Below are 144179 nucleotides of genomic sequence, written 5' to 3' on the forward strand. Positions count from 1 at the left end.
ATGCAAAGGGGTCACCGTGGTGGTAGCAATTCTCTAGCACTGCTTGCAGATTTATCAGCACTGTTCCCCTGTTATGGTCCACCCCCTTCGATGTAACTTCCTGTTTTCACTTGGGTGGACCACAGCAAGAGAACCCTGCAGAGGAATCCATGAGTAGCATTATAGAGTCGCTGCTGTGCCAGCGACCCCATTTCATTTAAAAAGGTGGGGAAAAGGAAAGGACATCCTAGCCCACAGGGGCCCCCTGGAGCTGTGGCGTTTAATAATAATAAATAATAATAATAATTTATTGTTTATATACCGCCAAAGCCAAGGTAGTTCGAGGCGGTTTACAATAAAGAAGAGCTGGACATACAGCGAAAAAAACAATGAAGTCTTTGAGTACAATACAATACAATGTAAAATAGAAGAGCTGGACATACAGTGAGGAAAAAACAAGAGACACAAAGTCTTTGAGAACATGACTGTTTGTACATAGTACGGTAACATTGTAGGGACGGGTTTACAATAAGAGTAAGTCAAAAGGAAGAGAAGGTAATACAGTGTGGAGTAAGCAGTGTAGGCTTTGGGAATTCTTGTTCAATAAGAAGTAGATCGAGGCGATTTGCAAAGAACGGAATGTCATACAGTGTGGGATAAGCAGTGAAGACTTTAGGTATTCTTGGTCACAAATCGGTTGAACAGTTTGGTTTTGATTAGTTTTATGAAGTTGAGGTAGGATGAGGAGTACATGATGGTGCTGCTTAGCCAGTCGTTCTGTAGACTTGCTTGGAAGGCAGGCGTTCTGTCAAGGAATCTTTTGTATCGGCAGGTTTTTATTGTAGGGTGGCTGAACCTGCGTATTTTGCGTGTAGGCCTGGTGGAGCAGTCTAGTTTGAAATGGGAGACCAGGTACAGAGGGGCCAGACCGAGAGTGGATTTGAAACAGAGGCATGCAAATTTGAACAATACTCTTGCCTCCAGGGGCAACCAGTGGAGTTTTTGGTAGTAGGGGGTTATGTGGTCCCATTTCTTTAGGCTGAAAATCAGTCGCACAGCTGAGTTTTGTATGATTCGGAGTTTTTGAATGGTTTTCTTGAGCGACCCCAGATAAATAATATTGCAATAGTCAAGTAGGTTTAGGATGAAGGATTGCACCAGTAGGCGGAATGATGTTGAGTCAAAGTATTTTCTGATGGTTCTAAGTTTCCATAGTGTCGAGAAGCCTTTTCTGATTAGAAGCTCTGAATGCGAATCTAGGTTGAGGTAGCGGTCCAGTGTCACTCCTAGGATTTTTATGGTATCGACAATAGGGAAGATCTGACCATTCAGGGTTATTGTAGTATCTTTGATTTTGTCATTTGGGCTTGCCAGGAAGAATTTGGTTTTTTCAGGGTTGAGTTTCAGTTTGAACTCTGTCATCCATGTTTTGATTTGTTTTAGAGTTAGTGCTAGATGGATCTTCGTCTCAGGGGTCAGGCTTGTTAAGGGCAGGATTAAGATGATATCGTCAGCGTAGATGTGGAATTTGCTTTTTGCAGTAGATTTGCCAAGGGGGCTAGGTAAATGTTGAACAGAGTGGGGGATAGGGGGGAACCCTGTGGGACACAGCATGGGTTGACCCAGCTGGAGGATTGAATATTGTCGATAAAGACTTGGTACGTTCGTTTAGTCAAGAAGAAGTTTAGGGCAATTGCCTTGTTTGCCCTTTCCCCCTAACTCCAGCCCTGCATGGCACTTACATCTTCTGAAAACTGGTATAAATGCAGTTGCAAAACCAATGGCAGTTGGGTGCATAAATAATAATAATAATAATAATAACTTTATTCTTATATACCGCCAATAATCTTGCGACTTCTAGTCGGTTTACAATAGAGAGAAACTGTAAGTAAATGCAATAAAGAGAAGATGTAAATACAACGAATTAAAGAGTCTAGTAGTATACATCTGAAAATACCAACATTAATGATGATAACAATAGTTTGTGTGCTGCAGGACCAAGAAGTGCCGTGCTGCTTACAAAGAATTGGAAATAGTTCATGGATTGAGTGGAGTGGTTCATAGTTAGTGATTGGGGGTTAGGGCTAATAGTTTACAAGTTCAGGTATGTGATGGTGTTACAAGGGGGGGTTGATGTCCTGGTTCGTTGCCTAGGTATTTCAAGAACAGGTAAGTTTTTAGGTGTTTCCTAAATTCTCCATAATTGTTTGTGTGTGCGATTAGTTTTTCTAAGTCTTTACCCCATATGGCTGCTTGATACGATAGTAGTTGTTGATGGTATCTCTTATATTTGCACCCTTTAGCCGGTGGGGAGACAAATTTCAGGTGAGTTTTTCTTTCGTGTCTGTTGGTTGGGAATGAGAAGAGGTCTGTAATGTATTTAGGGGCTAAGCCATTTAGTACTTTGAAGCAGAGACATCCTAGTTTGAACTTCGTGCGTGCTCCCATTGGCAGCCAGTGTAGGAGTCGGTAGGAGGGGGTTATGTGGTCGGACTTCTTCAGCCCGAAAATCATCCTGACTGCTGCATTTTGTATCAGTTGGAGTCTTTGCATTTGCTTCTGGGGGATTGTCAGATGAGTGATGTTGCAATAGTCCAGGTGGCTTAGTATTAGGGATTGAACTAGAATTCTAAAAGCTGAGGTGTGGAAGTAAGCCTTAATGGACTTAAGTTTCCAAAGAGTGAAAAACCCTCTTTTGGTTAGGGAGTCTATATGGTCTTTCATGACCTATTCTATAACATAATGCCTATTTTCTGGGAATACTCCTGACCCGCCCATGTCCCTTCCATGACAATGCCCCCTTTTGAGTTGTGTGCTCTAAAATGAAGGTGTTCATGTTATAGAAAAGGGCACAGGGCAAATCTATTTGTAAACCCAAATGTATTCCAATTAACACCAGTTATTGATTGTTAACTGATCATCAACTAATTACTTTACAAAGGGGTCTTGGCTTTGCTCCCAAATTTGCACCCAACTTTGAGCCACCAATACTGAATCCAGGTAGAAAAGTATAATTTTATAAGCTATTATTGTGCTAAAGTAGGCATTTAAAAATGGCTTGATATATGCACATTTAAATGTATATGGTGAGGCAATTTTGGAAATCACATCTTCAAAGAGATTAAAAAAGAATGGAGTAGGTCAGCTATAAAATTGTTTAGTGTTATCTGTCAAAGCATATGGAGACACTGCAACCTGCTTCGCACTTCCGCTAAACCATCTTTTTCCCCTTCAATCTGTTCAGAACTCTGCTGCACGCCTCATACTCTGCCAATGTCACTGTACCCACACTACCCCTCTCCTCAAGTCACTTCATTGACTCCCTATCCATTTCTGCATACAGTTGAAACTCCTCTTAATGACCCACAAGTGTATTTATTCCACTGCTCCTCAGTGTTTCTCCTCTCTCCCCACATTCCCCTCCGGGCACTCCACTCATTGGGTAAGTCTCTCTTATCTGTGCCCTTCTCCTCTATGGCCAACTCCAGACTCCTTCCCTTCTACTTTTCCGCACCGTATGCCATTTCCGCACCGTATGCCGTATGTCAAGCTCCATCTCTGGCAGTATTTAAATCTGGATTCAAAGCCCACTTCTTTGAAGCTGCTTTCAGTTCCAAACTCCAACCCACCTGCTAAGCACTAATATCTGTCTTATCATCCCCTCTGTAATTCCCCTACCCGAGCACTGTGTATTGAAACACCTACTTGTTCAGTTTGTCTGGCTTGACTAGATTGTAAGCTCTTTTGGAGAGTATGAGATACAGGGTATGAGATTCAGTGAACAAGGAAGAATAGAGATTGCAAATCTCGAAGGTGCTGGTCACCAATGTTTTATTGTCTGGTGTTTTGTCTGTTTTGTATTTTTAGATGTAATTTTGTATTTTTGTATGTAGTTTGTAACCCACCCTGGATAAGGACGGGGTATAAATAAAAATACCAAACCAGGGACTGTTTCTTCTATGTTTTGATGTACAGCGTATATCCAGTAGTACTATAGAAATAAGTAGTAGTAGTAGTAGTAGTGTATGGGGACTGTGAACAGACTGAACAGCCATCTCCCATACATGACCAGCACCTAAAGTGCTCCTTTCTAGGTTATCCAATAACCCCTGTGTACTCATACATAAAAACACCAACACAAGCACTGGAAAAGGTGCAACAGAACTTTTCTTCTTTCACATAACATGAGCTTGTTCAGGGAAACCAAAACTCTATGAGGTACATAATCGAAACAAAAATACATCTAAAAACCTGCCTAAATCGACACTTGGACGATCAACAAGACAGGTTGTCCAAGTGCCGATAATCATAACGGGTTTTAGATGTATCTAAAAACAGCTTAGGCCTTTTCAGTGCTGCTGTATGCCCAGAGTGAAAAGGGACATTTTTGAAGGAGTGGTTAGGGTGGGAGGAAGGCGGGATGTGGGCCAACCTAGACTTAGTTGTCCTGCAGTGATAATCGAAAGTTCAACGAGACTTCCTAGATGAAACTTATACGTTGTCACACAGGCGATCTAGAAACAGGTATAAGTGCCCAGAAGATATCAAAAGTGACCAGATAACTACTGTAAACACAAAGTACAGACCCACACACATTCCCCCAGTGATAATCACCCCTCCCCCCACCACCACCGCTATAAAAATACCTGCCTCCAGCACATGGCATAGGAAAGCCTAATAGAGCAGTACAGAGGTGGCTAATGTAGTCTAGTGGGTGGGCTAGTGAACAATAGAGAGGAGGACCCAGGCCCATATGCCACTCTAACCACACATTCATGGTGAAACATGTGCACCCACCAAAACCCTACTGTACTGCCATATAGGTGCTTTTGACCTTGTTGATCATGACATTTTGCTTAGATGCCATGATTCCATTGGCATTTACGGACAGGTACTAAATTGGTTTACGGGTTTCTTAAAAATCTGTATCTACCAGGTTTACAGCGAAGGAATTTTCGCTCAGGCTTGGTGTAATCCCTGTGGAGTTCCAAAGGCCTCCCCACTCTCCCCTTCACTTTTCAATGTCTACATGGTCATCATTGGGAAATACATTCAATGTCTACAATGTCATCATTGGGAAATACATTATCCAATTTAAAATTGAAATCATATATATATATATATTGTGACCGGGCCGGTTCCTAGGTTGGTGGAAAGCCAGGCCCGGGCCACAGGTAGATTCATGTAGCACCTTTTGTATGGCTGGCAGAAAGGAAAACCAGGAAAAGGGATTTCTCAAAAGAAAAACAGCTTCACTTTATTTGTAATTCCATGAGCATGATAATCCAATAATATGTTCATCAAGGCAATGTCCTATAAGTCCTTTGGAGCAATCCCTCTTGCTCCAGTGTGGGCCACTTGCCCTGTACTGGTCAGCAAAAGCAAAAAAAAAAACACAAAAAACACGTTTTTCCCAAAACCACCATTCAGGAGTGTGCTTTAATTTTCTGGAGCCCACATCTTCCTGAGCAGGCTGGCAACTTCCAGCCAATGTTCATGGGCTCACCCAGCCAGTACACCCTGCTGTTGGGCTACTTGCTGTCCCACCCCAAGGGTCTCCCTCCCCGAGGCAATTACAAGCTCCTAACCTTGCCTCTGGAGTCCTTTGGGCTTATTGGAAAGCCTGGAAACAGACTTCCCCCAATTTGCCTTTAATTAGGCAGAGCTGCTTCTGCCTTTCTTACAGCCTGCTTTAGCTAAGGGGTTTTAGAACCACCCTTCACACTTCATTCCCCCCTATCTCCATGTCCTCCTCCCATTCATTGTCCTCATGAATACTGGGCATTTCTTCTTCGTTGGACAGGGAGTCTAGGTAGTATTGGCAAGTTCCCCTCTTAGTGGGGGTGGGGGGTTCACTTGGGCAGGAGGGCTTGGGCTCCCTCCTTCCTGATAATGATGGGGAGTGTGGGTGCTGCCGGGGCAAGAGGGCTTGGGCTCCCTCTTGCCCGATCATGATGGGGGGTTGCAGTGCAGCCTGGGCAGGAGGACTTGGGCTCTCTCCTGCCCTATCGTGATGGGGGGGTGGGTGCCGCCGAGGCAAGAGGGTTTGGGCTCCCTCCTGCCCGATCGTTGTAGGGGGGGAGGGCTGATCGCTGCAGGAGAGATGGCTCATCTCTCCTGCCCTGATGGTGATAGCCCACCCCCCTCCGAACCGCAGCACTACAGGTTGAGGATCTCCGGCAGAGGAGATGCCCTGCCATGATGCTCACCCTGAAGTGCTGCAGTTCAGAGAGGGGTGGGCGATCACCATTGCGGCAGGAGAGATGAGCCATCTCTCCTGCAGTGATAGGCAAGTTGCTGGGGCCGCTGAGCTGCAGCGATCAGCTCAGCGGCCCCTTTTTCCGCACTTATACCTGTTATGACTTGGTCTATGTCAAAACGTATAAGTACCGACTAGGCAACTTGCCTAAAGTTTTGGTTATACCTGCTGTACACCTAGGTCTAGATCGGCCTACCTCCCGCCCACCACCCGCCCTTTCCCCTCCTCTAAAAGCACCTCTTTTGGCTCTATGCATTTAGAGGCAGGGGAAAGGCCTAAGCTGGTTTTAGATACGTCTACAACCAGCTTTGATTATGGGTACTTGGACGATCAGACTTTTTGATCGTCCAAGTACCCATTTAGGCCACTTTTTTAGATTTTTAAAATTATTATTATGAGCCCCACAGCGTCTATTTTTTTTTTTAAGGCCGCCTAAATATTTAGAGGCGCCTTGTTACAGAATCACTCTTTCTTGATAGGTGCCTAAGTTTCAATTAGTGCTGATTAAAAAGCTTAATTGGGTTTGTTATTCAATTTAGATAGGCCCTTATTTAGTTTGGCGTTCCAAAATAGGTGCCTAACATGAGGCGCCGGTTACAGAATTTGGGCCTGAATGTTTGCTTTGGTCTTTTTTGCTTTTAGAGAATTCTCAAAATTCATATGCTTCTTTTCAAATAGGTAATCTGACTGAGTACAGAATTAAAACCACATCCTTTCTTAACAAAAGGGCAATTATTATGCAGCTGAATGAAATTGAATGAAAATGAAACTTGAGCAGAAACTAAACGAGAAAATGTTAGAGTCCTTAAAAGAATAATCAAGTGATAAAGATGTTTTTGTTCTGTTTCTCTTTTTTGTTTTCATCCCTACATTCATCTTCAAAAACATTAGAAGGAGAAGCTGGATAATATCTTTAATAAAAAGCACAGCTATAATGGATAATGAAATATTCAGCTTCTACTATATGTTCAAACAGCCATTAAGAAACTGATTTTTTTTAAGGAGTTTTGAAAACAAGTGGTTCAACAGTTCACATTTACTCTCAGAATACTGGCTATTATTTATATAGCAAAATAGTAAATGACGGCAGATAAAGACCTGAACGATACCTCCAGTTTGCCCATAAGTTAAGAACATAAGAACATAAGAAGTTGCCTCCGCTGAGGCAGACCAGAGGTCCATCTTGCCCAGCAGTCCGCTTCCGCGGCGGCCCATCAGGCATAATTGCCTGAACAGTGTCCCTGTCTAATTTTGTAACTGCCTCTAAACCTCTAAACCTATCCCTATAACCTACCTCTACTCCTATCTGTACCCCTCAATCCCTTTGTCCTCCAGGTACCCGTCCAAACCTTCTTTGAAGCCTTGTAGCGTGCTCCTGCTTATCACATCCTCCGGTAGCGCGTTCCATGTATCCACCACACTCATTAAAAAATACATTATTAGATTAACTTGCCTCTTCTTTGATATTACTGGGCCATAGACTGTAAAGTCTGGTATTGTCCAAGGTTCCAAATGCTGAAGTTGCTGTCCAAGCCCATTCCAGCCTATCCAACTATCCCGTTGTTTGCAGGACATCTACTGTAAAGTCTAGCCAGTAACATCCTCCTGTTCCATGTTAGTGGAGTTCCCATCGATGCCCACCCCAGCCCATCCTACACTGAATCACCATATATGGGACACAAACTGTGCAGATTCGCTATTTTTATCCCATGCTTTTTTGAATTCCATCACCGTTTTCCTCTCCACCACTTCCCTCGGGAGGGCATTTCACGTATTTATCACCCTCTCAGTGAATAAGAATTTCCTAACATTGTTCCTAAGTCTTCCTCCCTCTAACCTCAAATTATGCTCTCTAGTTCTACTATTTTTTCTTCTCTGGAAAAGATTTGGTTCTATATTAATGCCTTTCAAGTATTTAAATGCCTGTATCATATGTTAGAAGGTTTACATATGTGATAATGCCAGGAACGCATGCAAGTTACATATGTAAAATCATTATACACTTACAACTAGTAATACAGTAAGAACATAAAAACATAAGAGATGCCATACTGGAACAAACCAAAGGTCCATCAAGCCTGGCATCCTGTTTTTAACAGTGGCCAAACCAGGTCACAAGTACCTGGCAAGATACCAAAGATTAAAACAGTTTTCATGCTGCTTATCCTAGGAATAAGCAGTAGATTTTACAAAGTCTGTCTTAATAATGGTCTGACCCAGTAAAGCTATTCTTATGTTCTTAGAAGCTCTGGAATGTGTTGCCAGAAGATGTGGTAAGAGTGGTTAATGTAGGTGGTTTAAAAAAAAGATTTGGACACGTTCCTGGAGGAAAAGCTCATAGTCTGCTGTTGAGACAGACATGGGGGAAGCCACTGCTTGCCCTGGATCGTTTGCATAGTGTGCTGCTACTATTTGGTTTTTTGCCAGGTACTTGTGACTTGGATTGGCCTCCATGAATACAGGACACTATGCTAGATGGACCATTGGTCTGACCCAGTAAGGCTATTATTATGTTAATGGCTTAAGGATTTTCTTTTAGGAAGTTATCCAAACTTTTTTTTAACCCTGCTAAGCTAACTGCTTTCACCATATTCTCTTGCAATGAATTCCAGAGTTTAATTACACATTGAGTGAAGAAATATTTTCTTCAGTTTGTTTTAAATCTATTACTTAGCAGGTTCATTGCATGTTCCCCAGCCCTAGTATTTTTGGAAAGAGTGAACAAGTGATTCTTATATACCTGTTCCACTCCACTCAGTATTTTATAGACCTCTATCATGTCTCCCTTGAATAATCTCTTCTCCAGTCTGAAGATCCCTAGCCACTTTAGCCTTTCTTCATAGGTATGTCATCCAATCCCTTTTTTCACTATATTATAATCTCAATACAACCGTACAGTATATGCATCTAGTGGCGTAGTAAGGGTGAGCCATGCCTGGAGCAGTGGCGTCCCTCTCCCTCCTGCCACGCACGCACCCCCTTCCCTTTCTCCATACCTTTTTAACTTCTCCAGCATGGACAGCATGGATAGTGTCCACTTGCCCTTTGGCATCACTTCCTAGATGCGGGTCTTAGAAGTGATGTCAGAGAAAGTGACAATGCTGACGCAGGCAGCAACCTCACGCCAGGGAAGTAAAAAAGATACGGGGAAAGCAAGGGGTGCACATGCATTGCAAGGAGAGGAGCGGGGGGGGGGGCAGAGAGGAGGAGGAGTGCCATGCCCTTAGGAAGACCATGCCCGGGGCAGGTCACCCCCACCCCCTATTACTAAGCCACCATATGCATCTGAAACGCATAGATTTGAAGAGGGTTTGCTCTGAGAGAGGTTTAGGTGAATCTTAAAATTAAATGTGAAATGGAATTACACACGCACACAATCATGTTTGCTTTTTATAGCTTCTTCAAGGCACAAATAACTATCAACTAACAACTCATCTGGACCTGTGGTTTGGAGAAATAATTGAAGTGTGTGTGTGTGGGTGGGTGGGTATGGGGGAGGCGAATATGCATGCTTCTGTGTTCTAAAATGTCTTAATCTCAAAAAAATAGCAGTTTTGGAGCTTGAATCCCTAATTAGCTCACCCTGTGAAATCCAATACTTACACACGGTGATGCTGCCATTAATATGAGTCGGTAGCAAATGGTGCCACTTACAGTATTTGAACAAAACACACATAATGTTGCTCTTTATCTGAATCTGTTTTCTTGTTTGTAAAATTGCTGTTTCCATTGAAAATGCCATTTTAGCATAGCTTTTTCCTTCAATGGCAGCATTGTTTGCTTGTTGCAAAAGCCATTCTTAAATACCTCTCATGTGCTTATTTTATCATTTTTACAAGCTTCCCTTGTTAGACACTAATGTCCAAATGCCTGGTATAAATTTGCACTGCATCCTCTATAATAATCCTCTAAGTATGCATGCACACTTAGGAGGCTGTGCTACCTGATTTGTGCTGTGTCCCTCCGTGGCCGTATTCTGCAGCTTGATGAGGTGCGCGGGGTGGCTTGCAATGGCTGGTGGCGCGCGGCGGCTTGAGATGTGTGCGCTGGCTTGGACGGCTGGCGACGCGTGGAGGAACTTCAGTGGCAGTTTAGGAACAGCTGGAGGGTATCGTGCTGGTACTGCAGGTGAAAGAGGGCTGCTTTAGGTGGAGGGGTGTGCTGGGGGGCAAAGAGCTTTGCTCTGGGGGAGAAGACAGAAGGGGGCCACAGAGAGACAGTCAGGGAGAGGGAAAGGGGGCTGCTTTGGGGGGAGGGATGTGTTGGAGGGCAGACAGCTTTGCTCTGGGGAGAAGACAGAAGGAGGCCACAGAGAAACAGTCAGGGAGAGGGAAAGGGGGCTGCTTTAGGGGGAAGGATGTGCTGGGGGCAGACAGCTTTGCTCTGGTGGGGGGAAGACTGAAGGGGCCACGGAGAGACATTCAAGGAGAGGGAAAGGGGGTGGCTTTGGGGGGAGGGGTGTTCTGGGGGCAGACAGCTTTGCTCAGGGGGGAAAGATAGAAGGGGGCCACAGAGAGACAGTCAGGGAGAGGGAAAGGGCGCTGCTTTGGGGGGAGGAGTGTGTTGGGGCAGACAGCTTTGCTCTGAGGGGGGGAAAGGCAGAAGGGGGGCCACGGAGAGACAGGCACAACAGAAAAATATAGGCAGGCAGGGGGCCAGAGAGAGAGACAGAAAGAAAGACAGGGGGCCAGGGAGCGAGACTCATAGAAAGACAGCATCCAAGGAGAGAGAGAAAAAAAAAACCCCATACAGCGGCCAAGGAGAGAGAGAGAAAGAAAGAATGACAGACAGACAGGGGTCCAGAGAGAAAGACAGACAGATAGACAGCCAGCCTACAAGGAGACAGAGAGAGAAAGAAAACAAAAACAGATGAACAGCGGCCAAGGAGAGAGAGAGAACGAAAGAATGACAGACAGAAAGAAAGACAGACAGGGGCCAGGGAGAGACACAGACAGAAAGAATGACAGGCAGACAGCGTCCAAGGAGAGAGAGACAAAGAAAAAAAAGACAGAGAGACATCTACTCTAGTACCCGTTAATGTAACAGGCTTAAACATTAGTTCCTAAATATTTGTTTGGTTTATACCTAAATATATCATTTCTGTCTACATCCATTCATTCATTTCAGTCACCATATAATAATCATAAGAACATAAGAATAGCCTTACTGGGTCAGACCAATGGTCCATCAAGCCCAGTAACCTGTTCCCACGGTGGCCAATCCAGGTCGCCAGTACCTAGCTAAAACCCAAGGTGTAGCAATATTCCATGCTACCGATACAGGGCAAGCAGTGGCTTCCCCCATGTCTTTCTAAATAACAGACTATGGACTTTTCCTTCAGGAACTTGTTCAAACCTTTCTTAAAACCAGCTATGCTTTCCGATCTTACCACAACCTCTGGCAATACGTTTCAGATTGAAAAAAAAATTTCCTCCTATTGGTTTTAAAATTATTTCCCTGTAACTTCATCGAGTGTCCCCTAGTCTTTGTAATTTTTGACGGAGTGAAAAATCGATCCACTTGTACCCCATTCTACTCAACTCAGGATCTTGTAGACTTCACTCATATTTCCCCTCAGCCATCTCTTTTCCAAGCTGAAGAGCCTTAATCATTTTAGTCTTTCCTCAAATGAGAGGAGTTCCATCCCTTTTACCATCTTGGTTGCTCTTCTTTGAACCTTTTCTAATGCCACTATATCTTTCTTGAGATTGAATATAATATTTGAATGTAATAATTGAATGTAATATTCCAAATGAGGTTGCACCATGGAGCAATACAGGGGCATTATGACATTCTTAATTTTGATAACCATCCCTTATTAGCAACTTATGCCCTTATAGTTATAAAGGATCTTCAGATAGCTGCTAGTGAAAATGGGCCTGATTCTGTATAGGATGCCCAGTCTTAGCAATCATCTAAGCTGCTTTTGGGAATCGCACATGGGCGTCCTATACAGAATCACATTTGTCCTAATGGTCAGACATCTAACCCCACCTAATCACCCTGATTCTCTAACCGGTATCCATGTCTTAGACGAAGTTTAGAGAATCGTATTGTCACTGAGCTGATCACAGGAAAGGAATCTCCTGCAATCAGCTGAGTGACCATGGCCACAGCAGGGAATCCCCAAACCCCACTACAAGCCGGCCAGCAGGAGGGATAATAATAATAACAGTTTATATACCGCAGGACCGTGAAGTTCTATGTGGTTTACAATGATTAAAAATGAAACTATAATCTCTTAACTTCATCCTATGCTCTCTCACACCGGAGTTTTCCTTCACTTGAAAAAGGATCACCTCCTATACATAAATGTAATGGAGATATTTAAAAGTCTCAGTCATATCCCCTCGTTCCCACTTTTCTTCCAGTGTCTATTTATTGAGACTGCTAAGTCTGTTTCCATACACTTTATGACAGAGACCACCAACCAATTTTGTAGCAGCCCTTTGGACTAACTCTATCCTATAATATTAATGCTTCAAAAGAATACTGATGTATTATGCCTACTCCCTTCTGCCACACCTCCAAACCTCCCCACACTGTCCGCAGCAGGAGGGATGCCCACTCCCTCCTGCTGGCACTCCCGAACACATGACCACCCACCCCCTGAAACCCTAACCCCCCATTCCCAAAGCCCAACCGGAACTCCCCCAGACCTTTATAAGCAAGGCCAGCTGAAAGGATGCCTACTCCCTCTGGCTGTCAGACCTGCCTCTTCAGAATACCATGTTGGTGATTTCCATTATAAACACTAATAAAAACAAAACATAATACCAAAAGAGTGAGTGAAAGGCTATACTTTTTCAAAATCCTGATATTCATTCAAGTTCATATTAGACAACATTATCATTCAAAATGACCATGGCATTCCAAGCTGCGATATGATTGAAACTGTTAATTGCTATCAATTTTCTTTAAAGGGCTCACACCAACATCCAGTCTAAATCTTCATTCAAGCCAGCAGGGGCTACAGTGTTTAATTTAAAAATCCATCAATGTTCTTTCAGGTTCAGCAATCTTGCAATCTGAAGGTATTCATTTTTGTATACAACACAAACAAATGTTCACATTTAGGGCCCCTTTTACCAAAGCCATGGTAGAGATTCCCCTACGGCAAATCTATTCAATTTCTATGGGCTTCGGTACATTTGTTGTGGGACAATTGTTACCACAGCTTTGTCAAAGGCACCCCTATATACAAGCTAGTACCATTTAATGTACTGACCACAGAATTACACTTTTCAGCTAATTAGCCAAGTTATTGTGCAACTAGCAGTCAGCCAAAAAATCTGATTAATACAGAATATAGCAATTTGTCTGATTTTTAAACTAAAAAAAAAAAAAATGGAACCACATAACACCTTATTAGAGGGGGCTATATTGGCTCCTTATGGAAGCTAGATTGCAGTTTAAGTTTGGTTGCCTGTGTTACAAAGTAATATCTGGTATGGCTCCAGCCTATTTAGTTGATCAATTTAGTTTTTCCCATCATAGACGTTCTACTCAGATAGCTTCCCTTTTTGATTTATCCATAGTCCAAAGGTTGCCACTATAAAAGATATAATCAACTACTGTCATTTCATGCAGCTACTTTGGATACTGATTTTTGTAAATTATTCTTTACATCTACATCATATCAAAATTGTAGGAAACTATTAAAGACCTGAAGGGGCATAATAAAAAAAAAGTCTAAGTCCCTTTTTGGCCTAAGGCTTTAAGCATCCAAAGTAGGAAGCAGGGAAATGTCCATTCTCAAAAAAAACATCCAATATGTGTTTTTTGGTTTTTTTTAGATTAGCCTATCTGTACTTTCAGGCATTGAATCATCCAGATCATTACTACGTCTACCTTTAAGCCCTATTGTTGAAAGAAAAAATTGTCCAAGTCCCAATTGCCCAAAACGAGACCTTTTAGGCATGGGAGGGACCAGTCCTTCACCTAAAAGCACAATTCTCTAACCGGCGTCTGTCATAAGCGCCGGTTAGAGAATTGTGGAACCTTCACACACACCCACACCCCTCTCTGCAACAATCGCATCAGGAGAGATGCCCAATTGTCAGAACATGCTGCAAATTATTGCAGCAGGAGGGATTACCAATCTCTCCTGCCGACAACTACCGCGACCCCCCCTAAATAATTGTGGCAAGAAAGATGCCCAATTCCTCCTGCCTGGCATCCCTGAAACCCCTCCCCCTACGAATGATCGCAGCCCACTCTATCCTGACAATACCCGCCGTGACACCCCCTCCCGAATGATCATGACAGGAGGGATGCCCATTCCCTGCTGCCCAGCACCCCCCCCAAAGGTAGCCCACCTGGACCCTTCAAGACCACCCTCACCATCTTGGGATGCACCAGGAAGGGTCCTAAGGCCATGATTGGCCCAGGCGCTTAAGGCCCCTCCTGTGGAAGGCCTTAAGCGCCTTAAACTGGAGTCTTAGGCCCGTCTCCCAGTGCATTGTGGAAAGTGCTTGAAGTGGCCTAAGATTCTGATTGGCCAGATCCCCTAGACCTGTCCCCATAGGAGGGGCATAGAGGATCTGGCTAATCAGAATCTTTTTTTGGGGGGGGTCATGGCGGGCATCGGCAGAAGAGATTGGGCATCTCTCCTACCGGCAAAGGTTGCAGGGTTTTTTTAGTGATTTAGATAGGAGGGATTAGGCATCCTTCCTGACAGTGATGCTTGGGGGGGTCATGGTAAGTTTGGGCAGGAGGGATTGGGCATCCCTCCTGCCGCTATCATTCGGGGTGAGGGGGGCAATGGGTTGCCTGGGCTGCTGAACTGATCACGGCAGCCGTGATCAGCTCAGCTGCCCGATCCAGAACTTATACCTGTTTTGACTTGTGAGCATGGGAATTCTGCGCACTCATGAAGCAGCTCAAGGTGTGAGAAATAATAAAAAACATGCTAAATGACGCTAAATGCAAAGTTTTTGTTACCAAAATATAATTATTCTTTTTATTATTTCAATCATGACACCAAAAGAATAAAGCATAATTGCGTTTGCTGTTGCATTAGCGGGAGTCATTATAGTTGCCAAAATGCTGGCCTTCTGATAACGAGCTCAGTTCAATATCTCAAGACACTCTATTATATACTTTTGGCTCAGTATGACATCATCAGTTTGACAGCCAATAAAAATCAACAAAGGAGGTGTTTAAAAGTTAGACAAAGAAAAAAGTTTCAGAAATCACATTTGTTTGTTTACATTCATTTCTGAATATACATTAACATTTTCACAACATTTCCAATATTCTTTTTGTCCTTTCCAAAAAAGTATATTAAGAGAAATCTGCAAAAGTGCTGAAATGTTCTCAGCTTGCCTGTCAGCTAAGTTTCATGTTACCTATAGTGCTGAAAAGTTGTCAGCCTTAGAGAAAAGGAGGGCTCTCCCTAAGCTGACAGTTTCAAATTTCATGGATATGCACACAGAAGCCTTAGCCTGGAGGAGAAGGAGGGGCTGGTTTTTCCCCCTGTCTATGCTAGAGACTGTTAATTATTTCCAGATATGGTGCTCTTTGAATTTCTTTAGGTTGCAAATTTATATAATATGTTTTTTTCAAAACCCATTGTTTTGTTCAATACAGTCACACAATCATATAATCACACACTTTCGGGGCCCCTTCATTCATAACTTTATTCATAACTCGTATTTCATTCATATTTAAAGCAAGTTATATCTCAGTTTGTGATATTTCTTCCTAGCCGGCCTAAGGCACATCTGGTATCAATTAACACCACGATGCTGAGAAGCCTAAACAAAGACTTTGAAAAAACTGACCACAAAATGGATTCCAAAGACACAAGAACCCAAAATGGAGTCCATGTGATTTCCTTCATGATCTAGCCCAATAGCAAAGTACATAAAAAGAATATTATTATACTTTCCCTTATATTAATCTGTAGTGTGTTTTTCTGGCCTTGGCCACATTTATATTCAGATTTTTATTCACCTGTTTTTCGTACGCTTCTATTGGGCTTGGCCTTAACTTATGCATATGCTTGTATCTAACTAGAGTTACCCAGAATCATACGAAAAACAGGCACTTAATACTGCACTATCATATTCTGATGTCCATTCCATTACCGTCCCATAAACATCATCCCCTACTGGCCACGAGCCACTACTGCTCACTTGGTCTAAGTCAAAATGTATAAGTTCCATCCAGGTAACCTGTTAAACTTTTTGATTATGGCTGCCGGACGACTAGGTCTAAGTCGGCTCATATCCCGCCCACCTCCCACCCTACCCACTCTTCTAAAAAACACCCCTTTTCACTCTGGGTGCACAGAGGCAGTGAAAAGGCCTAAGCTGGTTTTAGATACATCTAAAACCCTTTTCGATTATCAGTACTTGGATGACCTGTCTTTTTGATCGCCCAAGTGCTAATTTAGATGGTTTTTTTAGACATATTTTCTTTTTGATTATGTACCTCTTACTTATTTAGGAAATTTTTGAAAGGTTGAAATGTATTTCATTTGTGTTGTAACAGTATTTTACTTTTGTTAAACTGCATAGATCTAAAGGGTAATGCAGTATACAAATGTTATGTTTTTAAAGTATAAAATATTTCTATTTCTATCATTTGGCAGATATTACAACCACATAAGTTTGCATCCGTTTGTGCTTCCGAGGTTGCATGCTCTTCCCTAATATCTAGATGATTGTACATTTACCATAAGGTCAGAAATTTTTCCTTTTTTAATTAGTTTTGTAAAGTTTGCCAAATGTACATTAAGGGCTCCTTTTATAAAACTGCAGTAGTGATTCTCCTACGCCAAATGCACCAAAGCCCATAGGATTAGCAGAGGCTTTGGTGCATTTGCTGCAGGAGAATCACTACTGCGGCTTTGTAAAAAGGGCTCTAATTTCATTTTGAGTGCTTTTGTAACCATCATGCTCTGTGTTTTATTCATGTTTACATGTAAATGGTGCATTTTATTTTTCACTTAACATAATTTTATAAATAGATGTATGTATATGCATTAGCTTTTACCCATAGCGACTTTAGGGAGTCCTGCCAGCTCAGCTGAAACCATACTATACAATAGCATACTATATTGTTTCTTATACTGTATCCCACAAATGTCAACTGGGAACCATTGTTGCTTACATAAGATTAATAAGGTTAGCAACATAGACATTATGAATCATAGCAAGACTATAATGAAAACAGATACATTTTTAGCGCCTTCCTAAATTGAAGATAGGAGGAGGTCTTATGTAAGCAGGTCAGGAGGCTGTTCCAAATTTTGGGGCCTTGAAACTCGAAGGTGGATTCGAAGAGTGATTCCCTCCGAACTTGATGTGGAGAAGGAAGAGGTCATTTATAGTGCTGAGTCATTCTTGAGTTATAGTAGGAGTGTGAAACTTGGATGGCTGAAGTTAGCCCAGTCAAGCTTTCTCCATATATATACTTGACTGGCAGCCAGTGTAGTTCTATCAACAGCTGACTGGCCCTCTCAAATTGGGCCCTGTGTTCTGGAGTAGCTGTAACCTCTGAACTCCTTTCTTTGTGTTGTTGCAATATAAAGAGTTGCAATAATCTAGATATGGAAGTAGAACTGCTTGAGTCACTGTCTAAAAACTAGTCAATCTGAAGAAAAAATTAATTTGAACAGTGAGGCAATCTGTTTACCCATGGTGAGATTAGAATATATAATTACTCCTAATACTTTTGACATTTATTAGAGCACAGCAATGACCTTACTGGGTCAGTCCAATGGTCCATCAAGCCCAGTAGCTTGTCCTCACAGTGACCAATCAAGGTCACTAGTACCTGGCAAAAACTTGGCTTCTGAGGATAGGGTTAACTGAAGATAGGGTTAACTCTCAGTGAGGTATTGAGTTGTGATCACCAAACCATAGCACCTTCATCTTCTGCTTGTTTAATTTAAGGAATTTCTGCTTTGACAATGTACTTAGATCCTCAGTCAAAATAGATATGTGTTGCAATGTATCCAGCCGACTGCTGCAGGGGACCCCCTGACAAGTACCCCCAAAGTAGTCTGGCAGGAGGGATGCCTACTCCCTCATGCTGCCACCCCCTAGACCTGCAACAAATGCCAATAGTGTAGGTGTCCTGCCTCTTTTTTTTTTTTTAACATGCAACCCAGTTGACTGTCAGATGGTGGTAGGATGCCTACTGCTGCCTACAATTGGGTTACCTATTTATAGAATCAGTCCCTTATTGCTGCATATCACCATTAATTTATTGTTTAAATTTTTTCATTTATTTTAATTCAATTTATATAGGCTCTCTTTTACTTAGCTGCAGTAGAGGTTTCTACCACAGCCCGGAGCATTTAGCACTCCGGGCTGTGGTAGAAACCTCTACTAAGGCTTAATAAAGGGGAGGGGGGGTTAGTTCATTATTTGTTTATTAATATATTCATTTACATTTATATATGCATATGCATATGCATATTTAGCATTTGATATACATGTCTCTTCATTTTTATTATTTATTTTGTATATTTTTGCAATTTGGCATTCTTTTGTATTGTTTTGAACATTCCTTATATGTTATTTTTATCTTGTTTTGTATGTATAAATGACTATTCCTGATGCAGGCTTTTAAGTGCCAAAACATAGGGCTCCTTTTATCAAGCCGCGCTAGCGGGATTAACGCGCGTGACGTTTCATCACGCGCTAACCCCCGCGCTGGCCTTAAAACTACCGCCTGCTCAAGAGGAAGCGGTAGCGGCTAGCACGGCCGGTGGTTTAACGCATTCTATTATGCGCGTTAAACCGCTAGCGCGGCTTGATAAAAGGAGCCCAAAGCCTTGTGTTGGCTCAGCTTTGTGGTAGACATTGAAAGCTCTTCTATACAGTTACTTAATAATATTACTGTTTGGACCTCTCCAGGCCTCTTCCCCCTTTTTTGGAAGACCGTTCTTCTGGCCCTATTCTCCTTGACTGGTTTACCTCTTTGGGGTCTATGGTTTTCAGTTTTGGTTTTTGGTATGCTATCAATATACACATTTTCCTGCAGCCATATGCATATTTTACAAAAGGCTCCATGTTCAGTGAGCCTATTGTAAAATATGCTGCAAATTGTGAACATCCTTACTTGTACAACCCTTGAATACTAAAGAAAAATTGTGTATCTTTCTAACTTGATCAATGTGATTCTTGTATACCATGTACCTTGTAGTGATATACTACTTTAATTAGAATCTTACCATTCTGCCTTCTCCAGACCTCTTTTTATTACCATTTCAGGAAAATGCTAAAAACACTTCTCTTCTCCTTGTAACCCTCAAGAACAGATTTCTTCTACTCTTTCATATACTTTTATAATTTAAGAAACTTACTGTAATTGCTCAGAAAGAGCTAGGAATCTTGTTATAAGCTGCAATGAATACATACCAAAGTTTTGTGGGGTATAAGGTATTGAATGGTATGGTATAAAATAAGAAATTGTATGGTATCTTGGGTCCAACACAGAAAATTGTACCAAGGATGATCATTTTATTGATAAACAAGTTATATGGAGTTGGCTTTATGCTCTTAGCACATGCGCTAGTAATTTACATCAATGGGTAATAAGGGACCCTTTTAATAAACTGCCTTAAGTTTTGGGCTAGAGCACTATAATGCAAGACTTTAACACAGAATATGGTGGGGTCGATGTATTTACGTGAGTTGTATGTTATTTTTTGGGTAGTTGGTGTGTTTTTGTTGTTGGTCCAGTTGATTTTGAAGGAGTAAGTGACCAGAGGGAACAGTACCAGTTTCCATTTGATGTTTGGATTTCTGGTTGTGTGGGTTTTTGGGACATGACCAGAGGGAACAGTACCAGTTTCCATTTGATGTTTGGATTTCTGGTTGTGTGGGTTTTGGGGACATGAATGCTGCAATGTCGAATTAGTATCATTTTTCATGTGTGGCTTGAGGGTCTAATATTTTGTATGTTAAGGCCTCGAGGTATAATAGTAAGTTTTCTACTTGTTTGCAGGATTGATTTTTGAGGTGGCGGTTGAGGTCTCCCAGGATTAAGTTGTAGGTTGTCCTTAGTGAGTTTCGGTATATAAAGTCTTCGAATTCTGGTTTTGCTGTGTTCCGTTTCCTGGGGTTATGTAGCAGAGCATGAATGTTAGTGTACCTTTGAGTGATGAGCTTGAAAGTTGACAGGCTAGTAGGTCCATGTATGAGGTGGTTGTTTTGTCTTTTTTTCTTTTTTTTTAATTTCTTTATTGATATTTTGAACTTGACAATGTATACATTTGAAAAATCGAAAAAAAAACAACAACTATATGAAAATACACTATTAACATCAGAAATATTACAATAAAAATTTTAAATCCCTTCTTAACCTATAACAGTAATGATATTATATTAAACTCATCAATATTATAGAATATTATGAAATTTATACCTCTAAATAAATAATACACCCCCCCCCACCCTGGATGTGCAAAGGAATCTAACATAAAGAAAAAGGAATCACTTTAATTATAATGTGACAAAATTAGTTAATGGACCCCAAATCCCCTTAAAGGATTTAACAAACCCTAAACGCTCTGCCATAATCTTTTCATATTTATATGTTGCACATACAGTTGCTCACCAAAAACTAAAATTAATCCTATCATGATTTTTCCAATTTCCTTATATTTTTAGGTTTATGGTGTTTCTGGCTATGATGACCATTCCTCTTCATCTTTTATTTTCTCTGCAGATCATTTTTATCTTGTGACTCTTTGGGCAGACTTCTGTTATTCTGGGGCCTGAGACAGAAGTAAGCCAGGTCTCTGTGGGAAAAAGGCAGTCTAGGTTTTCTTCTTCTATCCAGTTTTTTATGTGTTCTGTCTTGGGGCCTATGGCTGTGATGTTTACATATGCACATGTGAGAGTGGTAATCTGTTAGTGTACTGTGAGTTGTTTTCAGGTAGATGAGTGATCTTTGATTGGGTTGTGTTTTGGCCTTGTATGCCTTCCAATTGGTTAGGAGCAGGGTAATCAGAAGGATAGCGTGTGGGTATTTTCGTAGTGTAGACATCATCATGGTGCTATGTGTGGCGTATATTGTAGTTGTGGGGAGTTGTGGGGAAGATCTTTCCTTCTTGGTGATGTGTTGTCTTTTCAGGGTCTGATGAGGGAGTGGGTGTTCTGTGTTGTTGTATCTGGGTAGCTCTCCCACTCCCAGGTCCCACAGCTCCCGGTCCGTGGAGGGGAAGGTGAGGGTTGTAGAACAAAGTAAAATTTAAAACTTGAGTTGCTGAGCCTTCCAACTGGCTCAGCGATTGGCAGCGGTGGGGAGGGGTGGAGTGCTCTGACATAGCAGCAATTAATAAATTAATAGCAAACTATGGACCTCTTCTAAACTGCGCTAGCGGTTTTAGTGCCGGGAGCTCCGCTGAATGACCCACGCTACTCCCGACACTCATAAGAACTCTATGAGCGTCGGAAGCTGCACGGGTCATTCAGTGTAGCTTCCCATGCTAAAACCGCTAGCGCGGTTTAGTAGAAGAGGGAGGTATATGTTTGATTTAAGCAGTGGCGTACCAAGGGGGGGCGTGGGGGGCGGTACGCCCCGGTTTCCAAGCCCTGAAGGGGTGCTCCTGGTCCGGTTCCCCCCCCGCGCCGGGTGTCGCGTCTGGAAACAGCCTGCAGCAAGATCGCGATGCCAGCGTTCTTTGCCTGCTTCAGCTGTTTCCTCCGCCGTGGTCCTGCCCCTCTTCTGACATCAGAGGAGGGGCGGGACCGCGGCGGAGGAAACAGCCGAAGCAAGCAAAGATCGCTGGCATCGCGAGATCTTGCTGCAGGCTGTTTCCCCAGGGAAATGAAGCAGGGAGGCCGGGGGAATGAGCATTTCTTCGTGGTGGTGGTGGTGGTGGGGCCGAGCGGTCCTTCAAGGTAGTGGGGGGGAGCAGCAGGCCTTCAGGTTGGGGCGGGCAGGCAGACCTTGTGGAGGGTGGGGAGACAGGCCTTCAGGGGGACAGGCCTTCTAGGAGAACAGGAAAGCAAGCCTTCAAAGGGGGGACAAGCCTTCGGGGGGACAGGCAGGCCTTAGGGGGGGTGCAGGCTTTCAAGGTGGGGCAGGCCTTCAAGGGGAGCAGGCAGGCAGGCTTTCAAGGGGGGGACAGGCCTTCAGGGGTGGGATGCAGACCTTTAAGGGGAGGACAGGCCTTCAGGGGAGGGGGGCCCTGGTGTAGAAGTATACGGAGGGAAGGTGGAGGGGTTCAAAGAGACGTGCATATTTCGGACTTTGGGTGGGAAGAAATAATGGGTCTGAAAATAGAGGAGAGAGAGAGAGATGATGGACATGGGTTTTAGGGAGGGAAGGAACAGAAAGGGAGAGAAGTTGGACACAAGGGATGGTGTGTGTGGGGGGGATAGAGATACTGGTTAGGAGGGTAGTTGGGAAAAGAAAGGGAGAGATGGTGGTGGGGAAGGAGGGAGAGCTGCTGGATGAAAGGGTAGTTAAGAAAAGGTGGATCTGTGGAGGGAGACAAAAAAAGGAAAGATGCCAGACATCCGGGGGAGGGAAGGGAAACGGAAGGGAAGGAAAGAGATGGCAGATGGATGGTTAGCACAGAGAAAGAAGAAAGAAGGAGACCCTGGCAAGCAAGTTATCAGAAGACAACCAGAGCCTTGGACCAACGAGATTTGAAAAATAACAGACAACAAAAAAGTAGAAAAACTAATTTTATTTTCTGTTTTGTGATTACAATATGTCAGATTTGAAATGTGTATCTTGCCAGAGCTGGTGTTAGACCGCAAACGTGAGCTAGGATTTAACAGAGAGAGGAAAAGTCCTTTTTGTTTCTTTATTTTATTTACACCACAGCACCAGTGTGGTTAGGAGAAGCCAAAGGGAGGTGAAAAAGCTATGTTTGAAAAAAACACCCAATTGGGCAGGAAAATCGAATCGATAAACCAATTCAATAGGCTGAATTGAATCGAAATTTTTTTTCCTGACTCTGGCAGCATTAGTTTGCGCTACTGTCTTAGACTTTAGGACCTGGGATTGGGGAGAGATGGCATCCTCAGTACTTTATAATGCAAGTGAAACGAGGATTTGGTCAGACTTTTGAAGGGTCTGCAGAAAAAAAAATATTGTATAGGCCGGGGACATGAGACAGCAGGAAATGGGAACTTTTCTTCCTTCTATTTTTGTGAATGGAAAGGCTGAGGATGTCAGAGAGGTCAGTTAAAATATGTGCTTTATAAGAAAATATAATAATGTGTTTTATAAAGTTTATAGCATAGCTGGCCTACCCAGTGAGGTGTTCCTAGTGGTGATGGTGGCAGCGTGTCAATGTGTTGAGAGGAAGAGGTGGTCTGGGAAATTCTGCTGAGCAAACTCCGGGCCCATTTCCACCCCCCAGTTAGTCCACTCCACTCAACTGATTCACACACTGAGTGGGTCTTTGGGTGTTGTTTTGGGATCTCTTCCAGTGGTTTATCTCCTTCTGGTCCAAGGAAGGAAACTTTGTTATCCTTAGCATTGACCTACAGAATATGTTTGTAACAGCGCTGCTTGTGTGGCATTAGGCTATGTAGTGATCGAAAGAAAAAAACAGTCCTTTGCACATTTTTGCACTATATGGTGGGTGTATGAGGAGATTCACATTTCCTGCACAACTAAGTCCATGTGAAGTTACCTTGTGCTGTATTTGACATCTAGCAAGGTCTCTGTTTGAAAGGAAAGATCTAAACTTAAAAATGAAGTGGCCAGAAGTTATGGTAAAAGCAGATAGTGTAGCTGGTTTTAAGAAAGATTTGGACAAATTCCTGGAGGAAAAGTCCATAATCTGTTATTAAGACATGGGGGAAGTGTCTGCTTGCCCTGGATCGGTAGCATGGAATGTTGCTACTCTTTGGGTTTTGACCAGGTACTAGTGACCTGGATTGGCTTCCATGAGAATGGGTTACTGGGCATGATGGACCATTGGTCTGACTCAGTTAGGCTATTCTTATGTTATGTTCTCATCTGTAGGGGCCTTTGTTTTTACTTCTTATTTTAATGTATTTTTTTTCTGAGAACTTATCAGTGTTTTTTATAATGGGAACAAAAATGGAAGAAAATTAATGTGTGTGGAATGGGGGGTAACTAATTTCTTCAGCTAAATAATTCAATCCACCTCAACCAGACATAGGAGAACTCACGCACCATTCACACACCCTCCAACCAAAAACGTCAAAAGAAAAAACAGTTTGACAACCTCCTAACACTCGACCCCCCAACTCTACAACCTATTGACCTCGACCACAAACTACAAAACCTTCAAAAAAGAAATAAAAACCCTTCTATTCAAAAAACACATAAAACCAAACTAACACAATCAGAACTATCCCAACCATCACCTGCAACTACTCCATATGTACTTCTGATGTCATGACAATTCAGACATAATTTATGTTATGTTATGGTACGTTTGGAATAATGATTACATATATGAGGTTACATATATGAGGTTCAATAAAAGAAAATTTTCACTGCCTGTTTCTATTATGACCATTTATTCAGTTTCATGGTTATTACAAAAAATATTTTTTACATGGGGGGGTGTCAAAAAATTATGGGCCCCGGGTGCCACATACCCTAGGTACGCCACTGGATTTAAGTCTAAAATTAACATGTTCCCAGTCTTTTTTTTTATTGCAGATCATACATTAACATTCAGATTGACACACGGTATCTGCTTTTGTTTAAAATGAGAATAGTTCAATAAATGGTGCTCAAAATTTCATGCCTCAAAAAATGAGTGCTTGAAACACAATTTTAATAAAGCGTACATGCACTTTATCAAAACATACTTGTGCACAGCTCACCTAATTGTTGGGCTTATGTTTGCTAAAAGTCTGTGTAAATGCTGGAGTCTAACTTAAAGACAGATCAACCTAATTCTGTAATTCCATGTGCAACTTTTGGGTATACCTCCGAATGCAGCCTGCTATCCACCCCCTCCCCCCCCCCTTTTTCAGAAACATATTATAACAGTTACATGCAGATCTTTATAAAATGTTGCACAGCAAGATGAATGCATAAATGCCAATCAAAGCCAATTAACTGCAATAATTGGTTGTTAGTGCCTAATTATGGCTAGTTAAAGGTTATCCATTGGTCTTGTTAATCAGTTTTTAGTTAGTAGTTTTTGTCTATCTTCTGCCCTCTGAGTTTACCATTCTGATCTCCTGTTTGAATTTTTCTCAGATTTTTGAACTTTTTATTCAATTTCCACTATTTGTTTAAATAAAGGCTCTGATATTTAAAGGAGTTTAACCAGGTTTCTGCCTGGTTAAACTCTGCTGAATTAACCAGGTGGTGCTGCTGAATATCTCTGCTAAACACCCATTCCCTAACCAGCTAGTTTAGGGGCAGTCTGGAAGTAGCGTTTATGTGGCTATCATATAAAAAAGTAAGATAAATAAACTATATTGCAGAATTGACCTCAGACTTCAACCACAGTTTACCTATCTTAAGAACAATTTGGGATCCCTGCTACCCATATTCTTTGCTGCTAGCTGTCTCACTGAAAACTGGCCACCTACATCCATTACACCCCATATCTTTAACATGTTATAAAAATTTACAACCATAAAAATCAATTCAAATATTCACCTTTATTTTTTAAAGGCTGCACTGTAGTTCTGCATATGACAGCCCGCATCCTTTAACCACAGAGGTCTTACACAATTTGCTTTTCTGTGGATTGCTACCACTTACATGGCATTTTCATGAACAATCAGAATCATTTTGGCTAATTACCCATATTCTTCTCAAAGGGCCCACAGAGATTCATTGGTGGGCTCTTTGTCATTTGGAAAACAGAAACATATAAAGTTGCCAGAGGGCATGCCATGCTGACATACTGTTGCTGTAGAAGCCAGTAATGGAGGAAGAGGGTTACCACAGCAACAGTAGATATTATGATATAGTACCCAATCCTTGCAAATACATGAGAGAATTTAAGCATCATGTGGAGCTTTTATTAGAATTACAACACCTTTCAAATAGGTTTGCCAACTGGCTCTATTTTATTTTTTTGGGGGAGGATGGGGGGTGGGGGGTAAGTGATATCCAGTCCTGGTTTAACCCTGTCGCTTGCACCTACTGTATTAGTCTTATGTTTCTATGAAAAAAAAAAAAAAAAATCAATGGAAGTACCGAAACTGCAAGACCATAGAAGAGGAGTTAAAACTAGGACTGGATCTATCTCACCTAAATATCCGGAACTAATTGGAAACCTTATTTCAAAAATATATCTCTAGCTGCACTGGGGAGATTGTATTTATCACACTCAAATGTGGGCAATGGAAAATTAAAAGTCAATACTAAGGGCTCCATTTACAAAGGTGGGCTAGCAATTTTAGCACACGCACTACCCGAAAAACTACCGGCTGCTCAGGAGGAGGCGGTAGCAGCTAGCGCGCATGGCATTATAGCGCACGCTAAGCGCACGCTAAAACCGCTAGCGGTACCTTTGTAAAAGGAGCCCTAAGTGCTGTTTTGTAAAAGGCACACACTTTTTATAGAATAAAACTTAGTGCCATTTCCCATGCCCAACTCAGGGTTGCCAGACATATGTCCGCTGAAATCCTAGCACCAAATATTGGTGTAGAAATTGAATTTTATATCACTGCATGTAAGAATGCCCAAGTGCTGCACATGCCCTTCCCATGGCCTTGCTCCCCTTAAGGTTACATGTTATGGGATTTAGGTGCCAGCATTGTAGAAGAGTATGCAGCCAGATTCACAGATAAATTTTAACTGGTGATATAATTAATGTCAATAATTGTTTCATAGCAACCAGTTATTGGTGGCTCATTAGCCAATTAAGTTGTGCATTTGAAGGTGGTCTGAAAAGTCTGGTAAAAAAGCAAGTTAAACAACATGGAGGGGCATAATTAAAAAAAAAAATCTAAGTTCCCTTTTGGCCTAAGTCCTTAAACGTTCAAAGCAGAAGCAGGGAAAGTGTCCATAACCAAAACGTCCTTGTTTTGATTATGGCCTGCCTCTACTAAACGCCCAGATCACCACTACGTCTACAAGTACACCCCCACGACGTCTACACTTCTTGGCCATAATGAACCAAAAAAACGCCTAAGCCCCAAACATCCAACAGAAGGGCTTTAAGGCGAAGGAGGAGCCAGTCCTTCGCCTAAAAGCTGGATTCTGTAACCGGTGTCTGTCAAAAACAACACCGGTTACAGAATCCACCCCAACCCCCCCCCCCCCCCCCCCGACAACATCGGGGCAAGAGGAAGCACAAGCCCTCCTGCCCCGCGATCGCTAATCCCCCCGATTATGGTCGGGCAGGAGGGACCCCAATCCCTCCTGCCCCGGGCACCCCCGACAACATGAACATAATAGAAAACAACATGAACATAATAGAAAACACTTTAAATAAGGACAAGATAAAGAAAGCACTTTAAATAAAGATTATTGAATTTAAGATAATGGAACCTAATAGGATGAATTTAAAATAATGGAACCTGCGCGGAAGTGAGCCGATGTGAGTTATGCTACCACATGGCACTGTAAACTCAGGTTCGAAGAGTTCATTAGTATTATATTCTACAGACTCTACCATTGACAAAAATTGAAACATCGTAACTTGTTGTGAGGTATGTTGTATAATGTTGACACAGTGATATAGTGTTGCATCTTTATTAATAGTAGCCAAATTCCAAGATTAAAATTGGCTGATTTAAGGTCATCTGAAAATATTGGATGATAGGAGGCATACGCACTTTAGATGATGTTATTTCTGATGGTAAGATGCTTGATTTTTCACAATTGCAACACAAATTTGGTCTCAATAAATCACAAAATTATAGATGGTTACAGTTGAAGCAGTCGTCATCAAAAACAGTGGTTAACTTATCCACTATTTTGTCTTACAACCTTTTAAGATGAAGCACGCCATTCAGGAAGGGTTCCCTGAATGGAAAAATTTGGAGGTTCAAAATAGCTTGCTTATCTTATGTTTTCAGGTGGACTTCCTGGGTCACCAGGCCGCTCAGTGGTATAAATTAATATCTGGATTTTTTAATAAGAAACCAAAAAATGGTCTGCGTGACATTTGGAGAATTGAGATAAAGCATCAAATTACTGTATCTCAATGGCCACGAATTTGGTCTTAGAGGATGAGATGTACAATGTCTGCATCTATGAGATAAACATGGTTTTTCTTATTACATAGAGTATTTTGGACTCCAGTTCGTTTGCATAGAGTAGATAGTTCAAAATCTAATAGATGCTGGCATTGTCATCTGGAAGTTGGGACGTTAGATCATTTACTATATTATTGTCCTTTGATACTAAAATTCTGGAGATCGATTTGGGATTAGGTTAATAATTTATTAGAAAATCCAGTGGCATTATCATATGATACCATTTTATTTGGAACATCTATGAGGACAAAAAGTCAAATTTCGGCAAAAAATAATAAACTTTTGTTTATAATGACAGGAGTTGCCATGCAGCTTATCTTAAAGAATTGGAAAAATTGGGACAGATTAAATTATTCATTCTGGTGGGAATCCCTATGTTATATCTTTAAAATGGAAAAGTTTATGGCCATTCAGAAGGGATATTATAAAAAATTTATGGAAGTTTGGGAACCATTAACTAAATATTGTAAAGATTGATTTCTTTGTATAACTGAGAAAAACATGCACATCCATGGAGGGGGAGGGGGGTTTATTTAGCATTTGTTGAGAAGTATAGAAGGGTTGATTACAAATATTTTTATGAGATGTTGGTTAATGAAAAGTGGGTGGGAGAAAATAAGTCTTGTTTTTATTCTATTAAGTATATTGTGCTGTAATGATAATATTTTATGTAAATGCATCATCTTTTGTGCACAATTGAAGTTTTAAAAATGAATAAAGAATCTTAACACAAACAGTAGCCAAATTTGTATGGGCCTACATTTAAGGCATCTGTCAGGAAAACTAGCAGCAATTCTGTAATGGATGCTGATGTGTGATTGATACATGATCGGTGGCCACTTCATAGGTGGCTGCCAAGATCAGCGGCCCTTATAGCATCAGGCCTTATGTATACAGCCTTTGATAGAGACTATGGGGGTCCTTTTATCAAGCTGTGATAGGGGTTCAACACGTGTAATACCGCATGTTAAACTGCCTGCCGTGCTAGCCGCTAACGCCTGCATTGAGCAAGCATTAGATTTTTAGCCTGCCACGGGGGTTAGCGTGCGATGAACGCATCCAACGCACTAACCCCGCTAGCATGGCTTGATAAAAGGACCCCTATGTTGTTTAGCTTGCTTTTTTTAAATCAAACTTTTCAAACTACCCTTGTATCTCAGAAGGGCGCTCATATCTGGGTGCCCAAATCTGCTATTTATAGAATCTGGGGATTATTTAATTTTCTTGGAAGGACGATTTGAAATGTTTGCATAATCCCTTTGTGTGTACTGCAAACAATGGGTATTTTCTTATATACCATGTTCACAGAATTTATTTTGAAAAAAAGTAAAGGGGTTTGAGAACCTTGAGATCAGATTGATCAGCGTAATCCTAAAATGAATGATGTTTTGTTTCACTTGAATCAAGTCCACAAAGAAAATGATATATGATATTCAAATAAAAAGTTTGCACTCTGGCAATATTTGAAACTCTAGTCATGGTACATAGAAACATGATGGCAGATAAAGGCCAAATGGCCCATCCAATCTGCCCATCTGCAGTAACCATTATTTATTCCTCTTTCTGAAAGATCCCACATGCCTATCCCACGCTTTCCTGAATTCAGACACACTCTGTCTCCACCACTACTTCTTTGAAACTGTTCCATGCATGTACCACCCTTTCTGTAAAAAAGTACAATATTTCCGTAGATTACTCCTGAGTCTATCACCTCTTAACTTGATTCTATGTTCTCTCATTCCAGAGTTTCCTTTCAAATGACAGAGATTCGACTCATGAGCACTTACATCATGTAGGTATTTAAACATCTCTGTCATATCTCCCCTCTCCTGCCTTTCTTCCAAAGTATATGTATTGAAATCTTTAAGTCTGTCTCCATACTCCTTAAGATAAAGACCATGCACCATTTTAGTAGCCTTCCTTTTTATATCTTTTTGAAGGTGTGGCCTCCAGAATTGTACACAATATTTTAAATGAGGTCTCAGCAGAGTCTTACGCAGGTGCATCAATAAATCCTTTTTCCCACTGGCCAAACCTCTCCCTATGCAACCTAGCATCCTTCTAGCTTTTGCCGTCACCTTTTCAACCTGTTTGGCCACCTTAAAATCTTTACTCTTCTGTTGTGCACATAAGGTCTTCACCCCCAAAACTGTACCGGCCCTCAAGTTTTGGCAGCCCAAATGTATGACCTTGCATTTCTTAGCATTAAATTTTAGCTGCCAAATTTCAGACCATTCTTCAAGCTTCACCATGTCTTTCTTCATGTTATTCACCATCCGGCATCTCTACTCTATTACAGATTGTGGTATCATCCGCAAAGAGGCAAATCTTACCCAACTACCCTTCAGCAATATCGTTTATAAAAATGTTAAAAAGAACAGGCCCAAGAACAGAACCTTGAGTCACACCACTGGTAACATCCATTTCCACCTTCCACTCAACCAATTCTTGACTCAGCCGGTCACTTTGGGACCCATCTAGTGCACCTCCTCTATCCAATTCTCTGGTCACCTAGTCAAAGAAATTGATCAGATTTGTCTGACAAGACCTACCTCTAGTGAATCTATGTTGTTTCTGGTCCAGTAATCCACAGGATTCCAGAAACTTCACCATTCTCTGTTTTAATAGTGTTTCCATTAATTTGCTTACCACAGAAGTCAGACTTAACAGCCTGTAATTCCCTACTTCTTGCTTACTTCCACTTTTGTGGAGAGGGAACACATCCTCCATTATCCAGTCCTCCGGTACCACTCCTGACTAGAGATTCATTGAAAAGGTCAGTCATTGGAGCTACCAGAACTTTCTAAATCCCTTCAGCACCCTAGGATGTACACCATCCGGCCCCATCACTTTATTTACCATTATTTTAGCTAGCTCCTCATGAACACAACCCCCTGAAAATTGATCAGGGTCTATTACTCCTCCATCCCTATTCACATCTGTCTTCTGCAGTCCCGCTCCCAATCTTCTGTGGTCTTGCTCCCGCTGCGGTCTTCTGTGGTCCCACTCCCAGTCTTCTGCTGTCCCGCTTCAGCTGTGAACACAGAACAGAAATATTTGTTAAGCAATTTGGCCTTTTCTTTATCAGCTTCTACATATTCCTCCCCTTCACCTTTGTGTCTCACAATTCCACTTTTGCACTTCTTCCTATCACTAATATATCTTAAAAAGTCTCCTTTCCCTGTTTTCCCATGTCAGCTATTTTTTCTTCTATTTGCATCTTTGCTTTCCTGTCTACATAACCATCCTCTCTTAACTTTTCCAGATATTTTTGCCTGTCTTCCTCCTTCTGCAATTTTTTGTAGTTTATGAAAGCTAACCACTTATTCCTTACCTTCCCAGCTACTACTTTTGAGAACCATAGCAGCCTTCTTTTCCTCTTACTTTTACTTACTTGCCTCACAAGATTTGTCGCCCTTATGATTGCTTCTTTTAGTTTTGCCCACCTCATTTCCACTCCTTCTAGACATCCCCATCCAGACAATAATTCCTTGATGTAAACCCCCATCCAAACAAAGTTAGTATTTTTTTTAAGTCTAGAACCTTTGCTTTTGAATAAGCCCTCTCTATACCCATCATTTTATTGGACTAATATATTTCTCACTTAGCTATCAGAGGTTAAAACCTGTTTCTTCAGGTCAGTAAACTATATTGCTGTTACAGTATCCCGCCTGACCTGAGGAAAGGAGTTATGGTCTCTGAATTAGTAAAAAAAATGTATTAAAATTAGTGCAATAAACAGGTTCACCTTATTTCTATTTTCTATTCATAAACAATTATCAACACAGCTACAATAATATTTCATCCTAAAGCAAAAATAAATAAATAAAATAGAATAGAATAGAATTATTTTTACCTTTGTTGTCTGGTTTCTGCTTTCCTCATCTTCTCATCATTCTCTTCCATCCACGTTCTATCCTCTCTCTGCCTCTTCCATATGTATCTGCTTTCTTTCTATGTCTCTTCTAGAAACTGTATGCCTCTCCTTCCATCTCTCCCTCCCCCCATTGGTGTGGCATCTGTCTTCTCCCTTTCCATCTCTCCCTCCCTCCCAGCAGATTTTAGCATCTCTCTCTCCTCCTTTCCTCCCCTCAGATCTGGTATCTGTCTCCTTCCTCCTTTCCTCTTCCTCCCAGGTCTTTTATCTATCTCCTCCTTTTCCCCACTGCTCTGGCTTCTCTCTCCGCTCCCTTCCTCCCTTCCTTCTTTTCTTCCCTCGTCTTCCTTCTCAATTTATTTTCTGCCTCTGTCTAAAGTTTTTCTTACTATTCAGTCCTCAATATCCCTCTTTCATTGTGTCTACCTACAGCTTGCCACATATTTCCCTCACCCCTTCCAGTATCTATCCTCTTCCCCAATCCAGCATGTGCCCTTTTTTCTTTTTCCTCCCCACTTCCTTCCAATGTCTGCTCCCCCTCACCCCTTCCATTCAATGTCTTCCCCCTCCCCACACTTCCATTTACTGTTTGTCCCCATATCTCTAGCCCTTCTATCCACTGCCATCTCTGCCCTTTACATCCAGTGTCCACCCTCTCTCTCTTCCAAATGGCATCTTCCCTCTTTCTATGTCCCTTCAATAAACTGTCTGTCCTGTGCCCCTTCTCTCCTTTGTACATGATTCATTTCAGTTTCACCCCCTCTCCATTTTTCTGTCTCTACTCCTTCCCCTATGCTCTGGCATCTATCTCTTCTCTTCTCCTTTCCTTCCTTCCTTCTCAGTCAACCCCATGGCCTGACATCACTCTCCTTTTCTTCTCTTCTATCTCTCCATCCCCCTTCATGCTCTGGCATCTCCTCTCCTTCTTTCCCCTCTGGTCTGTTTCCCTTCCTTACCCCCATGCCATGGCATCTTTCTGCTCTCCTTCTCTTCCATCTCTCCCATCCCCTCCATTATCTGGCATCTCCTCTCCTTCCTTGCCCCTGGTCTGGCATCTGTCTCCTTCCCTTACTTCCCTCTTCATGGTCTGGTAACCCTTTCCTTCTCCTCCCATGGCCTTGGCATCTCTCTTTCTTCTCCTCTCCCTTTCCTGGTCTTCCTTCTCCTTCCTTTCCTTGCTCTTCCCAATTGGGTGCATCAGCATTTATCTCTCCTCCCCACCCACCCAGCTCCCTGGTAAGGTCAGCCTCCCTTCCTCACTGACTTTTCACCTGTAAGCAAACTAAACCCAGGTTGCAGGGCTCTAACACTGCTCATGCTGGCTTGCCTTCTCCTCCAAAACAGGAATGATGTAACTTCATATTTTGGAAGATAAAGATAGAGATACCCAATAGAGATACCCAAATCAACATCCAGCATGTTAAAATCACCCATTAGCAAAACATCCCCCCCTTTTTTTTTAGATATATTCTGAATGTCTACTGTTAAATCTCTATCTACTGCTTCTGTCTGTGAAGGAGGCCTGTATATCACACCAATGTAAATATATTCACCATTCCCTCTTTCCAAATTGATCCACAGTGCCTCTTCCTTGCCCTGCAGATCCTGCAATTGTATGGCTTTAATATGGTCTTTAACATACTCCTTTTCTTCCTACCCTGTCTTTCCTGAACAGATTATAGCCCAGTATAACTACATCCCAGTCATGGTTCTCTGTAATCCATGTCTCTATGATCGCCACAATATCCAACTCATCTTTTTTCCATCACAGCTTCTAGATCCAGAATCTTGTTTCCCATACTTCGAGCATTAGTACATATTGGTTTCCAGACATTGCCCCCTTGGACATCTTAGTGTTTTGAAAATTCCCCTAATAGTCATCTTGTTATAAAATTAGCCTCAACATGCTGAAAATGAACAATGACCCTGAGGCGTATTGCTTGAAAATGATGAGGTTAGAAGTTCTGGGAGGCAATGATGGGAATAAAATAAAGCTTTCAGGAAGCTTAAACAGATTTGCTCATATGCAAAGATCTAGGGGTCCTTTTATCAAGCCGCGCTAGCGGGGTTAGCGCGTCGGACATTTCAACACGCGCTAACCCCTGCAGACGGCTAAAAAACTAACGCCTGCTCAACGCACGTTAAACCCCTACCACAGCTTAATAAAAGGACCCCCTGGTTTTTTTTAAATCAGGATGCAATTATATTTATTTAGCCATAGTAGCAAATACATTTTTTACCAGCAATTTTTCTACATTTAGAGTAGAGTCAGTTCTATAATTAATACAACTCTACCCTTTCTGGAGGAAAAGTTCTTAGCTGTTTTGTTTTTTTTTGAAGAAAAAAACTCTGTTGTTCCCACATTGTTCAGTGAGCTGTCAAGTGAAACACTTGTAATAACATCCATTGTCTCTGTCTAAATGTGATGCATCATTCATTGAAATAAGGAAATTCACTCACAAGTAATGAATTTCACCAGATTATTCTAACCCTTGACAAAGAAGCAAGCTAAAAGTTCAGAAAGAGACATATCAAAAAGGGAAACATAGAAGGCAAGCTAGTTTGCAAAAAGACAATTTCACACACAATTTCATCTGAAAAAATCCACTGTAATAAACAACGTACAAGACTTTAATAGAAAATCACTTTGTTCTAAGGGCTTTTTAAATACAAATGGAGTAAATAGAAAAAAGAACGACTTATGAAAACAGTGTAAAGACAGCCAGTCTATCAATTAGCTGAGACTTTTTATAATGACAACAGCAGCTGCAACCCAATTAACTCAGAAATTAACTGAACAGTTCACATATGTGTGCAAAAGAAAACATAAGATATTCCCAACCATGCATTTGGGCTGCAAAAACCCAAAGCAGAGGAAGGGTAGGGTGCTGGTCTTCACTCCCAGTACTCAAGGGTCTCCAACAGGTCAGAATCCAGGTTATTTCTAATGAAGTTGTTTGAAAGAGGTTTGTATAGAAAGGGACTCTTGAGTATGCAAATATTTCTCATGTATATTCATTAGGGATATCCTGAAAACTTGACCTATTGGTAGTCCTCAAAGACTGGGGCCCCAATGCTCTAAACCTAGCTTTAGAAGCAATTAGCACCAGAATAGTGGATTCGGTAATATGTGCAGAATGTTCAGGTTTCTGGGCCAATCAGAGCCTTAGGCCCCAACCCCAGTGCATCCAGGTGCATCCAGAAGGAAGGATTGGGCATCCCTTCTGCCATGGGACTTCAAGGGGGGTCCGACATTTCAGCAGGAGTGAGTGGGCATCCCTCCTGCTGATGTCAGGAGTCCCCTGCTGCAGCTACTCAGCTGATCACAGTAGGGGTATTTTCCCCCGATCAGCTGAGCCGGCTAGACTCCCCAAAGCCATAGCTTTGGGAACCCTGTTGGCTTAGCTGATCAGAGATAACTTCCTCTGCTGTGATCAGCTTATAGCTGCTGCAGACTGGCTTTAGGATCCTGCAGCGGCATAGATAGGTGGCTGAAATGTAGGTCAGGGTTTTCCAGGAGTACATTTCAGCCGCCTATCTTAGCTGCATCAGACGCGATTATGTAACTGGCGCTTTTGAGTGATTGACACGCGATTGGCAGCTGCTTTTAAGGTAGACACCGACACAGGTGCCGGTTACAGAATCCAGGCCAAGGTGTCTAAGTTGATACCAAAGTTGGATTTTCTACCCTGATTGGATAAGACTAGAGATGTTGCAAAGACAGTATTCACAATACCTTGTGGAGCTAGTCATAGTCATTGGTCAAGGTCATTGCTCTAATGGCCAGATTCAAGGATCATTATTGCAGGGTTCCATCATGAGCCCTAGCACCAGACTTCCGGGCATAGAATTGTCCCTGCAGTGAGCAAACTAGGTTGGTTCAGAGGATAGAGGAAAACTCCCAGGATACTTGTGAACAAAGGATTGTTTTATCAGATACCAACCCTTGTTCTAATTAAGCTGAAAATATAAGAAGCAGGAGGGAATATCAGGATGAAAAAGTGATGCTCCTGGAACTACTTTTAGATTGGAAGAGTATGAACAAAATACCTAAATGTGATTATTTTGTCTGTGCTGGACTGTCCACAGCAATAGCAGCTGCAAAACTGTGCAGATGTTTTCAGCGTGTGTACTTTGGAGAAATCACTTGGGTTTAATGCTATGTACCTGGGCTAAAATGCATTGCACTGAACACAACCTCTTTTATATTATGCCCCCAAAATGACCACATACAAAATCGTACTAAACACTTGTTAACAATGTCTTGCAATTTTTGTTTCTGTAGTTTCCATTATCAGCTTTCTCTTTTGCAGTAAACTCTATATATAACAAGTGCATAAGAAAAGCTGATTAAGCTCATTCAAAAATGTTGATAAAAAAAAAGCTAAATTATTTTCTTGCCCTTTCCATTTCAATTTACTGTACCCTTTTATATTCAAGGATGAAAGCTACAATGTGAATTTTAAGAAGAAGAAGAAAGATACAAATATAATTAGGTGCTGGAACAATTCTAAATTCAGGAAGTACTTGTTTATCGGATACTGCAAGCTACATGGAAAATGCATTTTCTAGGCACATCAGTGCTTTTATTATCTAAAATGAATAGCCACTTAGCTCTAATGCAGGATATTCTGTTTTTTAAGATTCCTAACAAACAACTATGTGATCATTAGCTTCATGAGCTTTAATGCATGCTGCTCCCAATAATAATAATAAAAAAAACATATTAGGTAAAAAGCTTGAGTCTTACATCCTCTCAGTTCAAAGATGAACTAAGAAGGTTGTTTCTATCTATGCCTTCAATTAGGGAATAATGAGCATTCTGAAGATGTATTCCGATGTTGAGGAAACTTACTGTAACTTAAAAAAAAAATTAAAAAATTCTATACCGTTCTCCTTGGGGAGCTCAGAATGGTTTTACATGAATTTATTCAGGTGCTCAAGCATTTTTCTCTGTCTGTCCTGGCAGGCTCACAATCTATAGAAAACAAAGAAAACATAGAAACATAGAAGATGACGGCAGAAAAGGGGCCCACTACAGCCCATCAAGTCTGCCCACTCTGCTTACCCCCCTCCCCTGTCTATGCCCTAATGACCCAATTTCCTTATCTTGACCCTCGTAGGGATTCCACATGGGTATCCCATTTATTCTTAAAGTTTTGCACGCTGTCTGCCTCGATCACCTGCACTGGAAGCTTGTTCCAATGATCAACCGCTCTCTCTGTGAAGAAATGTTTTCCGCCCCTGAGTTTGAGTGGGTGCCTTCTTGTGGCCGAGGGTCCCTTGAGAAAGAAAATATCATCTTCCACTTCGACACGTCCCATGAGGTACTTAAATGTTTTGATCATGTTTCCCCTCTCCCTAAGTTCCTTAAGAGTGTAGAGCTGCAATTTGTTCAGTCTCTCTTCGTACGAGAAACCCTTGAGCCCCGAGATCATCCTGGTGGCCGTCTGCTGAACCGATTCAATTCTGCGCACATCTTTACTGTAATGTGGCCTACAGAATTACACACAGTACTCCAGATGAGGTCTCACCATGGCCCTGTACAACGGCATTATGACTTCAGGCTTTCGGCTGACGAAACTTCTATTGATACAACCCAATATCTGCCTTGCCTTGCCTAATGTATCTGGGGCAATGGGGGGATTAAAGGAAAAATTCTATAAGAAGCGCCTAAAAGTTAGGCTCCGAAGTAGGCACCATTCAGCGCGATTCAAGCACAATTGGGTGCTGTGTAGTAAATCACGCTGAGCGGCACCTATTTTGGAGGTGCCCAATAAATAGGCCAGCTCTAAGCACAACTAAAAGGTAGGTGCCCATGCGAGCGCTTAAGCATGCTTAAGAGCAGCGATTCTGTAACAAGGCACCTAACACAAAGCCACGCCTGCGCCTAATATGCATAACACCTATTTTTTTGAGGCCGCCTAAACTTTTGGAGGTGCCTTTTCACAGAATCACTCTCTTGATAGGTGCCTAAGTTTCAATTAGTGCTGTTTAAAAAAGCTTAATTGAGCTTGTTATTCAATTTAGATAGGCGCCTACCTAGTTGGGCGCCTCCCAAAATAGGTGCCTAACATTAGGCGCTGGTTACAGAATTTGGGCCTAAGTGACTTGCCCAGGGTCACAAGCATGGGTGCTGAGGCTGTAGCTTTAACCATTGCGCCACACTCTCTCCCATGGCGTGCACACTCCCATTTCTGAAGTTACAGATCAATGAACACAACTAGGCATGTGGAAATAGCTGTACCATTATTGAAACTTCTGGATGTATAAAAATCATAGCATTCCCCATTAATCACTTGAGCTGGGACTCCCTTGCCTCTACCATACTTATATCCCCCATTTCCCCCAACTCTTTACCAGCCCATTCCTTATTTGACATTTTTACCATTCCCTCCCATACATGCTTTAAGACCCCCAACACTATCAAAATAATTCAACAACACTGATGTTGGAAGTAAATAATAGGCTGCAGCTTTATTTACAATGCTTAAATTGGCAACCAACATTCTTAACAACAACATCCTGAGCTACACAGAAAAAATGTTATGGAATACTCCTATCCCCAGATACTCGCCTTTCAGATAACTAGCAAGTCCATTGCTGTTTCGTCACTGCTGATCTCAGCCTCCATAGTCTTTAAACATGTCTTGTGACCTACCCTCAAATCTTGTTCCATACTTATTGTTATGACTCATCCTCCATGAACCATAACCTCTGTAGCTCGGGCGTCCACTGCAGAGGCTTTTGGCATTAATCAAACAGCCCCCACCCCCCAAAAAAATGTCTCACACTTCATGCCTAAAACACCACACTGAAGAAATAACTTTCAATAAGTTCTTACTATCGCTGAGAAAGAGATCCATGCTTACAACAGATAAATGAATTGTATCCTAAACAGCCCAGTACAATGTTGACCCCACCATGTCTGATCTGATTCACTTTCCCCACCCCAGCAGCCAGACTCCAACATGCCTGATGATATTTTTCAGCCTATGAGTCCACCTTCTCAATGAGAGATGAGCAGGCTTGGCAGCTGTATCTAATAAGAAGAAGAGAACCAAGACAGTATTAATAAAAAAAAAAAATCAGCCTTAACAGTATCAGTGAGTCTCTTTCCTGTCCAGTCATCCTCTCAGGTGCATCATCAGCAGATGTGGATGTTGAGGCTTGGATTGCAAATTATACAGAAGTGGGAGCAACCTCTTCCCAAGCTAAGAGATCTGAATTCCCTGACAGACCTTGCCCAAATGAACACCGCCTGGCAAATGCAAAGTTCTGTAGCCAGCCCAGTGAATATATGAATGCCCAATTATTCATACCGAGTGTGCCTGGATAGCAGTGTCTGAAAACACTCAAGGGAAGAAAGGCATGAAATGAACAAGCAAAGTATAGTGACAGCACCCAAGCCACCAAGAGAGTGAAATAAAAAAAAGAACAGGCTCAAGAAAGAAATGCTTATATGCTGAGAAAAGACCCACAGTCTAGAATATTGATAATGGAGCCTAGAATAAAGATATAACCCATCCAAGTCACACTCCTCATTAAGGAGGATGGATATAACCCTGAAAGGCTGTAAATGGCTAATGCCCATATGTTTAATGGTTTCATTGCTCAACCTGGCTGAACTAGCAGTTGTTTCTGTCCCTATGTGGAAGGAATGTGTGATAACCTATCTTGAATCTTCCCCACCAACTGCCAGTCACCTGTGCAAAATTGCAGCAAACTGGTATCTGGTTAAAGCTACCCTGCTGGCGTGTGCAAGGAGGGATGGAGGACCCAATGGATGGGCTGCCAAAAACACCCCCACTAGACTAAATGGATTGGTATCTATCCCCTGGTCCCTCTTTTATACCATAAACTTCCCTACACCAGCTTAGTCAGTCTTAGAGCAAACCAGTCGAATGTGAAGAATGTTGCTCTGCACAGCCACATTTTCCTGAAGGAAACTTCCAGTCTCACCAGCACCTTTTGCCCATGCCTCCAACTTGCTGACCATAAAGGCACCTTAGAAGGCTAACACAAGTGTTGCCCTGATACAACAATGCCTCATATTTCTGTTCTGTGTTCACAACTGAAAGGCTGGATCACAGAAGACAAACATGGCGCTTTTTCTTATTCTCTCTAGGACCTGTACTTCAACTCTCTCTCTGCATAATAGAGCAATTCAATAAAAACAGCAATTTGAAGGACTGCTGCCCCTGGCACAGTTACTTTAGGTGTTCCTCAGGGCATTCTGCTTCTGAGTGTCTGTTTAAATTGTAAGCTCTTTTGAGCAGGGACTGTATTCTTTGTAATTTTGTACAGTGCTGCTTACATCTGGTAGTGCTATAGAAATAATTAATAGAAATAAGAAAGGATTACTATGGGAAATAACTCAGGAGGTAGACTAATAACCCCTATCATAACATTCAGGCAGGCCATATAGATATTGGTTGGCAACAGACTTAAATAAGAAAGCACCCTCATGCTCTTCTCATTACCCAAATACTTTCTTGGTCATATACTTGGCATAGATCATCTAAGACAAGATGATCAGACCAGAAATAAGAAGACTCCCTTGGTGGAGCTATAGTCTCAATAACATAGACTCTGATACAATCAGAAAAGAGACTTGTTGCTGATACAGACAATTTTAAAAGATTGTGATTGTCTAAAAAGATCATAGGTGAGCACCAAGAATTGCTTGGAATACTGTACATGGTTCAGAGTGAAGTATGATGGGGTGCTGAAAAGTTCTCAGTCCAACCCAGAGAGTGGTAGAAAGCTGGAACACTCTTCCGGAGGCTGTTATAGGGGAAAACACCCTCCAGGGATTCAAGACAAAGTTAGACAAGTTCCTGCTGAACAAGAACGGGCGCTGGTAGGGCTAGTCTCAGTTAGGGTGCTGGTCTTTGACCAGAGGGCCGCCGCGTTAGCGGACTGCTGGGCATGATGGCCCACTGGTCTGACCCAGCAGCGGCAATCCTTATGTTCTTATGACATGGATATGATTCAATCAATGATCTGAAACAATGGCAAAACATAGAATTCCACTTCTGCAAATTGACACTTAGGACTCCTTTAATTAAGCCGCGCTAGCGGGGTTAACGCATGTGACTTTTTATCATGCTTTAACCCCCGTGCTGGCCTAAAAACTACCGCCTGCTCAAGAGGAGGTGGTAGCGGCTAGTGCGGCCAGTGGTTTAGCGCGCCTTTGTAAAAGGAGCCCTTAGTGAAATAATATAACACCCAGTGGCAAAATAACATTCAGAATTTAAGAAGTTGGTTTGTTTGTTTATTTCTCATCCGCCCTTATCCAGGGCAACTTACACATTAACATAGAAAATTGGTTTTGGCTGAGAACTTTTCAGCACCCCCCTCATATATTCATTTTCCTGGGACACTCAAAATGGTTAACTGTGCAATGATATTTAAACATCATAATAGTACCATACATAAGAATACAAGAATTGCCATACTGGATCAGGCCGAGTCCATCAAGCCCAGTATCCTGTTTCTAACATTTGCCAACCCAAGTCCTATAAATAATAAAGTAGGGGACAGGGAATAGAAAATCATGATAGAGAGAATACTGAAAAAGGCAAGGTAGCTCAAATGGCGTGTGGTGGCGCAGTGGTTGGATCTACAGCCTCAGCACCCTGGGGTTGTGGGTTCAAACCCTGCGCTGCTCCTTGTGACCCTGGGCAAGTCACTTAATCCTCCATAGCCCCAGGTACGTTAGCTAGATTGTGAGCCCACCGGGACAGAGAGGGAAAATGCTTGAGTACCTGATTGTAAAACCGCTTAGATAACCTTGATAGGCGGTATATAAAATCCTAATAAACTTGAAACATGAGAAGAAGCATCACTGATAACTCCTTACCTTGCTGCTGGTTTTCATGTTCTAGAGTTTCTTTAGAATGGGAAAACATAAAGGAAAGGCCCGGCATGCTCCCTCAGTTCCAGGAGCAACCTTTCTGCTGAGGCAGACTAGATCGGCCCCTTCCCTTCCCTAAAGGACTGCTGGGACAGACTAGATAGGTCATATGGTCTTTATCTGCCTTTATCTTTCTCTGCTTTTCTACGTTTCTGAGGTAGCCCATTCTTGAGCATTTCAGTTCCAATGAAATTGCTCTCAGCCACGTCAGATGGAATGTATGGCAGAAGTATAAGTCAGGTTTCCATAGTTCCTATGAGAGATCAGAGGTGAGAGCTATTCTTTGCAGCAGAGTGAATTGCTCTGAATATCCCTGAATGATAGCAGTGGCTTTTTCTCCCATAGAATCAGTTCTCAAATCAGACAGGAAACATATGGCAGCAAGAGTCCTTCTGACCAGAGTAAGGGAGATTTGATTACAGGTACTTGCATCTAGAAGTTACAGAAGCTGACACTAGTGTCAATGGAGTCACTGTGGGATGCTATTGAGGTACTGTTTGGGTTTTCTTTTAATTAAAACTATCAGCTAAATTTGTGAGAGATATGACTTTAATTTTCACACTGCTGAGGCACAAGCTCAAGTGTTTGACCAACACAGAAATAAATAGGGTTCTTTGGAGAAAGAACTTAAAGAAGCAAAGATCACATATGGCTCCTTTATACACAGGAGGCTGGAGTACCTGGAGAATCAATCCAGAAGGAACACCTAAAAATTTCAGAAGTTTCCAGAGTCTTCTTGAATATCTCCCATGGATATAATTTAACAGTTCCTTTATAGATATTTTGAAGATGCCAACAGAAATTGCCCCCCCCCCCTCTCAATTGTGAAAGCTCAATATTTAAAATATGGCTGTATTTCAATTAAAATTTTGAATTACAATTAACTGTATGATTAAGAAATTTTGATTGTGATTAGTTGCTCCCCCTCCCCCCAACCTCAAATGTGGTCTCTTTTGGTCCCCGGCAGCAGCAACATTGCACATAAACTGCTTAACCTGGCCTAGGATGAATTTGAGAGAATCTGACAACATCTTTAGAGCATGTGATGCAAAGAACTACAGTGGTGCCTCGCCTAACGAACGCCTCGCACAGCGAACGCTGCGCACAACGAACTTCTTGTCTTGATTCGTACAACGGACTTCGTTTCACACAACGAAGTCGCCCGAGCTGCATCCTTCCGCGCAGGCACTGCGCTTAACTGCCCTCTCTCACTTGTTTCCCCCGATTATCCAGCATCTAGCCCTCCCCCCCAAACACTTCCTGTTTCCAGCGAGGCGGCCGCGTCAGAGGGGACGGGGTATCGAAGCGCGAGCGAGCTGCGGAAGTGGTGTTGGTGGTGGACGGCCTCAGGTATGAGTTAGGATGGTGGGGTGGGGAGGGGAGGCCTGAGAGCGAGCATGCGCGCACAGGGAGGGGACGGGGAGAGACGCGCTGGATTGGCAACGGTTGCTCTCTGTCGCCTCCCGGCTCCAGCGGCGTGACAGTTTTAAACAGGCGCGTGGTTCTTTCTAAGCAGAACCACCAGCTTTAACAGCGCTGACTCCCGACTACAGCCTCCAACAGATGACTGCTTCCCATTGCATCCGGCTGCTGGCAGGTCTCGCGCGCAGCAGCCAATGGGTGCCAGCCACGAGTCGGCCAGCACCAGAGGGGGGAATCAGGAGAGACGAGCATCAGAGGGTGGAGGAGAGGCAAGGTAGAAGAAGAAAATCAGAGAGGAGGAGAGAAGCAGAGAGAGAGAGATTGGACAAAGAGGAGGGGATGGTGAAGGAGGAAGAGAACAGAAAAGGAAAGCATAGGAGGAGCATTAGAGAGGGAGAGGAGAAGACAGTTTGCCAGCCTGAGAAACTCCCTAACCCCTTATGCTGCTGCACAGGGAAATGGGGAAAAATGACAGCATATTTTATGCTACAGAACAAATTATTTTTTTTTACATGTATTGTTATGGGAAAACACGTTTCACATAACGAACTTTTCGCATAACAAACTTGCTCCTGGAACCAATTAAGTTCGTTGTGTGAGGCACCACTGTACTTTAGTTGCTACTTTTGCATTTGAAGTGGATTGCAACATAGTATTAAGGTTATACTTCCTTTCTATAGGGGAGTTGTTTATGGGGTCTAAAGTACAGGCTGATTTATCTAGGGTGATCCAAAAAAGGCAATTGGAGTTTTTGGGTTTAAAGCCTAGAACTCTAGTACTGGGAGTCAATTGTTTGCTTTGTTTTCCTTTTACCTGTGTAATAGCAACTGTTAGACTATATTTCTGCTAAAGAAGAATTGAAAATATTGGCTTGATGTATTTGCAAGAGCTCATTGTTAAGGCAGGCTAAGTACTTAACTGTAGTGGCCTAAATTTTCTATTATCAAATCTGTTTTGTTACTTAGGATCTAACTAGGTGCTTGGGACCTGAGCTGGCCACTGTTGGAAACAGGATACTGGGCTTGATGGACCTTTGGTCTGTCCCAGTATGGCAATTCTTATGCTCTTAATTATTATTTTATTTTCCATTGAAAATCCCAATGGGTTGCAGTGTCCATGAGGATCTTTTAAAATTTGAAAACGAGGGTCCTTCAAAAAGTTTCAGCACTTTCATATTTTGCAGGAAATGGTTGGAGCGGGAGAAGTGGTAGAATGTCATGTGACTAGTCAGTCAGGCGAACCGGCTTACCTGTGGAAAAGTGATGCAATTTGCTTTTGAGATATTTAATAAATAGTGTTTAAAAAAAAATAAAAGTGCAGGAACCTTTTGAAGGTCCCTCTACATTGCAGGTGAAAACAATGTGAGCTAAAACACACAGAGGAATTTCAAAATGAAATCTGCCCATGTACTTGAACGGAGTTACTTTGGGACCACTTCAGGGCATGCCATCAAATTCTGAAAGCAGTAGAACAGAAAACAAGAAAAAAAAACAAACATACTCAACATTCCACTTGTTAAACCTATATCAGGAAATATATGGACAGATAATTCAGAAGAGACAATAAGAGAGGTGCTCAAACAGTACTTAGCTGACACTCTCAAGAAAAGGCCTAGTCAAGATCTTTAAAACCATTCTAGAAAATATAGCTAATGCACGTAGCTGTCGGATAAGTGTCAGCACATACTCTTTGTGGCACATATTACTTATCTTGAATATTGACAATGACAGCATTTCTTTCCAAAGAGACTCATAGCTGTGTTTTATTCCAGAACTAGCAAAGAAAATTGTTATTTTGAAAGCTAAAGTACACATCCTAGATTATATATAGCTTTAACCACTGTGACACACTGGTTAAAGCTACAGCCTCAGTACCCTGAGGTTGTGGGTTCAAACCCACACTGTTCCTTGTGACCCTGGGCAAGTCACTTAATCCCCCCCATTGATCCAGGTACATTAGATAGATTGTGAGCCCACCGGGACAGACAGGGAAAAATGCTCAAGTACCTGAAATCCATATAAACCATTCTGAGCTACCCTGGGAGAACAGTATAGTAAATTGAATGAATAAAATGAATTTTAAATATATATATATAATTTTTTTATTGAAAATGTGGAGTATGAAAGATAAAATATTACTATATGGAAAAATGTTTTTCCCATGTTTCTGATAATTGTGCAAATAACATTTTTCACTTCCATTTTTCTGTTCCATGTATTTTATGATTCCTTTCATCATTCTGATTAAAATATTTATAAAATAAAGGACAAGGAATTCAATAATGTATTTTTGTCTGTTTTCTTTGAGTCAACTCATTCACATGTGGTAATAAATCAACAATTGTTTGCCAAATAACATCTAACAACATTATGGAAGCAGGCAGAATAGAAAGAAAGCTAGGCATAAGTATTCCTCCCAATGTACACATATGTTTTAAAGATGTGAGTAGCCTTTTTTTTCCCTTAAATTTCTCTATGTAAAGGTATATTGCAAATTCCATCCTGCTCCATTTGATCAGTTTTTGGCATCCAAAAGATTGGCTGTAGGGCTTCCCCCCCCCCCCCCCCACACACACTCTTGAGGATTAGTTTCATAGTGTGAGCTCTCTTTGGAAGCATGGGACTTTTGGAGGAGGTATTTCATAGGTCTGTTTGTTTTTAAATCTTTTGTTGTAGGATTCTCTTCGTCCTAAAAATCTGTCTCTCCAACATTTCTAGAAAGACACCTTATCCCATACATTCCAATAAGAACTCTAAGACCTGAATTAAAAAAAAACCTGCTCGTTGTCCTGTCCCTAAGAATTCTAAATACACAATGAGATACAATCTTCTCGGTTACAGCACCACAAATATGGAACGCGTTGACAGCTTATTTTAAGAAAAAACACTTAGGTTCAAAGGAATGCTTTTGAAACCTGACTTATATGAGGCTATCCAACTCTTTTAAAAATAAATAAAGAATTTTTACCCTCCCCCCCCCACCACACACACACACACACACACATTTTGTTTTGTTCGTCTTTCTTTTCTATATTTATTGCAGTTCCTCCCGTTCTCCTCTTGTGTAGGTTTGTTATTGTCTCTGTCTTTAATGTATTTAAACATGGTGGATTCCCCTTTTTTATTCGTACATCACTTTGAATTATGATATTGCAATTGAATCAAAATTTTAATAAAACTTGAAACTTGATCAAGATACATTATAGCAATAATGCAAATTACTTGCCCTTTATTGTTTGTTAAAAAACACTAATGCATGTTATATTAATGTGAGTAATGTAGTAATCAGATCCAAATCATATAAATGCATGTAATCAGCTTATTACTATAGAAGTTTGATGTGCAGCTTGTAGAAACATTATTCCTGGAAAATTGTCACCTGCAAAAAGTTGCTTCTATTTTTCCATCCTGGGAGCATCAGGCACGAAAGCTGCAGCTTGATGCTCCTGGGCTGATACTTAAAAGGGCTGGTGCTTAACAATGAGGATCCACCCCTTCTCTTTTTCACCCTAAATAACATCCCCACCTTGAAGACCTCCATGACATCCCCCGCCTTAATTACCACTCCAAGTACAGCTAAAGCACTCTCCTCACCCTTCTTTAGCCAAGCCTGTATCTGCCTTCTTAATACTAGGTTTCTAGTGGATTGGGGCAATCTTCACTCACTCTTGTCTCTTCTGGCAGTAAGTTCAAAATAGCAACAGTAATCCCTAGCAGTATTCTTGTAGTCACATTCAAGTCGAGGCTCCCTCTGATACCTAACAACATCTACCTAAAAAGTAGGCATGGTTAGGGGAAGAGAATAGGCATGGTTGACTTAGGTTTTGCTAGATGTCCAAGTTAAGTGCCGGTAAATTAGGCCTGGTAAACCTGGTCTAATGTACTGGTGCCTACCTTTATGGCACCTAGAGATGATTGAGTCTACTTAGGCACAGCTAGGTGTAATTCTATAAGTGGTGCATATCAGCTAATTGACAACCTTGCAGAGCAGCACCCAAAATGTAGATGCTCTTAGGCACCATTTATAGAATCTGACCCAGTAAGTACAAAATCTATGGGTTTTTATAAAATAGGCTAAATATATGTCTTCCTGCTCTGTTTCCTTAGGTACCCTTTTTGCATAAATGCCCTAAAAAACCATCAGTAGCCTTTCTCTGTGTAAGCTAGACCAGATATAAAAGCTATAGTACATGTATACTTCAATTTTCAAAATTCTCAAAGAGAAACTGTGTGGTTTAGTTATTTTCTGCTCATCTACCTCAAATTTCCCAAAGAATGTGCTTAAGTGAAAACTTTTCTGAACATTGCCCCTTAAAGTATCTCTAAGCAATCAGATAAAACTTACAAGCAGTTTCCATAGGAAAAGCACTGTTTTATCCATGGATATCCCAATCACAGGACTTACAGTATAGGCCACCTAATCTCATATCTGGTTCTATGCAGCTAACAAAAGATATATAAACATACAATATAATCACAAAAAGTATCAGTAAAAAAAAAATAAAAATCATATACCAACTAAATTACTTTTAAATATTTCTGAAATAAAAAACAATTGCAAATGTTTGGGACTTTCTTGGAGACGTCAGCACTTGCAGGTTAAGTGCCAATATTCAGCACTTAACATCCCAGGTTAACTGCATAAATAAGACCATCTAAATGCGAGTCCTGTCTTTGGGCCTCTTTTACAAAGCTGTGGGAGCGATGCTGCCACAGTAAATGTACCAAAGCCCAGTGTTCTCCCCAGGGCCTTTCAGCCGGGCGCTACGCCCTACTAATTTAGATGACCGCCCGGCTGTCATCTATCTCAAATCCTGCTGCTGCCGCCGCCGCTCAACATTAAAAAACAACAAAAAAAACCCCACCTCTCACCGGCTTGAAGACGCGAACTCAGTGATTTGTATTTATTTCACAGGCAGCTTCGGGGCTCTAAGGTGTGCTGTGCCGGCTTCCCTTCTCTTCCCTCCGAAACCGGAAGTTCGGGGGTGGGGGGAAGAGAAGGGAAGCCTGTGAAATAAATACAAATCACTGCCGATAAGCACGGAACGGCACATCAGAAGCCGATCTGAAAGGCAGTCCTCAGGTTGCCTCCAGTTTTGCTCGGGAGGGTTACTGAGTTATTTTGCTGTTTTTTTTTAACCAAGCTCTGTCCTCTGATTGGGTATGTTTCCCTGTCTCCAGAAAGCAGAATAATCCTGCTGCGTTAAGTGTAAACACCTCCCAAAAAGCTGCTGATAATGCCTCTGCTCAGATCGTGTGGCTGCAGTGAGTCTGGGACGACTCTGGGAGGAAAAAAAGGTGTCAGTTCCCTTCAGATCCGGCAAGCAGAGTGATCAAGACCACGTGGGGGGTTTCTGCCTCGGGAAAGTTTAGTTTTTGGTTTGTAATGTCATTTTTTTTCTTGAGAGGGAGCAGAGTCCCAGTTGTGCCTCTGCCACTTGAATTTCCTGGCGAAGGAAGGGGGTCAGTTGCTCTGATCTTTCCTAAGTCACAGCAAAAGCCCATCGAGCCCCAAAAGAGGCAGGACAGCAAGTCATTATTAATCAGTTGTATGCATCTATGGGTAGCAAAGAGAGTTTTCTCACTAGGTTCCAGTGCTGTTTGCTATTTGAACTGCAGTGCTTAAGGTGTGCAGCTCAGAAGAGAGGTGTTTTTTTTTTGTGGGTTTAGAAAAAAAATCATATCCCTTACAATACAGGGAAAAAATCTTGGCAAATCATCAGAAGAGAGCTGCTACTTGAAGCTCCTACAATGGTATAATTTTGAAGTGCAGGGATTTTCATGCTGTGCATTGTGCACAGATGTTGGTATGAGTTAATGATTGCGCAAACTGGGCTATGTGCACGGCTGCTGTTTCCAAGTCCTGCAAGAAGGTAGAGTTGTAGTTCCATGACAGAAATTGAGTTTCATGGGGCTGCAAGATCCTCATTTTATCCAGTCCTCTAGGTTTGTGTGTTGTCACTATGCATGTCATATTTTTGTGGTGTTTTGGGGGACACGAGTGACTAACTATATTTTTCTTGGGTCTCTTTTTGGTATCAAACAAAGTTGTTCCTTAAGGATCTTTTTCCTGTACATGTTCTTGCCCTAGATGGAAACACCAGGAATGGTCTGTCATAGGAAAGGAAGGGTCAGAGAGAGGGTGGAGAGTAGATGGAAGGGGTAGAGAGCGAGAGGGCAGAGGCTGGGTAGAAGGGACAAAGAGAGAGATGATAGATGTTGCATGGAAGGGAATGAGGACAAATGTTGAATAGAAAGAAGAGAGTGAAGAGAAGATGATTAAAGCAGAAACGACAAAAGATAGAAAAAAAATGTGTTGCTCTATGTCAGGGGTGTCAAAGTCCCTCCTCGAGGGCCGTAATCCAGTCGGGTTTTCAGGATTTCCCCAATGAATATGCATTGAAAGCAGTGCATGCACATAGATCTCATGCATATTCATTGGGGAAATCCTGAAAACCCGACTGGATTCCGGCCCTCGAGGACCGACTTTGACACCTGTGCTCTATGTAGAATTAAGTAGTATTGTAACTATTGATTAAAGTTTATATATAGGAAATGGAAATAAGGCAGTTTTTTGAGACTAAACCCCTTTCCTCAGGTCAGGACAGGATACCATAACAGCTTTATACTGTACTGTCTTGAAGAAAGATTTGGTCTCTGAAAGCTAATTGAAAAATGGATTAGTCCAATAAAATGGTATTTTCTTATTTCTCATTATTTGTTTTATTTCTATTTGTTAATTTGTAAAGTGATGATTGTTATATATCAGTTTTTTCAAATTTACATCTATTGTCTTTATATTTTGCACAGTAATAGGGTACTGTTTCTGTGGTGTTGCATTGTATGCAGTCTGGTTTCTTGGTTCAGTTTAACTTTTGTCTACATATTTCTATGCAAGACTTACACCCTAAATGGCGAGATCCTAACAAGAACTGAAGCAGAACGTGACCTAGGGGTGATCGTCAGTGAGGACATGAAGGCTGCCAATCAAGTGGAGCAAGCTTCATCCAAAGCAAGACAAGTCATAGGTTGCATACGCAGAGGCTTCGTCAGCCGAAAGCCGGAAGTCATTATGCCATTGTATAGATCCATGGTGAGGCCCCACCTGGAATACTGTGTGCAATTCTGGAGACCGCATTATCGCAAGGATGTGCTGAGACTGGAGTCAGTTCAGAGAATGGCCACTCGGATGGTCTCAGGACTCAAGGATCTCCCATACGAGGAACGGTTAAACAAATTGCACCTATACTCACTCGAGGAGCGCAGAGAGAGGGGGGACATGATCGAGACGTTCAAGTATCTCTCGGGCCGCATAGAGACGGAGGAAGATATCTTCCTCTTCAAGGGTCCCACGACAACAAGAGGGCATCCGTGGAAAATTAGGGGAGGGAAACTACGAGCTGACACCAGGAAATTCTTTTTCACAGAAAGGGTGGTTGATCGCTGGAATAGTCTTCCACTACATGTGATTGAGGCCAGCAGCGTGCCTGATTTTAAGGCCAGATGGGATCGACACGTGGGATCTATTCACAGGGCAAAGGAAGAGGAGGGATCTATTCACAGGGCAATGGTAGGGGAGGGACATTAGGGTGGGCAGACTGGATGGGCCTTGGCCCTTATCTGCCGTCTATTTCTATGTTTCTATGTTTCTATATTGGGCGAGGGTGTATCTGTTCTGTGTGTATAAAAAGGACATGGCTTTCTGTTAGCAATGACTGTACAGGATCAATTGACTGACTGTGCAGGATCTGGCTTTAGTTTTACAATGCGTGTGTTGGTGTTCTAGTGCTCACTGCAGTGTTTAAGATGCTGCCTTTTCCTAGGTGCACCCTTGTTGTGTGACTCATGGATTATTACTAAAAATATTTTTTTTATATAGAGAAGAGTTTAAAAAAAATGATCAGCACTGGCTATCACATATACTAGGTACGCCACAGGATTTAATGACCCTATTCTTACTTTACTGTTACACACCCACTATAAAGAATTAAATTAAAGTTGTATTAATAAGCAGCTTTCAAATGACATTATAAGCAAATAAAAATAAAATATTTTTAATACATTGCTAATTATTACCTGCATCTTTACCTAAACTGTTTTGCCCTAGCTCTCACTTTGATCTTAATCTGCTACTTTATCATTTTGCTGTAGTGCAATCACACAGGTTTCTTTCAAGGCTCAGTAACACCTCTCCATAAATTATGTGGAAGAGGTCTGGAAGTGGGGATCGCATCTATTTCATATCCTCAGTGAGACCTCAGGAAAGAATCTAGTGATCAAAACATTACTAGAGGTGCTGTAGAGTTGTTTCTTGTATGACTGGGTGAGCTATATTTATCTTTTTTTTCTTAGTTGTTTAAATTCATGCAGAAATAAATGGCTAGATTGAACCCAATGACTTAATTAACGCATTTCCCTTTTTTAAACCTCTATACCAGGGGTGTCCAATGTCGGTCCTCGAGGGCCGCAATCCAGTCGGGTTTTCAGGATTTCCCCAATGAATATGCATGAGATCTATTAGCATACAATGAAAGCAGTGCATGCAAATAGACCTCATGTATATTCATTGGGGAAATCCTGAAAATCCGACTGGACTGCGGCCCTCGAGGACCGACATTGGACACCCCTGCTCTATACCATTTGAAAGAGGGTGCATATCTAATTATTCACTTCTAGAATTGGATACTTCTTAAATTTAGTAAAAATATTCTGGCACAAGTGTCAAATCTTAAAAAAGGAAGTCATATTGAGCATTGGAAAACAATAATAATTAACTAATAAAAATAGTACACATCTAGGGCTCATTTTACAAAGGTATGCTAGCATTTTTAGCGCACGCACCGGATTACCATGCGCTATCTGAAAAACTACCACCTGCTCAAGAGGAGGCAGTAGCAGCTAGCACACGGGGCATTTTAGCGTACGCTATTCCGCGCGTTAAGGCCCTAACACACCTTTGTAAAAGGAGCCCTTAATTTTCCCCACTACCAAATTTCCCCACCCCACCCGGCTACTTTTTCATGCCACCCGGCTGGAAAAAATTTCTGGGGAGAACACTGAAAGCCTATAGGCAGCATCACTGCTGTGGCTTTGTAAAAGGAGTGCTTTATGTGGTAACCCACAATCATTCCCCCCCTCCCTTTTAAAGACCACTCAAGAGGTTTTTAGCGCTGGCCAGCATACTGAATACTTTGCAGTGCTCCGACGGTCATAGAGTTCCGGCACTGAAAACCTCTTGTGCGGTTTTGTAAAAGGGGAAGGAGTGTAAATGCTTAATATCACACTTAGCTAGCTCTACAAACCCTGAAATTCAATGCTAGCACCTAGTCATAGCCTGGCATTAAATTTCCAGATTTAATGCTAGCGGAGGTCACCAAAACGCTGATGGTTGCCGGTTGAATGTTGGGGACATTATTTACCTGAGGCTCAATTAATATGAAGATGTCTAAGATCATACCCAAAACTTTAGCTTTACAACCAAATGAAAGATACTGATTAGGTCCTACTGAAATTGTATTAGGTATATTCTTCTGAGGGTTACTGAAATATAATACTTTCATTTTGGTTGTATTTAATTTTAATAACTGAGATTCAGCACAAATTTTAATCTTAGTGATACATTTAATCATCTTTTTGATGTCTGATCCAGATTAGGCAAACATAAAACTAATATAAAAATCTCATTCATTTTAAGAGAATAAAATCTCTTCACTTTCCAAGTTAATACAGCCCAAAGAACTCATAAAAATATTAAGCAACAAGGGCTAAATAGGTGAGCCCTGAAGAACTTCGCATGGTGGTCTTTGCGAAATGTCATCATTTTTGTTCAATTTATACTATCTGTTCATCAAAAAAATATATATATATACAGCCCTGGTAATATCAAACTCATTTAGGCCCCCTTTTATCAAGCTGCGTAAGGTGGTGTTTTTTTATTTTAATCCTATGAGCTACTGAACTTTTACCACAGTGGTCTGTGATTTTTTTATTTTTTTTAAAAAACACCTTATGCAGCTTGATAAAAGGGGGGGACTTAGTTTAATTAGTAAAAGAACATGATCAACTAAATCAAAAACTGCAGATATGTCAAACTGAAGTAGGACAACTTGATTCTCTTGAACGCTCTCTAAACCTGACAGGTTCTATGTTGGTATTAATGCTATATTAGAATAAGGTTTATCTTAAGTCACTGTGCTCAGTATTACCAGTATCATTCTAGTTATGAGACTAAAGGGAAATTTGGGGGTTTATGGTTGTGGATATAGTTGCTATGTGCTTTACTATTCCAGTCATCATGGGGCAGGGTAAGTTTGAGGTAATCTCGCTAAAGGTAGGATTAGCAGTCTCAAATTAATTTCTACCTCTCCATCTGAGCCCCTTTTGGTCAGATTCTGAAAGCAGCACCATAATGGGCAGGTGCATGATAAAATGACACCAGTTGCATGTCACTTTTATTATGACAAAACAAAAAATGATTATTTTAAAATTCCACAAACAAAAATTGCAAAAATTAGAAACAAAAATGGAATTCAAAATTTGTGCGATAGAATGCCCTCAGTTGTCTGACATACAGTATTCAAAAACTCATATAATAAAATATTCCAGTCATTAACTTATTCAATAGTCTGGGGGAAAGAGGAAAGACCTCAAACAGTATGTTCGTGTCACATGTCAGCCAAATGGCTGTTCAGCCAGTACGAACAGATTTGTAATCACCGGTCTTCCTTCACCACCATTAGAGTAGAGCCCCTGCTGTCTCCAGCCCACCAGGACTGCAGAAAAAGCTTTCTGCCTTTGCAGGATTGTTCGGGCCGACTCTGCTCGTTCCAGCATCGGATTCATCAGCGTCGGATTTTTCTTCAGCCCTCTGAGGGCCGACGAAAGTCTCACCCCAGCGACTTTTCCAAGGCAGAGGAAGGAGGAAGTTTTCCTCCATCTTGTCCCTCCTTCCTCCGCCCGGTTGCCACTCAAGCAGGAAAGCTCTGCCTCTGCTCTCTTAGAGCCCCTGCTGTCTCCAGCCCACCAGGATCGCAGAAAAAGCTTCCTGCCTTTGCAGGATTGTTCGGGCCGACTCTGCTCGTTCCAGCGTCGGATTCATCAGCGTCGGATTTTTCTTCAACCCTCTGAGGGCCGCCGAAAGTCTCACCCCAGTGACTTTTCCAAGGCAGAGGAAGGAGGAAGCTTTCCTCCATCTTGTCCCTCCTTCCTCCGCCCGGTTGCCGCTCAAGCAGGAAGGCTCTGCCTCTGCTCTCTTAGAGCCCCTGCTGTCGTTCCAGCGTCAGATTCATCAGCATCGGAATTTTCTTCAGCCCTCTGAGGGCCGCCGAAAGTCTCACCCCAGCGACTTTTCCAAGGCAGAGGAAGGAGGAAGCTTTCCTCCATCTTGTCCGTCCTTCCTCCGCCCAGTTGTCGCTCAAGCAGGAAAGCTCTGCCTCTGCTCTCTTAGAGCTCCTGCTGTCTCCAGCCCACCAGGACCGCAGAAAAAGCTTCTTGCCTTTGCAGGATTGTTCGGGCCAACTCTGCTCGATCTAGCGTCGGATTCATCAGCGTTTGATTTTTCTTCAGCCCTCTGAGGGCCGCCCAAAAGTCTCACCCCAGCGACTTTTCCAAGGCAGAGGAAGGAGGAAGCTTTCCTCCATCTTGTCCCTTGTGACCAGCCAGGTATTCTCCCTGCCAAGGTCCCAGTTAGGGCAGGGGGAAAAGTAAAAATGAAATCCCGGGGAGGAATCAGGAAGGCACAGGTAGTTCCTGAGACTGACATTATCTCCTTTGACCACCAGAGGGAGCCTGAATTGTCTGAGGGAGAATTAGGTGAGCTATACCCTAGTCACCACCGGGGGAGCCCAAGAGGTCCCTGGAACATTGCTGATTCAACTAGAGTAGGGCGTTGCCCCAGAGTATTTAAGCCAGCAGTAGAGGACAGACAGGCAGGCTAGCTAGGGAGAAGGTTTAAACCTTTGTTCCCTAGGGAGTCCCCTGGGCCAAGCAGGAGCAACAGACCAATTCCCATGGAACTGTTAGAAGCTGGACAAGCTGAGGAGCTGCCGGTTCCAGAGGAGGAACAGCCCATGGATTGTGAAGAAAGTCTTGCAGAGTGTGCTCCTGGCTTTCCTGAGGCCATGCAGGTGGACTGGGCCTCAACCTGCAAACAGTGAGTTTTGATTTTTCACTTGACTGGGACTATTTTTGTTTTTGTAAGCTAGGAGTGTGAATTGTTGGGAGAGGTTTTGCTAACACCCAGGGAGGGAATTTTGAAAGCCTGTCTTGAGGCCTATATTTTGCAAAACCTGTGACACTCTCCTTTCCAGGCAGTGGACTGAGTCTGCCAGAGGCTTTATTTGAACTTTGGGCACTGTGGTTTGGTGAACAAGTGCCATGAACTTTATTTTTGTTTATTGAAACTACCTGCTTGGGAGCAGACTTGGCTAACTCTGAGGAGAGCTGAATCCTCAGGTGCAGCTGGGACTAAATTAATACTGAGAGCAAGTTTGAACTTTATTTTGTGCTGTTTATTTTCTTGCTTCTTTTGATATTTTTGTTTTGCTGCTGTTTGGAGTTCTGACAATTTTTCAGCTGCATTGATGAACTACTTACCTTTGTGAAGGAAGGAATAAAATTGAATTATTCTCCTATGAACTACAATTGTTGTAGCATTGATTTGTGGTTCCTGTCTAAAGTCCAGTCCTGCAGGGTGACTCCATTTCGGGTCACACGCTGGTGTGCTATTTTGAGGTAACCACTTGGAGCGCTGTAGAGCCCTGGTCTGGGCTACAGTGAGGGTTACACCCTCCTTCCTCCGCCCAGTTGCCGCTCAAGCAGGAAGGCCCTGCCTCTGCTCTCTTAGCCCCTGCTTCCCTCCAGCCCACCGAGACCGCAGAAAAGCTTCCTGCCTCGTAGGATTGCTCAAGCTGACTCTACTTGTTCCAGCATCGGATTCTATCTTAGCATCTGATCCTTCTTCAGCCCTGGGCTACCGAAAGTTTCCCCCCCAACAATTTCCAACGGCAGAGGAAGGAGGAAACTCTCCTCCATCCTGCTCTCTCCTTCCTCCGAAGGATTGTTTGAATTACCCCCCGGGACCTGATGCTATACTTGACCTTGTTTCTATGTTTCTTACATGACTCTATCCACCTGCTAAGCACATTCAATGTCCAGGTCCAAGTTCAATGCTAAGTTTTCTCCTTTACCCATAAGTTCCCCTGGCTTTGTTAAGTGTGTCTAGTCCTCTCCCTACCTAGTCGCTTAGATCCCTCCCGACCCTGATTCCTCTCGAAACCAGCAGATATCAGTTGAGCTTAACCCTAAGTCTCACCTTGAGCTGACATCCTTCCCAGGTCCCTCCACAAAACAGTGTATATACTGAAGTGATTCCACCACTAAGGATCGGACCCTGCATTAGCCTTTTCCTGCTCAGATGCCAAGTTGCCTAGTTCTTCCTCCGTTCAAGCTCTCCCTAAAATTAAAAAAAACCAAAAAAAAAAACCCAACCCCCCAACCCCAAAGCTCCCCTTCTTTCACCATGAAGCCCCCCTCTTGGCTCTTCCTCCTTCTACTTTGCTCTTCTCTCAACACCACTCTCTGCTTAATACCTCCTTCTCCCAACCTCCTGGATTCCGTGAATTTCAATAATATCTGCCCTGGCCTCAAAATCCCCACTCTGATTCGCACCAGATCTCATCCCTCCAAAAAAACCCTCGTAGAATTAACCACACCTCTTTAAAGTCTGTTCCCCTTGCCAATCTCCCCAACCTCACCTCCAACTCTCTCACCCTAGTCCCAACACTTTATTGCAACGTCAGATCCGCTTGCAACAAGATTCAAATTCTGAAGGATCTACTCGAGGATTCTGACCCCAGATTCCTATGCATCACGGAATCATGGATTTCAAAAGATGACCTTTTTACACAAAACGAACTTTGCTCCCACGGCTACCAAGGCCTCTTCTCACCCAGAACTAACCGTAAAGTAGGCGGCCTGGCATTTCTCTACAAATCTTTCTTCGACGTCCAGCTCCTTGAAAAGAGCAGCCACACCTTACTAGAATATATGCTAGCCTTTGTCAATGATGAATTCCACCCTCACCCACTGGGCATCCTGCTTCTTTATCGCCCACCTACCCCTTGGAACAAATCCTCCGATCTCGTCCTCGAGACCATAACAAATGCCTTCCTCAAATTTCAAAGACTACTGATCATTGGGGACATCAATCTCCACCTAGATGACATCACCAGCAAGGATACGGTTGAGTTTATTAGCTTCCTCACCTCCCTTGGCTTCCCCCCCCGCTGCTCCATCCCCAACCCATGAAAAGGGGCACTAGACCTCATTTGTTTCCTCGATCAACCGTTTACAAAACTTCAGCCGATGACATCCGTTGGGATCATGTCCCCTGGTCTGACCACTTTTTAGGGGCTTTCTGTCTCCCCATCTTCATGTTGCACCTTGGGGCTCCACCCCGCAGTTCCAATTCCATTTCCTACCGCAAAAAATTACGAGCGATCTGTTCTCGTCTAAATTTCTCAACCTATTCTCCTCCGCTCCTAAGCCTGCAGACTCAGAAGCTAATTGGCATAACTGGGTTGCTCTCTCTGAGTCCACCTACCACTCCCTTGCCCCTCTCTCCACTAAATCCATCTCCTACCCCCGCAAGGCCCCTTGGTACCTCCCATATCACAGAGAACTAAAGCAAAAATGTCGGGCCCTGGAGCGCATTTGGAAAAAATCTAAATCCCCTATAGATAGACAATCCTGGAGAGTCAATATTAAGCTGTACAATACAGTGCTAAAAAAAGCTAGGAAGAACTTCTACAGCGAAAAAATCTTCAGATCCAACAACCAGAGCAGTACACTATTTAATATCTGGCGTTCCTTAACCTCCAAAAAAGACCCCACCTCGCCCCCCTCCACTCCTTCAGCCGATGTTCTGGCAAAATTCTTCAACGAAAAGGTCTCTACTCTGAGATGCTCCTTCCCACCTTCAGTCTCCTACAACTCCCTAATAACCGCCGACTCCAATTCTACCCAAACGGTCTCCAACTCTATCCCAGCCGACAGATCCTGGACTACCTTTGAGCACGTATCTGAATCCCTGGTTTTCAAACTCTGCCTCAAACTGAAATCCTGCAACTGTTCCTTGGACCCATTCCCCTCCTACCTATACGAGAAAATTCCCGCATTGGCCATCTCTGCTATTACCAAACTCATAAACTCCGCCCTACATTTGGGCCTTTTTTCCCTAGAAATGGGTCATATTGCCTTGACCCCTCTACTGAAAAAATCTGACCTAGACCCTTCCACACCATCCAGCTATCGCCCAATAGCAAACATTCCTCTCTTAACCAAGATGCTAGAGTCTATCATATCTACCCAACTCTCATCATACTTAGAGAGATTCTCTATTCTTCTCCCTTACCAATATGGCTTTCGTCACAACTTCAGCACCGAATCCCTATTGACCTCCTTGATCTCAAAGGTTCAACAACTTCATTCTCAAAATAAGTTTGCCGTTCTCCTACAATTCGACCTTTCTGCCACTTTTGACGTTGTCCATCACGACATTCTCATATACCAACTCTCTGAGATAGGTATTAACTCCACAGTCCTTGACTGGTTCTCAAAATTCCTACATTCTCATTCTTACGCTGTCAACATGAATGGTACCTCATCCTCCCCCTGGAAACTGTTATGTGGAGTCCCGCAAGGTTCACCTCTATCTCCCATCCTTTTCAACATTTACATGACCTCCCTAAAACTCCTCCACCTATCCCCCCTTGAAACTATTTACACTTATGCTGACAACATCCTCGTTCTCCTGGAGACTGATTCGAACCTCACCAACATTTCTGAGAACATAGCCTCCAGTATAATGAACCTCCAATCCCGGGCCCGTATTGTTCAAATGAAACTAAACGAGTCCAAAACAAGACTCCTTTGGCTTGGTCCAAAACTTAACCAACTACCCTCCTCCTTCTCTCTGCCCTCTGGCTCCACTCTGCAGCTTGAGTTCTCAAGCAATGTTCTGGGCATCACTATTGATTCTACATTGTCCTTCAACGACCACCTCAATTCCTTGGTAAAAAAATGCTTTTTCAGCCTTCACATGCTGAGGAAAGTTAGATCATGTTTCCATCAAAATCACTTTACCGTCCTTGTCCAATCCATCATCCTTTCCAGATTGGACTATTGCAACTCTATCTACTTAAGCCTAACTAAGAAAAACCTTCTTAGACTCCAGCGGATTCAGAATGCCGTGGCCAAGCTGATTTTCGCAAAAAGTAAATATGACCATGTCTCTCCGCTTCTGTCCAAGCTTCACTGGCTACCGATAATCGCCAGGGTCCTCTTCAAATGCACCTGTCTAGCTTTCAAAATCCTACATGGGATCCTCCCTCCATGTATCCCTCTTTCTTGGAACTCCTCAAATCCTAATACCACCAGATCCACCCACAAATTAAAACTATCCTTCCCCTCAGTAAGAGGCATCTCCCATAAAGGAAAACTAGGGACCTCCCTTCCCTTAAGAATCACCGAGCTCTGGAACAACCTTTCCTCCCTTCTACGGAACATGAGCTCCCTCCAACTTTTCCGTAAACATCTGAAGACCTGGCTATTCTCAAAAATCTGATTTTTTTTCCATCTATGACATCCTAAGCCCTCAAAAAACTCTTCATACTTGGTCCTCTAACCCTTCATTGTAGCTTCTTTCTTTCCTATCTCCTATAAACCTCTACCTTTCATTGTAGTTCCTTTCTATCCCATCTCCTGTAAACCGTGCCGAGCTCTATGAATGTGGAGATGATGCGGTATACAAACCTAAGGTTTAGTTTAGTTTAGTTTAAATGTGCAAAATCAGCAATGTAAATATATTTCAAGTGTTTCAATAATACAAAACATTAAAAAAAAACCACCTATCTTAGTGGTGTCAGGTTAATCATTCTAAATACTGTTTCTGACAGGCCCCTTTCACTACTTCTTCAGAGAATCAGATCAACAATGCAGATCGGACAACCTGTCTGCAACAAACACCTTAGTACCTAAAAAAGTACAAAAAACACAAATATCAACATCTTACATATTCACTCAACCCCATTAGCAAACTATAGACAACCCATACCGCTAAAATGACCTCAACTTTTCAGCATACTGATAATATATTTATCATTGATAGCATATAAAAACAACTTAAACTAACTGATTGCATGTTTTCATAAACAAGTTTGCTCACCTAAACCTCCACACTAAAAGGCTGTGGTACAGCAGCTGGGCTCATGAATCAGAACTTCCATTGATGTCACATACTGGAAGAACTTCCATTGACACTACTAAAACTGTGAGTCAAAAGATAACAGCGGAAAATACCTATTCAATCATAACCATTCTATAAAAGATATCATAACAAGTGTCTCACTGGCGCATGCACTAAAAATGTCAAGCAACCCATATAAGTTCAACCTTTGCCACCAATCAACGCCACAAAACCTGCCTATGCAAGCCTAATAACTATACCTATATGATTTACCACTGACACTCAAACCATTAAACATCTTAAACTCTAAACACACAAATAACACATACTTGCAAAAGACATTATTACATCTCTGAAGAGCTTGATCTACTTTTGCTATACATGCCAGAACGCTTGAATAATGGTGCCTGTGAAGCTATCCCACACCGCGACATACTTGCAAACCTGCCACACTCCCTTTAACGATGAGGCTTAAATCGATTGGCTAGCAGCTTATGAGCATCAACCTTATCACGCCCCCTTCAAATAGGGAACCGGTTCTATGATCCACTGCAAACAAGGTTTGTAGCTCCCCATAACATATGAGCGTCAGAGCTGTTACCACCATGGCTAAAATCCACATTACAGTTTTGTAAAAGGGGGAGGGGTAAGTTTGTGATGACATTCCATACTAGGCGAAGGTGTTTTCTGTGTTCTGTGTGTTCGAAAGACATGGTTTTCTGTTAGGATTGACTGCAGGATTGATCTGGCTTGTTTAGTTTTACAAAGGGTGTATTGCTGTTGTACTTCTCACTGCATATGTAAGATGCTGCCTTTTCCTAGGTACTCATGTGTGACGTGTGGCTTGTTACTAAAAATCATGTTATGTTTTTAGTACAGATGGGGGGGGGTGCCAAAAAATGATGGGCCCCGGGTGTCACACATGCTAGGTATGGGGATGGAATGGAAATAACACTTCCAATTGGAGACTGGTGTGGTCAAACAATGTTATAGTAGTAAAATTCTGCAGAGGTAATGAGAAGCCAGTAGAGTTCTAAGTTTGCTCAAAAAGAAGGATAAAACCTCAGAAAGGGCCCTCCCACCACCACAAAGGTGGATATAAAAGTGGTTGAGCGGTAACCTTACAGGCAAAACCTTCATTTAAAAGTGAGCATTATAAACATTTTAGCAAAAACCGTGCTTCACAAATACAAAATATCAGATAGAGGAAAAAATTCCACTTATCTTGGGGATGATCGTCACACCAACGGAGGCCAGCGTTTCACCGACAGGCTACATCAGGGTGTGACCTGACCGATCAGTCTACAAAACAAAGAAGAAAACAAGGGAACTTAGCAGTTTCACATTAAGTTTAAACTTCTTTCTATAACAGTTAAGAACGTACCTCAATAAGAACGAAAGGACAACGCTTCAAAAAAGTCCAAAAGATGGCTCCCATGGAGCGGCTCCGGAGTTTTGGATTTTAAATCTTCCCGGTGGGAAACGTCACCACCGGAAGTATGTCAGAGAATGACGTAATAGCTGAAACTATGATTCTGACTAAACCAACCAGCAGAAAAAAGTGTATGTGTATATCTCACAAATGAAGTGATGAAATTTATGGAGAAAACCAATGTCCTGTTGCATGGAGTGCCCCAAAATGAAGAAAATGCCACTGGTATGAGGGTATTGAGGGAATCATACCGCACAAAAATGTATCTACAAATATTGACAGAAGTTCAAGGAGGGAATCACAGGAAGATATGATGGGGTGTCCAGGCGGGTTCTGCAGGGTCTTGTGAATTTTAGGAAGAATGTACAGTACTGGAATTCTTGGATGCAAAGGACAGAGGAAAAGTGTTTCCTTAGAAGTGAGAAAACCTGCCTCCACTCCCTTTTGTACTTCAGTGACAATCAACTTTTGTAAGCGGTCTGTGAGGTCAATCGTGAGTTTAGTTTAGTGTATGTTGTTGAATCACTCAATGTTGTTGAATCACTCAATTGAGTATATTGAGTATATTGAGTATAAATCTGTATATTGAGGACATTCCGCAATATAGTCCGTTCTATTGAGGACAGTCACAGTACTGCCCTTATCAGCCTTTTTAATAACCACTTGCTGGTTATGGAGTAAGTTTTTTAAGGAAACTCGTTCCTCCATTGTCAGGTTATCATTAAATCTGTATATTGAGGACTTATTAAAATATTCATCAATATCACACCTCACAAGCATCTGAAACACAAGTACAATAGGGTCAATTGGACCTGGAGGCATCCAGGTAGATGTCAGAAAAATTTGTAAGCTGGTAATAGCATTCTCCTTGTCATGGAAAAAGATTTTCAACTGTAAAGAGTGAATAAATCACTGTAAATCAGGGGTGTCTAACCTTTTGACTTCCCTGGGCCACACTGACTGAAAAAAATGTTTTTTGGGCTGCACAGACACGCAAACGCTGCAGCAAGACAGAGGAAGGAGCCGGCAAGATGGTAAACACCCAGGGGCAGCAGAGGAAAATACTGCATCGCCTTCGAGCGGGGCCGCATAAAATACTTCACGGGGCCGCATGCGGCCCTCAGGCCACAGGTTGGACACCCCTGCTCTAAATCAACCTGGAACTGAAAAAAATCAAAACAAATAGCTGATACAAATGAAATCCCTGGGATAACAGATTCAAATCTCCGTCAGTAAGCTGGTAAAATGACAGATTCCTCACCACTGATTCATGTTAATTTGCCTCTGGGACCTTGTTTGGGGTCTCGAGCATCCTCCTCTCTGAGGGATACTGCCTCCATCCCCTGGGTTGACATAGCTGCTGCCTGGTAGGTTGTTGATGGTCTAAGAAATCATCCCCTGAATCACTGGATACAGAAAAACTGCTGGAAGATGTGCCGGAAAACCCCACTTTTCTTGTATTAGTTGTCGTGGTCTGAGAGGCCTTATATATCCAGGGATAGACATGATTAGTAGCATAATCTTTTTCATCTCTTGCAAACATTTTAAGTTTAAATTTGCGTATATCTTCTCTAAAACTTTGAAAATTCTCTTTCAATTTGTTGTATTGTGCATCAAAAACAGTATTGGTTAAAGAGTCTTTCAATTTCTTCAGATCTGTATCCAAGTGCTCCTTTTCCTTATTGAGAATGTTTTTCATATTTTCAATTATCAACAACATCAGATCTAAGAAGCATTTATTCAGTACCATATTCCATCGTTTAACAAATTTGGGATTCTCTTGAAATTTGCAAACCCCTCGGTATCCACTCAAGCTTACAATATTCAGTGAGGGCTGCACTGTTCATTTCTTTTATATATATATATATATATATATATCTTTATTAATTTTTCAGTCTAAAAACAGTGCATAAAGGAATGCATATAAGTAATTTGAAAAACAGTGCTTACATCCATCAATAAATACATGAGAAACCATTTTCACCTCTCCCACACACCCTAATTCCAATGTATTCAATAAAACCATACAACAGTACATAAATGTAATTAATAAACACATCCTAATATAATATCCCTTTCCCACCCACCCACCTCCCTGGATGTGCAAATCAGACTGGAAATAAGGGAATAAACCATTTCATTAAAATTGATAAAATTGTTCAATGGACCCCACGTCAGTTTAAACAACTTATTATAACTCATTTGTTCAGAATTCATTTTCTCGTATTTATAACACAAGCATAATGAATTCCACCAAAAAGTGAAATTTAATCTGTTAAAATTCTTCCAATTTTTAGTGACCATTTGCATGGCTACCCCAGTCATTATACCAAGTAATCTGCTTTTACGTCTATCTATTGGAGGTGTAGGAGATAACAATGTCCCACAGATTACCGCTTCATATGACAGCGGAACCGCAGTCTCCAGAATAAAAATAATATGTCCTCATATAGATCTGTTCATTTCAAGTTTAATCATTGGCCTGAATTGTGCCTGCAATGTGTCCCAGTCTGGATTAAATATCTCACTTGCAGTGAGGTGGAAAACCATATTTTGTAGGCGCCTGGTGGTACCTACTTTTTTTCCTTTTAATTGGTTTTTAATTGTTTTTTTCATATCATGGTCAATTACCACACCATTAATAACAAATTAAAACAATTAAATTAACTTAGGTGTCGGTGGAGTGCTTATCGGTGCCTTCCTAATGATGTTGCTTTCAGAATCCAGGCTTTGGTGAATAAATAAAATAAATTTATTGCTATGGTCAATGCCAGATCACATAATAACAAGGTTCGAGGGAAGATCTGGGAAACTACAGAACTGTGAGTCTGACCTCGGTACTGTGAAAATTGGTAGAGTCACTGATAAAGGACAGCATCATTGATCACCTTGACGGACACGGGCTGATGAGGACCAGTCAGCACGGTTTTAGCAAAGGCAGATCTTGTTTGACGAACTTGCTGCACTTCTTTAAGGGAGTAAACAGATAGATAGACAATGGCGATCTAGTTGACATTGTACATCTGGATTTTCAGAAGGTGTTCGATAAGGTTCCGCATGAACGACTACTTTGGAAAATTGCGAGCCATGGAATCGAGGGTGTGAAATACGTGGATTAAAAACTGGCTGGAGCATAGGAAACAGAGAGTGGGGGTAAATGGACAATACTCGGACTGGAAGAGCGTCACCAGTGGGGTGCCGCAGAGCTCGGTTTTAGACCCGTGCTTTTTAACATCTATATAAATGATCTGGACATAGGTACGATGAGCGAGGTGATTAAATTTGCAGACGATACAAAGTTATTCAGAGTAGTAAAGATGAAGGGGGATTGCGAAGATCTGCAACATGACATAATCAGGCTCGAGGATTGGGCATCGACATGGCAGATGAGATTCAACGTGGATAAGTGAAAAGTGATGCTTATTGGTAACAAAAATCTCATGCACGAATACAGGTTGTCCGAGGCAGTACTTGGAGAGACCTCCCAGGAAAGGGACTTGGACAAGTCAATGAAGCCGTCCATGAAATGTGTGGCGGCAGCAAAAAGTGCAAACAGAATGCTAGGAATGATAAAGAAAGGGATCACAAACAGATCAGAGAAGATTATCATGCCGCTGTACCGGGCCATGGTGCACCCTCACCTGGAGTACTGCATCCAGCACTGGTCGACGTACATGAAGAAGGACATGGTACTACTTGAAAGGGTCCAGAGAAGAGCGACTAAGATGGTTAAGGGGTTGGAGGAGCTGCCATACAGCGAAAGATTAAAGAAACTGGGCCTCTTCTCCCTTGAACAGAGGAGATTGAGAGGGGACATGATCGAAATATTCAAGGTACTGAAGGGGATAGACTTAGTATATATGGACAGGTTCTTCAGCCTTTCCAAGGTAGGGAGAATGAGAGGGCACTCTCTAAAGTTGAAAGGGGATAGATTCGGTACAAACTTAAGGAAGTTCTTCTTCACTCAGAGAGTGGTAGAAAGCTGGAACGCTCTTCTGGAGGCTGTTATAGGGGAAACACCCTCTAGGGATTCAAGACAAAGTTAGACAAATTCCTGCTGAACAAGAATGTGCACTGTTAGGGCTAGGCTCGGTTAGGATGCTGGTCTTTGACCAGAGGGCTGCCACGTGAGCGGACTGCTGGGCAGGATGGACCACTGATCTGACCCAGCAGTGGCAATTCTTATGTTCTTAAGCATATAGTACTCGATGGAGACTTTCCTAACTTTGTTGATTGGGCTGAGAATTTTTCAGCGGCCCCTCGTAAGTCTCTGGAAAAAAAATGTTAGTTTAGTGGCGTACCTAGCATTTGTGACACCCAGGGCCCATCATTTATTGGCACCCCCCCATCTGTACGAAAAACATGATTTTTAGTAACAAGCCACACGTCATACATGAGTACCTAGGAAAAGGCAGCATGTTACATACTGCAGTGAGAAGTACAACAGCAATACACCCATTGTAAAACTAAAGCCAGACTAGTACAGATCAATCCTGCAGTCAATCCTAACAGAAAACCATGTCTTTCGAACACACAGAACACAGAAAACACCTTCGCCTAGTATGGAATGTCATCACAAACTTACCCCTCCCCCTTTTACAAAACTGTAGTGTGGATTTTAACCACGGTGGTAACAGCTCTGACCCTCATAGAATTCTGAGCATCAGTGCTGCTACCACCATGGCTGGTGCTAAAAAACGCTCCACAGTTTTGTAAAAGGGGGGATAAAATAGAAATACATAGACAAAGGTTAAATTGAACCTGCAAGAAGCTGGACTCTGCATACAATGCAATGCCACAGAAACAGTGACACATGTCTCCTAAAGCAATAAATAAATAGAAAATTTTTGTTCTACCTTTGTCTTCTCTGGTTTCTGCTTTCCTCATCTTCTTGTTACTCTCTTCCTTCCATCCACTGTCTGCCATCTCTCTTCCCCTATATGCCATCTTCTCTCCTTCTATGCCCCTTCTAGAAACTGTATGCCTCCCCCTTCCATCTCTCCTTTCACCCCCATTGATCTGGTATCTGTCTCCTCTCTTCCCCACTGCTCTGGCATCTCTCTCTCCGCTCCGTTCCTCCTGTTTTTCCCTGGTCTTCCTTCTCAATTTATTTTCTGCCTCTGTCTAAATTCTTTTTTACTATTCAGTCATCAATTTCCCTCTTTCACAAAATAAAATAAAATTTGCTCTAATCCAGATGCTGAGATTAAATTATCACCAATACCTATAGCTTGCCACCTCTTTCCCTCACCCCTTCCAGTAACTAACTCTATCCTCTTCCCTCAATTCTGCATGTACCCTTTTTTTCTTTCTCCTCCTCACTTCCTTCCAGCATCTGCTCCCCCTTTCCCTCACACTTCCATTCAGCAGCTGTCCTTCCTCTCCCTCACACTTCCATTCAGTGTCTGTTTCCCTCTCTCTTCCCCTTCCATCTACTGCTCACCCTCTATCTCGCCCCTTCCATACACTGCCCTCTGTGCGCTTTCTATCCAGTGTGCACCCTCTCTCTCTCTTTTCCATATGGCATATTTCCTCTTTCTATGCTCCTTCCATAAACTATCTATCCTGTGCCCCTTCTCTCCTTTGTACATGATTGATTTCAACTCTGTCACCTCTCCGTTTTTCTCTCTCTGTCACCACTCCCTCACCTATGCTCTGGCATCTCCCTCTTCTCCTTTCTTTCCTTCCCACCTCACGGTCTGGCATCATCCCTTCCCTGATTCCTGGCATCTCTCTCCTTTCCTTTTCTTCCTTCTCTCCCTCCCCCTCTATGCTCTGACATCTCCTCCTTCCTTTCCCATGATCTGGCATACCTTCCTCCTTCCCTCCATGCCCTTGTGTCTCTTCTTCCCTCCAAGCCATGGCATCTCCTTTCATTCCCTCCAGTTGGGTACAGCAAAACTCTCCCCAATTCTCTCCCCCTCTGCTCCCTTTCCTCCTTCTGTCACCCAAGGCCTGGTGTCCTGAACTTCATCGGGCAGCAGCAGCATTCACAATTCACTGCTGTTGCCCACTTCAGGCCTTCCTCTCTGTCGGGTCCTGTCTTCATGAAAACAGGAAGTAGGCAGGACCCGGCAGAGAGGAAGGCCTGAAGCTGGCAACAGCAGCAAATTGTAAAAGCTGCAGCTGCCCGAAGAAGGTAGGGGCACCAGGCCTTGGAGCACCGAGGCAGACTGCTTCTCCCTCCTCCCAGCCGAACCCCCGCTGACCCTCATATCTCTCCCCCCAAGTGAACCTTTCCGATCCTCCCAACGAGAGCAGCAAACCTCCCTACAGTAGCGTTGGCTGCTTCGCGGCTTTCTCCTGCCGGTGAAGCGTCACTGATGACATCATCAGTGACACAGCAGAGGGAGGGGAAAGCCGTGAAGCAGCCGACACTACTGGAGTGAGGTTTGCTGCTCTCGCTGGGAGGGTGGGAGCGTGATAGGGACCGGGCCGGCTATGCACCCCCTCTAAGGCTGTACCCGGGGCGGATCGCCCCCCCCCCCATCACCCCCTGGTATGCTACTGTGTTAGTTGATTATAAATTAGCTACCTATGAAGCAAAAAAAGGTTTATTATTCACAGCTACTATTTAAGGCCCCTAACAGATCAAGGGGTCTCTTATCTTGACAAAACCCTTTGCTCTGTTCACCAAGGCAACTTGTCAAAAATTGCAAACAAACCTGGACAGCAAAACACTAACTACTTTTTTTTAAGGACAAAATAAAATAAAATTTGCTCTAATCCGGTTGCTGAGATTAAATTATCACCAAATGCCTCTATTGATTTATCTATTGGTAGAAGACCTAGGACTGAAACCTTGAGTCATTTTGAAACTGTCTCTTATGATGACTTTATTATGATAGTGAATTTGCTGCATCCTTCAGGTTCAGTTTAGAATCTTGTCCTTCTACCCTTTTAATGTCTGTCAAAGATGCTTTTTTGCAGTCAATTCTGCCTTCAATTAATGAATTCCTATAATCTGGTATGGTGCCTTGGAGTTGAAAATCTCCTGTAGTTTGGCCCATCTTTAAAAAAAAAAAAAAAAAACCCTACTTCGGATGCTAATTTGCCAAGCAACTTTAGACCTGTTTCCAACCTACCATTTATATCAAAGGTTCTTGAAAAAGTGATTCTAGTGCAGTAACAGAATTTTGTTATAAAACAAGAAGCACTTGCCATCTACCATTCAGGTTTTAGAAAGTTCCACAGCACCAAAACAGTCCAATTATACAGATGTGCTGAGAGTAGAGTCGGTGCAACGGATGGCCACCAGGATGGTCTCGGGGCTCAAGGATCTATCGTACGAGGAAAGGCTGAAAAATTTGCGGCTGTACTCACTCGAGGAACGTAGGGAAAGAGGAGACATGATCGAGATGTTTAAGTATATTACCGGCCGTATCGAGATGGAAGAAGAGATTCTCTTTCTCAAAGGACCCTCAGCCACAAGAGGGCATCCGCTCAAACTCAGGGGCGGGAAATTTCATGGCGACACCAGGAAATATTTCTTCACCGAGAGAGTGGTTGATCCTTGGAATGAGCTCCTGGTGCAGGTGATCGAGGCAAACAGCGTGCAAGAATTTAAGAGCAAATGGGATGCCCATGTGGGATCCCTTAGAGGGTTAAGCCAAGGGAATCTGTCACCAGGAGTGGGATCCCTAGGATAGTAGACTTGGGGGTGGATCAGTAGAGTGGGCAGACCTGATGGGCTATGGCCCTTATCTGCCGTCATCTTCTATGTTTCTATGTTACATCATTGATGACTGTTGGAAACATTTGTATAAAGGTAATGATGTGATAATGGTTTTACTAGATGGAAATGCTGCTTTTGACACCCTTGATCTTCCCCTCCTTATATCCAGGCTTGATGATATCGGGATCTGTGACTTTGCACTCTGTTGGTTCTCTTCCATCCTGGACCAAAGATCACAGAGTGTGTTATTGGGGTCTGATATGTCTAAGCTCATACGACCCAAATATGGAGTGCCTCAAGGTGCCTCATTGTCAGCATTACTGTTTAATTTATATGTTAGACCAGTGATTAATAATGCCTTAAAATATCATATTCACATTTATTCATTTGCAGATGATATTCAGTTATATCTTCTACTGGGTTCAGACAGCGACACTCAAATTAACAAAAAGAAAAAAAAAACCTACAGTGCTGCTTATAAGAAATCAAAGATTGGATGACAACAAACAAGTTGCAATTGAATGTTTCCAAAACTGAACTTCTCTGGAGAGAAAATTGTGTTTATTTTTGCACCTTTTTTTTCCTGGAGAAATGCTACCTTCAAAAAACAACAATTTATTATTTCTATAGCGTTGCCAGACATACAGTGTTGTACATTAACCAGGTACACAGTTAGGAGTATTGCTTGACTTAATTGTGTGCCGCCAGTGGTCGCTTGGGCTTCAGTACGGCTGGTCAGGCACGTAATTACTCCCAAAATTAAACCCCAAAATCATCAGGAAAAATAGAAGACAGTACTCAGAATGGCCTTGGTAAATGTTTCAAAACAGTTCCTTTTATTTCTTGCACAAAAGAAAAACCAAAATGGCCTTAGGTGGAACAAGTGATTACCAGTCTTATATTTGAGTCCAAACAGCTTTCAGTCCACAAATCCAAAAAGGAAAACCAGAAAGAAAAACTTTCCCAATTAAAGCAGTTTCAAATAAGCACAGTTAAACTTCTCTATTGTGCCATAGCATTCTTCTGAGCTCCTAGTGCTTCACTAAATAAATACATAAAGGAATCTCAGTTCCCTTTACCACTCCAGATTTTTCCCCAGCAGGGAAAATAGTGTTTGCAGTTCATAAAATTAAATCCACAAGAAAACCCGCATTAGCTTCTGGCATATGTGCTGTACACTCTTTCAGTAATTATCACCCTTCCACCCTCCCTAGGGTAAGAGCTGATGCACACAAGTGGTTTAAAAGGCATTACAGTTTCGCTGGTCCTGACCTGTTTCATAGCCCCAAAGAACCTCCATGGGCATTTCTCCTTCCTAGTTCTGAGCCATGCTTTCCTATTCCATTGCATTCTCCGTGGGGAAAATTACCTCAGGTGAGGACTCTACATCACCTTCAGGATCCATTTTAAGCTGACTGCTTGTTTTGTTGCTTTTAGTGCACAGTGAGAAGTGGGAAGATTTAGCATGTGTAAATCCCTGAATCAGCCGAGTATGGTGAAACAAGGCCTTGTTGGAGTGGTTAAATGGTGTTTCAGCGTTTTTCAACTGCTTGCTGAAGGATTCCTATGCAGACTGAAGTCGGATGATATAAGCAGAGCAGCATGAGCGCTGGAAGCTAAATGAATTAAGCTAAGTGTTAATCTCCTTTCGTGCTTTATAAACGAGTGCACAGTGGTGGGTAGTAGTGCCCTTTTGTTGATCTTTACATTTCTGTGGGGGGTTGGAGTTTTTTATAGCTGATGACAGTAATAACAGCATCTTGAAATCACTTGGATTTGAGGCTTTCCCCCTTTTTTATGATTAAATGTAGATCTTTGGGGTCCTCTCCCACCCCTGCTGAAAAACATTTTTGGAATTTTGGATTTTATTTTGTTATTACTATATTTTTCTTGAGAGATGTTTAAATACCTACGTGGTATAAATGTGCATGAGTCGAGTCTCTTTCATTTGAAATGAATCTTTGGAATGAGAGGGCATAGGATGAAGTTAAGAGGTGATAGGATCAGGATTAATATAAGGAAATACTTTTTTACATAAAGGGTGGTAGATGTGAGGAACAGTCTCCCAGAAGAAATGGTGGAGACAGAGATTGTGACTGAATTCAGGAAAGTATGGGCTAGGCATGTGGGATCTCTTGAAGAAAGGAAGAGATGATTACTGCAGATGCGTAGATGGGCCATTTGGCCTTTATGTGCAATCATGTTTCTATCTTTATAGTGCATGTAAATTTTTGTCTGCCTGGATCCAAAAAGGGGTGTGACCATGGGAAGGGCATGGGCAGGTCAAGGTTTTTCTAGGTTTTGCATGTAGTGTTATAAAATTGGGGGCGGGGGGGGGGATCCACAACTCATTTACGTGTAGGGATTTACATCAGGGTTTAGTTAATCTAAATTATCATGCCCAAACTTTGGCATGGATCCCAGTGCTAAAGGCTACTCTATAACCATTGCCCGACTTTGAGCGCTGTTTATAAAATAGAGCTTAGTGCTTTTTTTAGGGGGATTGCTTGAATTTGTGTGCCATTCACAGAAACAAGTTCTAAATCTTCAATCTAATAATGAGCTGGGTTATCAATGGAAAACTCTTTAAAACAGCAAAAATGAATGAGCCCTGTCGGGTGGGCAATGTAGCAACGAAAGATAAGGAGGAGGATTGGAAGGAAGTTGAATTATAAAGGCTTTAATGTGAAGTAACAGACTGTGATTCTGGTCCTGTCACACCCTGTAGGGAAAAGAAGAGACAAGTAAACACTTTCTCCTACTCTCACTGCAGCACTGCTCCTTCCTCCATTCATCCAGGACTCTCTGGGGGCTCGTTATACTCAAGGTTTAATTTGCAGACAAAAAGGGAGTAAAATTATGAAGCCAGGAGAAGAGAACTGGAATAGGGAGTAGAGTGGCTCTTCTCTGCTCTGCCTCAGGCTCCCATCCTACCTTCCTCCTTCCCTGAAAAGTGCCAGCAACGCAATACCCCTGCTGCTCTGACACAAAAGTCTAAAAAGAAGCCCTGGAACTGAGTTCTAGGCCATTCCCCCAGAAATGAAACCTGGATTATACTAAATACAGAGACACAGCACATTCCATGAGAGTATTTAAGCAAATGATACAGTCCATCTACATTCATATGCCCTTCCTACAAGAGACATATTTTAATGGTTATTCTGGAAACCTTTTGGCTGCTCTGGTCTACAGCATTAGATAGGTGTCCCTTTTTCTTTGCTATCAATTTCTCTTCTTCTCCTCTCTGTCTCTGAATTTTATTTTGTTGGTCTGATGGGAAGACTTACAGATTTACGTATCTTACTAAAGATCTGTTTCTTTGGGAAATGTTAAATGTGCTGTTTTAAAATGTTGCTGGTTGATTAAGAGCAGTCTTATAAAGGTCAAGAACTTTCTAGGACATGATTAATATAATTGCATTCATCTGGTTTCTAAAGAGTGAAATACCATTTCAAGTGAAGTGGCAGGTACTGGTTCTGCCTTCAATTACAGGATTTAGCTAATATTGCTTTGGATAGCCAGGAGACCCATTAACGCAGCAATGCAAGCAATCAAATTTCTAGGTTGGGCTCTTTTAAACCAATTTTTAGATTAGATTGATGATTAACAAAATATTTAAGTAGAAAGTTCACACCTGTTTTCTGAATCAATAGAGGTAACTTTTATTTTAAACTGTCTGCATTGAAGGAGATGTATTAGTTTTATTATAGACCAATGAAAGACAGCATTATATTTCAGAGATTAAAAAACATAAAAATTACCAATATGGGTTTTTACTGCTTAAAAGAGCATATTGATATACATATTAACATATTAGATGATGGCAGATAAAGACCTAAATGGTCCATCTAGTCTGCCCAACAAGAAAAACTCATAACATACAATGTAATATTATACAGTATATGCAAACTAGATTTCTCCTTGCCATTTTCAGGGCATAGATGATAGATGTCTGCCCGGCAATAGCCTACCTGTTCAACCATGGTCAAGGCACAGACTATAGAAGTCTGCTCACCAAGAAAAAAGTGTTAGATGATTTCCTCAAGATTCTAAGGAGAATTGACCCTGTATGGAATGTTCTCTAGATAAATCTACATAAGGCAAAAATGTATTGTAGTCATGGATGAATGTAATGCACTAGGGAACAGGATAAGGGGTACATACACCCCCCATGACTGAAAATAAGAGGTGTTTTTATTAGCAGTGCTGTGCTTTACAGCCTGTTCTGGTGGGCAGCCCTAGCCTTTATGGTTGCACTAAGATAGGCAGTTAGGCAGTGAGTAAAATTCTAGAGGATGAACTTATGACATGTAGAAACAGTCAGTGGAGTACCAAGGGGGAGGGGCGGGGGGGCGGTCCTCCCCGGTTGCATGCACCAAGGGGGTGCACAGCTGGCCACCCACCGGGGAATAGACTGCCACCGGGGAAAGATTCCACTGTCTTCGTCGGCAACAAGCCGGCCGAGTTCTCCCTTCTTTTCTTCACTGCAGGGCTGACCAACTCTCGCCGCCTGACGTCAATTGCTGCCTGGCTGGCCCGGAACGTCCTCTCTGACTTTAGAATTGACGTCGGGCAGCAAAGAGTTGGTCGGCCCCGAGGGAAAGAGAAGCAGGGCAAACTCGGAGCCAGCCTGTTCCCGATGGTGGCAGTGGCAGCCTATTTCCCAGCGGAGGTGGCAGCATTTTCCCAATGGCGGTGGCATAGGGGAGGGGAGAGTAGGGAGAAAGAAAGAGATGGGGGAGGGGGGGAACAGGGAGCCAGAAAGAAAGGGGGCAGGGTGAAACAAAGAAAAAGAAAAAATGGGGCACGGAGAGAGAGAGAGAAAGACAGACAGAGAGAAAGAAAGAAAGAGGGCATGGATAGAGAAAGAAAGAAGGGGGCAGGGTGAAAAAGGAAAGAAATGGGGCACGAAGAGAGAGAGAAAGACAGACATACAGAAAGAAAGGGGGCATGGAGAGAGAGAGAAAGAAAGGGGCAGGATGAAAGAAAGAAAAAGTTGGGGGAGGGAATGAGGTCTGGAGGAGAGGCTGAAAGAAGGGAAGAAATATTGGATGCACAGTCAAAAGAATAAAGTGCAACCAGAGACTGATCAAAATGTGTCTGTTTTGAGAATTTATATATGCTGTCTATATTTTGCATTATGGCCCCATTTTACTAAACCGCAATAGCGTTTTTTAGCGCAGGAAGCCTATGAGCATTGAGAGCAGCATGGGGCATTCAGTGCAGCTCCCTGCGCTAAAAAACGCTATCGCGGTTTAGTAAAAATGGAGGGGGTATATTTGTCTATTTTTGTATAGCTGTTACTGAGGTGACATTGCGTAAAGTCATCTGCCTTGACCTCTTTGAAAACCCATGGAATATAAATGATATTAACATTTTCTCTGCATACTTGTTTTTTTAAAATTTTTTTGTTGGTAGATCATTTTGACTTGGCCACGAAGGTAAGGGGGAGGGATGGAGGGGAGCTGCTGAAAGACATCTAGTAATCCTTGCAGGCTTGATTGTGCAGGGAATTATTTTTGTAAAATCATGTTTTGTTATGTGACTGGCATTATTTAGACTTTAATTTCTATGAATGAATAGAATGAAAATGATATAAAATTACTTGCTTGTTTTTATGTGCGTGCTCTGAAGGAAAGTGGAGAGTAGGCTGAGGACGCTGAAGGAAAATGGGGAAGAGAGAGTGGGGAGAAGACGCTGATTTATAAATTGACAATTGTACAGAATATTGTTTCTTTTTATACTTTAATATAATAAGTTCAATATAAAACAATTCAAGACTTGTGTGGATGGAATCATGTGGTTTGCGGGAATGGGGACCGAACTTAGGGGGATTAGTCCAATAAAATGGTATTTTCTTATTTCTCATTATTTGTTTTATTTTTATTTGTTAATTTGTAAAGTGGTGTATCATTTTTTTCAAATTTACATCTACTGTCTTTATATTTTGCACAGTATTAGAGGTCATATATTACTGTTTTTGTGGTGTTGTAGTGTTGCATTGTTTGCAGAGTCTGGTTTCTTGGCGGTTCAGTTTTACTTTTGTCTACATATTTCTATTTTTAGTTTGTGATTTTTCCATATTGGACGAGGGTGTATCTGTCTGTGTGTATGAAAGGGACATGGCTTTCTGATTGCATCGACTGTACAGGATCCATTGACTGTACAGGATCTGGCTTGTTTAGTTTTACAATGTATGTGTTGGTGTTCTAGTGCTCACTGCAGTGTTTAAGATGCTGCCTTTTCGTAGATACACTCTTGTTGTGCAATATGTGGATTTTTACTAAAAATCATATTTTTCATATAGATGGGGGGGGGGTGTGTCAAAAAATGACTGGCCCCGGATGTCACATATGCTAGGTACTGGAAACAGCTAAGCTATCTGCACTTGGGTTACCAAGGGAACAGGAGACTACGTGAAGACTGGCAGGCTCCTATGAAACTGTCAGGGACCCAGCTTTTTTACTTATACTTTAAACCTTTGATCAAGCTTATACTTTAAACCTTTGATCAAGCTTATACTTTAAACCTTCGATCAAGCTAAGTGCTTTGCTTGAAACAGTTTAAAGTATAAACGAAAATCTTTTATGCTAGACTGCAGCAATGACTTTTGTTTTTCACTTGACTTCACAATTTACGATGATCGGGTGGTGAGGCGATATTCTTGGGGCTTTGGCCCCTTGTTTTTGCCTTCGTGTCTCAGCATATTTTTCGTGTTTCCTGAGTGTAAATCTTGTTACTACATCGTTTAGAGTCATTATTTTTAATTTTCATATGCTCTCCTTTAATCACGCTCCTTAGTAGAGTACCAATCTTTTTGGTTTTCCCTATATAGTTAGACTTAGAATATTAAGATAACACAGAATATAAATACTGTCAATAAATGTAGATGTCTTGTTGGTCTCCACACATAGACAACTTATTATAACATTACCTTTACCTTGACTTAATGAATGCTAATTCATATTCAACAGTTATTATTTCAAAAGTTAATACACATTTAATTGATTTAACATGTACTAAATTATTTAGGGCACACTAATGAACTGAATGGAATAGTCAGTAGTAAAAGGAAGCAGGGGAGACCAAAGGCCCATTGGCTGGATACCATCAAGAATGACATGGGAATGAACATCAAGCAAATGAAAGAAGCCATGGAAAACAGCGAAGCATGACAAACACTGGCCTACAGAGTATCCAAGGGTCGGGCATGACTGAATGGATAGTAGCAATAGTAATGAACTGAATGCACACTAACAGATATGCATCCCTAATTTGCTAACATCTCTAAGGGGGGAAGTTATCGACATGGACTACTGTTAAGTTGTGTTATACTGTTACCCAAATTATTAGTAACTAGGTTTCACTCCAGAAAATGGGACCTGTGTTAAAATGGCATGTGATAATGGCCCCTAAGGTGTCCCACTGCTCTGCTAGTATGTCTATGTGGACAGTCAACAAAAAATGCTAGCCCCTCCTACATTACAATTATTTTATTGTGCATTTTTCTTTTGGATGTGTTTTTTTGTTTGTTTTAATGGTTCAAAAAGGTAGACGCAGTGAAGACATCTGAGAAATGACCATTTTCGAAATAAAGAGATATAGGTTTTTCTATTTCAAAAATGGTCATGTTCACTATTGGATTTTTGTGTGTGTTCTGCAAAATGTCTAAGCTTGGATTTGGTGTCATATCGAAAATGCTCCTTGATATCACTTTTACAAAGTACTCCTCAGATTATTGTTCCTTTTTCTCATCCTGTTATCCAATATGGCATCATTCTACTACTTGAAAATTCGTGACTCCAGATATTGCGCCCCCCTCAAAAAAATCATATCCTTAATTCCAAACCTGCTGACATTCATTGCCCTTTTATGAACATCCAGCACTTATCAAACCAGTCACTGGAGAATTCTCAGCCAATAGGGTTTTAAGGATATCCATAATGAATATGCTGGAAATAGATTTGCATACATATTCATTGTGGATACCCTGAAAATCTGTCTGGGTATGCCCCGAGAATTGAGTTGAGAAGCACTGCTCTATCAAAATTACCCAAGTAGAAAGATAGAAGCTGCAATAATAAGAGCAGAGGTATTGAAAAAATAAAGTAAGGCAGTGATCACAATGATTTAAAAAAATAGTAACACTGGCATTCGCATCACTCCTCATATACACATCACTAAAGAAAGACACATAACACTTAGTAATGGCAAAGCATGGGCCACAGCTTTATTAAACTTATCCATCAATGAATTCATATAAACATAACATTTTCATACATAAATCATTCAGTGTAGCTTAACAACCATAAACCTTGGAGCTATTCGGTGTCGAACTAGCTCAATTCACAAAACTCAAACCCCTTGATGCTAATCGGTGTCAAATTAGCTCAGCTCACCAAATTCATCACATGCCAGCAAACCCCACTTCCCCCAGCAAGACTCGCGGTGTTGCAGAATCATGCCAGATACCCATGGCGGTTCCGCACATGAGCAGAATAAGCACATAAAATACATAACTTCATAAGCCACACTGTCCACAATTCACCCCATAACACATTTCCACCACAAGCGGTGACTGCCTCACAAGTCACCGCTCCCCCCCAAGCTGCGACCATGCTCCAGCACTGAAACAACGAAATGCTGGGTGGGCACTGGAACATTGACTATACCGATGTCTGAATTTACAAATCGCTCGGTCACAGCTCCCGGCATTAAACTGGATACAGAAGGTACCCACTGCGGACTGGGACCCGGACAACCCAAAGGTCTCACCGCATCCAGAATTGCCGATGGGCCCCCGTGTACCAAAAAAGGCGGAGACCCCATTGAAGGAGGATCCACCCAGGACAGCAGACCCAACCCCTCCTCCGAGACAAAAGGATCTAGCACGAGCCTGCGTCATCTCAGCAAGCCATAAATCCACATCCCTATACCCCCACACCCATGATTTATCAGTAGCCAAACTTTTACGAAATTGCTTGTCATAGTTTAACCATGACCAGCCACCATAAATCCTAAACACCCTTAAAATAAGATCAGAGTATTTCAACAAACCTGCATACAATCCCGGCCGGGCTTCTCCAATCACAGAAGCATAAATATTAAAACCCAGCAAACAATTCATAATGGTTCTAGGCACACAAAAACGACTACGCAGCCCATCAACCTTACCAGCATCTTTTTTCTTGTCCAGCTCATTCTGCTCCTTCTCCAACAAGGAAAAAAACATCCACATACTTGCAAAGGTGCAATTTCACAGTATGTACTTTGACAGTATGTACTGTCAAATGGTCCATATTGACACAATAAGGAGTACATTTCTTTACTTTAGTAGGTCTTTGATTATTTCTGTCTTAATTTTGTTCTTTGAGTATTTGCACTTGGGGTGGGGAGGTGGGAGGTTGGGAGGATATTATTAATTAGAATAGGGTAAGGTTTTTACGATAATCTGTGATTTTGTGTTTTATTGAATAATCATTGGGTGGGTAGGTGGGAGAAAATGGTTAGTTATGAATACTTGTAAGTTGAATGTGCTTTATATGTTACATTTTTATGTATTGCACTATTCAAGTCTGGGAAAAAAAAGATCTCTCCATCCAATTGGAAAGACCCAAGGCAAGAGGGCTCCAAGGGAGTAGCAAGAGAGTTGAGAGAGGTCGAAGTAAAAAGGCCTCAAAGGAATAGCCCTGAGAGAGGATCTCCTTTCAAATGATGCAAAGAAAACATTGATTTGGAATTATACTCACTTGGGGACTTTGATCACCCCCATCACTTCTATTTTAAAGCCCTCTTCAGTAGATTAGCCAGCCTGCTGCCGAAGACACTTCTTCCCTTCTTTGATAGATGCATACCATCCCTGTTCAGCAGCCCTTGGAAAATCATCCCAGGGTCCAAGTAGCCAAAACACTCTTGATGACACCATTCATATAGCCATGCATTCATCTCCAGAATGTGAGCTTTTCTGCCCTGGTCTTTACCCTCGACAGAGAGGATGGACGAGAATACCACTTGTGCACCTGACTGCTTCACCTTCTCTCACAGAGCCACAAAGTCGCTTTTGATCCATTTGCAAGAGTACTTGGCAGTATTGCTAGTGCAGAGTGTATAGGGGGGGGGGCAGAGAGAGAGAAAGAAACAAACAAACAAAGGGGGCAGGGAGAGAAAAAGAAAGACAGTGTAGGCATCAGCAGTTGAAGCAGACTGATAACTTCTTTTCTGCTCGGGCAGCACAGGAGGGGGTTTCAACAGCAGACTATTTCAGCTGGCAAAGGCTTAGGCATCCTCACCAGCCACTCAATGGATGCCACAATTGTGAAGGGGAGCCAAGCCTCTAAGGACCTCCCCATGGCTATGCTACTGAATAGCAGCCCATGCTGATAACTCTCCCCACATAGTTTTGTAAAATCTGGCACTAAAATGTTTAAGTGGTGACAAAAGAACATGTATATTACAAGATCAGTGCTTACTAGGGTTTGTAGTTATAAAACCACATCTGATGTCAATTTTTTTAAGATATTTCTTTTTGTCAGTTGGTTGAATTGGGAACATCTTGTTTTTAATATTCCAATTTCTATGTAACATAACATAACATAACATATCTTGTGCCAAAATTCCCACTAATACATAACATTCATATGTAGTCAGTATCAAAGGTCACTTATCCTGAAGATCTCTAGATCTGTAAGCATCATTAATATTTGCTAAAGAAAGCAGTGACAAGAATAACAATAGTAATAATCTTTAAAGAGTCATCCAATATATATATAATTAATGACAATCTGAACTGATAAGTAACTCGCTTGTTATTTGGCCACTGCACTTGTTGCAACACAATTAAAATATTTAATGCAGCTTAGGTAGGATGATTAGGGGGGAAAAAATTATTGTATCAATTCAAATGTAAGAAAGCATGCTCTGCTTGTAAAAATTAGGATTTATGAAGCTGTTGCTACTGTAGGTTAATCTCTCATTTGCATATTAAATCTTATTATGTATTCTTTTGATGGGATTTTTTTTAACTTGCACTAACAAAGGGATTCATTTTTAAATTTGTTGTTCTCTTTTATTTTTCCTTTTTTTATGAGGCATTTTGGCAGCTTTAACGATCTGATTTAGTAAATTTGTTGTACAAAATCTTACCACGGTTTTTACTTTTTTGGGAAGGGGACAGGGGAGGGGGACTCTGAAAATGTAATAATCATTTCCAATTTTAAAGCACTATCTTTTCTATCACATAGGGCTCTTTTTATGAAGCCACCTTAGCGGCTTTATCGCATGCACCTTTTTAGCGCGCACTAACCCCCACGCTAGCCGAAAAACTACCACCTGCTCAAGAGGAGGCGGTAGCGGTTAGCGTGGCTGGCAAATTAGCGCGTGCTATTACGTGCGTTAAACCGCTAAACTGGCTTCGTAAAAGGAGCCCATAAACTTCTACATAGTCTATAGTATATACATTTGTGGAAAATTATTGTGTGAGTTGTTGTATGTACATGTATATAAATGGTTTTCAAGCAGCTGTTTGACCTACTTCAATCTATGCTTCTTTTAGGACAGCACATCCACTTCATATTCTATTGCATGACACTTTCTTCATCAGATTTTTCCCATATTTGAAGTAGAACTGCTGACCTTTTTTTTTTGTGAGGAGATAGCAAATCAGCAGGTATAAAAATGTTGATAGTTTTGAATAAAAAGTCTGAACCCAATGCTTATAATTTTATTCCAGAGTCTTTTTAAATATAGGGCGACAACATCTCATTTTCACCCTATACAACTCTTTAGTCAATGTAAGGAGTTGCATATAGTAAAAATGAGATGTTATCACCCTTTAAAGACTCTGGAATATAACCATAAGCACTAGGTTCAGACTTTGGTCTTCTATAATCACCTCTTTAAATAAATTCTGGATAGTTTTGAGGTAAACATTTTGCTCAAGGTCAAATTTTACATTAACACAGCTTTAGACTTACAAGAACAGATTTGTAAAGGGGAGCCATCTCTGTTGGCATATAAATAGTATCTCTTTCACAATGTTTTCTATTTTCACTCCATTTTATTCTCATCAGTATGGCGCAGGACCTACGTACATTGGAAAGCTGGTCCTCAACCTGGCAGCTGGGCTTCAATGCTGGAAAGTGTAAGGTCATGCACCTGGGTAGCAGAAACCCGTGCAGAACTTATACCTTGAACGGTGAGACCTTGACAAGGACTTCAGCAGAACGAGATTTAGGAGTAATCATCAGCGCAGACATGAAATCTGCCAATCAGGTGGAGAAGGCTTCATCAAGGGCAAGACAGATGCTGGGTTGCATCCGTAGAAGTTTCGTCAGCAGAAAGCCTGCAGTCATAATGCCATTATACAGGACCATGGTGAGACCTCATCTGGAATACTGCGTGCAATTCTGGAATCCACATTATCGCAAGGACATGCAGAGGGTCGAGTCGGTCCAAAGGATGGCCACCAGAATGGTCTCATGGCTTAAAGGTCTCTCGTACGAAGCAAGACTAAACAGTTTGCAGCTCTACACTCTCGAGGAACGCAGGGAGAGGGGAGACATGATTGAGACGTTTAAATACATCACCGGACGTATAGAAGTGGAAGATAACATTTTCCTTCTCAGAGGCCCCTCAACCACAAGGGGGCACCCGCTCAAACTCAAGGGCGGAAAATTTCACGGCGACACCAGGAAGTATTTCTTCACGGAGCGAGTGATTGATCAATGGAACAAGCTTCCAGTACAGGTAATCGAGGCCAGCAGCGTGCCAGATTTTAAGAATAAATGGGACGCCCATGTGGGATCCCTAAGTGGATCAGGGTAGAACATTGGCTAATATTAAGGGGAGGGTCTATAGAGTGGGCAGACTTGATGGGCCTTGGCCCTTTTCTGCCGTCATCTTTCTATGTTTCTATGTTTCTACCTTAATCTTATTGCACGTCATGCACTGCGCTATTTGCATTGTATCATATGCATCACATAACACATAGGCCTCCTTTTAAGAAACTGTGATAGCAATTTATAGTGCGGGGAGCCATGCTGAATAATAATAATATAACAGTTTATATACCGCAGGACCGTGAAGTTCTATGCGGTTTATAATAATTAAAAGATGTTACAGATTGAGTGATTTTAACAATGTTCTGCCGGTTAACATTGATTGAAAGATGCTACAAATTGAGTGGAGTTAACAAAGTTAAAAGCTAGTGATTAACAGCTCTAGGGATCAGTTATTGTGGAATGAGATTGTGCAGGTTAGTTGCCTAAGTATTTTAGGAACAGATATGTTTTTAGGCGTTTCCTAAATTCCCCATAAGTAGTAGACAAAAGCAATTATTCTAGATCTTTACCCCATAATGCTGCCTGATGTGAGAGGAGATGTTGATGATGCCTTTTAAATTTACATCCTCTAACCGGAGGGGAAACAAAATTCAAGTGTGAGCTTCTCTTATGTCTGTTGGCTGAGAAAGAGAAAAGGTCAGTTATGTATTTACAGGCTAAACCGAAGAGTACCTTAAAACAGAAACAACCAAACTTGAACTTCACACGTGCTTCCATCAGCAGCCAATGCAGAATAAATAATAATAATAACAATTTATATACCACAGGACCTTGAAGTTCTATGCAGTTTACAATGATTAGAGATGTTATAGACTTAGTGATTGATAGTTCTAGCAATCGTTTGTTGAGGACTAAGATTGTGTAGGTTGGTTTCCTAAGTATTTCAGGAACAGATATGTTTTTAGGCGTTTCCTGAATTCCCCTTAGGTAGTAGGCATGAGCAATTGTTCAGGGTCTTTACCCCATAATGCTGCTTGATGTGCGAAAAGATGTTGGTGATGACTTTTAAATTTGCAACCCCTAACCGGTGGAGAAACAAAGTTTGGGTGTGAGCTTCACTTGTGTCTGTTGGTTGTGAAAGAGAAAAGGTCTGTTATGTATTTAGGGGCTAAGCCATAAAGTACCTTGAAGCAAAACCAACCAAACTTGAATTTCACACGTGCCTCCATCGGCAGCCAGTGTAGAAGTCGATAGGAAGGTGTTAGGTGATCAAACTTCTTCAGTCCACAAAGTAGTCTAACCGCTGCATTTTGAACTAGTTGTAATCGCCGCATAATCTTCTGGGGGAGTGCCAAGTTGGCAATGTTACACTAATCGAGTTGACTCAGTATAAGGGATTGTACCAGAATTCGAAATGATGAGATATCGAAGTAAGCTCTGATGGACCGAAGCTTCCAGAGGGTGAGAAAGATTTTTCTGATCAAGGAGTCTACCTGGTCTTTCATGGTCAGGTTCTGATCCAGTGTTACTCCCAATATCTTCATAGTGGGTTGAATGGGATAACCAAGGTTATTGATTCATATTGGTGCTTTAGTGTCAAGTGGGTATGGCGATGCTATGAGAAATTTTGTTTTCTCTGAGTTTAGTTTTAGTCTGAATTCAGTCACCATTGCTCCATCCGATTTAGTACTTCTGTTGCTTTGGGGGTGACTTCTGAGACAGAGTTGGTGAATAGGATAATTATCGTGAAGTCGTCAGCGTAGCTAAATAGTTTTATCCCCAGCTGGGACAGTTGTGCACTCAATGAGGACATGTAAACATTGCAAGAGCAAAGGGGATAGCGATGATCCTTGTGGCACACCAGATTGATTGCTCCATTTGTCTGAGAGATCGTGATTAAAACAGACTTGGTAGGTAGGTTATATAAGGAAACCTCGAAACCAGATCAGTACCTCTCTTCTGATTCCGATTGCGTCTAGACATTGTAACAGTTTTCCATGGTCCACCAAATCAAAGGCAGAACTCATGTCAAATTGCATGATTAGGGTGTTGAGGCCCTTACTGAACAAGTAACGCAAATTGTCCAGAATGGCTGCAATTACTGTTTCAGTGCTAAATAGAGGCCTAAAACCAGATTGAGTTTCGTGCAGAAGAGAGAATTGGTCGAGGTATTCCATTAGTTGGGTGTGGGGGGATCGATTAGGGGTTCGGGGGGGTGGACGTTGGGGGGGGGGGTTGTGTCGAGGGCAGGAGGGCCTGGAATCCCTCCTGCCCGAATTGTAATGGGGGTGGGGGATAGGAGGGTCCGCCTGGGCAGGAGGGGTTGGGCTCCCTCCTGCCCGATCATGTAGGGGGGTGGGGGGCAAGAGGTCAGGAGGGCTTTGACTCCCTCCTGGCCTGATTGTATTTGGGAGGGGGCCTGGCTCCTCCTTCGCCTAAAAGCCCTTGTGTTGGACGTTTTGGGCTTAGGCATTTTTTTGGTTCATTATGGGGTATAAGTGTAGACGTCGTTTGGGTACAAGTGTAGACATAGTAGTGGTCTGGGCGTTTAAACAGCTGAATGTAGAGGCAGGCCATTATCAAAACAAGGACGTTTGTTTTGGTTATGGACACTTTCCCTGCTTCTGCTTTCAACGTTTAAGGCCTTAGGCCAAAATGGGACTTAGACGTTTTTTTTGATTATGCCCCTCCACGCAAATATCCTTATATTCAGAAAAATGCAGGCAAATCTATTTATTAACCCTATAAATATTAATAAACAAAGGGGCCCAAAAATGTATACACACTTCTGTAATGGTTATCTATGCCCTATTTCATAATTTGAATTGAATTATGGCAGCAATGTGAAGTATTATGTTGTCTCTAAAGCTGTCAGTAGTTACACAATTGCTAAAGTCAATATGTGCCGTAAGTGAAGATAGAGGGAGACAGGCTGATAATCAGAATAGGTCTATTGTTAAGCTCAGCTATATGATTTATCGTATTGTTTGTCAACATTCTGAGATTCCTTATTTTGTGCAGCTTATTTGTATCATGCCTTGTTAACATTTCCTGTTCTTGCTGTATATTAAAATCAATAAAATCTTTGAACTGAAAAAAAGGTCAACATGTGGCCATCAGAAGAGTCAAAGCTTTTCTGCAGATATTTTTCATGTTGAAGTGTGTATACATTTCTTGGGCCCCTCTATATAGTTAGGGCCCAATACTTAAGAATAGACAAGATATCAGTTGCATAGGTACTTATAGTTAAACAGTTTAACTAGGGATCAATGTATATTAGTAATAATGTTAAGATGTTTTCAGAGACTCCAGGTAGAATCGTTCTTATTATGCTATGCTATGTTTTCCTATCCCTGGAGGGCTCACAATCTGAATGTGTAACTGAAGGATTCAGTGGCTTGTCTATGATCACAAGGAGTTGCAATGAGATTTAAACCAGACTCCACTGTTTTTTTTTAGCCTGCTATATTGATTCTTGGGATTATTTCTTCAGGTTTCTGAATTCCCCCCACACACACAAAAAAAAAAGAAAGAAAGAAAGAAAAAAGGAAGTAGAGAATATGTTGAAATATCAATTGATAGATCAATGGAAGAGTAAGTGGTGAAGCTCTGTTTTGACTACACTGATAACCAATACCATATTAATTGCATTATTCTAAAATAAAACAGCTTTTTTTCAGACCAATGTATGACCTTAACATACACACAGATAGATCAGTGCATGATAATTTTAAGATAGACTCATTGAGAATCTTGGAAGAGTGACACTTTTCATGCACAGTTCTGAATATCATTTAAATATGAAAGGAAAAAGGTGATAAGCACCTTTACCTAGTATATTAATTTCAAATTACCATGGTAGTTCTTCTGGCAACTCATGATATACCAGAGTCCAATTTCACGCTTCATGTGTTTTTATGAGAGATAGTATTTGAGTCCATTACTAATCATTCTAGCTTAGACCATAACTTAGGATAGAAGAGTTTCTAATATCAAATTTTGTTTTCAAACCAATGAATGTCATAATAAACCTTTAATTCTTGTAGGATATGTGTCCATCTGATAGAAAACTAAAGACTATCCACTAAGAAACCTCAAAAACTGAGAATTTCCTCAGACTTTGAAATTCTTGCATTTAAGTAAATCCATGATTTAGAGACAAGTAAATATTTTGATTGAGATTTTCAAGCAATGTACTTTGCGGCAGAAACATCAGAATAATCTGGGAGGATGAATAGGGTCACTGGGGTGTTAGGTCATCTAAAGACTATAAGAAACTTTTATTCATGGTTAAAAACTAGGAGTGCTAATGTTCTAAAAAAAAAATTCAACACTATATAAATGTAGACTCAGATTTAAGAAAGGGCAAAAATTAGAAAGGAGATGTCCAGGTCTGCTGAAATAGAACCTGTTCTAAAATGCATGTAGGAATGAATGTTGTGACAGGCAGGACCCTATCTCATTCAGAGACTCTGTTGTTAACCATATTCCTGGCAAACCAGCTATCAAAGAAGGGAAGAAGTGTCTTCAGCAGCAGACTAGCTAACCTTCTGAAGGGGGTTTTAAAATAGAATTGCTGAGGCAGAGTGATCAAAGCCCCCAGGTATATATGAGCCCTCAAGTAAGTGAATCACTAAATACCTTCGCACAATTGGGAAAAAGGGACAGTGTCTGGAAAGCAGTATATACTAATGCTCAAAGTATGGGAAACAAGGTTCTAGATCAAGAGGCTATGATGGTAGAGGCTGAAATGGATTTAATGGTGATCATGGAGACATGGTTCAAGGAGAACCATGACTGGGATATAGTTATACTGGGCAATAAACTGCTCAAGAAAGATATGTAAATATTATATTAAACCACACAATTATAGGATCTGCAGGGTAATGAAGAGGCACTATGGGTCAATCTGGAAATAGAAAATGGAAAATTTATTTGCATTGGTGTAGTATACAGACTTTTACAGACAGAAGAATTGGCAGAGATTTAATAGTAGACATTCAAAATATAGCTGTAAAAGGGGAAGTACTACATGCCAGATTTAAATATGACCATATTACTCCCCTATTTAAGGAATATTATTGGCTTCCAGTTAAATTTAGACTGTTGCATAAGGCTTTAACTTTAGCATTTAAGGCTATAAGTTCAGGCCAACCTTGTTACTTGTCAAAACCGCTAGTCTTGTATCATCCCATACAGAATTTGAGATCATTCAATGCTCATCAATTGTCATTGCCTTTAGTGCATTTAGTTGCTTCAGTCCTGTTCTTATGAAATGCCATTCCACATGATATACATTCTGAATTATCTTATTCTAAACTTAGAAGTCTTCTGAAAACTTATCTTTTTAATTTAGCTTTTCCGTAGAGATATTTTTAAGATTTGTTTTGCAGCCACTATTAGATTTTTTTTGTCCTTTTATCTTTTCTTATAAATGAAATGTTGTTCATTTCCTTATTGTTTTTATGTAAACTGCATTGATGTTAAAGCAAAATGTGGTCTATAAATGCAAAATAAACATATTGCAGAGTCTCCTAGAAGTAGTGAGATCCTGGAATTGTTCCAGCAGTTGGTAATGGAACACATGTGGGATGAGCCATTCTGGACTTAGTGCTTGCAAATGGGGAAAGTGTTTCTAATGTTGCTGCCCAAATCCCTGCGGTGGGGTCCGCTTCAGGCAATGTTCAAGGCCTGTTTAAAAGCCCTCTTCTTTGAGAGTGCTTTTGACTCCTAACTCTTCTCGCCTTGGCTTCTGCATCCCCTATCCTCTATGTCATGTCTGTCTGTCCAAATTAGATTGTAAGCCTTTCTAAGCAGGAACCATTTATAAATATCAAAATGTACAGCACTGTATGCGCCTTTCAGCACTATATAAGTGTTAAGTAGTAGTAGTAATGTTAAAATGGGTGATCATCTGTCATCCAGTGATAACCACATGGTATGGTTTAATATTAAGAAAGGTATAAAAGTAATGCTTCTAGACTTAAAAAAACAAAACAAAACAAATTAACTTTGTTCAGATGAGGGATTGCATCAAGGAATTTTTGTCTGGTTAGAATCATCTGGAAGAAGTAGAAAAGCCATTGGCTAAGCTGAAAGAAGCTATTGTAAGGGCAACAAACCATTTGTAAAGAAAGTAAGTAAAAGAGGAAAAGACTGCTTTGGTTCTGAAAAGTAGTAGCTGAGAAGGTAATTAAAAGAGGTTAGCTTTTATAAACTATAAAGATGACAGAAAGAAGACGATAGGCAAAATTATCTGGAAAAGTTAAGAGAGGTTGGTTGAGTACTCAAGATAGCAAAAATGCAAATGGTAGAAAAAAAAAGTTTACAAACACACAACGAGGGAGTCGTGAGGGCAGGATGTCAATAAATCAGCCAAGGGTGTGTTGTTCAAAATAACCACTTTATTGGTGAATATACTGGAATGGCTCAATAGCCTCGACACTGGCAGTTTTTTGGCATCTGCGCTTTTATCAAGAGTCTGGCTTGAAGATGGCACTGTGCATACGTGCACTCGGGTAGACGCGCTGTGAGGGTGTTGATCAAAATGAAATAAAAACTAGTGTGAAAAGCGTAGCTAAAGATCACTGGTAGAGAAAAAAAAGTTTGACATGGTAAACAGCGGGCAAGACATTTTTTAGATATATTAGATAGGAAGAAGTGCAAAAGTGGCATTGGGAGACTCAAAGGTGAAGGGGAGCAATATATAGTGCTGATAAAGATAAGAGTGAATTGCTTAACAAATGTTTCTATTCTGTGTTCACGCTGAGACACCAGGAGTGGGGCCACAGAAGACAAACACAAATAGGGCTGGAAGTGTCGTAGACCCTGATCAATTTTCAGAGAATTGTGTTCATGAGAAGCTAGCTAAACTAAAGCTGGACAAAATGATGGGGGCTGGATGGTGTACATTCGAGAGAACTGTGGCCCAGATTCTATAAACGCACCTTACTGGTGCCTAAAAAGTTCAAAACACTGTTTAAAAAACATAAAAAATAAAAAGCTGTTAAAAGAAAAATGTAGACACCTATTGGTGCCTAAAACAAACATCACCAGAATTATGGTTACAGCAGTGGCGTACCTAGCATAGGTGACACCCGTGGCCCATCATTTTTTGGCACCCCCCCCATCTGTACGAAAAACATTATTTTTAGTAACAAGCCACATGTCACACATGAGTACCTAGGAAAAGGCAGCATCTTACATATTGCAATGAGCAGTACATCAATACACCCATTGTAAAACTAAACAAGCCAGACCAGTACAGATCAATCCTACACCGTCAATCCTAACAAAAAACCATATCTTTCGCACACACAGAACATAGAAAACACCTTTGCCTAGTATGGAATATGTAATCACAAACCAACTCCTCCCCCTTTTACAAAACTGTAGTGTGGATTTTAGCCACGGTGGTAACAGCTCTGACACTCATAGAATTCTGAGCATCAGAGCTGCTACCACCACGGCTGGCGTTAAAAAATGCTCCACAGTTTTGTAAAAGGGGGGATAAAATAGAAATACATAGACAAAGGTTAAATTGAACCAGCAAGAAGCTGGACTCTGCATACAATGCAACACCAAAGAAACAGTGACACATGTCTCCTAAAGCAATAAATAAATAGAAAAATTTTGTTCTACCTTTGTCTTCTCTGGTTTCTGCTTTCCTCATCTTCTTGTTACTATCTTCCTTCCATCCATTGTCTCTCTTCTCTCTGCATCTTCCATTTGCTCTGTTACTGTGCCTCTCCCTTTCTCCCTCCTTCCAAATTGGTCTGGCACCCATCTTCTTCCCTCCGCTTCTCCCATAGTCTGGCATCTCTGTCTTCTACCCTGCCAGCGTCTTCTCCCAACTCTCTCTTCCCCATTTCCCTTCAGCGTCTTCTCCCCACTCTCTCTTCCCCATTTTCCTGCAGCATCTTCTCCCCACTCTCTGTTCCCCATTTCAATTCAGCATCTTCTTCCCACTCTGTCTTTCCCATGTGCTTTCAGCATCCTTCTCCCCCCTCTGTTTTACTCTGTTTTCCTCTCCACCCCACCTTTTCTCCCTTTCTCCCTCCCTGCCCCTTATCTTCATGGTGCTTTCTCCCCCCTTCCCCCGGCCCATACAACAGGCCCGATCCGACAAACCTCCCTGCCCTGGGCCGGCGATGTCTAAACTGCCTTCTTACAGCAGCCGGAGCGTTGTAGTTGCATATGGCTGCCGTAAAGGTCGTCTCTGATGCAACTTCCGGTTGCGTCAGAGGTGACCTTTACGGCAGAAACACGCAGCTTCAATGCTCTAGCTCAGGAGTGCCCACAATTTTTGGGCTTGCGAGCTACTTTTAAAATGACCAAGTCAAAATGATCTATCAACAATAAAATAAAAAAACAAAACAAAGTACACTGTACGCTGAGAAAATGTTAATTATCATTCCTATTCTGGGGCTTTTTCAAAGAGATCAAGGCAGTCACCTCAGTAACAATCATACAAAAATAGACAAATACCCCCCTCCCTTTTTACTAAAGCACAATAGCAGTTTTTAGCGCAGGGAGCTGTGATGAATGCCCAGGGCTGCTCTCGACGCTCATAGGCTCCCTGCGCTAAAAATCGCTATTGTGGTTTAGTAAAAGGGGGGGCCATAGTGCAAAATATAGACAGCAGATATAAATTCAGACACATTTTGATCACTAAATTTAAAATAAAATCATTTTTTCTACCTTGTTGTCTGGTGATTTCGTGAGTCTCTGGTTGCACTTTCTTCTGACTGTGCATCCAATTTTTCTTCCCTTCTTTCAGCCTGTATGCTTCCTCTCCTCCAGACCTCATTCCCTCCCCCAACTTTTTCTTCCTCTCTCCCTGCCCTTTCTTTTTCCCTGCCTCCCTTTCTTTTTTTCTCTCTTCATGCCCCCTTTCTTTTTCTCTGTTTCCCTTCTTTCTCCCTGCCCTCCCCCAAGCCATTGCCGCCGCCATCGGAGAACAGTCCCCCAAGTCACCGCCATCAGGCAACATGCCCCAAAGCCGCTGCCACCCCAAGCTCTCCTTCCCTGCGTTGGGCCGACCAGCATTCCTCTCCCCGACGTCAATTCTGCCATCGTAGAGGAAGTTCCGCCCAGCTAGGCGGTGATTGGCTGGGCCGAACTTCCTCTCCGACGGCAGAATTGACATCGGGGAGAGGCAGGCTGATTGGCCTGGTAGAATTTTCCGGACCTGGCTGGCTGTGCACCCTCCTAAGGCTGCACCCGGGGTGGACCGCCTCCCCCCCAACCCCCCAACCCCTTGGTATGCCACTGGGCTACAGAGGTATTTTAAGACATCTAATGCCACTGTAGACATTGCTAACATTGAAAGTCGTGTTATTTGTCATAAAGCACCCCCTATAGGTGCAATTCACATTAAGGGTAGGCAGTAGAAATGATGGCCTTGAAAACCTTGGCCTACATTTTCAGCATTTTTTTTGCTACTTCAGCTTGTCTGCAGTGTTCTTTGCTCACATGTTTAAAGACAATAGACTGTTTTTAGTCCAATTTTTTATATGCGAGTTTGCAAACCATTGGACCCCTGAGGAAGGCGTGTTCGCCGAAACACAGACCGTGTAGGGTCCGGTTGGATTTTTATCACTGTATTTGTTACCATTGTACTTTTTAAATTGAATTTTCATGTTTTTATATGTCAGTGTTTAATAAATTATTTCCAGAACATCTATATCCACAGTTTTTTGTTTTTGTTTTCATTGGTGGATTATTTTCACTGTGGATTATTGGGTCTCCCCATTTTTCTTTGTTGTGCTATATTTTCAGTGCCTATCTTTTCCAAAGTTGAGATTCTATAAACATTAGCATCACGTGACTGAGACATGATCAGTGGCTATTTTTAAGGCGGCCACCACTGCCAGAGCCATTTTTAGAATTCAGGCTGTTTTTTTTGCTAAGAGAGTGTTAAGCCTGAACTGCCCATTGGTAGTCTTAGGGCTGTGTGTGACAATATAATACATTTGAATGCATAATGGAGGTTTTTTTGACTGATGATTAAGTTGAACTTTGCTATTTTTTTAGCTTTGCTATGTTAGTGTGGTGTGGAAGTTACTGAAGTCTTTTTCTCCACTTTATGTGTTTTTTCTTTGTCCTAGCAGTCCTATCACTCCTTCGGATAAAAGTAGAGTATTGGATGTTTTGTTTTGATCATTTTCAAGTTCAATAAATGATAATTTTCCTACTCTTACCTCAAGATATATTTTTCTGTGCGGTAAGATGGTAATTGAAATCATCCATTATTATTGTGTTACTCCTTTTGTTAACCTCCTAAATTTCTGAAATTTCATCATCTGTCTGCTCATCCTGGCCAGGCTTTTGGGGGTTGCTGGAGGTGGAATAAGGGTATGTTATGGATGTTGGGACATCCAAGGGGGGGGAGGTCCTTTTAGCAGCAGCAGTCCCACAGTGGATTACCGATAGCACCCTTGTAACTGTGCTATTGGCAATGTGCACTTATGGTCAAATAAATGTCTGCCTTTTGTGGTACTTCATGGGCATATGGTAAACATTCCTTCAACAATTACTGCACAGGCTTTGTAATTACTATGTGCAACTAACACACTGTAGCTGTAAAACTTTGTCACATTTTAGTAAACAGGCCCCTTAGATCAGTGTTTTCCAAGTCATACCTAGAGTACCCCTTGCCAGTCAGGTTTTCAGGATATCCACAAGGAATATATATGAGATTCATTTGCACATACTACATCCACTGTATGTAAATCTCTTGTGCCTATTACAGTACTCCCTCAAAATGGGCAGTTGGAGAGGCAGGAGACTGGAGCGCCGGAGGGTGAAGAAAATCACTTGCTGTCTGCTCCAACCGCCTCTTCCTGTAGTAAAGTCTGGCTACACCAATCAGGAGGTGCTTTGACATGCAGCTCCTGATTGGTGTAGCTCAGTGGTAGGCAAACTAATTAGGCAAAGAGCCAAAGATCAGCAGTACAACGATTAAGATTTCTTTTGAGAGCCATACCCCGCACCCGCTTGCACTATGACAGCTACGTCAACCTGACTGACACCCCACTCGCCTGCACGTAGTTAAAATCGATCTGTGGCAGAGCCTAGAGAATTACTTGGGGAAAAAATTTGTCTCCGTCCCCGTGAGCTCGTTCCCCAACCCCGCAAACCATCTGATCCCATCCACACAACCCTCAAATAGTTTTATACTGAACTTATTATATTAAAGTATAAAAGAAACAATATTCTGTACAATTGTCAATTTATAAATCAGCGTCTCCGCCCCACTCTTTCTTCCCCATTTCCCTTAAGCGTCCTCAACCCACTCTCTCTCCACTTCCCTTCAGCACACGCACATAAAAACAAGCAAGCAATTTTATATCATTTTCATTCTATTCATTCATAGAAATTAAAGTCAAAATAATGCCAGTCACTTAACAAAACATGATTTTACAAAAATAATTCCCTGCACCATCAAGCCTGCAAGGATTACTAGATGTTTTTCAGCAGCTCCTCTCCCTCCCTCCCCCTTACCTTTGTGGCCAAGTCAAAGTGATCTACCAACAATAAAATTTTAAAAAACATAAAGCACACTGTACGCAGAGAAAATGTTAATTATCATTTATATTCCGCGGGTTTTCAAAGAGGTCAGAGATGACTTTATGCAATGTCACCTCAGTAACAACTATACAAAAATAGACAAATATACCTCCTCCCTTTTTACTAAATTGCAATAGCGGTTTTTAGTGCAGGGAGCTCTTGATGCTCATAGGCTCCCTGCACTAAAAATCGCTAATGCAGTTTAGTAAAAATGGGCCATAATGAAAAATACAGACGGCAGATATAAATTCTCAAAACGGACACATTTTGATCACTAAATTGAAAATAAAATAACTTTTCCTACCTTTGTTGCCTGGTAATTTCATCAGTCTTTGGTTGCACTTTATTTTTCTGACTGTGCATCCAATATTTCTTCCCTTCTTTCAGCATCTTGTATGCTTCCTCTCTTCCAGATCTCATTCCCTCCCCCAACTTTTTCTTTCTTTCTTTCTCCATGCCCTTCTTTCTTTCTGTCTGTCTGTCTTTCTCTCTCTCTCCATTCCCCCTTTCTGTCTCCCTGCCTTTCTTTCTCCCTGCCCTCCCCCAAGCCACTGTAATTGGAGAATAGGCTGCCACTGCCGCTGGGGAATAGGTTGCCACCTCTGCCACCATCGGGGAACAAGCCGCCGCTGAGTTCTGAGCTCTCCCTGCTTCCCTTCCCTGTAAAGGGGATGCTGAAGCACCGGGCTGACCAACTTACACACCCGATGTCAATTCTAACGTCAGAGAGGAAGTTCCAAGCCAGCCAGGCAGCGATTGGCTGGCCAAGAACTTTCTCTCTGATGTCAGAATTGACATCGGGTTTTGAAGGTTGGTCAGCCCAGCGCTTCAGCGTCCTCTTTATGGGGAAGGAAACAGGTTGGGCACCCCTGCTCTAGCTAGCCGAGCTGTGAGTCGCAATTAAGTGGCTAAAAAGCCGCATGCGCTCGCGAGCCATGGTTTGCCGACCATTGGTGTAGCCCGACTTTACTACAGGAAGAGGTGGTCGGAGCAGACCGCAAATGAGCAAGTCCGCGATTCGTGAACTGTGAATTTGCAGGAGAAACACTATATATTGTGGATATCCTAAGAATCTGACTGCAAGCGGGTACTCTACGAGGACCAACTTGGGATATACTGCCTTAAATCATCAAGGAAATAGGTAGGTGAGATGATTGAAGGATCATATTGTTTTAAATTTCCAACAGCTTCTTTTCTTGGGGTTATGACCTCACTGATAGTGGAAAGATTGCAAAACTTCTATAACTGTTTTTATTAATAACATAATTTCAAAAGTGTCTATAAGCTCCATTATACACCTTATATGCAATACAGTATCATTATTTTATCATACCTGCCAGGTTTTTTATTTTTTTTTTAGCTTAGACTGTGTTATTGCCACTGTGACTTAGTGGAGTGACTTCGAGTTTGTAGCAGATTAATCAACTTGTCCAAGAAGCATCAATGTATAATATTGAAACTGAACCCTAGCTTTCCTGGTCCTCAGCTCACTGTTCTCATAACTAGGTTGTTCCTCTAACCTAGACCAGTACCTGATTTCAATGAAAATTAGCACATACTGACTCAAAGGAATACTCATATACTCGGTTTTGGGGGAGGGGAGGGGGGAACCAAAATTTGTTTCTCTTAACCAGAATACTGTAATTTATGGGTAATCTAAAAGTAAGAAAAATAAATAAAACACGAGGACAAGCCTTCATTTCCTGCTGAGTACCAGGAAATGAAAGATTACATAGGGTTACCAAAAGGCTCCAGAAAAAAGAGGATGGATTTGAGACATCTGGGTTTTACTTCTACTGAAAGCAATGTAATTAAGGAGGACAAATAAAGACATCTGGGCTTTACTTCCATTGAAAGCAATGGAAGTAAAACCTGGACATCTCAATCCGTCCTTTTTCCGGAGTCATACAGTAACCCAAAGATTATGATGCCTCAGCCCCATTTGGGGCAAATTTTAATTTCAATGGAATGACAAAAAAGCAAACAGAAATTGCTATAGTATTTTAGTGGATTGAGTTAGAAAGCATATCACTACTGAATAGTTTAATTAATATAATGAACTGACTTAATCAATAGATTCATTAACTAAACACTATAGTACCGCTACTATCTACTGCAATAAATGCATTTAAATATTTGATTAGCATTTAAGAGTTCATTATATGTTTTTGCAATATTGATATATATTTCATAATTTCTTATACTATATAGCTTGGGGACATGGCGTACAGTACTCTAGTACTTCAGTACTCTTCTGACAAAAAAGAAAGGAAGATGATAATGGACTTTGTAAGCCCATTTAAAATTAGGTCTTAAAGATAATGAGAGAATGAAAAGTCATTTGATGCACTTTGCACTTGCTCACACTAACCTCTAGATTCTACTGTATATTTAGGACTCAAAATTGCATGCAGAAATTTTAGTGCGTGCCAATTTCCATATGCAATTTAATTGAATAATGAATGAAATAGTACCTATAAAATCTATTTATTATTGGTGCTAATTGACAACAATTAGAATTTACATGTTCCTGAGATAGGAGGCAATTAAAATTAAGGAGGTGGTGGCAGGAGGAGGTTTTTTGAGCCGATGAGGTTGGTTCCCTTTCTAGTCTGCGTGCAAGATTATTTCTTTGCAGCAGACGTGGATCTAGTCTTTTTCCTCCTTTAAAAGCACCTTTCCACCAGTTTTAATCACTTTTCCCAAGAGGGGTGTGATTTGAATGATCATTGTATAAAGATTTTTTTTTAACTTCAGAGGGAGATATTGTATGGTATAGTGGATGATTTTTAATTTCTCTATCTGCTTGTATTGTGACCTTTAACCCCCCCCTTACCCTTCTCCATTGAGAATATTGATCATTTTCTGTCTTTCAACCAGTTCTTAATCCATAACAGGAAATTATTTATAAGTGTGCTTAGGTTAGTGTTAACTGTTCACCCTCAAAGCCACAATTCTTTCATCATTCAATTAGTTAGTCTTTCAAAACTTGTATTAATCAAACTGTTCAAAACTGTTCAGAAAAATCAACTAATTATATGAAGATCCTTCAAAGGTGTGTTCTTTATGTCAATGCCCATCTGTGCACTACATTCTGGTGGTTCGCCTTCTCACCAGTTTTAATCATTTTTCCCAAGAGGGATATGATTTGAATGATCATTGTGTAAATAGTGGGGTTCCCCAGATGTCTGTGCTGGGATTGTTGCTTTTTAACATATTTATCAATGATCTAGTGATGGGAATAATTAGTGATATAATGAAATTTGCTGATGACACAAAGTTGTTCAAAGCTGTTAAATCGCAGGAAGATTGTGAAAAATTGCATGAGGACCTTGAGAGACTGGAAGACTGAGTGTCAAAATGGCAGATGATGTTTAAGCAAGTGCAAAGTGATGCATGTAAGAAAGAAGAACCTGAACTATAGCTACGTGGACAGGGACAGGACAGAGTTGGCAGATGGATGGTTAGCATGCAGAAAGAAGGAGACCCTGGCAAGCAAGTTATCAGAAGAAAACCAGAGCCTTGGACCAACAAGATTTAAAATATAACCAGACAACAAAAGGTAGAAAAATTAATTTTATTTTCTGTTTTGTGATTATAATATGTCAGATTTGAAATGTGTATCCTGCCAGAGCTGGTGTTGGACTGCAAACGTGAGCTAGGATTTAACAGAGAGAGGAAAAGTCCTTTTTGTTTCTTTATTTTATTTACACCACAGCACCAGTGTGGTTAGGAGAAGCCAAAGGGGGTGAAAAAGCTATAAAACCCACCAGGAGTTTTGAAAAAAATCACCCAACTGGACAGGAAAATCGAATTGAAAAACCAATTCAATAGGCTGAATCGAATCGAAATTTTTTTTCCTGAATCTGGCAGCATTAGTTTGCGCTACTGTCTTAGACTTTAGGACCTGGGATTGGGGAGAGATGGCATCCTCAGTACTTTATAATGCATGTGAAACGAGGATTTGGTCAGAAAAAAAATATTGTATAGGCCGGGGACATGAGACAGCAGGAAATGGGAACTTTTCTTCCTTCTATTTTTGTGAATGGAAAGGCTGAGGATGTCAGAGAGTTCAGTTAAAATATGTGCTTTATAAGAAAATATAATAATGTGTTTTATAAAGTTTATAGCATAGCTGGCCTACCCAATGAGGTGTTCCTAGTGGTGATGGTGGCAGCGTGTTGAGAGGAAGAGGTGGTCTGGGAAATTCTGCTGAGCAAACTCCGGGCCCATTTCCACCCCCCCACCCCCCCCCCAGTTAGTCCACTCCACTCAACTGGTTCACACACTGAGTGGGTCTTTGGGTGTTGTTTTGGGATCTCTTCCAGTGGTTTATCAGTATCTCCTTCTGGTCCAAGGAAGGAAACTTTGTTATCCTTAGCATTGACCTACAGAATATGTTTGTAACAGTGCTGCTTGTGTGGCATTAGGCTATGTAGTGATCGAAAGAAAAAAACAGACCTTTGCACATTTTTGCACTATATGGTGGGTGTATGAGGAGATTCACATTTCCTGCACAGCTAAGTCCATGTGAAGTTATCTTGTGCTGTATTTGACATCTAGCAAGGTCTCTGTTTGAAAGGAAAGATCTAAACTTAAAAATGAAGTGGCAAGAAGTTATGGTAAAAGCAGATAGTGTAGCTGGTTTTAAGAAAGATTTGGACAAATTCCTGGAGGAAAAGTCCATAATCTGTTATTAAGACATGGGGGAAGTGTCTGCTTACCCTGGATCGGTAGCATGGAATGTTGCTACTCTTTGGGTTTTGACCAGGTATTAGTGTCCTGGATTGGCTACCATGAGAATGGGCTACTGGGCATGATGGACCATTGGTCTGACCCAGTTAGGCTATTGTTATGTTATGTTCTCATCTGTAGGGGCCTTTGTTTTCACTTCTTATTTTAATGTATTTTTTTTCTGGGAACTTATCAGTGTTTTTTATAATGGGAACAAAAATGGAAGAAAATTAATGTGTGTGGGATGAGGGGGTAACTAATTTCTTCAGCTAAATAATTCAATCCACCTCAAACAGATATAGGAGAACTCACGCACCATTCACACACCCTCCAACCAAAAACGTCAAAAGAAAAAAACTGTTCGACAACCTCCTAGCCATTCGAGCTGCAACACTCGACCCCCAACTCTACAACCAATTGACATCGACCACAGACTGCAAAACCTTAAAAAAGAAATAAAAACCCTTCTATTCAAAAAAACACATTAAACCGAACTAACACAATCAGAACTGTCCCAAGCATCACCTGCAACTACTCCATATGTACTTCTGATGTCATGACAATTCAGACATAATTTATGTTATGTTATGTTTGGAATATAAGAAAATTTTCACTGCCTGTTTCTACTCTGACCATTTATTCCGTTTCATGGTCATTACAAAAAAATATTTTTTTACATGGGGGGGGTGTCAAAAAATGATGGGCCCCGGGTGCCACATACCCTAGGTACGCCACTGCAGAGAAGAGTGACAAAAATGATAAATAGAATGAGATGACTTCCCTATGAGGAAAGGCTAAAGCAGCTAGGGCTCTTCAGCTTGTAGAAAAGACTATTCAGGGGTTATATGATAGAGGTCTATAAAACAATGAGTGGAATGGAAAGGTTAGATGTGAATCACTTGTTCAATCTTCCCCAAAATACTAGGACTAGGGGGCATGTGATGACGCGACTAGAAACACAGAAACATGATGGCAGATAAAGACCAAACCTGAGAAAATATTTCTTTGCACAATGTGTAATTAAACTCTGGAATTTGTTGCTGGAGAATATGGTGAAATCAGTAAGCTTAGTGGGGGTCTATAAAAGGTTTGGATAATTTCCTAAAAGAGACGCCCATAAGCCATTATTGAGATGACTTGGGGAAATCCACTGCTTATTCTGAGGTTAAGCAGCATAAAATCTGTTTTACTACTTAGGATCTAGGTATATATTTGGGACCTCAGTCAGTCACCGTTGGAAACAGGAAACTGGGCTTTAAGGACCTTTGGTTTGTCCCAGTATGACTATTCTTATGTTCTTAACTTGTTAATCAGTATTCTATAAAGGTTTGCATGTAAATTCTGATTTGTGGACCTGAAATGGAGGTATGACCATTGGACAAGCATGGGCAGGGTCATGAGCATTTCAAGAATTTGCACACACTGTTACAGAATATTCTTATTTAAATCTTTATTCATTTTTAAACTTATAATAAGTGTGATAACATATCCATGCAAATAACCATAAATATATCACTTAATAATCAACAATGATACATATAATATTCTATTATCTCTTATTATAATATTCTTCATCCATACCTAATTTAAGCATAAGAATTTATACCAGTTTTCAGTTTGTGCAAATCTTTATGTCTAAAAATTAGGAGCAGAAGCACTATTCTATAAATAACACCAAATTTACAGTGACATTTATAGAATAACACTTAGGGCTCCTTTTACTAAGAGGCGCTAGCGGTTTTAGTATGCGCTTAGCACCACTACAATGCCGTGCACGCTAAATGCTAATGCCTCCATAGAGCTTGCGTTAGTATTTTTCATTTAGCGTGTGGTTTGAGCGCACTAATCTTTTGCACGCACTAAAAACGCTAGCGCACCTTAGTAAAAGGAGCCCCTAGCATTCATTTTTTCAGTTCTGACTTTTTGATGCCATTTATAGAGTAGCTTCAGAGGCAGCCGAAGAGAGTCGGGAGGGGGCTGGGCTGTCAGGAGCAAGTGGTGAGCGAGCGGAGTGCGGAGAGATAGAAGAGAGAGAGGCAGGCAGGACATAGGGAGGGGCAGAGACGAGAGATAACTCTGCCCACCCCTCTGACGTCAGCAGCTCACCGCAGCCAAACTCCCCCATAAAAGTGGAGGAGCCAACGGCGCAGAAGAGCAGAGAGTAGCTTCAGAGGCAGCCGAAGAGAGTCGGGAGACGGCTGGACAGTCAGGAGCACGTGGTGAGTGAGTGGAGTGCGGAGAGATAGAAGAGAGAGAGGCAGGCAGGACATAGAGAGGGGCAGAGGCGAGATATAACTCCGCCCACCCCTCCGACATCAGCAGCTCACCGCAGCCGAACTCCCCCATAAAAGGGGAGGAGCCAACTGTGCGGAAGAGCGGAGAGTAGCTTCAGAGGCAGCCAAAGAGAGTCAGGAGGCGGCTGGGCAGTCAGGAGTACATGGTGAGCGAGTGGAGTGCGGAGAGATAGAAGAGAGAGAGGCAGGCAGGTCATAGAGAGGGGCAGAGGTGAGAGATAACTCTGCCCACCCCTCCGAAGTCAGCAGCTCACCGCAGCTGAACTCCCCCATAAAAGGGGAGGAGCCAATGGCGCGCAGCCATTCGGCACACGACGAAGACGAGCGGCAAAGGCGCTCGCCTTAGCGAGAGGCCTTTGCGAAGGGCCTCGAGCAGGGCAGAGTCAGTACACCAACGAAGGGCAACAAGGTAAGAAAGCCAGCAATAAATACAGCTAAATAACCAATAAGAACATAAAAGTAAAAACAAAGCAAACCAAGCAGACACAGAGAGCACTTACATACGTAACAACAGCAGGACACAAGTAAACTACTAACTTAAAGTAGGAACACCAGCCAACACAGAACATCACACTACTTAATACTAGACTTTGTGCTATCAGCAAATTTATTCACCTCACTACTTATTTCCATCTCTATATCATATGCTAAAAAGCATATGCTAAAAAGTATATGCTAAAAAGCAGTTGTCCAGCATAGACACCTGGGGAACCTCACTCTTTACCCTTCTCAATTGAGAATACTTACCATTTAATCCTCTTCTCTGACTTTAATCTTTTAACAAGTTCTAATTCCATAGTAGAATACTGACTCCTATCCAAAGACTTTCTAGTTTATTCAGGAGTTGTTCATGAAGTATTTTGTCAAATTCCTTTTGAAAATCAATGAGTTACATTATGGAAATGTTTATTCACCCCTTTAATGAAATGTTGCAGATTGATTAGGCAAGATTTCCCTTGACTATGTCCATGTTCATTTTATCTTACTAATTCATGCTTACGTATATGCTCAGCAATTTTGTTCTTTGTTATAGTATCTACATTTGGACTGGCACCGACAGGCTCAACAGTCTATAATTTTATAGGTCATCTCTAGAACTCTTTTTAGAAATTGGTGTTACATTCACCATTCTACAATCTTCTGGTAAAATATTTGATTTTAAAGATAAATTACATAATTCTAACAATAGCTTACAGTTTACAATACTGTACTGTTTACAGTAGGTTTGGGGTGAGATAAGGGGTAGATATTCAAAGTGATTTAAGCAGATACTTAACTGGATAGTACCAATGAATATCAACATTCATTGGCTGCATCGGAGGCAATACTTGGGGTAAAGCCAGAAATTATCTAGGTGTGGTCCAGAGGAGGGTGACAAAAAATGATAGGAGGTTTGTGCCAAAAGACGTATGAGGAGAGACTGGAAGCCCTGAATATGCATACCCTAGAGGAAATGAGGGATAGGGGGAGATATGATTCAGACGTTCAAATACTTGAAAGGTATTAATGTAGAATAAAATATTTTTCAGAGAAAGGAAAATGGTAAAACCAGAGGACATAATTTGAGGTTGAGAGGGGTAGACTCAAGAGCAATGTAAGGAAATTATTCTTTAAGAAGAGGGTGGTGGATGCCTGGAATGTGCTCCCGAGAGAGGTGGTGGAGAGGAAAACGGTAACAGAGTTCAAAAAAGCGTGGGATGAACAGAGAGGATCTAGAATCAGAAAATAATAGTTGGCCATTTGGTTGAGGATGAGCTGGGGAGGGCATCAATGGCTGGGATGGTGTGGATGGGCTGGAGTGAGCTTTGACGGAGACTTCAGTAGTTGGAACCTAAGCACAGTATTGGGCAGAGCTTTGGATTTTTGCCCAGAAATAGCTATGAATAAAAATATATATATATATATATATTTTTATTTTTTTTTTTGATTGAATCAGGTTGGGCAAACTGGATGGTCAATTAGGGTCTTTATCTGCCATCATCTACTATGTTACTATGCTGACAATATTCAGTACTAGCAGTCCTAAATTTTACCAATGAATATTGCTTAGCAAGTGCAAAACTTCTGGGTCTCAACTTACAGAGTATAATTGTTAGCCTTCCGCTCCCTCTTGATGGGCAAGTCGGTCAGAGTCCGATCTGACAATGCCACAGCGGTGGTTTATGTCAATCGTTGAGGCACCAAGAGCGCTCAGGTGGCGGAGGAGGCGGCTCGGCTCATGCTTTGGGGTGGAGTCATGCCTTCTGGACCTCTCGGCCTCTCACATGGCCGGGGTGGAGAATGTTCAGGCGAACTTCCTCAGTCACATCTTAGATCACAGAGAGTGGTGTCTCAGCCCTGTGGCTTTTCAGTTGATAATGCAGGCTTGGGGTCAGTCCCTGATGGACCTGACGGCCACGAGTGGTAATGCCGAGGTGTTCCTTGGACTGGGTCCTTGTTTTTATGTGGATTACAAATTTGAACTTTTAATAAAGACTTCATCTTGAACATCAACATTCCACATAGTCTTTTGTCTTCCTTCTCCCAGCACATCCTTCAATCCCCCTTCCAGTCCCAGCAAAGTCTTTGAACCCCCTTTTTTCCCTTCCAATATAAATACCCCCTGGGCCTACTTTTATTTCCTGGTGGTCCAATGTGGTGAGGGGTAGAAGTAACATCACTTGCTCCTGCCCCTAGCAGTTCCATTTAAAAAATGGCCAGCACAATCTTTAGCTGTACACTTTGTACTGACCAACACAGGCTGAATACTGACTGGTAAAAGCAAAACAACTATGATACAGTCAGTTGGACCAGTCAGAGTATAAAAGGGGTATTCGGGTATTACAAGGCTATAACAGAAACACACAATGTATTGTTTGCTTTGGAGGAGGATGCCATAAATATTATTTACATAGTAGATGACAGCAGATAAAGACCCAAATGGTCCAGTCAGCCCAACCTGATTCAATTTAAATTCTTTAATTTTTATCTTAGTTATTTCTGGGCAAGAATCCAAAGCTCTACCCAGTAATGTGCTTGGGTTCCAACTGCCAAAAAAAGATGAAGATATGGAAGATCTGAAACAAAACATGATGTACCTGGAAGGTGTAAAATGCAAAATTGACACACTAAAGGGATCCAAATCACATGGACTGAAATCATAAATACCCCAGAATACTGAAAGAACTCAAAAATGAAATTGCAGATCAGCTATCATTAAAATCAACTACAGTATCTGAAAAGTAGAAGGTAATCCACATAATGCCAGTTTTTAAAAAAAGAGTTCCAAGGTTGATCCAAGAAACTACAGGTTAATGAGCATGATGCCAGTGCTAGTCAAAAAATGTAGAGACAATTGTAAAATACTAACCCCCTCTCCTACGAAACTGCACTAGCAGTTTCTAGCATGGGGAGCCGTGCTGAATAGTGCTACTCAGAGAATTCCTATGAGCATCGGGAGCAGAGCGGGCTATTCAGTGCAGCTCTCTGCGCTAAAAACTGCTAGCGCAGTTTCATAGAAGAGGGGGTAAATCTCTAAACACACAGGCAAATATGGTTTACTGGTATACTGTAGATTAGAGTCAACACGGATTCAGCTAAGAAAAATCTTGTTTCATCAACCTGCTATATTTCTTTCAAGGCATGAATAAATACTAATAAAGGCGAGTCAGTTGATTTAAAGGAATATTTTCAATATGACTTCTTAATTCGAGTTTATATGTTATGCAGAAAAATCTAGTAGCAAACATGGCCATTTTCAAAATAGGAAAACATCTATCTTTTTGTTCCAGAAATGACCATTTCCTAGATGTTTGTCATTAGTGCATCTATCTTTTTGAACCATTTTCAGAAGAAAAAAAAAAAACATACAAAAGAAAAACATTTAAAAAAACAGTCATTGGGACATAGGAAGGGCCTTATTCTTAGCAAACTGGCTATACGGACATTCCAGTAGAACAGTGGAGCACCCTATGGGGCACTGTAGTGAACTTTACAGTATATAAAAGGTCCCAGGTACACATTTCACCATTATTTCCTTACATTATATGGTGAGACTTCCAAATCTCATCCCAAACCTACTGTACTCAACTGTATATCACCCCAATAGCCCTTATGCCTACAGATATCACTTATATGAAGGTACAGTAGATTTTGAATGGGTTTTAGAGGGCTATACTTTCCACCAATGTGAGATATAGGTCCCCTTCTCTGCAGTCCACTGGACCAACCACTAGGGTACTCCGAAGTCCTGCTTGCTGCTCTAATATGACTGGCCATAACATCTGAAGCTGTCATACAGGCTGGTATGTACTGTTTCATTTACATCTTTGGGGTGGTGGTAAGGGGTTAGTGACCACTGGGTAAAATAAGGGGACCATGCCTTCATGCCTCCAGTGGTCATATGGTCAGTTTGGCTACCTTTTGGGCACTTATTCATTATTAAAACAGGTCTAGCCTCAAATGTTTAAGCTTTGCCCTGAATGTTTTCTGCAATGTCCCATTATTGCAGAAAAATGTCCAATCTTGTCTGCCTTAATACCACCCAAAACACCCCCCCCAACACCCCCCCTTTACATTTAGATACACTGCATACAAAAAGCATAGAAAACCATCTAAAAATGTGTTTTGAAAAATGGCAATTTGGACATTTTAGCAAAGGGCTCCTTTTACTAAACCATGGTAGAGCTTTTTACTGCAGGCCAGCGAGGTAAATGATTCAAAGCTCAATCAATTCCTATGAGCGTCAGAGCATTTAACTCACTGCTTTAGAAATCTCTACCATGGTTTTGTAAAAAATAAAAATGGACCTTTCAAGCCTTTACATGCCATCATTTACTATGTTACTCGTACGTTACACATGTAATCAGAACATGAATGTTCATTTATCTATTATTTAGGAGAGGCTCTACATTTGCAGATCCTGTTATAAAATATTAATGGAAATAGAAACACCCTGACCAATTTATACATCCTTTCTGAAATATCACTCATATACATTTTGCAAGTAGCGTACTTATCTGTGAAGTCTAGAAACATTATGGATGGGACTCATACTTATAAGCTGGAGAAACCTATAAGTTAAGCATATATCTTTAGAATGTAGAGAATGACACAGGGACAAAAGTTGTCCCCGTCCCCACAGTTAACCGTGGGAAACCATCCCTGTGTCATTCTTTAAGCAGAAAGGGAAGGATCAGAGTATGAATGGGCATAGCCACTGAAGCCTTGCATTGAAGAATGCCGGTGTAAAAGAACTGAGGTTGAAATAGACACTAACGGCCACTTTTACAAAGCCTGCTAGTGGCTGCGCTGCGCTAATGGCCCCGAAGCCCATAGAGATTTAAAGGGCTTCGGGGCTGTTGCTGCATGGCAGCCGCTAGCGCGGCTTTGTAAAAGAGGCCGTAAAGAAAGACAGGGGATGGTTTCCCGCAGTTATCCGCAGGGATAGGGACAAATTCTGTCCTCACACTGTTGAATAGTACCAATGAAGTAACCACACAATTTGCATGTTCAGCGCAGCTGTACAGATTGTAAAGCAGGTAAATATCAAAATGAAGATTTAATTTAAACTGGCTATTCTGCTTGCAAGATATTGGACCAAGAATTGCTTTAAAAAGATCATTTGTAATACAGATTAAAGTGTGTATGTACACTAACTATTCCTATCATTCTCATTATAGAGATGAGACTAGGATGTATGGATACGTGATGGCTCTGTAGATTTCTAAAGAACTACCACTCATAAAATGATTATTGTTAAGTACAGATGTGCAAATATTTGAAAGCTTAACCATGTACTTTTGTTCTTGTTTGTTTACTCAAAATTAAGATAGTAGGAAATAAATACTGTTCTATTAATTTGTTAATTGCCTTGGGTGTCCCTTTGCAATAAAAAATTAAATTGTTCTACTGTGTTCTACCTTTTAAAATAGCATGTCTAGTCTAATTGCATTGAGATTGCTTTTACCCTCAATCTCTCAGGTAGGAGGTCACTAATTTCTTGGAAGAATGTCTCCAGACAGCCATCATGGAAAATAGCTCAATTTAACAGTCATGAATTGACTTATATGGAGTGAAAAATGCCATCATCCCCATTAAGGGGAACGAAAATACAAACACAGCAGGTCTGAATTACTTGTATAGCACTTATAAACAACATCAAATGTATTTACTTATTTTTTTTTAGTACTAGTTGAAAGTTTAATTTTCTAAGGAGTTTGAGGAGTTTGGGTTACAAAAAAAAAATAAATAATACTGTATTATATGCATTTCTGATCCTGTAGGAATTTGAAAGCAAAGTAGAATGAAGCTTGGTCAATATTTAAACAGAAGATCCCTAAAGAACGATAGATGCTGAGGAAAAAGCATTACCTGTAGGGAATTATTTTCCTTCTAAGCACCATAATATTGTGCTGAGGTTGATTTTAACTAATTAGGAGGGCTTCTACCCAGTTAAATCACATTGTCTGACACAAATACTCAGAAGCACTTAATTGGAGTATCAATCTCCAGATACTAATGGAATGGCTAGAAGACAGAGCAAAGGTGGAACCAGTATATATTTGGACAATTCTGATATTGGATAATAACTTTCAGAGATTTTTTTTTTTTTTTAAGTATTTAAAACATCTCTTTTTATAGAAGCTTTTTAAGTGGTTAAGAAGCAGTGACTGAATGAATGAAGTGAGTAATGGAAATGTTATTTGTATATTATTTTGTTTTATTTTATACTGGGTTTTTTTGTGTGTGTTTTTATCTTTTGATTATGTTTGTTTTTTTGGGAATCCACTTAGGTGTGAGAAGCATATACATGTTTTTGTTTTTTTTTTAAATAAATATATAAATTAATATAACTTCCCTACCATCCCATAAACTGCCCCACCCTATAAAACTACCCCATGTAAACTGCCTCATTCATATAACTACCCACATAACTGAACCTACCCTGCAAACAACACCACCCAAAAACTACCTCTACAAATGCCCCACCAGGAAAGAGACTTGGGAGTACTGGTCAACAAGTCAATGAAACCGTCCGTGCAATGTGCGGCGACTGCGAAAAAGAGCAAACAGAATGCTAGGAATGATTAAGAAGGGGATCATGAACAGATCGGAGAAGGTTATCATGCCGCTCTACCAGGCCATGGTATGCCCCCACCTGGAATACTGCATCCAGCACTGGTCACCGTACATGAAGAAGGACACGGTACTACTCGAAAGGGTCCAGAGAAGAGCGACTAAAATGGTTAAGGGGCTGGAGGAGTTGCCGTACAATGAGAGATTAGAGAAACTGGTCCCCTTCGCCCTTGAAAAGAGGAGACTGAGAGGGAACATGATCGAAACAGTCAAGATAATGAAGGAAATAGACATAGTAGATAGAGATAGGTTGTTCACCCTCTCCAAGGTAGAGAGAACGAGAGGGCACTCTCTAAAGTTAAAAGGGGAAAGATTCCGTACAAGCGTAAGGAAGTTCTTCTTCACCCAGAGAGTGATAGAAAACTGGAACACTCTTCCGGAGGTTGTTATAGGGGGAAACACCTTCCAGGGATTCAAGACAAAGTTAGACATGTTTCTGCTGAACCAGAACGTCCGCAGGTAAGGCTAGTCTCAGTTAGGGCGCTGGTCTTTGACCTAAGGGCCACTGAGGGCGTGGACTGCTAGGCACGACATACCACTGGTCTGACCCAATTCTTATGTTCACACCCCACCATGGCTGTAGTGTGGTGTGGTGTTAGACAAGAGTAGCAGAACCTAAGGTCGATGCTAGACAGACTTCTACAGTCTGTGTCCCACAAATGGCAAAAGACTGAAGGAAGAGTGTCATTTATAGAATAACGCTTAGCTTACATCTGAGCCCATTATGTGGCACCACCTGATTAAGTGCTGCTGATTGTCACCGGCCAACCAGCTCAGCAAGGTTTATCCAAGCAGAAGTTTCTCCTGATCAGATAAACCCCTTTCAATATTGGGCCCATAGCTATTACAAAGAGCATACTTTTTACACACTTCATAAATAGTTGGATCTCAATTTTGCACCAAAAACATAATTTAATTTAATTCCATATTAAAAATAGTTATTGGTTTTGTGTCTGTTAGGCTTTTATTTCCTTTATCTCCCACATGTAGTTTGTATGAGCTTTACATTCAGCAAAAACACACAAATTCAGAGCCAAAGGACCTACAAATGAGATATATCCCTCTTTCTCTATGTTTTAATGTTGTCATTACCATCATGTGTTCTCTGTAGGAATCTTTAATATAGTGGAGTGTGCAGTCATCTGATCATATTTATGATATGATTTATTCTACAGTGTAATCCATTGTCTTCAAAGTCAAGATAAACAACTTCTTTTTATGCTATCATATCACTGAAATTAAGCACAGGCAGGAGTTATTTTCAAATCCCACTTACCTGTGTCTGAATGCTTTAACAAATCTCTTCTGCTCCGTCCTGTTATATATGCAAATAAAAGCGGTGCTGGCTAGGCAGAAATGTCCCAGCAAATCCTCAGTTATTAATGTTTGCCAGTACTCTTGAACTACAGTATATCTTTGCAAAACTACAAAAGTCAAAATGGAGAAACTGCTTGCAAAGTTGACACTAAATACAACCTGATTCGTATTCAAGCATTTCCCCATAAACCATGTTATGATCGCACGCACACACATGCATACAGAAAGAATGATGGACTTCTTAAATATGCCAAACACTTCTGGCTTGCTATAATTCAGCAAAATCTTATTTTCTATCATGTACAAGTTCAGTACCCCAGCAATCACTAGGGAGCAATCTGGATCTGAAGAGTGAAGAGATATATATTTTTATTATTGTCAGTAGAGCCTGGCATTAAAAAATATATGCTTATAGATATTTTTCTTCTGTTGGGCGGAAAGAGCAGAGATGAAAGTGTTATTAAGAATCATTCCAAGTCTTTCTCCATTCTCCTGTTCCTGGTTTAAAGCCCAAGAGTCTCAAAAAGTCTCTGAAACTATTTGAAGTTAATGTTTTTTTTATTCTCTCACACAAAATGTCATGACCTTGCAATTACTCTTCAGGACATGGATTAAGTTACCATCTAATTTTCTATTCTCAGATGCCTAAAGTACTAATTAGAGTTTGATCTAACCACAACCAGATTTTATATAGCAATAATTCCTTTGCTGACAAGTTATTTATCACTTACTTGGTCAAATTAATGTTATGGGTTTTCTGCACTAAAAAAAATTAAACCACAATAACCTTTCTTTATTTTTTTTAGCACCATACATACTTACAGAAAGCATGTATCAAATATAAATAACTTTTCAATGGTGAACAAACTCTCATTTTATTTGACCTAATTTTCTCCAAATCCTCTTTAACTGTGGCCATATAGGATTTTCAAGTAAAAATTAACCTAACAGGTGTAAGTTGAATAACAACTATTTATATATTTAAGCTCTGATTCTACAAACGGGTGTCTCACTTGTAGGCAACAGCATGTATCCTGTTGCCATCTTGCAGCCAATAAGGATGCATGTTTATAGAATAAATTATCCTGGGGAACGACACCTACACTATAGGTATTTGTCATGGGTCTATGGAGACGCTTAGGGACATGGTCATGATTTTATCCAGAAGTGGCCTTGGGTAAGTTTAAGTGTCCCTACACATCTTCCTAGAGCTGTGACAGATGCCTGAAATGTAGGTCTGCAAAATTCTGACCTATATTTCAAATCTGAAAAGTAGATGCATCTGGCTGAGCTAATCGTAACACAGGAATCCCCTTTAGCTGAGCCAGCAGGACTCCATGAAATTGTGGCTTCGAGGAATTCTGCAGGCTCAGCTGAAAGGGATGCCCTGGGAGTGGCTTAAGACTCCAATTGGTCCATATACCAAAGGCCACTCACAGGGTATCCCAGGATACACAGGGAATGAGGCATAAGGTCCTGATAGGCTCAGATGCCATCTCCTAAAGGTACAGAGGGGGGTTTGGGGGTGTTAGGAAGTGTCAGGTGTTGGGGAGTATCAGGGGTGTTGGGATATTGGGGAGTGTCAGGGGTATCAGAGTATTGGGAGTGTCAGGGAGTGTCGTGGTATCAGAGAATGTTGGGGAGTGTCAGGGGGTGGCGGGGAGTGGCGGGTATTCAGGAATCAATGGGGCTCGGCTACATGAGGGAGTAGGCATCCCTCCTGCCAATTGGATGTGGGGAGGAGGGGTGCCAGGGGAATTAGGCAGGCAACAGTGGGCATCCCTCCTTCTGATCGCAAAGGAGGGGGGTGGGAATGTCAGGTGAGTTAGGCAGGAGGATATGGGCATCTCTCCTGCCAATTGCAAAGGTGGTGTCTTAGGGGGGTCCTCTGCCACATCTGACTAAGCTGATCATGAAGAGGTATTTTCCCCATGATCAGCTGAGCTGGAGGACTCCCCAAAGCTGCAGCTTCAGGGAGTTCTGCCAGCTCAGCTGATCAGGGATTCTCCTGCCGCAATCAGCAGATGGCAATGGATCCCATGGCAAAGATAGGCAGCTGAGCTGCCTATCTTTGCAATCAAGCAAGTGTGATTCTCTAATCAGCGATGGGTGCTGGTTAGAGAATCAGGGGGGAGGGGAGTAAAGCATCTTTAAGACAGACACACGTGATTCTGTATAGGACACCAATATGTGATTCTCAGACGCTTCTTAGGTGGCCATTGAGACCAGGGTCATATACAGAATAAAAACATAAGAATAGCCTTACTGGGTCAGACTAATGGTCCATCTAGTCCAGTATCCCATTTTTGCAGAGGCTAATCCAAGTCACAAGTACCTGGCAAAAACACAAATCATAGTAGCATTCCATGCTATAATCCCATGTCTGTCTCAACAGCAGACTATGGACTTTTCCTCTAGGAACTTGTCCATATCTTTTTTAAAACCAGCTACATTAACTGCTCTTTACCACATCCTTGAGCAACAAATTCCAGAGCTTAATTATTCTCCGAGTGAAAAAAATATTTCCTCCTATTGGTTCATTGAGTGTCATTGCTTCATTGAGTGTCACCTAGTCTTTGTAAATCTTGATACAGTAAAAAAAATCAATCCACTTGTACCTGTTCTACTCCACTCAGGATTTTATAGACTTCAATCATATCTCCCCTCAGCCGTCTCTTTTTCAAGCTGAAGAGCCTTAACCTCTTTAGTCTTTCCTCCTATGCAGTGGCGTACCTAGCATATGTATAGATCGGTGTGCCGATCAGCAGAAGATAAGTGGTTTTTTTCCCCTATCAGTTTTACAAGTTGTAGTGAAGCATGGTTTAAATGCTCATACGTTCAGTTTTTTGACAGTGAGGTCACCGCTTGACCACCATTTACTATCTACTTCAGTGGAGGTGGGAGGGCCCTTTCTGAGGCTTTTTCCTTCATTTTTATCTGACATTGAGTTTTCTCTGTTCTTCACTCCACTTTCTGAACATTCTATCTGTTCATATTGAAAGTGTTCATTGGTTGTACCTAGCATATGTGACACCCAGGGCCCATCATTTTTTGGCACCCCCCCATCTGTACGAAAAACATGATTTTTAGTAACAAGCCACACGTCACACATGAGTACCTAGCAAAAGGCAGCATCTTACATATGCAGTGAGCAGTACAACATCAATACACCCATTATAAAACTAAACAAACCAGACTAGTACAGATCAATCCTACACCGTCAATCCTAACAGAAAACCATGTCTTTCGAACACACAGAACACAGAAAATACCTTCGCCTAGTATGGCATATGTCATCACAAACTAAACCCCCCTCTTTTACAAAACTGTAGTGTGGATTTTAGCCACGGTGGTAACAGCTCTGACGCTCATAGAATTCTGAGCATCAGAGCTGCTACCACCACGGCTGGTGCTAAAAAACGCTCCACAGTTTTGTAAAAGGGGGGATAAAATAGAAATACATAGACAAAGGTTAAATTGAACCAGCAAGAAGCTGGACTCTGCATACAATGCAACATCACAGAAACAGTGACACATGTCTCCTAAAGCAACAAATAAATAGAAAATGTTTGTTCTACCTTTGTCTTCTCTGGTTTCTGCTTTCCTCATCTTCTTGTTACTCTCTTCCTTCCATCCACTGTCTGCCATCTCTCTGCCCCTATATGGCATCTTCTCTCCTTCTATGCTCCTTCCAGAAACTGTATGCCTCCCCCTTCCATCTCTCCTTTCACCCCCATTGGTCTGGCATCTCTCTCCTCTCCTTCCCTCTCCCACACCTCTCTTCTGCAATCCCTTTCTTCCCTCATTTTCCTTTTCAATTTATTTTCTGCATCCATCCAGATTACGTTCTTACTACCCTCTCATCAATTTATTTTTTTTACTGTCTACCTACAGCTCACCACCTCTTTCCCTCACCCCCTCCATTATTTCCCTAACTCAATGCTTTTCCCCCATCATGTGCCCTCCTTTTATTTATCCCCTCCTTCCATCCTAGAAACATAGAAACATAGAAGATGACGGCAGATAAGGGCCATAGCCCATCAGGTCTGCCCACTCTACTGACCCACCCCCAAGTCTACTATCCTAGGGATCCCACTCCTGGTGACAGGTTCCCTTGGCTTAACCCTCTAAAGGATCCCACATAGGCATCTCATTTGCTTTTAAATTCTTGCACGCTGTTTGCCTCGATCACCTGCACCGGGAGCTCGTTCCAAGGATCAACCACTCTCTCAGTGATGAAATATTTCCTGGTGTTGCCATGAAATTTCCCGCCCCTGAAATTGAGTGGATGCCCTCTTGTGGCTGAAGGTCCTTTGAGAAAGAGAATCTCTTCTTTCATCTCGATACGGCCGGTAATATACTTAAACGTCTCGATCATGTCTCCTCTCTCCCTACGTTCCTCGAGTGAGTACAGCTGCAAATTTTTCAGCCTTTCCTTATACGATAGATCCTTGAGCCCTGAGACCATCCTGGTGGCCATCCGTTGCACCGACTCTACTCTCAGCACATCTTTTCGGTAGTGTGGCCTCCAGAATTGCACACAGTATTCCAAATGAGGCCTCACCATGGTTCTGCATAATGACATTATGACTTCAGGCTTCCGGCTGACGAAACTCCTGCTGATGCAACCTAACAACTGTCTTGCCTTAGATGAAGCCTTCTCCACATGATCAGCAGTTTTCATGTCTGCGCTGATGATCACTCCCAAGTCTCGTTCTATTGAAGTTCTAGCTAAGGTCTCACCATTCAAGGTGTAAGTTCTGCACAGATTTCTGCTGCCGAGGTGCATGATCTTGCATTTCTTAGCGTTGAAGCCCAGCTGCCAGGTCGAGGACCAAAGCTCCAACAAATATAGATCCTGTGTCATACTATCGGGTGAATTGCCATCTCTCACTATATTGCATAGTTTGGCGTCGTCAGAGAATAACGTTACCTTACCTTGAAGCCCCTGAGTTAGGTCACCTATGAATATGTTGAAAAGGAGCGGGCCCAAGACTGAGCCCTGCGGTACTCCACTGGTCACATCCGATGTTTTAGAGAGGGTACCATTAACTACCACCCTCTGAAGTCTGCCACTCAGCCAGTCATTGACTCATGTAGTTAGTGTTTCTCCCAGCCTCATTGATTTCATCTTGCTCAACAGCCTGCGATGCGGGACACTATCGAAAGCTTTGCTGAAGTCTAGGTATACGACGTCCATGGATTCTCCCAAGTCTAACTGTTTTGTTACCCAGTCAAAGAAGCTGATGAGATTGGATTGGCAGGACCTATCCTTGGTGAATCCGTGTTGACTGGGATCCCGTAGATTCTCCTCATCCAAGATTGCGTCTAATTTACGTTTGATTAGTGTTTCCATGAGTTTGCATACTATTGATGTGAGACTCACCGGTCTGTAGTTTGCAGCCTCTGCCCTGCAACCCTTTTTGTGCAGTGGAACGACGTTAGCTGTTTTCCAGTCTATGGGGACTCTCCCCGAACTTAGGGAGAGATTGAAGAGTCCTGATAGCGGTTCTGCCAGGACATCACGCAGCTCCTGATTGGATAAGGCCCGACTAAGTGCAGGAAGAGGCGGTCGGAGCATACCGCGAGTGATTTCCTGCACTCGCGGCACTCCGGCTGCTCTCCTGCTGCCCTCTCCCCTGCCTTCTTCAGTCTCCCCCATGAAAAACCATGTTCATGGTTTTTCAAGATTCGCGGGGGTTCTTAGAACGGAACCCCCGTGAATATCAGGGGAGTACTGTATAGTTTCCCCTATAGTACATGTATATTTACATGATAATCACTGTATTCTAAGCATATTCAGTGCTACTACCTAAACATGTAGTGGATCAGAGTATGTATTTATTTTTGTTGTTACAGTGATCATCTGATTTCAGCATTGACCTGTCAATAATTAAATCTATTTTATTCTTTGTATGGAATAATTATTTAGCTTCTGCAGTGATCCAAGATTCCCCTGAAGTCTTGTTTCCTTTAACATGGAATACTCTACCTATTTTCCCCTCCATGAGAAAGGACAAAGGTCGAAGGAACTGTTTTTACTTCCTACTATCCATAAGAATCTTTCGATTCTGTTTACGCCTGTTGGTCAAAGCTCAGTTCTGGAGCATTGCTAAAACAGTAGAATCTTGGTGTAATTTTGCTTCTGAAAAATCTCTCTGCAATAGCATTAAATAGATGTGCTCTATACGGACTCATAAAAAGAGAAAATAATTATAAAGTCAAATCTAGCATACCTTTGGTCTCCTATTCCCCTCTGTCATTTAAGTGAAAATGTCCAATAAAGGGAGAAAGATGCTTTAAGCATCCTCAAGCTTGCTTTAAAGCTTAAGAAAAGAAAAAGATTTATTGTCTTCCTGAACCAAACAGCAAGATATTGAAACTTTCATAATGTTTAATGGCTTCAGTAGTCAGTTATATTACTTTCAAGTGGAAAAGCTGAAAGCCGATGCATTAAGTTGCTCAGTACCATGGATCTTTAACATTAGACATTTTAATTTCAAGATTTATTTGTAATTAATAAAATATGAAATGTGTTGTGGTATTCATACTTTTATTCTCACTTATACATTTTTTATATTTCAATCAGGCTTTTGCCAATTACATATATCCACTTTTATTTTACTCATCATCTCTGGATAAGGATTTTCTTCAATGTCCATGCAGAAGACTGATAGAAATAGAGACAGAGATTGCATTATCTGGTGTTATACTATTAAGTATGAGTGTATGCATATTAATAGGTATGAGCATATGAATAGTATGAATGTATGTATATAGAGCTAGATTCTATTCATGGTGCCTAAAAAAAATTGGCGCTGAAAATAATGCTATAAATGGTGCTAAAAGAAAAGCATGGTTTATAGAATTGTGCTCATGCCCAGGAACTGTGCCTAACTTTAGGTTCTTCCATTTGTACCAACTTAAACATGGTGCAAATACATCTACTTACATTTGGTGCAGATGCCCCTTATTCTATAACAACACACATAAATCCAAGGAATGGCCTCAATCTGTCCATGACCCTCCCGTTTATTCACTCCCTCTATTGACTTGTGCATAAAATTTAGACATGGATTCCACGACTAAATATGCACATGCAACATTTTGCTCATTAAGATCCTTATTATTGGTACTAATTGGCATGTTATTCAATTAAATTGTGCGTGCAAATTATGCTTGCACAAATTTGCACTTACAATGCCCTGGCTTTTGCCTGAGGCACAATAACATGGCTGGGTCAAGTTACCTCCAATTTGGGGAAGTTAAAGGAAAGGAATGCTGGAGGGAGGGAGAATTTGTGGGGTAGCAAGGGTTAAAGTTGTCAGGTACTGTAGTGAAAGAGACATGAGAGCTATGCCACGAAGGGAGGTTGGGGACAGTGCTGGGGCAGGAAACTGATTGGAGCACAGGAGTGTGAATATGCTCCAATCAGCTTGAGGTTAGGGATTCTAGGGAACGGTAACCTTGGCAGGAGTCAGTTTTGACTGAAAGCCTGGGTATATGGGACAATCAAACCACCTAATCCTCATTGTGTGATAGTATGGGTATATGGGGAAGTTTTATTCTAGGGTGCGGAGGTGACTGGGTTTTAAACTGCAATTTGTAGATTCATTCTAAGGTAGTATGAGATGAAACATGGTGGAGTTAAGGGTTGGTTCATGACATGGGCCTTGAGGTTGGAGGGGTACAATTGCGGGGTCTAGCATTGCCACAGATCCTGCTATTAAATTAACGTATATTTCAGTTGTTTACAGTTAGTCTGCTATTGACTAATTACAAAGTTGTGATTTATTCTGAGTTTCCATATCATTACAGTAGGACTGATGGTAATATTATTTGAAATAGCTGATAATTCTTTAGCTAATTTCAATCTTTGGGTATACATGAGAGTGAAAAAGGAATAGATATGCAAGTCCTTATGTTATGGGGGTCATTTTATAAGGAGCTTAACATGCAAAACGGTTTTCTACATGCAAAAGTATACTGTAATAAAAATGCCCTTAGGTTATACATCCATGGAGAAGTGAACCTTTTTAGTTGGAAGTGCTGGTGCTGTGTTGGGCAATATTGATTGAGCCGTGGACCCAAATCACCTACCCCATTCTGCTGCCTATGCAATTTGAATAGATCATACCTTTATGTGACGTATTTTAAAATATTCATGGGGATGAAGAATAGATGGAACTGAGATGGGATCACCCCTAAGTACTATGCAAAATACACTCATGTGTGCCAATTCCTACTAACAAATGCATGCACAAATTTATACCTGCCATGTTGCAATAAATATAAATATCTGTCTGAAAATGTGTGAGCTACTGGAGATAAACCTAGGGGTCTTCTTTAGAAAACCCCATTTAAAAAAAAACAAACCAAAACAAAAAGTTATACCCCCAAAAAAGTTATACCCCCAAAAAACAAACCAAAACAAAAAGTTATACCCCCCAAAAAGTATCAACAATGGTCAAAGATACCAGTCAAAATTTATTGATAGGTCATAGATCACTTGTCATGAACTCATCACAAACTGCATTGTACTCATTTCATTTAAAAGAAATAAAATAATAATTCATATTTAATTAAATATAAACATAAACTTAAGTTTGGTATCACATTCAAACAATAAAATGTCAATTCTATAGTATAGAATGCTGCTACTATTTGGGGCCTGAATTGGCCACTGTGGAACAGGATACTGGGCTAGATGGAACATTGGTATAACCCAGTGTGGCTCTTGTTATATTCAATACAGCATGCTGAGCACCAGTTTTATAACAGCAGCTGTGTGCCAACATGATATTACAGAAAAATTGTGAAAAACAGAACTGACATGACTATTTATACCAGGTGAATGGACATTGGAGACATGTCTATGCCCTTCCCAAATTCCATCCATGTGCATACTCCCCTTGCAGTTCTGTGCTACAACACTTAGGGCCAGATTCTTTAATGGCCGCCTAAAAGAGATAGGTATCCAAAGTTAGGCGCCTATTGCATGTCAACCACACTTAGGCACCCATAATAAAATCATGCTTATCAGTGCCTCACTTAAAACTTAGGTGCCTGTAATGTAGGCCAGGGTTAATGATGCGATTTAGAGAATCTGCTCCACAGTACCTAGCTGACATAATTTTGACCAACCAAATAATCATGTCACAAAAATACTTCAGATTTATCCTTGGTCAAGCTGTTAAAAAGTGTTCATCATAACTGCAGATGGGCAGACTAGATGGGCATTTGGCCTTTATCTGCTGTCATGTTCTATGAACCATGTCCAGGCCCCCAGGTTTTCTAAGTTTGCAAAATAAAATCTCATTAATGCAACAGGCCTAGGTATAATATTAGTTTTACTTTACCTAAGATTATAGCATAAATATGAAAAGCTAAAGACCAAGTATAAATTGTTTAATACACTCAGGGCTTCTTTTTCTTATTTTCTTCTTTCCCATCTTCTCTCTTTTTTCCAGTTCACAATATGTATTTATTTAACTTCTGAGAGTCCAAAATATCCAAATATATGATAGTACATACTGTAATCCATGTCCACCCTAAAGTACATACATTTAATTTGCACCTGATAGTCCAACTACACCCTAATTCCAGAATTCTAAACCTCCCCATCCATGCTTATACCCCAGTCCATTTCTGAAGATAAGAGATTCAGATGAATCCTAAGAATCAGATTCCAAAACTTGCATAGAACTGAACTCTTTAATCCTCTACAATTACTTTTCCTTTTTCAATTGTTTTATCTTATCTTACGTATATTTCCATTTCTCTTTCTCCCCAAAGTGGTTCAAAGCAGATAACAAAATAGTATAAAACTAGTCAGTCACTGGGATGAAATCCAAAGGCCTTTAAATCATACATAAACATTTAAAATAATTCTACTTCCAAACCAAATGCTTACCCTCATCAACAACCCTCCTCCTCTCTGTCCTTGCACCTTCTTGATCCCCTTTATCAAAACATGTCCTCCAGCTCCCCCTTTCAACTCACCCTCTAATAATTTTCCAGACTCCTCCTCCAACAAATCCAAATCAGTTTTTTGCCACACCATGGACTTTCCTTTTTTAATCTTTTAATCCTCATGCATTCCCTTACTCACCCCACATCCCTCCAGCAACAGGCCATGACTTCCTCAGCCTAGTTATAACTTACCATACTGCAGACTATCAAGTCATTTTTCTGTCCTCTTCACTGAACAAGCACTGAACACTGAGCTCCTTTCTTCACAAACAACTCCCAAAACTCACTCATCCAGCCCTCGAAATCAAGAAACCCTACTAAACAATACATCCTTCAACTAGTGAACAGAAACTTACTAAATCCATTCCAGCAGGCACTAAGACTGGAACACCCTGAAAATGTCAGCAAGCTTCCTGTAGAGACACATCTATAACCAAAATGAGACTAAAGCTGCTGGTGTTCTGCCTGCCTGAAGATACCTGAAAAAGACATCCTTCTAAACTGCCTTCCCTAAAAGAAATGGCTCACACAGATGCTGACACCAAAACACCTGGGCTGCAAAACTCAAGAACCAATAAAGCCTTGTGCTGCTACCCCCACCATGCCCCTGGAACTAAAGCAACTCTCAACAGACAGAACGCTTAGAGCCTGCCTACCCTATCATCAATTAAAAAAAGGAAAAAATGAGTTTGATGATGCCTTCTTGACCTGGGCTACCCAACATAATTGCCCAACAGCCCCTCAAGCTAATCTAACTCCCAGCATAAAAACTGGTGCCTGCACAACATGCTTACCAATCAATTTCATAATTTCCAACATTTCTCATCTCACCGGCGCTGAACTACTCTCATACTACCTCACTCTTACTTCTCCCTTCCTTCATAAGACATAGTAGAGAAAAAAAGGGGAAGAGACTCACTACAAGCAAACCTAACTGGGGTTACTCAGTCATGTGAAGGTGTTCCCAGGATAAACTGGTAGGGGGGGGTGAAGAGGCAAAAATCTATAAAACCAAATAGTAGGTATTTAGGCCCAGATTCTGTATAGGATGCCTGGTCTCAGAAGCTGATGGGCGTCCTATATAGAATCAGGCCTAAGGCTGCCTAAAGTAAACCTGAGGGATTGGGCACCCTCCTGCCAGTTTCATTCGGGGGAATGGGGAGGTATTCCGGCAGGATGGATTGGACACCCTCCTGCCGGTTTCATTTGGGAGGGTTCCAGCAGGAGGGATTGGGCACCCTCCTGACGGTTTCATTTGGGGGTGGGGTGTTCCAGACAGAATGGACTAGGCATCCTTCCTGCCATGTTTGTTCAGGGGAGTGGGGGGACTAGCTGCCACAAAACTTTATTGCGGCAGGGAGACCCCCTGCCGCAATAAGCTTAGCGGCCATGTCTACATTATACTTGTCTCCCGCTGGCCTAGGAAAATGCATAAGGCCACCTAGGTCCACTTAAGGCTACTTCTGGGCTAAACCCCCCCCACGCCTAGCCTTAGGCAAGTTTAGGTAGGCTTGTGCACCTCCCTATGCTCCCAGAGGTGCCTCCAATGTAGGCGGCCTGCCTCGGAATCCTACTGCTACCTATAATTGGGACGCCGTTTATAGAATCTGGGCCTTAATATATGTTTGGGGTTTTTTTTTTTTTTTTCAAATATAGCTCATTCCTTTTAATGTTGCAGCTTGAGATGAGCTACATTCAGGTATAGTAAATATTTCATAAATATGTGCATAGCTTTCCTTGAGTAATTTTCAAAGCAATAGTTTCTTCTTTTTTTTTAATCTGACAAAATTCACAGTTCACACACTTTTCACTCTCGCAGGCAGTTATAAAATGGTGAACTAAAGAAAATGTCATTGTTTCCAAGAATCCTAATAGACAGCTAGAATAAAGCTGTAGTCAAAGACCCAAAAGCTTTTGGTTAAACTAAAGGTTATAAAATTGACAGAAAATAAATGATCTCTTCTGACTCTTTTTCATGCACTTTAATATTGTATTTGTTTAGGTTCATTCATAATAAAACCTGGAGACAAACTTCAAGATGAACTAGATAAATTCACTTATGTGAAAATTAGATGATTAAAACTGATTTCCCTTTTTTCATTTATCAAATAACCTATTTGCAGAGCTCTAATTTCTACTTGTATGTGCAGGTATCATTTATGAAACCAACTCAATAATTTTCCTACATGTCATAACTTTATTATTAATTGTCTCTGGAAATACAAAGTGACCTGAGTGGTAAAAATTGGAACACGAAAATTGCCATAATTGATTCCCTGTATAACTCTTTAAAAAGAGATTTTTCCAAATTTTCTCCTGCCCATGCAACTGGTGTTTGTTGTTCTTCAAAACTGCATCTCTTTTCCTCCTTCCTTCCCTCCTTCTATCCTATGTCCCAAATTTGTACCCCTCTCTTCTGTGTCCCAAAACACTGTTTCCCTCCCTCCTTTCCTTTTGTGTCCCACGTGCCAACATTCCTTTTCCATGCCTGAGTCACCCTGGAGACACTGAAAACAGATTTATTTATTTAATTCATTTTCTAACCCATTCTCCCCAAAGAGCTTCGAATGGGTTATGTACAGTCAGTGAGATACAATTTGTCATGCTTACATTAAAATGAGATTGTCCTAGTAAACCTATAGAAACATAGAAACATAGAAATAGACGGCAGATAAGGGCCACGGCCCATCTAGTCTGCCCACCCTAATGACCCTCCCCTACCTTTGCCTTGTGAATAGATCCCATGTGTCGATCCCATTTGGCCTTAAAGTCAGGCACGCTGCTGGCCTCAATCACCTGCAGTGGAAGACCATTCCAGCGATCAACCACCCTTTCAGTGAAAAAGAATTTCCTGGTGTCACCTCGTAGTTTCCCGCCCCTGATTTTCCACAGATGCCCTCTTGTTGCCGCAGGTCCCTTGAAAAAGAAGATATCTTCCTCTGCCTCGACACGGCCCGTGAGATACTTGAACATCTCGATCATGTCTCCCCTCTCTCTGCGCTCCTCGAGCGAGTATAGCTGTAATTTGTCTAACCGTTCTTCGTACGGGAGATCCTTGAGTCCTGAGACCATCCGAGTGGCCATTCTCTGAACCGACTCCAGTCTCAGCACATCCTTGCGATAATGCGGCCTCTGGTAGTAGGCAAATGATTAGGTGAATAGGTATGCTTTTATTGATTTCCTAAAGGTCTGAAGCTCTTCGATAGATCTTTCTTTCTTTTAATCTCGCCAGGAATACTGTTCAAAAAACAGAAGAATATTCTCAAGGAAATAAATGTTTCACTACAGTGGCTGTGTATATAATAAATAGGTTTGAGTTTGTTTGTTTCTTACTCCTCCATTTCCTCCCCAAACTCAATTGTGAAGATAATATTTCTGTCTTATCTGGTATTTCCCATTCAGCAAATTTAAAATAAATATAAGTAAAACTGAGGTAGAAGTGTGAAATCCTTTTAAAAAAAATTAAGGTCAATTACGTTTGCTATAATGAAACAGCCATCTTTATTGCTTCTTTGCAAATGAAAACTCATGGCTGAGTGGAAATATCACATAATGAAGATAAGATGAAATATGCATAATGTGCAGCAAAGTCCAATGTCAATAAACAGATTCAAGCCTGAGGGTAGATCTCTTTTGTGTTAAAATGCAGTTGTCTCTCAACCATTCTTCAGCTTCTTTTTCTCCTAACCTAGTAATTGTTTAAAGTGCTTTTATCTTAGAAAGCATTAGGAAATATATATTCCTTGAGCTCTTATCATTAAAATATATTTACTAAAAAAAATATTGTGTTGCCTTCATTATGTATCCCACTGATAAATAGAGAGCTGCCAATACCATAATGAATGGCTGATGAAGAGGAAATATAAAAGGCTTTATTACCCTGCGACCACCCCTTCACCTGCCAACCCCCCACCCACCTGGCGATCCCACTAAAGGGGAGACCATCCCCCATACCTTGCAAACAGAAGGTCCAGCCAGAGGGAGGCATAGGGGCCTTAGGCATCTGGGCTAACTTGAGTCTTAGGCTTCCTTCCCAGTGCATTCAGGGATGCACTAGGAGGGCCTAAAACTCTGATTGGCCAGATACCTAAAGCCCCTCTAATAGACATAGCCCTGTGACATAGATGTTGGTTAGAGAATTGGTGGAGTTAGGCGTCTGTTCATTAGGTGGTGTCACCTGCAACTAATGCTCTGGTTTTGAAACTGGGTGGGAGAGGTTGAAATTGAAGCACTATCCCCCAACTCAATAGTTCTTTGTGAATTAAATTCTGCTTCCCCCCCCCCTGCCCTTAGCTATTCCTATAGCTGAACTGTCCCTGCTTTTCCTGTTTGTTCTTTTTGCTTGTTTCTATGTTATATCTGTATCTATGAGGTGGATAATATATCTTTTATCTTAACTTGGTAGCTTCAGGGCTTTAAGAAGCCTTTAAACCAGTTTAATACTTTAGACCGAAGGCATCCAAACTTTGTAACAGTAAGTCATGGCCCACAAGATCAAAAGTGCTGCTGAGGTTGAACTGGAGGATAAAAGCATTCTGACCTTTGCTGAGTATCTTGTACAAGTTGTTGAGAAGAGATGCAATGACTATCTCCATGCTGAAAGAATGTCTAAATCCAGATTGAAGAAGTTGAAAATGATCTAGGATTAGAAGATTACATCCAGCCCTTTGCAGATGTGCTCAGAGTGCATTCTCACCAGATCTGCATGCCTACTTGGCCCAGCCTCCCATCTGCCTTGTCTCTCCCACTTGGATCTGCTCCATTATATTTGAAAGATCCATCTACAGAGCATCTGAGCCAAAGTACTCCATTCTGTGACATGGATGGAAAGAGGAAGGGACAAGACAGATACTGAACATGTATAAAACTAATAGACAGAACTGCTGAGGTGGCCAGGAGAGAAAAGCACCTCCATGAAACCAAAAGTAGACAAAAGGCAGAAATAATACCATAAAGATATCAAGCCACTATGAGAGAGGTAGAGATGCACTGACCTTGCCAGAAAAAACAACAACCCTAAAGAATATACTGACACCAAATGAGAAGACACCAAATTTTCAGGGAGTGAGGTGAAGAAGTAGGCTATACTGTAGAAACATAGAAATATGATGACAGATAAATATCAAATGGTCCATCTAATCTCCCTAAGAGATCCCATATGCCTGTCCCATGCTTTCTTGAATTCACAATCTCTGTCTCCACCACCTCTACTGTAGGACTATCCCATGCATTTACCACCCTTTCTGTAAAAAAGTATTTCCTTAGATTACTCCTGAACCTATTACCTCTTAGGGGAGAGGTATAAATGCACATGAGGTGAGTCTCATTTGAAAAGAAGCTCTGGAATAAGAAAGCATAGGATTAAAAGAGGTGATAGGCTCAGGAATAATCTAAGGAAATACTTTTTTAGAGAAAGGGTGGTAGATGCGTGGAACAGTCTCCCAGAAGAGGTGGTGGAGACAGAGACTGTGTCTGAATTCAATAAGGTGTGGGATAGGAAAGAGATAATAGTTACCGCAGATGAGCAGAATGGATGGGTAATTTGGCCTTTACCTGCCATCATGTTTCTATAAAATATGTTATTTCAATGTTTTCTCTATAAAAAAAAACCCTTCCTCTCAAATTCTGCTACATAGAGGTTAACCATAGAGGAGGCCATGGTGGCAATTGTTCCATTTGTAGAACAGACATTGATTAGAAGGTTTTTTTATGATGAGCTATCTCTTTAAAATGGTGGGAGGGGGGTGGGGAGGGGTTCATGCTGATTGGTTGACAGCCTAGCAGCGTCTTTTTTTATCTGACACCATGTTAGCAGAGTATTGTTTTAATGCAGAGCTCTGCCTATAGAAAATATGAGTAAATGTATAGACAACCAGTTAGACTAGTGTTTCCAGGATGATTTAAAATTATAAGAATGCCATGATGACTCTTTCTGTTCTTGCAGAAGAGACTATGAAAGCATATATTATAATTGGGAGCAACTCCTGATGAAATTTTGGTTGTGAAAATGAAACAGGCAGCTCCATATAGCCAAGCAAAGATAAGTTCCCAATTTTATAATTATAATTGTTATGCTTTTTCTATCATAATAAATTGACAAATTTAACTGAGGAATAGTTCAGCTTTAATATACAATGTTTAAATTAAACATGTTGGAGATATTTGACCAATGATTAAACTGTTGTAAGGCCGGCTAATTCTCTATGAATTTCAGCCTCTATTGAGGTGTTTTTCCTCAATTGATGAAATCCCCCATTGAATTAAAACAGTGAACTGAAATAAGGGGTACTTGGTGTATTTGTATTTCTCTTGGTTTATTTTTATTTGGAACTTATTGGGGTGTTTAAACAAGAAGGTCTTTAGGTGTGATGAAACCTTTATTGCACATTTATTCTGATTTGAAAAAAGTTTTTAATCACAATAATAAAAAATATCAACAAGGCATTGACTATTTGTAACAATAGATTTGAAATTCCTAAAACAGATTGTTGCAATTAGTATGTTGTCAGTATATCATACATGTCAAGATACCCAGCTAACATATTAGAAAATAATTATACAAGCAAAACAAAAGCTACTATATAAGATTTGATTGTGAAACACAGATACACAAAATGTTTTGTTCTAGATTTTGGGAAAAGCACAAGCAAGGAGGGGGGGAGTGATTGAGAAAGAAAGATGTGCTTTTCTTTTTTTATCCCCTCCCTCCCCAACTGATATTTTTATTTTTCTTCTCTTCCTTCCTCTCTCAGGTTCAAATTTAGGAATCTTTATTGGTATAACCACATTTGTATGTATGTATTACATGAGCCTGATTTTATAAAGGTTATCAAGGCAGGAAAAACAACATCCAAGTACATTGTGACATTGTGATAGGGAGCAGGGGCAGTAAGAAGCTAACCCTATTCCTTAGCCCACCACAGCTAAATGGATACTGGAGTGACCAAAACAAGATGTTTTCCTTTGGGTAGCAGAGTTCAGCAAAAGTGTACAAACAAGAGTTCTTTATTTGTTCCATCTCCTGGATCAATATCAAAATAAAAGTATATTTAAGTGTTTCCCTCATGCACTGCTCTATTTCCAAACAGCAGTTCTCCAACATCAGAAAACAAAAACAAAAACATGTTTGCCACTTAGGCTTTGCTAGCAGCTTGTGAACAAAATCATCCTCTCCTCAATATTTCATGTTGCTAGTAGCTGCATATGAGTTTCACAAACTTGAGTCCTTTTAGGTATTGTGGCTTTTGCCACCTTGTTTTTATCAGCTGGATTATTAAGTTCAATGAAGGCTCTTTGTTGTGTCTCTTACAATCCAGGCTTGGTGGGTGTGACCTATATTGGGTTCTAAAGTGGCTTCCAGCAACCTTCCTCTAAGGCAGTGGTCTCAAACTCAAACCCTTTGTAGGGCCACATTTTGGATTTGTAGGTACTTGAAGGGCCGCAGAAAAAATAGTTAATGTCTTATTAAAGAAATGACAATTTTGCATGAGGTAAAAACTTTATAGTTTATAAATCTTTCCTTTTGGCTAAGTCTAAATAATAATATTGTAATTTATAGCTAAAGAGACATATGATCAAGAAACTATTTTATTTTACTTTTGTGATTATGATAAACATACCGAGGGCCTCAAAATAGTACTTGGCGGGCCGCATGTAGCCCCCGGGCCATGTGTTTAAGACCACTGCTCTAAGGTAAACTGCCACTACTTTACACTGCAAAGCAGCCCTGTGCTCTGCTAATTATCATTCCCTCTTCTCCACCTGTGCATGGAGCTTAAACATTCTACCTTTAGTGATTCAGCTCTCCACTGAGCCTTTAACCATTATTATTTGGCTCAAAGGAAAGAGACATGCCTCACTGATTTCTTATCCCACCCCTATGTAAAAATCCCTTAGGGAGCTATGAACCAGATGTGAGTTTTGAATTAAATAAGCTTAACAATGCAAATGATATCTCTATGCTTTGGTCAGGAAGGGACTAAGGATTCCCCTCCCCACTTAACTCTTGAATGCTTTTGACCTGATGATCTGGTTTGCACAACTATGATAAGCATAATCTCTCTCCCTTTCAATACTGAGGCCAGCTCACTCACTCTTTCATTTCAGTTCCGGACTCCCAAATCATTTCTTCACTTAACTATTAACTCTCAAACATACGCTCATTCTCACTCATACAAACAGATGTTTCTGGCTCTGCTAAACTTCCTTCAGACACAGATAACATATCTACCTCTGGACAATTAAATGACTGGCTTAAGACTTGATAGCACTTATCTGTCTGGATTAGCCTGGAAAGTTCCTTTGCCAGATTCTTGAATTCAATTATTTTCTTGTCACCAGCTGAAGAGCTTAAGGATATGGAATGTGACCTTTCCTTCCCCTGAGGTATGCAGTGTTTGTGGTTATCACAGGAACTGATGCCATTCCCCCCTATCTTCAGATCCCCAGGTTGTTTAACCAAAATACATGGTGAAGCAGAGGCTCTCATTGGCTGTCTTTGATAATGCCTAATAGATCTCATTACTGCCTGCTCTGGTGTGCTTGCAAGGGGTATCTCACTCACCCTTCCCCCCTCTCTGTGTTCTGCTAGAAGCAGTGGGTGTGTGAATCCTATCAGAGGATTTTGGCTAGCTGCATGTTTATTCAAGGGCAAATAAGACAGTGGCTCAGAGCCATTTATACTCAATTAAGCCCTTTGCCTTGTCCTAGGAATATTACTGTTGGGTTTCTTTACAGTGAAAGGGCATGATACTGGTGACAACCTTTGTATATTTGGGACTTGAGTCTTATCCCTGTCACAACATATAAACAATTTGTTGAGTATTTTTGAATAAGCTTGCCAAAAACATAACCTTTTGTGAAATATATTAGGTAATGTGTATAGCAGGACCAGCCTCTATCTCCCATATGTCTAGTATCATCCCTTTGTGAATTTTATATCTCCCCACCACATCCAGCATTGCTCCTCTATGTCTCTATCCCTTCCAATGTTGTTGTTTTTTCCTATCCCTCTTCCCTTCCCCATCCTGGAACCTGCATCAATCCCACCTCCATCCTGCTCCCATTCTTCCTCTCTGCTACCTCCCTTCTGTCCCCACTTCCACAAACTAGCATCTATCCTTTTTTTCCATCCCTCCTGACCCTTTTCTGAGAATCCAATAAATGTTCCTCTGTCTTCATTCCATCCTGTACCTTCATGTATCCATCATCTCTCCCTCTTCCTACTTCCCCTGCAGGTCCTGTCATCTTTTTATCTTGCCCCCTTTCTAAAGTAGTCATTTAAACTTATTGTTGGCAGTGGTAGTGGTAGTTCTACAGATATATACTCTCTGATTGGCCCAATGCCTTCCTTCTGCTGTGCCCTTCCATGACAGAAAGAGAAAGTTCTATCAGAATAGGTTAGATGCAGCAGAAGATAGGTTCCAGGTCAGCTAGAGATAGCATGTCTTTAGCGCTAGTGCTGCCCCAGCCAACGTCAAGTATGGAAGGCCCCAGAGGAGTAGAAATGAAGAGAGAATGAGAGATGCTAGAACATAAGAACATAAGCAATGCCTCTGCTGGGTCAGACCTGAGGTCCATCTTGCCCAGCAGTCCGCTCACACGGCGGCCCAACAGGTCCAGGACCTGAGTAGTAATCCTCTATTTATACCCTTCTATTCCCTTTTCCAGCAGGAAAATGTCCAATCCTCTCTTAAATCCCAGTACTGTATTCTGCCCTATAACGTCCTCTGGAAGCGCATTCCAAGTGTCCACCACACGTTGGGTAAAGAAGAACTTCCTGGCATTTGTATTGAATCTGTCCCCTTTCAACTTTTCCGAATGCCCTATTGTTCTTTTATTTTTTGACTGAGGAAGATTATATTTTCTAAAGTAAATATATTTCTATTGCAATAATTACGATTGAAGAGTGAAGAATGGCTAATGTTTCAATATTTCCCCAAAAAATGTGGGGGAGGAAAAGTTTTGTAGCATTGCCGAATAAAGTAGAAAGTATATGTTTCAGTTTAAAAATTATTTGTAAAATGTGTGATAAATCTAATGCCATATTTGAATACTAGATGGACACATTTGCCTAACATGCAAGTATTTGCTCAGATTTAACATATACTGTTAGGAAAAAAACAGACTCCCAAATATTTTCCTCATCTTAACATATATAAGGAGAAAAGGCTAGCATATTTTTTTACAACCAATTATTGCATGAAGAAAAACAAAAATAAGAAGTATTTATGGCTGTGTAAGTGTCTTAAAATGAAGCATGAGAGACATGATGGAAGGCTCTTGAAAATGTAATTGCAAGAAGTAAACATATTCTATGATTCTATTAGTCTCTGAAGAAAAACAAAACTGTGATACTTTACCATATTTTCCAAAGTGGTAATGGGCTTCTAGTTTATAGCTCTTTTGTTTATGAGTTGCCTTGAAACATAAAATCATTTTCGAGTGTAACATCTGGCAAGAATGGAACCTTGGCAAAAGAGATCTCCATGGCCAGAAATGGAATTTTAAAAAGTGAAGGTAAAGGAAATATTATATTCAATCAAGTATTGTTTTCTAATTGTGAATTTCCTGGGATATAGGATAAGAACATAAGAACAGCCATACTGGGTCATACCAGTGGTCCAATCAGCCCAGTATCCTATGTCCACAGTGGCTAATCCAAATCAGAAGTACCTGGTATAACCCCAAATAGTAGCAAAATTCCATGCTCTGACCCCAAGGCAAGCAGTGGCTTCCACCATGTTTGTCTCAATAGCAGACTATGAACTTTTCCTGCAGAAACCTGTCTAAACCATTTTTAAACCCATCTATGTTAATCACTGTTCCAGAGCTTAACTCTTTTTTGAGTGAATAAAATATTTCCTCCTATTGAGTTTAAAAGTACTTCCCGGTAACCTCATTAAGTGTCCTCTAGTCTTTATAATTTTTGATGGAATTAAAAAAAAACAATTTACTTTTACCTGTTCTACGAGAGGTCTCGGAAAAGTTTCCGGCCCAACCAAGAAAAGAATGTTGTGGATCCATGAAAACTTACACGTTATTCCACACTTTTCTTGATATTTTTGTTTCAGTCTCTTCTAACTTCATGTCTTGGCAAACCATGAAGGATAGAGTTGCAGCAATTATACCAATTGTTCAGACTACAGTTGGTTCAAAATACAGCTGTTAAACTAATATATGATATAAAATGTTTAATAGTGCTTCCCCCTCACCTTCAGGCAGGACACTGGTTACCCATAAATACCAACATTTTCTTTAAAATTATTGCAATTATTTTCCCCACTCTGGTCTTTCATAGGGTTACCGTATGGCTCTAGAAAAAGGAGGACAGATTGAGACATCTAGGTTTTACTTCCATTGATAGCAATGGAAATATGGAGAACAAACTGAGACATCTGGATTTTAGTTCCATTACTTTCAATGGAAGTAAAACCCAGATGTCTCAATCTGTCCTCCCTTTTCTGGAGCCAAATAGTAACCTTATCTTTCACCTTTCTTATTCAAACACCTTATACCTTATTCTCCAGCATGTACTTTATGTTCCTCTCAACCAAATTTTTTAATGGTTCCTTTATTTCTTCAGGTACACTCGCACCTTGAAAGTGTAATCAGAGCTAAGAATTAAAGAAAAAAGTTTAAAACAGAGCAGATCTTCATCACTAGGGCTCAATGTTATAGCAGGACTTTGATAGTGAGGTTGACTGTGAGGCTTTGGTAGTCAGGCAGAGTAAAACATGCTGCAGAGGTGGCTCTGAGCTGGACTGCATTCTCAAGAGGCAGGACTACAGAGCAGGAAGAAGACAACAGCTGATTCCCTTCCTTTGGTAGTCACAGCACTCAGTGATACATATTGGCCACTGGGAGGAAGAGGAGATTGTGCACCATCATTGGCACATGCATGAAAAACCCTGCATGTGCATTGGAGGAGCCAGGATGGAAGAGGTATTGGAAGTGTACAAGAGTGCACTGAAGTAAGGGGTCCAATCTGGAAAGCTGCCAAAGGAAGTGGAAGTATCATGGGACCCTGGCTGGGTGAAGGCAAGGGTCTAGGAAGGAGGCAGGAGAGAGGAGTTTGAGAAGGGGAGGCATGAAAATTGCATACTCTGATTTGGCAAGAAGTCCAACAACAGGGGAAAGGAGCTTAGAATACTGTAACTGGCACTGCAACATTTTAAAACTATTTGGGTATGAGATAACTGATCGGGAGACACTTGCTGCATAATGTTTTTTTTTTTAAAGAATTCCAAGCATTTTTAGATGTTTTATCAAAATGGGCTAAGTGGTATGAGAAGCCTTGAGAAGAAGGGGGCTGAAAAGGCCTCAAGAGAGACTTGGCAAGATATACTCGTATTTCTAACTCTCCTGAGAAGTTTTACATAGAATATAAACTATCCATGATTAGTTCAGTCATTCAAAAGTGTTTTCACAAACTAAAACTCATACATTCGATCACCTCGCTCCTTGATCTCCCCTCTATAAACATTCTCATTTACTCATTAATCATCTCATACATTGACTATTGCAATTCTTTATACCAAAGAAATACACAGAAATAAATTTGTCAACCAAAATTTTTATAAAACACAGCTATAAATTAATCTATAAAGCAAAATAGTATGATCATGTCACCCCCCCCTCCATGATGTTCATTGGCTACCGATTATATACCACATCACATTTAAAATACTCCACACCTACAAACCAAACACTCACATATCCCAGCTTTCATTGACAAACATTTGATTCCATGTTCTTCCGTTTGTACACTTCGATCCAACAACTACCACCTATTAGTAATACCATCAGTCCATGAGTTATTCTTAATAATAATTAAAAAAAACATCTACAAAGTGACCTAAATGGGTACTTGGACGATCAAAAACCAGCTTAGGTTTTTCCCCTGCCTCTAAATGCATAGAGCAAAAAGAGACATTTTTAGAGGAGGGGAAAGGGCAGGAGGTGGGCGGGAGGTGGGCCGACCTAGACATAGTCGTACAGCAGGTATAACCAAAACATTTGACAAGCAGGGCCAAGTAGGGGTTAGGGGCTTGCCGGGGCAGGAGGACAGGCTCCCTCCTGCCCTGATGTTGTCAGGAGGGGGTCACAGCTCTCTGGGGCAGGAGGGCTTGGGCTCCTTGCTGCCCCAATGTTGTCAGGGGGGTCGTGGCTCGCTGGTGCAGGAAGGCTTGGGTTCCCTCCTGCCCCAATGTTGTCGGGGGGTGGGTCACGGCTCACTTGGGCAGGAGGGCTTGGGCTTCCTCCTGCTCCAATCGGCTTGGGCTCCCTCTTGCCCGATCCGATTAGGGGTAGGTGGGGACGGATCACGGCAGGAGAAATTGGCTATCTCTCCTGCCGTGATCGTTGCTGGAGGGGGGGTGGATTCTCTAACTGGTGTTATTTTTGACAGACACTGGTTACAGAATCCAGCTTATAGGCGAAGGACTGGCCCCTCCTTCACCTACAAGCTCTTGTGTTGGGCATTTGGGACTTAGGCTTTTTTTGGTTGATTATATGTTGTTAGTGTAGACGTAGTGGTGGTCTGGGCATTTAAACAGCTGAACCTAGAGGCAAGCCATTATTTAAAAACCTCCTTTTGAACATTTTTTTTGAGAATGGACATTTTCCCTGCTTCTACTTTCAGCATTTAGGGCCTAGGTCAAAAGGGGACTTAGACGTTTTTTTGATTATGTCCCTCCACCTTATTAGTTAGCACTCCCATACTTTGGAACTCCCTTCCCCTACATATTAAATTAGAACCATCTATAGACAAATTCTGATCCAAAGTTAAGGCATTTCTTTTTAAGGATGCCTTCAACACCTAAAACCTCTTTTCTTCTCCAAATATGCATAAACATTTTGGCAGAGAACTAGAAAGCTTCCATTGAAGTGACCCCCTCATCCTTCTTGTTTCTCCCCTTCCCCTACTCCCACATTTATTTATTTTCATCTTGATGTAATTTAATTCCCTGGTGTACTTCCCCATTAATCATGTGCATTTTGTATATCTTATATCCCCCCTTTCGTTTATTTTAAATATATAATGCCTATAATTTTATGCTTATTTTAAGTTATATTATTTGAAACTTATTGTAAACCATTTAGCCATTGCAGATAAATGATATATCAAAACCCAATAAACTTGAAAACTTGGATCCATATTTTATTGTCCTAGAAATAAGGTTCCAAGAAACAAGTAGGCAAATGATCTAGGTTCTGAAGGAAAGAAATCATGGAGGCAGATACAGTCAAAGTTGAAGAGGTCTTTAAAATCTTTATTAAAGCTGGTTAAAATACTGCCCAACATGGCAGTGTTTCACCCTGCATGGACTGCTTCAGGCGGGTTTAACTTTTTACCTTGTGGTGTCAGTGAAAAACATCACCATAAAGCATTGCAGAATCTCCTGATTCCAAATGAGGATTCCTGCATGGGCCTAAAGGAATCCTTCTTTGGAATCAGGAGATCCTACACTGCCTTATGGTGATGTTTTTCACTGACATCAAAAAACATAAGAAGAAGTTGCCTCCACTGGGTCAGACCAGAGGTCCATCGCGCCCAGCGGTCCGCTCCCACGGCGGCCCATCAGGCCTATGACCTGTGAAGTGGTCCCTGACTATTCCTATAACCTACCTCTACTTCTATCTGTACCCCTCAATCCCCATAAGAACAAAAAGTTAAACTCCTGAAGCAGCCCATGCAGGATGAAACACAACTGTGTCAGGCAGTATTATAATCTACTTTAATAAAGATTTTTAAAGACATTTAACTTTGCCCATGTTTGCCTCCATGATTTCCTAATTGGATTTACTGTTCTTCAAATAGAGACATTTTATAGATGTTCTAAAAGAAAAGGAAGGTTATGTAGAAAGTAACTCTCTTGGCATCTGTGCCACCATACCCATTATGATGGCACTCAGATTCTGACACTCCTTAGGTAAATTGCCTCTGCTCAATTTACCTATTGCTTAGCCCCAAGGAAACAAGATATGTCCACACTTCTCGCAAGTACTACAACAAAGGTAGCATTAATATACAATAACTGGGAAAGTTCAGTAATAACAAATACATTGTGATATGGGATATTAATAAATGATATCTTTTAGTGGGAAACCTTATGCCAAGTTTATAAGTTTGAACTTATGAACTCGTTACAATTAGGACATTATAATAAATTCAAAGAGATTTGGGATCCATTAACAAAATTTTGTACGAATTGATCATCATTAATATTTCCCTTTGATTTCTGAATGAATGTTATGCACATTCAGGAAGGGTGGGTGAGATAAGTACTTATCTTATTATTGGGCTGTTTTTTGTACCAGTTGATGGTTAATCTGTTGCACTTTGTGTTGGCTTTTAAAACGAATAAAGAATTGAAAAAAAAAAAAACCCAAAACAACACAAATACATTATGCTGTACTGATTTTCCAAGGTTACAAATTTACATCTTGTACCTGATTAGTCTGGGCAAAGGCAATGGTTGATTGTTTTAATTAAGGCATCTTCTTTTGGAACATTTTATTTGAGATCTGCTTTTTTTTTTTTCCTGCATAGTTATAAAATACTGCCTTAGCATGCCCAATTTGAAGAGCAACATTTACACCAGGTTTCAGCAGGCATAAGTCCACCCTTTATAGAATCACGCTTAGTGCCAATTTTTTCTAACACCATTTATAGATTTTTATCTACCTGTCTTAAGAGGGGCCGCCGAAAAGTTCTCAGCCCAACCAAGACGTGAATGATGTGGAGCCACAGAACGTACAAGTTATATCATACTTTTCTTGACACTTTTCATTTCATATCATTGAAACAAAAAGTGTGGAATAATGGTTTTGTAAAAGTGGGGAAGGGTGTAAATAAATAAAAAAGATTTCAGTCTTACTGCTTTAGAAAAGATATCTCCATCCGTCCTGGAATCAAAGTACTTTAGTAAATTGCCCTCCTCTGTCCCAGTAAGTTCAGGCTCCCACAGTATGTACAGTATATAAATATATTTTTTGCCATGGGTCAAGAAAAGGCAAACCTGAGGCTAGAGGAGGGAAACAAGACATCATGGCATTTAAAAAAATAGGAACACTGTTTTAAACTATCCTTACTGCAAGTATGTTGAAAAAATCACCGCATCTAATATACATGGCAAAAGTACTTTGAAGCTGTGTGGGCTATTTGAAAATTGTCCCATCCTACATAAGAATTAGAGCAAATAAATAGCCTAGATTTGATTTTTATCATTCTAGCTGAGAAGGGATTACTGATCTTAAAAGAGTGATCCCACTAAATTAAGAGTTTGTCTCTTAGTTCATATTTAATTTTTGTTAGTAAGTCAAATAAAATAAGCAGGATGGTTTTATATTTTTAATAGGAGTCGAGACAGATGTATGTGTCAATGTTAGGTCTTTTGGTCCTGTTGTATGTCAGACTTTATGACAACAGATCACAATTACCATACAACCTAGGACAGAAATTATGGCCTTGAGAACAGCTAATATATTCATAGAGCTTTGTAGCAAGTGGAATAATTACTTATATAAACTGACCTTAGTGGCTACTGTAAAACTAATTATTGCATTCTTAGAGTGACTGTAATTAATGTAATCTCTGAAGCACTAAGATATTAATATTTCAGGTTACAGATTGACTATAACATTTGCTGCACAAGCTGGTGGTTTAATGTGCATTCTGTGTCATAATTCACTGTTAATCTTTCAATACTGTACCTTTAAAGTGCCAACTTTTAATACATTGCTGCTGTAAAATCATGGGTTTGAACTCAACTCTGCTTGAAAATTAGCAATTAAAAACAGCACTAGCCTAGCAAGATTTAAACAAAAACAGCATGCATACATCCCTTTGGGTGCTAGTTGTAAACAATGATTGAGTTCTAGAAACCAATAATTTTATCAATGTTTGGATTTTATGTAGCATTTATAAGTGTGTAACATTATTTCATTCTTTATAAAGCATTAAAAGCATATATGAAAATTAAACAAGCCAAGCAACTTGTTAAAAATATAATAAATATATATTCTTGGGACTTGGGTTAGTCACTGTTGGAACCAGGATACTGGGCTTGACGGACCATCGGTCTGTCCCAGTGTAGCAATTATTATGTTCTTATCATTAATTTGGGCCACCTTTTATCAAGCTGCATTAGGGTTTTTTATCGCCAGCCGCTGTGTTAACCTTTATATGCCAAGTTTAACCCAGTACCCATCTAAATATCATTCTATTTTGGTTAAAATTAAATAGGATCTGGCAGCCCTCCTTCTTGACCTTCCCTTCCACCCCTAAAGAAAATGTAACGTTGCCCCAGCCTTCCCTCCACAACTAGAAGACACTAAAATGGCTTCTGCAATTTCCAGTGGAAGTCTTGCAATACTTCAAATACTATGACTACTTTAGGTACTTGAAGTATTACAAGGCTGTCATTAGAGGTCATGGCAGCCATGTTGGATTTCAGGCCAGCACTGGGAAGGAGTTAGTATATATCATTTTTGTCCAATTTCCCTCTAGTCTAGACCACCATGTTTGAGCTGCCTGGGCCAATCAGGCCTTAAGGCCAGCCATTCGAGGGATGGATGGCCTGCTCCACCCCCACTAAGATCTGGGCAGGAGGGATCCCAGGCCCTCCTGCCCTGACACAACCCCCCCACGACCGCCCACCTGAACCCCCAATCAGCCCGCCGAAAACCTTCCCCCACCCACCGACCTGCAAGATCCCATCCGCCGACCCCGCAACTCTACTCCCAACCCCTGACACCCTCCCCATACCTGAAAAACGTTGGCCGGACGGGCAATCTGCCTAAACTTTTGGTTATACCTGCTGTATGCCTATGTCTAGGTCGGCCCACCTCCCGCCCTAACCCCTCCTCTAAAAACACCTCTTTTTGCTCTATGCTTTTAGAGGCAGGGGAAAGGCCTGAGCTGGTTTTAGATACATCTAAAACCAGCTTTGATTATGGGTACTTGGACGATCAGGCTTTTTGATCGTCTAAGTATCTATTTAGGCCACTTTTTAGACGTGTTTTGTTTTTTTTTCGATTATGAGCCCCTTAAGGTTTAGTTTAGTTTAGTTTTAGTTTCTCTCCTCCTATCATGTTCAGCTCCTTTAGCTTTCTGCTCCCCAAATGCATCATTCTGCATTTCTTTGCATTAAAGCATATTTGCCAAGCTTTATTTCATGCTTCTAATTTTTGGAGACCACATCCTATGCTGCAAATTTTTGTCATCTACAAAATGGCAAAAATTTCCTGTTAACCCTAAGATAATATTAAACAGAATTGGACAGAGGACATAAAAAATAATACTGTTATATTTAATGCAATCTAATTTTTCCCAACTGACATATGAACAAACAACTTTTTAATGTTTATGTTTTATGCTTGTGTTTAATATTTATATACTGCTCTTTGTTAAAACATCAGTGCGGTTTACAACCATTTAAAAAGGAAAAGAATGCTAATATTTAAAGAACAGACAACAATATGAAAGGAGGGGGTGGGGAGAAGTTGAGTTGTATGGGGCGCTTTGAAGAACACACTACGTGCCCCCTTTTTGCAATACTGGGGGGAATGGGTAGGGGGAGTGGTCTTGGCTGTGCTATATGGGTAGGGGTCTCTTTTGGTTATGGGGAGTTTTGTGCTGGGGTGATGTTCCTTCGCTAGTCAGGACTTCCCTGTATTAAGTAGGGATGGTAGGGGTATTGGAGCATTATGCTTTGTCTGTTGAGTTGTATTGTGTGTGGTAATTGTATTGTTTTTGAAAAACTTTAATAAAAATTTAAAATTAAAAAAAAATAATAATTTTTTTTTTAAAAGACTGAAACATTGCTTTTTATGTGGTGGTGCATGCGTCTTAATGTTTAAGCCTATCACCATATGCTGACTTGACTGATGGCCACAAGACAAATGGAATAAGATGAATAGTTCTGACAAACTAAACTGGCAGTCACTGCAAGTCTTACACAGAAAGACAGAAAAAAAGAACAGCCGATACTGAATAAAAAGTCATGGCCAGTTGGAAGAAAACTTGAAATCTCAGTATAGCATAGAATAGACAGATGTAGCATTTAACCCAAAAAAATGTTTTTTATAGCATCCCACAAATTTGGATAATAAATAGCATTGAAATTTATAGATTGAACTGTGAATTGAACTAGTACACCAAGGCCTCCTTTTAAGAAACTGTGATAACAGTTTCTAGCACGGGGAGCCGTGCTGAATGGCCCGCGCTGCTCCTGACGCTCATTGAGTTCCTATGAGCGTCGGGAGCAGCGCGGGCCATTAAGCGCTGTTCCCTGCACTAGAAACTGCTATCGCAGTTTCATAAAAGAGGGGGCAAGTTTGCTGTAAAAATGTTGCAGACTACATTTCCATCCAAGTCATGGTGGTCTAGAGGGAAAATGGACTGAAATGATACATACTAACTCCTGCCCAGTGTTGTCCTGCAGTCCAACAGAGCTGCCACAGCCTCTAGTACTTGTAGTACTTCAAGTGCCTAAAGTGATTGTGGTCCATCTAGCCCAGTATCCTGTTTCCACAGCGGTCAATCCATGTCACAAGTACCTGGCAGAAACCAAAATAGTAGCAACATTCCATGCTACCAATTCTACAGCAAGTGGTAGCTTTTTCCATGTCTGTCTCAATAGAAGACTATGGACGTTTCCTCCAGGAACTTGTCCAAACCTTTTTTTAAACCCCGATATGCTAACTGCTATTACCATATGCTATGGTAACAAGCTCCAGAGTTTAACTAGTTTTGAATGAAAAATGATTTCCTTCTATATGTTTTAAAGGCTTCTGTCCAGTTAAACCCTGCTAAACTGGCCATGGCCAGATAGTAAGTAGTACTTCAGCAACACTAACCAGTTAATATCCTGTCGGACTGGCAGTTCCCTAACCAGCTGGGCTGGGGCAGTCCAGGGCTGGAGCATTTTTTAGATTAGTGGTGAAATTACTACTACTTCTACTTATTACTTCTGTAGTGCTACCAGGCACACTCAGCGCTGTACATTAAACATGCAAGAGACAATCCCTGCTTGAAAGTCCTTACAATCTAATTATGACAGACAAACAGGACAAAAGGGTAAATCTGCTAACTGGTTAAAATGGTTTTCCTAATTTTTTTTTTTTAATGGTATAGATCAAGTTTTTTTGAAAGACCTTTCATGTCATGTCTCCCTCAGCTTAAGATCATCATCAGAAATTATAATTATAATTTTTTAAATGGGACGTATGATTGCTATACAGCAGGGTCTTTATAGGAAATTTAAGGATGTTTGGGAGCCATTGACAAAATTTTGTAAGGAGTGATTATGGATTTTGCCCTTTGAACATACACGTCCAGGGTGGGAAAGGGGTGTGGAAATACTTTAATTTAATTAAACTAAACTAACTAAACTAAACTAAACCTCACGTTTATATACCGCATCATCTCCACGGAAGAGCTCGGCACGGTTTACAAGAACTTAAAAATGAGAAAGGGTAGGAAAAGGAAAATAAGTTTATAAATCGAGTGGAAAAGTAAAGGAAAAGAAATTACATGTTAGAGAAGAGCCAAGTTTTTAGTTGCTTGCGGAATAAATGGAGGGAGCTCAGGTTCCGCAGCGGGATAGTAAGGTCAATCCAGAGACCTGTGATTTTGAAAAGAAGTGATTTTCCCAGTTTACCTGCGTGGAGAATACCATGTAGGGAGGGGAAGGATAGTTTTAATTTATGGGCGGTCCTGGTGGAGTCAGGGCACGAGGAGTTGAAAGAAAGTGGGATTAGGGAAGGAAGGATGCCGTGAATAATCTTAAAAGCCAGGCAAGAGCATTTGAATTGGACTCTGGAAATCACTGGGAGCCAATGAAGATTGGCCAGGAGTGGGGAGACGTGGTCAGATTTACGTTTTGCAAAAATCAGCTTGGCTGCCGTGTTCTGAATAAGCTGGAGTCTTTGGAGGCTTTTTTTTGTTAAGCATAGGTAAATTATGGTTGAGTGCAATTGTTGGGTGTATAGAAGGGGGGAGGATACATGTATTTGTTATGAAATATAATTTGATTGAATTCAAGTGCTGTTAAAGTGTAAAATGTCTGTATAATATGTTGATTTATTTTTAGCTTTAAATAAAGATATTAAAAAAAAAGATCATCATCAGATTTTTGTTGTGTTCTACCATGACTAAAGTAAGACTAACAGAAGCTTATGTAGCAGTTTGCATTAGACTCCTAGTTACTAGACAGTATTAATGTAACATATTTGGAATGAAAACATTTATTCCCTGTGGGTACCAACCCTTAATGGCAATGGAAGGTGACATTTCTGTCACTTGGAGGAAAGAAGTCATTAAGATGGCATCCATTAAGATGGAGACCCATTAAAAGTGTGCAGGACTTTGGCGCACTGATAATCCCACGGTGACATTTGCATGCAGGACAAATGCACGATGACGCTTCTGCTGTTCCCATTTGCGCCCTGAGGGGTGTGGGGGGGAACCCCCCCACTACACTTAGAAGTGCTCGTGCTCCCATTGGGGGTGTGTGGTGGGGACCCCCCCACACACTACACTGAAAACTCCTGAAGACCGAAAAAGGGAAGGAGAAAGGGAGTTTTCAGTGTACTGGGGGGTTCCCCCAACCCTCCCAAAGGGTGCACAAGCACTTCTAAGTGTAGTTGGGGGTTTTCCCCCAAGCCTCCTTAAATGGGAATGGCAGAAACAGTGGCTTGCATTTGTCCTGTGTGCAAATGTCACCGCGGGATTGTCAGCGCGCTAAAGTCCCGCACGCTTTTGTTACGGTACCATAAATAAAGTAGAATTCAGTGAACTAGATCTCTGGAAGTATCATTATCTGTTCCACTTTCTCTGCACACCTCATCCCTATTATAGAATTCCACACCACTTAAATGCATAGGTTTACTGAATATTTACATAAATTAAGGCCCCCTTTTAACAGGCCACTTTAGGGTTTTTTTTTTAAATCACTGGCTGCTGCAGTAAAAGCTCCAGTCCTCATAGAATTCCTATGAAGGAGAAAAAGTCTCCCCTGACCCAAATGAAGTAAAGGAGAGAGAGACAGCCCTGACAAGCAAACCTAATAAATTATTGAAGTGAATGGGAGGCCCTCAGTCTCACAGCCCGCAGTGGGGAACACGGCCCCTAATGCACCAGCTGTCACAGTCATACACCAAAAAAGGCTTTCCCACGTGAAGTTTCTGTGAAGTAACTAGTGCACAGACTAGGTGCTAAAAGTGAAAATTACAAAATAAAGAGAAAACAATAAGCTAGTTGGGCTGTCTCTGCCCCTCACCAAGGGTACATCAGCAGCCAAAATCGTCCAAGCCATAAGCTGATCAAACAGGTAGTGTGGTACTTAGCTTCTCTAAAAGAATCCAGAGTAAGAAAACATGTAGCCAGCATATATAAGATCCATCCAACGGGGCTCTGTTTTGAGGGAATAACCCCCTTTCTCAGGAACCAGCTCTGCTATCACTGTACACTCTCAAAAGGAGGGGCAGAGACGGGGAGTTGTTGCTAACTTGGAGGATATTTGGAGGACGCTTTTTGTGTGGTCTCAGTCTCCTGCAGCAGCGATTCTCTCTTCCTTGCGACCAACACCGACAGGCACTGATAGAGACGGACCCTTGACGTCATCGGGTCTGTCTCCAACATCTTAAAGAGCAGCCACTGCCGCGGTTACTTCAGGAGTTGTTGCTAACTTGGAGGATATTTGGAGGAGGCTTTTTGTGTGGTCCCAGTCTCCTGCAGCAGCGGTTCTCTCTTCCTTGCGACCAACACTGACAGGCACTGATAGAGACGGACCCCTGATGTCATCGGGTCCGTCTCCAACATCTTAAAGAGCAGCCGCTGCCGCGGTTGCAGCAGCAGCTGCGCGGCCGCAGGGCGTGGCCGAAGGGGTGTGCCCTAAGGGGTACGCAAGGCCCCTTGGGAGCCCCTTGGAGCCACAAGGAGTCCGGGAGCTGGAACTTGTTGGTAACATTATTTACTTCCATAATTTTTGTATGTTTGTTTGAATATGGGGAAAAGGAAAATTAAACCAAAAAGTTCAACACCAGTGGTATCTGGCCCCATGGACAGACATTTAACACTATTATCTGAAAACCCATTTGCTGTACCATCAAATATAGATTCCTCATTGTCAGGAGCTTCAATAAGTCCCCTCGAACGGACCCCTCCCCTTCACCCAGTATCTAGTGATAGTAGGCATATAAACCCTACTATATCCGATGGACAAGTGGTTTCCTCTACCCATATAAATAAATTAGTTTATACTGAAATACCTAAACCATTGATTTTTTCTGGAGGAGTGGAGGGAAATCCATGAACAGAGGAAACACAGGATATTACCCTAAGGGACTTATGGTTAAGAATATCTAGAGTTGAAGGGTTTCTCAGGACAACGATGAAACAAATTTGTGGATTTTTCTCAGTCAGTTTCTTGTAAATTAGAAAATGTGGACTCTAATTTAGGTTGTTTGGATAAACGACTAAATGTTATAGAAACTCAATGTAATACTTTACAAGCTGTCTCGGTACCTGCTGTTAAAGATTCTACAGTGATACATTCTAAAATTGAATCTATGGAGAATATGAATAGAGTAAAAAAATCTCCGCTTAGTCAATTTTCCAGTAACTCATCTATTGTTACCTGAAATTTTATTAAGGAAGTTTTTCAAAGAAGTACTGGGAGTGGCCAATGCGGAGAATTTTCCAATAAATAATTATTATTATATTCCTCCTAAAAAAATTGAATCTGCCCAGGAGGTGGACCATCTAGCCACACCAGAAGTAAATTTGACTGAATTTCTGGAAGATATATAGGATGTGATCATGAGTCGGTCCACCCTGGTGATAACATGCATGAGCGAGATAGATAAGATGTTATTAATGAAACTTTACTTCAAAAATAGGTTAATGAAATTCTGTGTGGATTTAGTCAGGATTTTTCCGGATGTCTCTAGGACCACTCAATTGAGAAGGAAAGAATTTCTGAAATTGAAGGCTAGAGTTTTGGCCCTAGAGGCATCTTTCTACCTGAAATTTCCTTGTAAATGTCTGGTTAAGTTACAAGATATTGAGTATGCCTTTTGGGATCCTATACAACTACAACAATTTTTAGTTGCGAGAGAACAGAAATGAGTTTGTTTCATCTGCTGAGAATAAGAGGAGAAATTAAATTAATATCCCACTTAGTAAGGAATGATTCAAGTTTGTTTAGTACGAACCGAGAATTATTGTCCTTTAGTTTTTCTTGAATTTATTTGATTAGAAATAGTAACATGTTCTCCCCATTAATGTTGGCTTAAAAGGAATTATGTATGTATGATTTGATTATGTATTGTTTTGTGTGATTTCTCCTTTTTTCCTTTGGAATTATTGGATATTGTAATGTTTATTTTGTAATTTTCACTTTTAGCACCTAGTTTGTGCATTAGTTACTTCACAGAAACTTCACATGG

The sequence above is a fragment of the Geotrypetes seraphini genome, chromosome 1 (genome assembly GCF_902459505.1).
Source record: "Geotrypetes seraphini chromosome 1, aGeoSer1.1, whole genome shotgun sequence".
Taxonomy (NCBI): Eukaryota; Metazoa; Chordata; class Amphibia; order Gymnophiona; family Dermophiidae; genus Geotrypetes; species Geotrypetes seraphini.